Here is a 144,179-nt window from a genome sequence, read left to right on the forward strand (position 1 = left end):
AAAGTAGGAACAGTCTTATGGACTCTGTGGGAGAGGGAGAGGGTGGGAAGATCTGGGAGAATGGCATTGAAACATGTAAAATATCATGTATGAAACGAGTTGCCAGTCCAGGTTCGATGCACGATACTGGATGCTTGGGGCTGGTGCACTGGGACGACCCAGAGGGATGGAATGGGGAGGGAGGAGGGAGGAGGGTTCAGGATGGGGAACACATGTATACCTGTGGTGGATTCATTTTGATATTTGGCAAAACTAATACAATTATGTAAAGTTTAAAAATAAAATAAAATTTAAAAAAAGATATATTTTGAAGGTATAATTCACAAAATTTAGTGGTGGAATGGTTTGGGAGCTGGGAAGGAGGGAATAAAGAAAGAGAGATACATGTATTAGGAATGCGTTGAGCTGCAAGTACCAGAGTACCTGACTGTAGTGGTTCAACATATGAGGGTTACAGGGAATCTGGCAGCAAGCGTTCGCTGGCAACGGTTCCATTCTTTACTGCTTCCATCAAAGATCCATGCTATATTCCAGGTCCTAAATCCTTTACTGGAGGAATTTTACTCATCTATTTCCTGCCTCTCTGTCACATGAAAGCAAACACAACTTTAGGTATCATGTCCACCTATTGAAAGAAGGGAAAAGTGAAGAGATTTAGTGCCATGAGTTACATCTGTTCTTTTGATCAGGACCATAAAAATCAGCTTAGAAACCTCAAAATTTCTTGCTGTCTTTTACATTGATTGGAACCTGGTCACATGGCAACCTCTGGCTGTAGGAATGAATGGGAAACATGTATTTCTTGTTTCCCAGACTATAGAAGGAAGAGTAAATGAAGTGCCGGGGTCCAGCCCCGGCTGATCCAGGGTATTCGAAGCGGGGACGGCGTCGGCGACTTATTTATATTTATTTATTCATCAAAGATTCAAAGAGTAATAAAATGAGGATAGCTCAGTGAGGAAATTCAGTGGAGAAAAGCGGCTGAAATAAGGATAGCTTAGTAGGAAAATTCAGTGGAGAAAAGAAGCTGAGTGGCTTGGTTTACGCAGAAAATCAATATAACCCGTGACACCAGGTTAGCTCTGACCACGGAGGCCGCAGGCGCCCTCTCGAATAGCGGAAGGTGCCCCACCTTAGACACCTTCTCGAGTGGGTCTTAGAAGCCCAGGCAAATAAATGGTCGCAGAGGACATCCGCGCTCCAGATGGACACTCAGCTGGAATTTGGGAGAGAGAGTGACATGGGGAGACCAAGTTTCAGTGAACAAGGCCCGCACTTTATTTTCCAAAGTAGTTTTTATACCTTAAGTTATGCATAGAGGATAATGGGGGAAGGGGTAGAGTCATGTAGCAAGCCAGGCTTTTTTCCTGTAAACTTATCATATGCAAAAGTTCAGGTGATAGACATCATCTTCTGGCCCGGAGGCCTGTTAACATTTTAAGAAACTTATCTTTCTCTAAAGGTGATTATTCCAAAGTCAGGCGCCAGCCTTCCAAAAAGCATTGAACAAAGCTGCATTTTACATTTCTATACACCCATTATATCAATCAATACACTGCCAAAGACACAGTAGGTAAGGAGTATGGAGACTTAGCAGCAAACAATGGCCCAACAAGTGAAAAACCCTTCACCAATACAATTTCTAATCAATCTTTTAACTACTCAAAGGAATCTGTGTTTAGGCAGTTTAGAACATCTCCTGCCTCTCACAGTTGGGAGGCTCTGAACAATCACATGTGGCCGGAAAAACCTATTCAGGCAGGCTAGAGGATTTCCAAAGGAGTTTGTAGGTTGAAACACTGTCACACCCAAGAATTATTAACTGGAGCTGTAAGCTAACTCTTTTTCCAGAGAGAGGTAGTGGGGGACAGCCCCCTGTAAAGTCAGAGGTGTAGGTGAAAGCACAAAGCAGAAAGTAGGCAGGCTCTGGTTTTGGGGGTAGATGCTCGAGAATTTCCAGGGGGACTCCTGAGGCTCGATCCCGCCTTTGCGTATGCCGAGCCTCCTTCCTCATGACCTTTGTCATGGGCGGAGTGCCTCACGCTGGCTCTCGGCAGTGATAGGATTCCAGTTGAGCTATTCCAGATCCTGAAAGATGATGCTGTGGAAAGTGCTGCACTCAATATTCAATATGCACTCAATATGCAATATGCCGGCTCCCGGCAATGAAGAAAAGGGGATTGGTCAGTATTAGGAGTTGCTGATGAAGTGTTGTCCACAGGAGGGTTCAGTGAAAACATCCAGCTTTTCAACTTGATCTAAACAGGGATGCTGTTTAGGAAAGAGGAGGGAAGCAACACTAGAGGGGAAACATAAGTCAAAAGTTTTGTTTTAGATTTGATATAGCCATATGAATCTGATACAACCCTTAAAAAATCATGTGAGAATGTTAAGGAGAATACAATTGGATATGATTCTAAAGGATTGGTCAGAGCTAGAGGCTTCCTGGACTTCACAGGTAACACTAGTAAAGAACCTGCCTGCTGATGTAGGAGATGAAAAAGACACTGATTCGATCCCTGAACCAGATAGATCCCCTAGAGGAGGGCATAGTAACACACTTCAATATTCTTGCCTGGAAAATCCCATGGACAGAGGAGCCTGGAGGGCTGCAGTCCATAGGGGTGCAAAGACTTGGACACTACTGAGGTGACTTAGCATACAGATGCAGAGGCTTCTTAGTTGTTGTTGGTTAGTCATTAAGTCCAGCTTTTTTGCTACCCCATGGACTGTAGCCCACCAGACTCCTCTGTCTATGGGATTTCCCAGGTAAGAATACTGGAGTGGGTTGCCATTTCCTTCTCCAGGGTATCTTCCTGACCCAGGGATTGAACCTGCCTCTCGTGGGTCTCCTGCATTGGCAACCGGATTCTTTACCACTGAGTTAGGACAACATAAATCACATGCATGGATTTCAAAAATCTGATCACTTCTAAGATCTGCTTTCCCCATCTAGTTTGTTTTATTTTCTAATATTAGGAAGGAAAGGAGTAAGGGAGAAAGGGAGGAAGGAAGAAAAGAGGGACTTAGTAAGGTATGATTTTTCAGAGGAAAGAAAACAAAGGCTATATCTGCATAAAATCAGATGGTAATTTTTGTGGGGGGATTAATTTTAGATTTTAATTTTTGTTTTTTTGATAATGGAATGCCTAAAAAATTTCAGATTATGACTGGATAAAAGGTAAAAAATTTTAATTTATAAATATGTGTTTCAGATCAGATCAGATCAGTAGCTCAGTCATGTCCGACTCTTTGCGACCCCATGAATCGCAGCACGCATGTGTTTGGACAATGGTTAATATTAGAATATACACATTCTACTATATAGTTTTGGGCTTCTGTGGTAGCTCAGATGGTAAAGAATCTGCCTGCAGTGTGGGAAACCTGGGTTTGATGCCTGGGTTGGGAAGACCCTCTAGAGGAGGGCATGGCAACCCACTCCAGTATTCTTGCCTGGAGATTCCCCCATGGACAGAGGAGCCTGGTGGGCTACAATGGGGTGGCAAAGAGTTGGACATGACTGAGTGACTAAGCACAGCACAGCACTATATAGTTTTATATGTAAAACTTTTTCATTTAATATATATGAAATATGTTACAATTGCTAACTGCTAAGTCACTTCAGTTGTGTCCGACTCTGTGTGACCCCATAGATGGCAGCCCACCAGGCTCCCCCGTCCCTGGGATTCTCCAGGCAAGAACACTGGAATGGGTTGCCATTTCCTTCTCCAATGCAGGAAAGTGAAAAGTGAAAATGACGTTGTTCAGTCGTGTCCGACCCTCAGGGACCCCATGGACTGCAGCCTTCCAGGCTCCTCCATCCATGGGATTTTCCAGGCAAGAGTACTGGAGTGGGGTGCCATTGCCTTCTCCATATGTTACAATAGCAGATAAAATAAATAACATTTAAGTAGTTAAAGGCAAAAAAAATTTAAAGGTGCTATTGTGTGAATTATGTTTGTGTATATATACATATATATGTATATACTTCAACTAGTGTACAAAGCCAGTCTTTCTGATGAGTAGCAATTTTTTAATGAATTCAGGTGATATTACACTGAGCTATAGAAATGGGAAAGTTGTGCTTGTTCTACTCATCCTAAATCTTAACAAAAAGCAGTATTTAAAAGCTTGTAAAATCCTCACCTAGTACATTTTCCCTCTTCACAGCATTTTAATTTTAAGTATTAGTGTTTTTCATTTTCATAGAATGTGGGGATCTTGCAACTCCTTATTCTTTTATGTTTTTCCCATTGAAAATATGTCCTACAAAAAATGATTTTAATATTGAATTGTTTTGGATTTCCTTTCTTCTGATCCCAGTCCATGGCTTCTTGAAAAAAAAAAATAGGTGAAATGACAATGAAGGAAAAATAATTACCAAATCCATATTTCAACTCATTTTGTATTTAAGCTCAGAGGAAATGCCTAGATATATTTAATTACAATCATAGGACAATAATTGCATACATTAGAATCTGCTAGAGCATCTTTCATATGTTTTCAGATTCTGTATGAAAAGGCATAAAAGATAACATTATAAATATAGTTGTTTGAGTGGTTTGATGGGTCTTCTGAAATGTCTGTCCAGTAGTCTAATTTCATTCTGCTCCATGGTACCCTCTTTTAGGATCTTGAATGTTTCACCTTACTGAAACATTTGTGGGGAATGTAACATTAAATTTGATTAATAAATATTTTCATTCATATAATAATATTAATTAAGCATCTAACATGTTCATGGTATCAGTGCTAGGATACTGGGGACTAGGCTTGTAGTTTGTATCAAGATATTTAACAAATAGTGGCATAGGCAAATATGATAAATAGATATATTTAATTTGAGTGCTGTAAGCTTTATATAGTTGAAGATAAGGTAAAATTCATTGCAAGCCTTTCAGGATAAAGGAATCATTTAAGCCAAGTTATAGAAAGTATATGGTGCATTCAGAATGAAACATAATGCAGTAAGTCTGGGGGATACGGAGCATATTAATAGGATGAAAAATTGAATAAAACTTTCACAGACATAGTTTGGGAACTTTGTAAAGAATTAGGAAGTTAGTGTGTTTGCAATGATGAGTAACTATTTTTTAACAACGCACTAAGAATTATCCAAGTTGGTGACATACTCTGAAAGTGTATCACTTCAGGGCGACATGTTTGAATAATGTGGTCCAGATAGCATTCTCTTAACACATCTCTGGTTCCTTCACACAGCATAGTTTGTCTTATTGAAATGCAGGCACGAGGTTAAGGGGACTCTGTAAATGAATACCTAATCCAGGGATTCAGAATTGTCCAAACATAAGACTTAATGCTTTCTAAGAAGCCTCAGAGACTAGAAAGAATTCCAGAGATGATTAATATTACCCAATTCAAACTGAGGATGGTTAAACATGTATGTTTTCTATATGAGGACTTTAGAAATGTTTATGTATACAATAAATGTGTGTGTAAGGACAAGCAGCAAGGTTCTCAGTAGGCCATGTCTAGACCAGCTAGAAAGGATGTGAAAAATGTCAAGTGAAGAATGTCTGTGATCCATGAGGTCTAAACATCTAATCTAAGAGGGACTAGCTTGTGAGTAGGGCAAAGAGCATACCTACATCTGGAGCAGACAAACTCCTTCTGCACACACCCTACCCATCCACATAATATTACCTACTCACGTCACCTGGGATTATGACTTTTAAGGAGGAATGAGAGAGAGTGTATCATGTGGATAGTCTCAGTCTTAATCTGTATTTGTCATGACCACCACCCTGTTTCACCATAAATCTAAAGTGTTAACCATCCTCTTTAAGAAACTACAAAATGGGTGAATTTGTCCAAGTGTACGAATACTGCTCTAACTTTTCTCTATAACCTTTTATCAGCAGCAACAATAGAATCAAATCTTACTGTATTAGCTCAAATGCTTTATTTCAGCTTTTATTCTAATTTTATTTTTGCCATTCTACCATTGGATGATTTTAAAGTATGTTCTACGTTTGATTGTAGACTATGTGTACAATTTAACACCCAGCACTATGTAACTTTAATAAGAAATTGCTTACCTTTTGTCTTGAAGATAACAACTAAGAAATAGAATTCTTATACTTCCTTTTGTTTTTATTCACAAAGCAAGCATAGCAAAATAAGTGTGATGAGAGCATACAACATCCAGAATAAAACCTAAAGGTTTATTGAGGTAAAGGTTTTATCGGGGTATAATTGCTTTCCAGTGTTGCGTTGGTTTCTGCTGTTCAGTGAAGTGAATCCATTCTAAGTAAGTAAGTATTAGTCACTCAGTCGTGGCTGACTCTTTGTGACCCCATGGACTGCAGCTCACCAGGCTCCTCTGTCCATGGGACTTTCCAGGCAAGAATGCTGGAGTGAGTTGCCATTTCCTTCGCCAAGGGATCTTCCCAACCCAGGGATCGAACCCCGGGTCTCTTGCATTGCAGGCAGATTCTTTACTGACTGAGCTACAGGGGAAGCCTATGTATACATATATGCCCTTCTTATAGGACCTCCCTCCCCGCACTATCCCACCTCTCTAGGTCATCACAGAGCATCAAGCTGAGCTCCCTGTGCTGTACAGCAGGTTCCAATGAGCCATCTGTTTCACACTCGGTAGTGACTATACTGCAATCTCCCAGTTCAGTCCCCCCACAACCATGTCCAGACATCTATTCTCTACATCTGCATCTCTAGTCCTGCCCTGCAAATAGGTTCATCTGTACCATTTATATTGTGTATTAACACGTATATGCACAAGCTGGGATCGAGATGGCCAGGAGAAATATCAACAACCTCAGATACGCAGATGACACTATCCTTATGGCAGAAAGTGAAGAGGAAGTGAAGAGCCTCTTGATGAAAGTGAAAGAGGAGAGTGAAAAAGCTGGCTTAAAGCTCAACTTTCAAAAAACTAAGATGATAGCATTCAGTCCCATCACTTCATGACAAATAGATAGGGTAAAATTGAAAACAGTGGCAGATTTTATTTTCTTGGGCTCCAAAATCACTGTGAAAGGTGACTGCAACTATGAAGTTAAAAGATGTTTGTCCCTTGGAATGAAAGCTATGACCAACCTAGACAGCATATGTATATCATATGAGAAATGAATCGCCAGTCCAGGTTCGATGGAGGATACAGGAAGCTTGGGGATGGTGCACTGGGATGACCCAGAGGGATGGTATGGGGAGGGAGGTGGGAGGGGGGTTCAGGATTGGAAACAGGTGTACACCCATGGTGGATTCATGTTGATGTATGGCAAAACCAATACAATATTGTAAAGTAAAAAAAAAATAAAAATAATAAATAAATAATTAATTAAAAAAAAAAAAAAAAAAGAAAACAAAGACATCACTTTGCCAACAAAGATCTGTCTAGTCAAACGTATGGCTTTTCCAGTGGTCATGTATGGATGTGAGAGTTGGACCATAAAGAAGGCTAAGCTGTTGAAGAATTGATGCTTTCAAACAATGCTTTGATGCTTTTTTTGGAGAAGATTCTCCCCTGGTGGCTCAGAGGGTAAAGGCATCTGCCTACAAGGCGGGAGACCTGGGTTCGATCCCTGGGTTGAGAAGATCCCCTGGAGAAGGAAATGACAACCCACTCCAGTACTCTTGCCTGAAAAAAATCCCACGGACAGAGAAGCCTGGTAGGTTACAGTCCATGGTGTCACAAAGAGTTGGACACGACTGAGCAACTTCACTTTCACTTTCTTGAGAGTCCCTCGGACTGCAAGGACATCAAACCAGTCAATCCTAAAGGAAATCAGTCCTGAATATTCATTGGAAGGACTGGTGTTGAAGCTCCAGTACTTTGGTCACCTGATGCGAAGAGCTAAATCATTGGAAAATACTCTTGTGCCGGGAAGGATTGAGGGCAGGAGGAGAAGGAGATGACGGAGGACAAGATGCTTGGATGGCATCATGGGCTCAATGGACAAGAGTTTGAGCAAACCCTGGAACACACTGAAGAACAGGGAACACTGGTGTGCTGCAGTCCATGGGGCTGCAAAGAGTCAGACACAACTTAGCAACTGAACAACAAAATGAGTAAAAAATGCTCATCACTGAGTCCGAACATATTTGCAATTACTACTTTCACCAGTGGAAAAGAGGCTCTTTTAGCTCTTTTCCATAGGGGAAAATTATATGAAAGAAGTTACAAATTATTATTTGTAAATGCCATTGTGGGCCAAATTCTTGGAAAGGAAAAATAAATGCTATATTTCTTTTCATGACATAGTTAACTCCACATTAATTAAAACATTTGACAATGCTTAAAAGTTTCTATACCGGTAGGCTGAGAATATTGATGTGCTACTTGTTAAGTTTTACCTTAAAGAAATTTCAGTTTATATGAACACACTGAAATGCCTTAAGAATTTTTTTCTTATTAAATATGAAGAATGGGAATTTTTCTATGAAAGTCTCTGTCTTATTATTTAAAAATAAGAAACACAGACAGATTTTTTTAAAGTTATCACAATATATGGAGAAGAATCATTTAAAGATTGTATTAATCACCAAAAATGATAGTGATAGATGTTTGAGTGTTTAATGTTAAATAAATGATTTCAACATTTAATCTTCTCTTTTATGCCAAGTAGGAAGCAAAAAAGTTGAGGATAAGACAATGTAATACAATTTTAAGTCATTTTTGGAATTATTGCTTCTCTTTCAAAGACAACATTAATGAGCTATATTTCCTCTAAAAAGAAATGCTGAGATTACATTTACTTTTCTCCCTCCCAACCCCAGCAGCACTTAACATTCTTCGTTTTTATTTGCTTTGGCTTGTTCTGCTTTCTTTCTCTCCATATCATCTATAATGCAAAGCCTGTCAAAATGGCATGGGATGCATTTCTTAGAACATAAACCACCTTAGAAATATCTTTGTAGCCGAAGATAAAATGAAGCATAAAAAGCGTGTAAATTGATTTAACATTTCCCCCCAAATAAGAGCATTTAAAAATCCTGAACCTACCATTGTGCATGCTTTAGGCTTAGAGGATTCAAGAAGAAGAGAAAATGTCACTGCTCAAATTTTTCTTCGCCTTTTGAAAACGTTCCTGGAAAATGTGATTGTTCCCATTGTGAATAGAGATCCTCGAGCAAGAAGATCTTTTTAGAATTAAGCATATTTGGACAAATGCCACCTTCATCTTAAAAGGAAGAAATGAAAAAGGGAAACTGAAGTGCTCCCAAAATTTTATACTTAGGTACATAAGCATGCTAGGATTAAATAAAAACAATAATGAGTATATGGGATAACTTAAAGATCTGAGAGGAGAAGGCAATGGCACCCCACTCCGGTACTCTTGCCTGGAAAATCCCATGGACGGAGGAGCCTGGTGGGCTGCACTCCATGGGGTCGCTAAGAGTCGGACACGACTGAGCGACTTCACTTTCACTTTTCACTTTCATGCATTGGAGAAGGAAATGGCAACCCACTCCAGTGTTCTTGCCTGGAGAATCCCAGGGACGGGGGAGCCTGGTGGGCTGCCGTCTATGGGGTTGCACCGAGTCGGACACGACTGAAGTGACTTAGCAGCAGCAGCAGCAACAAAGATCTGAGAATGTTTTGAGTTCATTCGTGATCAGATAGAGCTAAGATAAATTTGAGAACAGAAATTTCCTATTATTCTCACACAAGTTTTATTATGAATAAATCTATGATAGAAGGGTTTTTGCTGTAATACAGTGTTACCAAAATTCACATGTGAATTAAATTTTGCTCAAAGGTTAACCAAACTAGTTTGGAATATAATATTTAGATAGTAAATGTGCTAAATTAGGTCTACTTTCACTGGACTTCAGGCTAGAACTGTGTTCATTTGTTGTGAGGTTGCTATTTGTATTGGGGACAGTTGGCACTGGGATAAATTATTTATTGAAAACCTAAGCTCTGGATACTGAGAAAAGTCAACTGCAATATATTTTTGTGAAAAAGAACAAATTGAAGGCAACTGTTTTTATTAATAACAATTTTATAATAGTATTAATAAGTTCCTCAACAAAGTCAAATCAAAATCCTAGTCTGTTTAAGCAGATAATGAAGACTGTGATTAGTGGAAGTCAAAATACAAATGTAATGCAATACAGTACAAGGGGGGCTTCAGATGGTGTGGTCTGGATTTGGTTTATAATGAAAAAAGAAAGAAGTGAATTAGAGCCTTGGAACAAACGAAATATTAAGAAAGCTTATTCTGAAAGATAGATTCAAATCTGGAAGATGATTTGGAGAAAGAGTGGCTTATCTTAAATAAACAAGACAGAATAAAAAAGTCAGAAATAAAGCCCAAACCAGCATTTGTTACTATAGCAGTATACAGATAGAGGTCAGAAAGACCTGCCACTAGTATATTTTAAAAAATGCATATTCTGGACTCAATACAGAAAGTCAACCTAAATAAATATGAAACAACTTTCAATATAAACAGGGACTTGTTTTTGTAAGAAACACATAACATGGGCCTATAAAATGAAGATGATTTAAATAAAAGACACAACAGCAATATATTCTGTAGCTTAGAGCATATTACCTTTTCTTTTTTCATGTATCATTATGAACTCTTGTCTTTTTAGCTTTAATCATTTTTTAGTTAAGGTTTGTATTCATCCTTGGATGCTCAACTGTCAACACTTTGTCAACGGGAGTCCCTTTATGTGCACCTTTGTTACAGCTCCTTGAACCTTGGAACAATATTCTGCTTTCTGGCACCAGCGTATGTTTCAGGCTCACGTTTGACAGATGGAATTACCTGTATCTTCACGGAACTCTTGATCTTCTTAGTAAACAATGGAAACTTAGGGTAATAGTATCTTTTGACCATTTTGGTGGTCAGAGGTAAGACTCCTGGAAATTACATGCTCTTTTAAGGACAAGAATTCACACTGGAATTTCAATTCAGTTCTAATATGATAGTGTTCCACTTAAAATGCTTAATGCTGTAAGTGAACTTCATTTTCCTATATTAAAACACTGATTACTAAAAAGTTTCAAAATACAGCCATCTCTTGCTGTCTGTGAGGGATTGGCTGCAAGAACCCCTACAGATACCAAAACCCACAAGGCTCAAATTCCTTACGTAAACTGGCATGGTGTTTGTGTATAACTTAGTATTGGAACTAAATTCTTTCTATTAAAGCTTTTAAGTTGATTGTTATTTCCTGTAGAGCTAAAGCTTTTCTTTATGCTATTATATGATAGCCTTTTACACTACATTGAATGTATCATCAGTCCAATTTAGTTCAGTTGCTCAATCATGTCTAACTCTTTGTGACCTCATGGACTGCAGCACGCCAGCATTCCCTGTCCATCACCCACTCCTGGAGCCTGCTCAAACTCATGTCCAGTGAGTCCATGATTCCACCCAACCAACTGATTCTCTGTCACCCCCTTCTCCTCCTGCCTTTGGTCTTTCCCAGCATCAGGGTCTTTCCAGTGAGTCAACTCTTCGCATGAGGTGGCCAAAGTACTGGAGTTTCAGCTTCAGCATCAGTCCTTCCAATGAATATTCAGGACTGATTTCCTTTAGGATGAACTGGTTGGATCTCCTTGTAGTCCAAGGGACTCTCAAGAGTCTTCTCCAACACCACAGTTCAAAAGCATCAATTCTTTGGCGCTCAGCTTTCCTTATGGTCTAACTCTCACATCCATACATGACCACTGGAAAAACCATAGCTTTGACCAGATGGATGTTTGTCAGCAAAGTAATGTCTTTGCTTTTTAATATGCTGTCTCGGTTGGTCATGGCTTTTCTTCCAAGGAGCAAGCGTCTTTTAATTTCATGGCTGCAGTCACCATCTGCAGTGATTTTGGAGCCCCCAAATTAAAATCTGTCACTCTTTCCACTTCTTCCCCATCTATTTGCCATGATGTGATGGGACTGGATGCCATGAAAAAGCTAACTTTTTCACTCTCCTCTTTCACCTTCATCAAGAGGCTTTTGAGTTCCTCTTCACTTTCTGCCATAAGGGTGGTGTCATCTGCATATTTGAGGTTATTGATATTTCCCCTGGCAATCTTGATCCCAGCTTGTGCTTCTTCCAGCCCAGCGTTTCTCATGATGTAGTCTACATATAAGTTAAATAAGCAGGGTGAAAATATACAGCCTTGATGTACTCCTTTCCTATTTGGAACCAGTCTGTTGTTCCATGTCCAGTTCTAACAGTTGCCTCTTGACCTGCATACATATTTCTTAAGAGGCAAGTCAGGTGGTCTGGTATTCCCATTTCTAAGAATTTTCCAGTTTGTTGTGATGCACACAGTCAAAGGCTTTGGCATAGTCAGTAAAGCAGAAATAGATGTTTTGATGGAACTCTCTTGCTTTTTCAATGATCCAGCGGATGTTGGCAATTTGATCTCTGGTTCCTCTGCCTTTTCTAAAACCAGCTTGAACATCTAGAAGTCGCGGTTCATGTACTTTTGAAGCCTGGCTTGGAGAATTTTGAGCATTACTTTACTAGCGTGTGAGATGAGTGCAATTGTATGGTAGTTTGAGCATTCTTTGTGGACATTTTACTAAACATCTCTTTTTCAATAACATGATGCTTCGACTTCATATATCTTTGTTCTTTTAAGCATTCTTATTCTAAATACAAAATTCCCTATCATGAAATCCAGAATTTCAGATGTCACTGGAAAAGCATAGATATCTATTTCCATGATAAACACTTACTTTCACCAACAAATTAACAATGTTAGGAAAGATAAAGCTTATATAAATTCTGTATAAAATTAATGTTTATTTTTTTAGATTGTATAGATTTCATTTATAGATTCACATTTTTAAAGCATTATTTTATAAATTCAAAGTCACTTAAATCCTAAAACATTTTGGTGCTAATACTAAAGCCCTATTACATTTATGCGGGGGTTTGTATACTTTGATTCAGTGAAGAAATGCAAATTCTACCAGGAAATTAGTATATGTTATGTCTCAAATACCCAGTTTTTTTAATTACTAGTAGCTGTGTTCATTTCCATGAAAAAACCCCAAAATATTCTTCTAAAATAAATAAGACAAAACAGTAAGTTTTCAGTTTTATTGTACTATTCATGCTTTTTCAAATTTAAATGGAATATTCTTCTTGAAAAATGAAGGGACTAATGAATACCTCTTTAACCAATGGATGAGGTTTGGAGGAGACGTTGATCACTCTTTAAAATCTGGATTTTTGCTATTAGAAGATTTAAAACTGACTCTTGAAAAAATAAAGACCTTTCAGCCTTTGAGTAGTTAATCCTTTTATCATTTCCTTGGCTTGCAGCCTGCTCCTATCACTCCATTAGTTAAATTTCTTTCTAAATATAAGATTGTGCTTTTAAAAAGAGAGAGCATTTTTAGTTTAATAAGTTCAATCCTTATAATTTTTAACTTCAGAAAAATGATTCACAGCCATTCTGTCTTTTTAGCTGGAAACACTACATCTAAGCAAAGAACTTAAACATCGGTCTTCATAGTTTTACTAACAGAATATCTTTTTTCCATTTTTTAGAAACTTTTTTTTTGGAGGCATCTTTTCCAGTGTCTTTGGCTTGGCATGCTACGTCGATTCTGCCCTTCTGCACCTCGTCTCTCATCAGGACACTGGCCTGTATGAACTTCAACACCAGGGATTCTCATTTCCTGTTGGCCAGTGGAAACCCTAGAAGAAGGTCAGAGAAAGGGAGTGGCAAGAGATGAGGACTTTCACTTCCACTCAACGCTTCAAAGTCACCTTCGGCTGGAAGCATCTCTAGGACCATGTCCCAAGATGCATCCTTCTGAGTTCTGGTGACTGCTCTCCAGGAGCACTCAGCACTGCTAGCTGGAGGTCACTGCCTTGTCCTGCGATTCCGCCACACTCTGCTCATAATTTGTAAATATCATCTTTATTAAACTTTCCCTAAAGAATACTAATTTAATTGTACCACCACTATCTGTTAGGTCTATGACTGTTCCAGCAGTCTTTCCAAAGATTCCTTCTTGAAACATGAGTTTTCTGAAGAATTTTTTTAATTCAATAAGCTTATGTTTGTTTTTAGAAGAATCACAATAGTTCTAAGTTCTTTTTGGTGGTCGTAAATCCTTAGGATGTAAAATAAAAGAGCATTTCAGATATTAAAATGTAGTGACTTGCCGTCATACATCTTTAATTTGGTTTCTACTCAATGATTCTTGATTAGGATATATTATTTCAAATACACATAATCCTTTACTATTGCATCCTAAATGATAAAGCCTTCTTTGAAAGGAAAATTTCCCCATTTTTGCTATTTCTAAGTTTTCAAATTTAAGATTCAAAATCTTAAGAAATTAATTTAAATAAAGTAGATTTCTTCTCAGGAGGATTCTTCAGTTTGTTTAATAACAAAGGATGTCCTTTAGCTTATGGAATGGGTTTTACCTGGTGGGTTTTAAAGAATAATTTTTCCCCTCTGACATTATCTCCTGCTGATTTGAGACCTTTTGTTACAGTGCCTCCATGGCTTAATTTTGTATTTAGATAATATGGTAGAAGAATTGCTGACATTCAGGGGATTGGAAGCTGAGCAAAGTTGTTTTAGGTAGTCTTGGGGCAGAGTAGGAATTAGAAGCTGGGGATCAAAAAGATGAATGGGTCTTCCCATTGTTAGGGGGAAGAAAGAACACTGTAGGTCTTGCTTTGTGTCTAGAAGCAACACTTGGTGTTTCATGAGCTTTGCACTTTCTCTTTTATAATTTTAAAAAATATTATTATTATTTAACTTAGTGTTAATTTCCTGTGGTTGGCTGGGGCCTGAACTTATCAAGGTAAAGTTTTGGTCTTTTGCCTTTGTAGGTTATTATGATTTTAGCAAACAAAGTATCTACGTGACTTCTCTCCCTTTTCCCTCTCACCACTTGGTGTTCTGCACAGTTTCGTGATCATTCTTGGGTATCTGCGGGAAGAAGTCAAGGATTTTAAAATATCTTTTGTGGGCACCACTTTCCACTGAACCCATGGGACAGTAGTAGCGGAGCTGAGACTTAGCAGGTGTCACAGAAAGTCATATTTTAACACAATTTCTAATATACTCAAACCTCATCATAAGTCTACAAAGCAGATGTTATTATTTTCATCCCCTTTTTAGAACTTGTAAAAAATTAATAAACATGAACTTCAATTAAACAGAGACAAGAGACCTGAAGGGGAAATGCTCACAGCCTAACCACTAGAGCAAACAGGAAGATGGGGCTCAGCCAATGAGAGATGATGACAGCCCAGCCATGGACTTTCTGTTTACCGTAGCTCCCCCAAATTCCTTCCCCCCCACTTAAAAGAATTCTGTCCATCTGCACAAGGGACTTGCATTTGACTTACCATGGTTGCAGACCCAAAATTACATTCTTTATTAATCCTGAAAAAAACCTATTTCTGCTAGAGAAATAACTGTCAGTTCATTTATTTTAGGTCAACAAGTTGAAACACAAAGTAATTTGTTCATGGTTTGAACTAAGGCAGTCTTTGGTACAGGCTTCCCTGGTGGTTCAGCGGTAAAGAATCCTCTTGCAGTGCAGGAGATGAAGGCTCACTCCCTGGGTCGGGAAGGTCCCCTGGAGAAGCAAACGGCAACCCACTCCAGTACTCTTGCCTGGGCAATCACATGGACAGAGGAGCCTGGTGGGTTATAGTCCATGGGGTCATGAAGAGTCAGAGACGACTGAACAACTAAACCACCACCGCTCTTGGGCACAGAGTCTGTCTGTGACCTCTATCTGTAATTGGTGAATTTACATGATTTACACTCAAAGTGAAATAATATATCCAATAGGATACAGTGGTATTACTATCTACCACATTTGTTACTATTTTCTCTTTGTTACCCTTGTGTTTTGTTTCTAATTTTGTCTTCCACTCTTTTTTTTGCCTTTTGTGGTTTAACTGAGCATTGTATATGATTTCATTTCTCTTCTTAGCATATCAGTTATACTACTTTTTTTTTTTTTTACTATTTTTACACTGAACAAACTTATCTGTGAGATGAATTAAGAATAAGAAACATAACAGATTTCATTTTTACTTTCACTTACTCTTTTTTGTGTGTACTTCCTTTACTTTTGTAGATCCAAGTTTCTGACCTATATCATTTTTTCTTCTCTCTAAAGAGCTTTTAACATTTCTTTCAAGGATGGGCTAGTGGCAATCAAGTGCCTCAATTTTAATTTGTCTGAGAAGGTCTTTATTTCTGCTTCAGTTGCCAAGGGTAATTTCACAGGATAATTTTCTATATCTTTGATCTTCTGTAGTTTGAAATGATTTGTTTAAGCGTAAAGTTTTTTAATTTAAAATTTTCTTGAAAAATTTTTTTAAAATATAAATTTATTTATTTTAATTGGAGGTTAATTACTTTACAATATTGTATTGGTTTTGCCATACATCAACATGAATCTGCCACAGGTATACACATGTTCCCCATCCTGAACCCTCCTCCCACCTCCCTTCCCATACCATCCCTCTGTGTTGTCCCAGTGCACCAGCCCCAAGCATCCAGTATCGTGCATCGAACCTGGACTGGCGATTCGTTTCTTATATCATATTATACATGTTTCAATGCCATTCTCCCAAATCTTCCCACCCTCGCCCTCTCCCACAGAGTCCAAAAGACTGTTCTATACATCTGTGTCTCTTTTGTTGTCTCGCATACAGGGTTATTGTATCCTCTGTTTTTGAGAAGCTTGTTGGACCTGTGGTTTGGTGTCTGATGTTAACGTGGGGAAATTCTCAATTATTATTATTTCATATATTACTTCTGTTATTTTCTTTGTTCTCCTTTGGATATTCCCATTTCTCATATGTTATACTTCAGCAGTTGTCCCACAGTCTTTGGATGTTCTGCTTTTTCAGTCTGTGTTCTTTTTGCTTGTCAGTTTTAAATGATTCTACTGCTGTATGCTCTAGCTCAGAGATTCTTTCATCAGCTATGTCCAGTCTCCTGATAGCCCCTCAAAGGTGCTCTTCATTCTGTTGTAGTGGTTTTTATCTCTAGCATTTCTTTTTGTTTTTTTCTTGTATCCCCATCTGCTTACATTGCCCATCTGTTCTTGCATGCTGTCTACATTTTCCTTTAGAGCCCTTAGTATATCATCTTAACTGTTTTAAATTCCCAGTCTGATAATTCCAGCCTCTCTGCCATGTCTGGTTCTGATTCTTGTTCTGTTTCTTCTAATTGTGCTTTATGTCATTTGATACACATTGTAATGTTTTGTTGATAGCCAGGCATGATGACTGGTTACAAGGTCCTCCTGTAAATAGGCCTTTAGTCGTGGGGTGGTCAGGTGTGGGTGAAGAATTCGCTAGTCGGGTAATTATGTCTCAGTCTTTTAGGGATGCTATGCCTGTGAACTGTGAACTTCACAAGTGTTTTTAATACTTTTTCTGCTTCTTAAGTGGAAGAGAATGGCTAAAACAGGCAGGAGTTGGGTGTTTCCCTCCTCCCACACGCAAGTCAGGAGCCTGCTGGAGTGGGTATTTACTTTCCCCCAGGTGAGTCAGATTCTGATAACAACCAGAAAGTTGGTCCAAAGTTAACTAGCTTCCGCTGCGGGCAAGTCTTCTTAAGGAGACCAGACTGCTTTCGGGTAATTCAAAATGGCTCCTCTCTCTTTGTTCTGCAGTTATTGTGAGAGGATTTTTCTCAGCTATTTCCTGTGTGAATCTGGTCTAGACCCTGGAAGGAAATCCCCAGGGTTGTGGGGGTCCCCCTCTGCCTGAGTCCCCCTGGAGTTTGTCAATAGAGTTGTCCACATTGAGCCTGCGGCAGTTCGTCGATTACAGTTCTTGTTTTCCTTCGTTGACGCTGGTCCCTGTGGTGGCTTCTGCTTGCTCCCCTCTGCTTGGGTAAGTTGTTTCCTTCTGTAGTTACCTGTTGTTTGTTCATCCTCATGGGCAGCAGTTTGGTTTGTTTCTCTACCTCATACAGATTCTAAAATAGTTGATATTTTCATTCTCTTTATTTATTTTTTTTACTTGATTTAGGTTAGAATGGGGGTTTCTGAGTTCCTTACATGCAAAACCAGAAATGGGAAAGGCCCCTTGATATACTTTTAAATATTTCATTCTTGGTTTGGTTAAATATTTAACCAATTTGTTTCTTAGTAACCCATGATCCTATCTTAAATAACTGTAAAGCTGTTATATTCCAAAAGAAGAAAAAAAGTATACATAAAAACACACAAATTATATATATTCTTACATCTCTGATATTTTGCAAGCCCCAAAATCTAATTCCCCAGAGAATATCCTTTGTGACTAAAACCACCTTAAGGGGCCCCTGGAAAATAAAAAAGATTTGTTCTTTCACCTTGTAAAAAGAAAGGTGTTAGATACCATTAAGGGCTTGCATGGAAAATGTCATGTCTTTAGGTTAAATTGATATAGGTAAAATATTATTAATATAAATCAGAAATTGTAAGTTGTATGGAAATCTAAAGTATTGTCAAAGCTCTTGTTAACTTGTTTGTATCAGAAGCCTAATTCTTGAAATTAGATAGTATTGTGCCATCAGGTATAAGTTTATTTATTTTGTAATTTTGATGACAACTTTTCTTCTTTAGTTTGAATCAAGTATCTTCTAGGATAATGGTCTTCAGCTGGGGTTACACATCCCTTACCTATGGAGTTTTGTTAATATGCAGACTTAACAGAAGCTCTTGATTATCTTGATGTATTAATAATATATTCTAGTGATAAATTGGTATAGTAATGGCATATAACCTAATGATATTATATATTTTATCTGAGATCTTTTTCCTCTGTAAAAATTATATTCACCCATTTTTATATATTAGATATAGTATGTAGTCTTCTGAAATCCATTTCTTGGATTGATTTTGTTTTGCACACTTCAGAAGTAACCACATTTCCATGCTGCCTTCTTTTCTTAATGAGCCCACATCAAGTCTTTCACTTTTGAAAATTATAAGCAAAATATAACCATAGCCATTTTACTGTTTTAAATAGTTTTAACCAATTATTTTTTACTATGGCCAAAAGCCCTCATGTATACAAAGCCTGGCATATTGTGAAGCCATAGAAATACCCTCTAGAACCACTATTGGAGCATGCTATTAATGCTTCACCCATTCCTCAGTTCTGCAGTGTAATCCCCTAGTCCCTATTCTGGAGCCTGATTTTTTATTTTTTTTGCCTGATATAAATCTTGGAGATTAGCTTCTGCCTTACATTCATAAACTGGAAGAAAAGACTTTTTCTATATTCCAACTTGAGAGAAGACTGAATATGAATCAATGATATACTGGCCAATAAATAATTGTCTCACTCTACTACTAATTGATTTATCAATTAGAGCAACAGAGAAAACCTAGTTTTTGGAGCCAGTTTAATTCTCCAGAGCTTCAAGCTTAGCCCAGGAGGAATGGGTAGATAAGGTCCATTATATTACTTGAGAGGCCAGCCAACCACTATTTCCTGAAATTTCACATTTGGTAATTCATCAGTTGCTATCTTGAAGGTTTTCCTGTTTTCAAGCTCCTCTGACAAACATTTATCCCTGAAGGAAGCAATGATTTAAAACCATTTGAGAAAGATCACTGGCAGCTCTGTGAGACCAAGATAGGGTCCATAAAGGCAGAGAGAAAAACCTGATAGGGAACTGAGAATAAAAGTTACCTTTTACCAAGTTCGAATTTTGCTTGCATTCTGATACTTTTGATTGAAAAGGGGATGTTTAATTGAATTACATAATTATAGTATCATGGCATTTTAATTCTGAAAAGAACCTTAAGTATGAGTAGTCCTACCCTTTCATTTTAAAAATGAGGAAGAGTTCCATTAATTAAAATATTGCAATTCAACCCATAGGAAAAGAACCTTTCTGTATTTATTACTGCTCAAGCATAACCAAAAATGCTCCTTATAAAGTAAATTTGTGATCAAAGTAGTGACCCAAATTCTTTTTTGTAGAGTAGTAACTGTTGAACTAAGTAGTAACTGTGAACTATGGCAAAACTGAAACTCTATCTTATCAGCAAAATGATATTTTACTTATTAGGACAGCAGTTTTGGGCAGCACAGAGAGACTAGATTTGGTTAGTTCACAGGACAGGAATATTAGCTGTCTGATAGGCATGCTTTAGGATTTAATTATTCAATCAACTTTCTTAGAATAATGCAACAAGTTCACTTTGGGAATTAAACTTGAGATGAAAGAGAGAAAGAAAAGAACTTTAGCTCTTATAATGTAGCAGTATTTTATCCTACTTATTTTGTGTTAAATTCCTGGCTTTCTGCAAACTGAGAGAAGCAAAGTAGTGTTATCAGAACTTCAAAGGGCCATCAAAGGATGCACCATTAACTGTGGGCAGAATGACAACAAAGATGTAGAGAAGTACACTCGATTCAATTTCCTGAGTGACATAAAATTGTATAAAGTAAGCTTGGAGCCCAAAACAAGCAGTGAAACTGCTTCCCTCATAGCTCAGTTGGTAAAGAATCTGCCTGCAATGAAGGAGACGCCAGTTTGATTCCTGGGTCAGAAAGATCCCCTGGAGAAGGGAAAGGCTACCCAATCCATTATTCTGGCCTGGAGAATTCCATGGACTGTATATAGTCCATGGAATCGCAAAGAGTCGGACATCACTGAGCAACTTTCACTTCACTAATTCATTAGAAAGTGTTATACCTGCATGTTATACGGCACTTCATGATACAGTTTACCAACCAGTAAGGCATGTACTCAAAACAGTAAACAAAGTCACAATATATACACAGATCCAGCAAAGCTGCAGTACCTTTAAAAGTGTTGTAGCTAGAAAACATGATGATAAAATTAACTTGATATGTAGATGATACCAACCACTAAGCTCGCTTCATAAATAAACAGCAACCTTGCTGAGTTCAACAGGATAAAGCTAACGAATGTGTAGAGGAGATGGTGCAATCCCTGAATCTGTTTCATGGTAACATCCCTTGTCCACTGTGTCTCTCCACCCACAGGCTACACCTATGCTGCTGGTGATAAACCCAGTGTGGTACATCCCTGATTCAATGGCATGACCAGTGACTTCTGGCCTCTATACAGGATAGCTTATAACACTCTTTGGAGAATTGGAACTTGGGAAACTGAGAAATTGACTATTTAGTCGTAGTCAGTTGAAGTCATAACAATGTGCAAACTTAAGTGATAAGGAAGAGGTTGACATAATAAAAGCAACAGAGTCAACAGGTAGAAAGAAGTTGTGCCATCATGAAAAAGATTATTTTTTTTGGCTTTCAAGAGTACAGGGTTCTTGCCAGATTTTCAATTCATACTTTAGATGGGAGATGTGTGGCAACATGGAGTTTCTGGTCTTGAATTTCCTTCTATCTGACTCACTTCTTCCCTTAATTCCTTGCCCAAATCCCCTTTTCTCTCTATGCTAAGGTAATTAAGTGAATCTCTATGCTTTTAAACTGAACAGAGCTCTGTGTAGTTCAAATACAAATGGGAACAGCATTATAAGAAGAGAGAAACAAATACCGAAGCTCATGATTTCATCAAAGACAACTGATGCCTTTTGGTTTGACTAGATGGTTTCTTTCATTCTATGTTTGACTTTTTCAGAAACTTTACAAAATTTTATATTTTGCTACAGAGTTCTGGAATTTCAAACCAATACTGGCATCAAATACCTTCTAGTAGTTAATAAAGTTATCTTAAGATATGCTATTTAAGAAATAGAAGCAAGTTGCAGTGGATCTCCAATTTTAAACAAATCTGTTTAAGAGCTGCATATGCTTAACATTTTACCAAATCTACTATAACACAGATAGAAAATCAAGTTAGATACTTTGGAGTGGGGAAACAGATCTTTATTGTGTCACCTTCCTAGATCCATACCTAAAAATTAGTTTCATATTACCTATAAAGATGATAGGAACTTTAGCTTGCAGGCAGATTTACTGTATATTAAAAGGTACAACATCTGAATTGTTTTCTCTATTTTCTGTTCTCTGTGGCCTCCATCAAGGGAGATCAGGAAACAAGGTTAAATTCTTGTAGGGTTAATTATGTTAGACTTCTCTTATTTTCCCACACACAAGCTTAATTATATTCATCATCACTTATGTCTCTATCCCATGTAGCCAATTGGGATTGGGATTCGGTCATGATAAAGTGGAGAATTTAGGACTTTAGATGGGGCTTCCCTGGTGACTCAGACAGTAAGGAAAAAAAAAAAAAAGTCTGCCTGCGAAGAAAGAGACCTAGGTTTGATTCCTGTGTCAGGAAGATCCCCTGGAGAAGGAAATGGCAACCCACTCCAGTTTTCTTGCCTGGAGAATTCCATGGACAGAGGAATTTGGTGGGCTACAATCCATGAAGTCACAATCGGTCGGACAGTTCAGTTCAGTTGCTTAGTCGTGTCCAACTCTTTGCGACCTCATGGACTGCAGCATGCCAGGCTTCCCTGTCCATCACCAATTCCCAGAGCTTACTCAAACTCATGTCCATCGAGTCGGTGATGCCATCCAACCAACTCATCCTCTGTTGTCCCCTTCTCATTCAGCATCAGGGTCTTTTCCTGAGTCATTTCTTCTCATCAGGTGGCCAAATTATTGGAGCTTCAGCATTAGTCCTTCCAATGAATAATCTGGGGTGATTTCCTTTAGGATTGACTGGTTTGATCTCCTTGTATTCCAAAGGACGCTCAAGAGTCTTCTGCAACACCACAGTTCAAAAGCATAAATTCTTCGGTGGTCAGCTTTCTTTATGGTCCTGCTCTCATATCCACACATGATTACTGGAAAAACCATAGCTTGGACTCGACAGACATTTGTCAGCAAAGTAATTTCTCTGCTTTTTAATATTGTCTAGCTTGGTCATATCTTTTCTTCCAAGGAGCAAACTTCTTTTAATTTTTGGCTGCAGTCACCATCTGCAGTGATTTTGGAGCCCAAGAAAATAGAGTCTGTCACTGTTTCCATTGTTTCCCTACCTATTTGCCATGAAGTGATGGGACCAGATGCCAAGATCCTCATTTTTAAGCTAGCTTTTTCACTGTCCTCTTTCACTTTCATCAAAGGTTCTTTAATTCCTCTTTGCTTTCTGCCATGAGGGTGGTGTCATCTGCATATCTGAGGTTATTGATATTTGTCCTGGCAATCTTGATTCCAGCTTGTGCTTCATCCAGCTTGGCATTTCTCATGATGTACTCTGCATATAAGTTAAATAAACAGGGTAACAATATACAGCTTTGACCTACTCCTTTCCTGATTTGGAACCATTCTATTGTTCCATGTCCAGTTCTGACTGTTGCTTCTTGAACTGCAAACAGATTTCTCAGGAGGCAGGTAAGGTGGTCTGGTATTCCCATCTCTTTCAGAATGTTTCACAGTTTGTTGTGATCCACACAGTCAAAGGCTTTGGCGTAGTCAATAAAGCAGAAGTAGATGTTTTTCTGGAACTCTCCTGCTTTTTTGATGATCTAATGGATGTTGGCAGTTTGATATCTGGTTCCTCTACCTTTTCTAAAACCAGCTTGAACATCGGGAAGTTCACGGTTCATGTACTGTTGAAGCCTGGCTTGGAGAATTTTGAGCATTACTTTGCTAGCATGTGAGACGAGTACAACTGTGTGGTAGTTTGAGCATTCTTTGGCATTGCCTTTTTTTGAGATTGGAGTGAAAACTGACCTTTTCCAGTCCAGTGGCCACTAATGAGTTTTCCAAATTTGCAGGCATATTGAGTACAGCGCTGTCACAGCTTCATCTTTTAGGATTTGGAATAGCTCAACTGGAACTCCATCACCTCCACTAGCTTGTTCATAGTGATGCTTCCCAAGGCCCACTTGACTTCACATTCTAGAACCTCTGGCTCTAGGTCAGTGATCACACCATCGTGGTTATCTGGGTCATGAAGATCTTTTTTGTACAATTCTTCTTTGTATTCTTGTGACCTCTTTATATCTCCTGCTTCTGTTAGGTCCATACCATTTCTGTCCTTTATTGGGCCCATCTTTGCATGAAATGTTCCATTGGTATCTCTAATTTTCTTGAAGAGATCTCTAGTCTTTTTTTTTTTTTTTTCCTCTATTTCTTTGCATTGATCACTGAGGAAGGCTTTCTTATCTCTCCTTGCTATTCTTTGGAACTCTGCATTCAGATGCTTATATCTTTCCTTTTCTCCTTTGCTTTTTGCTTCTCTTCTTTTCACAGCTATTTGTAAGGCCTCCTCAGACAACAATTTTGCCTTTTGCATTTCTTTTTCTTGGGGATGGTCTTGAACTCTGCCTCCTGTACAGCATCATGGACCTCTGTCCATAGTTCTTCAGGCACTCTGTCTATCAAAGCTAATGCCTTGAATCTATTTGTCACTTCCACTGTATAATTGTAAGGGATTTGATTTAGGTCATACCTGAATGGTGTAGTGATTTTCCCTACTTTCTTCAATTTAAGTCTGAATTTGGCAATAAGGTGCTCATGATCTAAGTCATGGCCAGCTCCTGGGCTTATTTTTGCTGACTGTATAGAGCTTCTCCATTTTTGGCTGCAAATAATATAATCAGTCTGATTTCTATATTGACCATTTGGTGGTGTCCATGTGTAGAGTTGTCTCTTGTGTTGTTTGAAGAGTGTGTTTGCTATAACCAGTGCGTTCTCTTGGCAAAACTGTTAGCCTTTGTCCTGCTTCATTCTATACTCTGAGGCCAAATTTGCCTATTACTCCAGGTATCTCTTGGCTTCCTACTTTTGCATTACAATCCCCTATGATGAAAAGGACATCTTTTTTTGGGTGTTAGTTCTAGACGGTCATGTAGGTCTTCATAAAACCATTCAATTTCAGTTTTTCAGCATTACTGGTTGGGGCATAGACATGGATTACTCTAATATTGAATGGTTTGCCTTGGAAATGAACGGAGATGATTCTATCACTTTTGAGATTGCACCCAAGTACTGTATTTTGGACTCTTTTTGACTATGAGGGCTACTCTGATTTTTCTAAGGGATTCTTGCCCACAGTAGTAGATATAATGGTCATCTGAGTTAAATTCACCCATTCTGATCCTTTTTAGTTCATTGATTCCTAAAATTTTGATGTTCACTTTTGCCATCTCCTGTTTGACTACTTCCAATTTACCCTGATTCATGGACCTAACATTCCAGGTTCCTATTCAAAATCATTCTTTACAGCACTGGACTTTGCTTCAGTCACCAGTCACATCCACAACTGGGCATTGTTTTAGCTTTGGCTCCATCGCTTCATTCTTTCTGGAGTTATGTCTCCACTGATCTCCTGTAGCATATTGGGCACCTACCGACCTGGGGAGTTCATCTTTCAGTGTCCTATCTTTTTGACTTTTCATACTGTTCATGGGGTTCTCAAGGCAAGAATACTGAAGTGGTTTGCCATTCCCTTGTCCAGTGGACCCCCTTTTGTCAAAACTCTCCACGATGACCCGTCTGTCTTGGGTGGCCCTACACAGCATGGCTCATAGTTTCAATGAGACAAGGCTGTGTTCCATGTGATCAGTTTGGTTAATTTTCTGCAATTGTGGTTTTCATTCTGTTTGCCCTCTGAAGGATAAGGATAAGAGGCTTATGGAAGCTTCCTGATAACAAATAGCACACACAAAACAATCTGAAGGCTAAGTATCATAACTCTGGGTAACCTAAAAGAAACAAGTTTGGGCGGCCCCATTTGCTTCTTTGTAAACATTGTACCAGCAAGTTGGAGAGGTTGTGAGTTAAAACCAGATTCAGACCTTCCTGGGTTCCCAACCTTCTAGCAGCAGTTCCACCATGACCCTTAACACATGCCCACTCTATGAGTTTAGGTAAAAGCTGTTTACTGGGTACAGTACAGTCACAACTGACATTCCTTAGACTCCATAGGTGGTTTGTAAAATGAAGATTGTGTAAATTAAGTATTTCCCTTGACAGTTTCTTAGAAAATCTCCACATTGAAGTGTAACATATGATTTCCCACTAAATTTTATCTCCAGGATGAAGCCAATTACACTTTTTAGTTGAGCATCCAGTAAATTAGTCGCCTTGTATCCAGGTGATATACTGTAACAAAACTATGTGCCTTTAACCGATGGATTCACATTCGAATCTTGAAATGCTTATTCTATGAATAGTCGGAGGAAACTGAACATGGCTGGAATGAGCAGATTCACCCCTCCTCTCACATTCACACTGGGGTAGGTGCTCATGGACTAGCATGCGTGTGTGCTCAGTCACTCAGTCATGACTGACTCTTTGCAACCCCATGGACTGTAGCCTGCCAGTTTCCTCTGTCCACGGAGTTTTCCAAGCAAGAACAGTGGAGTAGGTTGCCATTCCCTACTCGAGGGGATCTTGGTGACCCAGGGATTGAACCTATGTCTGTTGCATCTCCTGCATTGGCAGGCAGATTCTATACCACTAGAATGACCTGGGAAGACCCTCGTGGACTAGAAGGCATGCAAAATCCTCACCATTTAAATTCCTACTGTCTTTTCTATCTTGGAATTATACTATGTTTACTTAGGTTGAACAAATATATGTTATCATTTCACTGTCTAAACAATATGAATGGCACTGTTTTAAAAATCTGAGAGGAAAAATAAAGAAATATAAGAGGTAGTCTTTATTCTTTGGAGAGAATATGAGTACAAACATGAAATAAGTAACCATGATTGCAAAGGGATTTATAATAACTAATTTATGCAAAATAAGTGATACAGAGAAAAGAATCAACACAACTTCAGAAATGGATCGTGTAGGGCAGTGAGGGAGATTCTGAAAGATCTATCCTGTTTTTGAAGAGGCTACAAAAAAGTTGGAGGCCATCTTGGTCATTTATGACCATAACTTGGCACTACTCATTAAATTTTATTCTCTGCTAATACTGGACCAATGTACTTGGCTACATTTGAAACTATGATCAATTTTTTTTTTGGTACATGGACTAGCTCTTCCATCATGCCAACTTCCTTCTAGCCTGTGCGAGTCATACCCAATCTTGGGAATTCTTTTGAGAATCACACTTTCTCTGTTTCTATTTCCTACTTCATCTATGTGCTTTGTCATAAGTTTGTTACTTACCAGCTAGAAACAGTCATGATCTTGAATGAAGATGGCATAGTTTGGAAAAAGAGTCTGAAGACAGATTACCTGGGTTTGAATCCATCTGTGGTGTGCTGTGCTTAGTTGCTCAGTTGTGTCCAACTCTTAACTACAACTACTAACACATATTAGATATGTAACTTAACTTCTTTGCAAAATTATTAGACCCTGTGTTCTTTAGTTTAACTATACCTTAAACGTAACAGTATCTATCTACCCTTGGGGTTAATATGAGACTTAATGAGGTAATATTTGTAAAATGCTGTTAAATATACGGATACTCAGTTTTAAATGTTGGCTCTGATTTATGTTATTCTCTAAGTAACTAGAATATTACTGTGCATTCTCATTAGTGAGCACTCTTGAAACTGATAAAAATCTTCTTATGGTAAATGATACATAATGTAGAAAGGCACTTTACATATTGAAATAATTTAGCTATTAGCTTAAATGCAATTTATTTGTTTCATTAAGCATTCCTTACCAAAGGGCTTGCTTCTCTATTAATTCTTTCCCTTGCTGTTATAAATACACTTAATTACTTTCTTCAACTGACACAGTCTTCCTTATTTCTGAAGAACATATATCACCCATCCTCTTTCAAAAAGCCTTCCCTGATACCTTTCAGGCTTGACAAAGTATTCTGTTCTCCTTCCATACTTTCTGGGATGAATTTTATCATGACACTTTGAGCATTATACTGAAACGATCTGTTGGGCAGTTTGAAAGCAGACAGAGAATCTCCAGGGAAGGGTAATTGGTTTTCTCATTTGTATCCTTCACACCTTTTGTAGTGCCAACATGTAAGGGACTCTTCAGTGTTGAATTGAAATTGACCTTTGTTATGATCACAAAGATAACAAAGAGTATTAAGAGAACTTGCAAGATTAAGGTCTGCAATACAAAGGCATATTTGTTACCACAGAGAATTCTTTCTAAAGAAATCAATGAAGAAGCCTTGGGAAAGGATGCAGCACAAAATAACTTTGTTTTTATTTCTCAATGTAACATTATCCACTTAAAATGAGGAATGGTAGAAAACCTCTAAAATTGCTTGTGGAATATTGAGCCCTCTTTTACAAATTATTCTTCAGAGAATTTAGATCTTGGCAGGAATGCTGGTTTCTGTGCTTACAGGAAATTATACATCTTTTTTCAATGTTAATTTTTACATCAAATAACTCCCTTGTACAACCACATCATAAAATGTTCAGTCGTCTTGTACAAGTAATTATTTATGTTAATTGTAGTCATTAGAATTGAAATTGATGAGAAAAAGTATAGTCAAAAGATAACATCTGAACATTTTAATAGTATGTGTTAAACATTAGATAAAGTTAATAAGAATATTAAAAGATGTGTTTAACAATGTAATTAGATGACAAGAATATTTCAATTATCTTCAAGTAAGTACAGATCTTACAAAAGCTTGGAACACATACCAAAAAGCAGAAAAAAACGAACAGTTTACTGAAGGCATACTTTAAATACAATTTAAATAATCAATTAAAAGATCACCACCAAGGGACTTTCCTGGTGGTCCAGTGGTTAAGACTTCGTCTTCCAATGCAGGTGGTACAGGTTCCATCCCTGGTCTGGAAGCTGAGATCCCACATGCCTCACAGCCAAAAACCCCAAAAAACATAAACAGAAGTAATACTGAAACAAAAAGAAGTAATACTGAAATGATGATTTCAATAATGATTCAATAATGATTAAAAAAAAAATTACCCCCAAGCTTGAAGTGACCACAAAGTTTTGGGTTAAATATGAAAGCAGGCCTGATATTTGCTATATTTTCTAGTAAAAATACATAATTTTTATACTTATAAAAATATAAATATATTTACTGTATAAATACTTTCCAAGAAGCAGAATAATTCAGAGGCAAGAAAATCATGCATGGTCCCTCAAAAAAAATTTGTCTAGGTTATAAATTGCAAATCAAAGTCTTATATTGAATTTAATTGTTTTTGAAAGACTTGACTTTTCTAGATCAGTTTTGCACCACATGTCATAACAATTCCCCAGTCTGTACACTTGTTGGTTTTTATACTCATTTTTGATAGGTAACTATATGTTTGCAAAGCATATAGTTAAAATTACATTTAATTTTTAAAAAATTTGACAGGCTTTTGTTTATTAATAGATACATTTTATGCTTACTTGTCATAAAGACTTTCATTAATTAGAATATCCCATTGTTAATTAAATGAAAACAACTAAAGAACTACATATTAAGAAATTTTTATATTAGTTCCTATTATAAATCCTATTTTGAAGTTAGCCTAAATTGCCCTCCAACAGAATTTTGGGATTCTGGCTAGAGTTATTGGGAAATTAGATTTATTAGATTCAAAATTTGCTTAGCTGTTTTTTTTTTAAATTGAAGGATAGTTTGTTTAAAATGTTGTGTTAGTTTCATGTATACAGCAAAATTATTCAATTATACATATATATGTATACTTTTTCAGATTCTTTTATTATTTTTGTTGCTGTTCAGTCTCTAAGTTGAGTTTGACTCTTTGCAACCTCATGGACTACAGCACGCCAGGCTCCTCTGTCTTCCACTGTCTTCTGGAGTTTGTTCAGATTCATGTCCATTGAGTTGGTGATGCTATCTAACCATCTCATCCTCTGTCGCCCTCTTCTTTTGTGATCAATCTTTCCCAACATCAAGGTCTTTTCCAATGAGTCAGCTCTTTGCATCAGGGAGCCAAGTATTGGAACCTCAGCTTCAGTCTTTCCAATGAATATTCAGGGTTGATTTCCTTTAGGATTGAATGGTTTGATCTCCTTGGAGTTCAAGGGACTCTCAAGAGTCTTCTCCAGCACCACAATTGGAAAGCATCAATTCTTTGGTGCTCAGCATTCTTTATGGTCCAGCTCTCACATCTGTACATGACTACTGGAAAAACTGTAGCTTTGGCTATACAGACCTTTGTCGGCAAAGTGATGTCTCTGCTTTTTAATGCACTGACATTTAATAATATGACAAATAGATTTGTCATAGCTTTTTACACATTATTGCAAGATATTTAATGTTTCCTGTGCTATACAGTAGATACCTATTGTTTATCTATTTTATATACAGTAATGTGTATCTGTTAATCCCAAGCTCCTATTTATCCCTCCCTCTTCCCCTTTGATAACCATAAGTTTTTTTGTTATGTCTGTGAGTCTGTTTCTGTTTTGTAAGTAAGTTCACTTGTGTCATATTTTAGATTCCACATATAAGTGATATTATATGATCTGGTCTTTGTCTGACTTACTTCAATTAGTATGACAATATCTAGGTCCATCCATGTTGCTAAAAATGGCATTATTTCATTCTTTTTGTTTGTTAAATTTTATTTATTACTTATTAAATTTCCTCAAGTTATTACATCAGATCATGTTGAATAACTCATACACCCTAAATGCTGTTTGGTTTTCTGAGTCATTCCTGAGGAATTGTCAAACCCAGAGGCTAAAGGAGGTAGGCAGATACTGAGAACATAACCCAGATACATATACAATTCTGGGAATTTTTTGTGAATAGCTAATAGGGTTTCTAGTCTGTCCAGGGTTCTAGATGTATTTTCAACCCTGAACCATCAACAGTCATTTCCTGGGTTTTACTTCCTGGGCACATGGCAGCCTCGGGTCACATGCAGTCCTTAGATGAGAAGGATGTTGTTAAGCTGGATGGCTTATGGGCTATGGGTCCTGGGATGTGGACCCCAGTGGCTCAGGAAGAAACAGGCTCAGAGTCAAACCCTCCAGCTTGACTGCGATGCAGTTGTCCTCACTTAGGTCCGCCTCCAGCCACCTGCATCTTGGTTCATCTCCCCCGGCCAACAGTGAGTGTTTGGTGTGAGGCGTTAGGGTTGTGGCGGGTATACCAGGATCCCTTTTCCTCTTTACTGCTTCCTAGTTTCTCATCTGTCGTGTGATTGTTTGGGGGGCTGTAACTTAATATTACGTTATCGTCAGCAAAATAGCAGTCGGAAGATAATTTCTGTCCTGCTGGCCAAAGAGCTGTCTGGATAAGAGCAACTTGTCTTTTTCTTTACTCTCTGGTCATATGGAAGGCCAGATGTCACAGGAAGTGTTTTATAACTTGCTGACTCTGTGAATGTTCCAGAAAATATAAATGACTCTAAAACTTAAAAAAAGTATTCATGTATAAAGGTCTATTGTTTTTTTGTTTTTTTTTTTTTTTGGATTATGGCCATGTTGAGTGTTCACCCATAGAGTCACTGACAGAAAAGCGTTTGGACTTACCCTTTGACCTTGAGACATGTCCATGTAGGGAACTTTGTAGTGGGGGAGGGCTTGTTAAAGATGACATAGGAAGTACTGCTCCCCCCACGGCTGCCTTCAAGCTGTGCTCTCATTGGCCAGTAGTTATTGGGAATAAACCATCTCTGAAGACCAAATGAAAGGGAGCCCCAATCTATAAAGAGTTCCTAAGAGCCTCCTAAAGCCTTGCATGGGACACAGAAAAAGCTTTGCATGTGACACAGAGTACAGCCATCTTTTCTCAAGTAGGCTGAAACTGGGTGCTGCACGGAAGTGGAAAGAGTAAGAAGTAACTCCTGCTAATGTTTCATCCTGGAGACTGGACTCATGGTCCACCAGTTCAGTTCAATCGCTCAGTCATGTCCGACTCTTTGCAACCCCATGAATCGCAGCACACCAGGCCTCCCTGTCCATCACCAACTCCCGGAGTTCACTCAGACTCATGTCCATCAAGTCAGTGATGCCATCCAGCCATCTCATCCTCTGTTGTCCCCTTCTCCTCCTGCCCCTAATCCCTCCCAGCATCAGAGTCTTTTCCAGTGAGTCAACTCTTCGCATGAGGTGGCCAAAGTACTGGAGTTTCAGCTTTAGCATTATTCCTTCCAAAGAAATCCCAGGGCTGATCTCCTTCAGAATGGACTGGTTGGATCTCCTTGCAGTCCAAGGGACTCTCAAGAGTCTTCTCCAACACCACAGTTCAAAAGCATCAATTCTTCGGCACTCAGCCTTCTTCACAGTCCAACTCGCACATCCATACATGACCACTGGAAAAACCATAGCCTTGACTAGACAAACCTTTGTTGGCAAAGTAATGTCTCTGCTTTTGAATATGCTATCTAGGTTGGTCATAACTTTTCTTCCAAGGAGTAAGCATCTTTTAATTTCATGGCTGCAGTCACCATCTGAAGTGATGTTAGAGCCCAAAAAAATAAAATCTGACACTGTTTCCACTGTTTCCCCATCTATTTCCCATGAAGTGGTGGGGCTGGATGCCATGATCTTCGTTTTCTGAATGTTGAGCTTTAAGCCAACTTTTCCACTCTCCACTGTCACTTTCATCAAGAGGCTTTTGAGTTCCTCTTCACTTTCTGCCATAAGGGTGGTGTCATCTGCATATCTGAGGTTATTGATATTTCTCCTGGCAATCTTGATCCCAGCTTGTGTTTCTTCCAGTCCAGTGTTTCTCATGATGTACTCTGCATATAAGTTAAATAAGCAGGGTGACAATATACAGCCTTGATGTACTCCTTTTCCTATTTGGAACCAGTCTGTTGTTCCTATATGCTGCTGCTGCTAAGTCGCTTCAGTCGTGCCTGACTCTGTGCGACCCCATAGATGGCAGCCCACCAGGCTCCCCCGTCCCTGGGATTCTCCAGGCAAGAACACTGGAGTGGGTTGCCATTTCCTTCTCCAGTGCATGAAAGTGAAAAGTGAAAGTGAAGTCGCTCAGTCGTGTCCGACTCTTTGTGACCCCATGGACTGCAGCCTACCAGGCTTCTCTGTCCATGGGATTTTCCAGGCAAGAGTACTGGAGTGGGGTGCCATCCCCTTCATATATATATATATATATATATATATATATATATATATATGCATTCATACATGGCATTTGTTTTTCTCTTTCTGACTTGCTTTGTTTAACAGGCTCTAGGTTTATCCACCTAACTACAACTGACTCAAATTTATTCCTTTTTATGGCCAAGTAATAGTCCATTGTATATATGTACCACAGCTTCTTTATCCATTCATCCGTTGATGGACACCTAGTTTGCTTCCATGTCCTGGCTGTGTAAATAATGCTACAGTGAACATTGGGGTAAATGTGTCCTCTTGAATTAAAGTTTTCTCAGAGTATGTGCTCAGTAGTGGGATTTCTGGGTCACAGTATTTTTATTCCTAGTTTTTAAAAGGAATCTGCATATACATTCTCTCCAAAACAAGTTGATGACTCATGTGGCCCAATCCCAGATGAAAAGGCTGCATGTGCCTCTGTGAAAATATCAGTGGAGACTTAAAAATACTCTTCAGCAAGACAAGGTTAGTAACATCAGCACCAAAAATTCCTGGAAGTGAGTAGTCATTGTCAGCAGTCACAGATCCTGAATGAGAGATACTAAAAACAAAACAAAACAATCAATAAATAAAAGAGAAAGATGGATCAAAGGTGAAGAAAGTGTGGGGAGAGATTATAATTAGAAACCACTGAGAACAAAATAACCTAAGACAAAAGGGGAGGCAAAACCCAAACTAGCTGGCTATTTATATCATCCCCAAGAAAAAGAAATGCAAAAAGGCAACTGGTGGTCTGAAGAGGCCTTAAAAATACCTGAGAAAAGAAGAGAAGCTAAAGGCAAAGGAGAAATGGAATGATATACCCATTTGAAAGCAGAGTTCCAAAAAGTAGCAAGGAGAGATAAGAAAGCCTTCCTCAATGATCAATGCAAAGAAATACAAGAATAGAATAGAATAGGAAAGACTAGAGAGCTCTTCAAGAAAATTAAAGATACCAAGGGAAGTTTTCATGCAAAAATGGGCACAGTAAAGGACAGAAATGGTATGGACCTAACAGAAGCAGAAGATTAAGAAGAGTTGGGAAGAATACACAGAAGAACTATACAAAAAAGATCTTCACGACCCGGATAATCACGATGGTATGATCACTCACCTAGAGCCAGACATCCTGGAATGTGAAGCCAAGTGTGACTTAGGAAGCATCGCTATGAACAAAGCTAGTGGAGGTGATGGAATTCTACTTGAGCCATGATGCTGTGAAAGTGCTGCACTCAACATACCAGCAAATTTGGAAAACTCAGTAGTGGCCACAGGACTGGAAAAGGTCAGTTTTCATTCCAATCCCAAAGAAAGGCAATGCCAAAGAATGCTCAAGTTCAGTTCAGTTCAGTTCAGTCACTCAGTCATCTGACTCTTTGTGACCCCATGAATCGCAGCACGCCAGGCCTCCCTGTCCATCACCACCTCCCAGAGTTTACTCAAACTCACGTCCATCGAGTCGGTGATGCCATCCAGCCATCTCATCCTCTGTTGTCCCCTTCTCCTCCTGCCCCCAATCCCTCCCAGCATCAGAGTCTTTTCCAATGAGTCAACTCTTCCCATGAGGTGGCCAAAGTACTGGAGTTTCAGCTTCAGCATCATTCCTTCCAAAGAACACCCAGGGCTGATCTCCTTCAGATGGACTGGTTGGATCTCCTTGCAGTCCAAGGGACTCTCAAACTACTTCACAATTGCACTCATCTCACACGCTAGTAAAGTAATGCTCAAAATTCTCAAAGCCAGGCTTCAGCAATACATGAAATGTGAACTTCCAGATGTTCAAGCTGGTTTTAGAAAAGGCAGAGGAACCAGAGATGAAATTGCCAACATCCACTGGATCACCAAAAAAGCAAGAGAGTTCCACAAAAACATGTATTTCTCCTTTATTGACTATGCCAAAGCCTTTGTCTGTGTGGATCACAGCAGACTGTGGAAAATTCCTAAAGAGATGGAAATACCAGACCACCTGACCTGCAACCTGAGAGATCTGTATGGAGGTCAAGAAGCAACAGTTAGAACTGGACATGGAACAACAGACTGGTTCCAAATTGGAAAAGGAGTACATCAAGGCTGTATATTGTCACCCTGCTTATTTAACTTATATTCAGAGTACATCATGTGAAATGCCAGGCTGGATGAAACACAAGCTGGAATCAAGATTTCTGGGAGAAATATCAGTTACCTCAGATATGCAGATGACACCACCCTCATGGCAGAAAGTGAAGAGGCTCTTGATGAAAGTGAAAGAGGAGAATGAAAAAGCTGGCTTAAAAACATTAAAAAAATGAACATCATGGCATCTAGTCCCAACACTTCATGGCAAGTATATGGGGAAACAATGGAAAGGGTGACAGACTTTATATTTTTGGGCTCCAGAGTCACTGCTGATGGTGATGGCAGCTATGAAATTGAAAGGTGCTTGCCCCTTGGAAGAAAAGCTCTGACCAACCTATAGATCGTATTAAAAAGCAGATGCTCTACTTTGCCAACAAAGGTCCATCTAGTCAGAGCTATGGTTTTTCCAGTAGTCGTGTATGGATGTGAGAGTTGGAATATAAAGAAAGCTGAGTGCTGAAGAATTGATGCTTTTGAATTGTGGTGTTGGAGAAGACTCTTGAGATTCCCTTGGACTGCAAGGAGATCCAACCAATCCATCCTAAAAGAAATCAGTCCTGAATATTCATTGGAAGGACTGATGCTGAAGCTCCAATACTTTGGCCACTTGATGAGAAGAATTGACTCATTTGGAAAGACTCTGATGCTGGGAAAGTTTGTAGGTGGGAGGAGAAGGGGACGACAGAGGTGAGATAGTTGGATGGCATCATGGACTCCATGGACATGAGTTTGAGCAAGCTCCCAGAGTTATTGAAGGACAGGGAAGCCTGGCTTGCTGCAGTCTGTGGGGTTGCAAAGATTCAGACACAACTGAGCGACTGAACTGAACTGACTTATTTACATCATGACCCAGTGTGTGCTAAGTCACTTCAGTCATGTCTGACTCCGTGTGACCCTATGGACTGTAGCCTGCCATGCCCCTCTGTTCATGGGATTCTCCAGCAAGTGTATTGGAGTGGGTTTCCCTTTTCTTCTCCAGGGGATCTCTCTGACCCAGAGATTGAACCAACATCTCTGATGTCTCCAGCAGTGGCAGGTAGATTCCTTACCACTAGTGCCATCTGGTAAACCCATCATAGGGCAGAAACATTATTTATTATTAAAGCAAGAAAAGGAGATTATATCAATCCAATGAGGATGAGAAACAGTTTAGTGCAGAGACAGATTAAGGAATATGGTGGGTGGCTTAGAAGGATCACAGATTCAGGTATTCTGACTGCTGTGAGAAAGGATGGTTCAGCCCCATATATCAGCTCTCAGTGCACAGCAGAGGGAGTGCAGTGATTAATTTGAAAACCCCTGAGCTGCTGCAAGTGTGGAGCAGGCGGTGTGTTAAGGCTGTGATATAGGAAGTGTCCAGGTGGCCAAGTTTCTGTGTAATGAGGAAACCTGTTTTCAGATTGTACTGTAAATAAGAAGCTACCCTTCCCCCATCCAGAGTCCCTGCCAGCCTGCCGAGGAAGCAGATTTTACATATCTCTACATCTGCAGCCAAGAAGGGCACCAGCTAAGACTGTGTAAATAGAAAGCTACACGCCTGAGTCGGGAGAGAGAAGCCATTTCTCAGGGGTCAGAGTCGACGGAAGCCAGCAATTAGTACTCCTTACATACAGGAAAGCCTTAGCTACACAGGGTCCAGCTGAATGTGGGGCAGGATGAGAGCAGAAGTCAAGGACAAGTGGGCCAAGAGGCTGGGGGGATCTTCCTGTCTGATGGGTGGCAGTGGAATATCAGCCAAACCTAGAACCAAGTAGATCTTGACTCTGTCTAAAGAGCTCAGCTAAGGACTCAGCTTATTTCTTATGGAGGAAGAAATAGATTCTCCCCCGAGGCCTCTACTTTGTAGCACATGTGCTTGGTGGGCAGCCTATTCCCACCAGGGCATCTGCAGTGGTTATTAAAAGCCTTACTGGTTGGTAAATAGCTGCTGTCCTGAGCCACAGTTCCTTTCCACATGCCCAGAAGTTGGATTTCTGGAGTTTTTCGAAAGTTAGTTCTTGGTTTCAGTCTTCAACTTGTTTAGGTGACCCAGGTCACTGTTGACATCAAAGTAACAAAGCTGTCTCACAGTGGTGGAATTTCTTGTGTGCTAACCTTTCCACTCCGTCAGTGATCAATTCTTCCAATGAAATAGTTTTGGAAGATTCTCTTTCAGAAGCTTGTGGTTACAGTAATCTTTTGGTTCTGTCCTCTCTTGTTGGCCTGTTGTAGATTGCTCTTGATTTTGTTTGCCATATCCAGGGGTGGATACTGTGTCTTCATCAAGATAAACGTGTCTTCTCTTCTCCCACTCCGGCTCTGCCTTGACCATCACACTATCCACAGAGTCAGGTCACCATACGACCAACACACGTCCTTGTGTTGTGCCAGACTCCATTGTTTTATTAATGCAGCACAGAGGCCAGGCCTCTGTGGAACAGTTAGTAAGGATAGGCTTGGAAATGTCCACCCTGAAGGACTGTTCTCCACTCATTACTCATTCAACACAACATAGAATTTTTCATAAGAATAAAATAAAGCTAATTTAATCTGCTGCTGCTAAGTCGCTTCAGTCGTGTCCGACTCTGTGTGACCCCATAGACGGCAGCCCACCAGGCTCCCCCGTCCCTGGGATTTTCCAGGCAAGAACACTGGAGTGGGTTGCCATTTCCCTCTCCAATGCATGAAAGTGAAAAGTAAATGAAAGTGAAGCCGCTCCGTCGTGTCCAACTCTTATCGCATCCAACCCATGGACTGCAGCCTTCCACGCTCCTCCGTCCATGGGATTTTCCAGGCAAGAGTACTGGAGTGGGGTACCATTGCCTTCTCCGTAATATAATCTAGTTATTTTAGACTCATTGAAATAATTTCTTCCTCAATATCTATGACAATTGGTCATTAAATCTCTTCTTTTTTTCTATCAATGAAAACACTTTATTAGCATACCAAAGTTCTCACCCACAGGGTTTGGTCATGTAGGGGTGACCTATTTTTATAGTTGCATCTTAACTCTAAGTATTGATGCTTCTTTTCAATTATTTTTTAAATTTATTTTTTATTGTAGGATAATTGCTTTACAATGTTCTGTTGGTTTCTGCCCTACAATAACATGAATCAGCCACAGGTATGCATAGGTCCCCTCCCTCCACATATGGAATCTAGGAAGATAGCACTGATTAAACCTCTTCTTAATTATGTCCACTAATAAGTATTCCACTTCACTATGATGAATATGTTTATAACTATAGACACACACACACACACACACACTCTCTCTCTCTCTCTCTCTCTCACATGCTTGGCCCTCCATAGCTGTGGATTCTGCATCTGTAGATTGAATCAACTGTGGGTTGAATATATGGGGGTGGGGGACGGGAATTCCAGAGAATTCCAAAAAGGAAAACTTGAATTTTCTATATACTGGCAACTATTTATCTAGCATTTTCATTGTGTTAGGTGTTATATATAATTTGGATATGATTTAAGGTATACAGGAGGAATTACTGATAAATAGTTTACACGCAAATACTGTGCTGTTCTATAAGGACTTGAGCATCCTTAGATTTTGGTATGCATGGGGACCCTGGAACCAATCTCCAAGGGATACCAAGAAATGACTGCACGTATCTTCAATATCAGAATTTTTTTTGTGGATGAATTGAAGTCTACTTCTCAGTAATTTAAAAGAATGCAATAGATATGTTCATCTAGCCTCTGTCACAAGTCATCTCTACAACAGAGTTAGCCAGCTTCTTTCTTTCTATTTCTGACTTACTTCACTCTGAATAATAGGCTTTAGGTTCATCTACCTCATTAGCTCTGACTCAAATGCATTCCTTTTTATGGCTAAGTAATATTCCATTGTCTATACGTGCCACAGCTTCTATATCCATTCATCTGTCGCTGGACATCTAGGTTGTTCCTGATAGATTATAGTGAACAGTGTGGCCAGATTCATGGTCTCTGAAGGAGAAGATTTAACTCTGGGACCAAAGACAGTCTCAGTTACTCAGAACTTTGTGTAGATTTTATTTAAAGTGAAAGTGACAGAAAAAGCTTCTGACATAGACATCAGAAAGGGGGCAGGAGACTACCCACCGCAGTAGTTTAAGTGGGACCTTATATACTTCTCAACTAGCTGCTGAGAATAGATAAAAAGAATACCTCAAAGTTGTAAGTGTTCCACTGCTGCTGCTGCTGCTGCTGCTGCTAAGTCGCTTCAGTCGTGTCCAACTCTGTGCGAGCCCATAGACAGCAGCCCACCAGGCTCCCCCATCCCTGGGATTCTCCAGGCAAGAACACTGGAGTGGGTTGCCATTTCCTTCTCCAAGTGTTCCACTAGACCCTTTCCCAAGGCATACATCCTAAGATAACTTTGGCACAAGATTAGTCAGGGAGAGCAGGGTTCCAGGCAATGTCTCTGGGTGAGATACTCCGTTGCTGTGTAATCAGGGGTGCAAGTCCTGAGAAACAGGTTCCCAGGCAAGATTTGTTACAATTATAATTATTAATATAAAGCATAAGCAAAGCATTTCCATGAGTAAGACATTGTGCTGTGTGATCCTAAAGAAACGCCAGTTCTGGGGCAAGATATGTTGTTGCACAAGGCTTAAGGGCAGCCTGAGTGAGAATGTTCACCACCTCCTCAAAGGGCCTTGGATGGCCTGCCTAAGCTTTAACTCTGCCACTCTAATATCCTAGCTATTGTAAATAATGCTGCAACGGACACTGGGGTACATGCAAGGTAGGAAGGAGGTTCACGAGGGAGGGGACTTATGTGTCCCTGTGGCTGATTCATGTTGATGTATGCCAGACACCAGCACAATATTGTAAAGCAATTATCCTTCAAATTTAATTTAATTTTAAATTAAAACTTTTTAAAAAGCTTATTTGAACTCGGATGCTGGAAACAGGCTAATCCCAGAGTGTCACAAATATCTAAGGACATTTTTTTTCTCCCCTCAAAGGGTTCACAGTCCCCTAAAAGAGGCAGGCAGACACACAACTAACTAACTAGATTACTATGTGGAAAGACAGTGGTCACCAAGGTGCAGAATGTGATGGCACCACAGAACACATCACCCAGACGAAGTAACCATGGAAGGTGTCACCAAGAAGTAAGGAAGCCGTGCATCTTGTGAATTTCAGAGGAGTTAGAACAAGCAACAGGGAATGAGAAATGCTGAGGGTTCAAAGTGAACAAAGACACAGAAGATAACACTAAGCCTTTTCAAAAGGACAAGCACTTCAGTGCTGAGAACTCAGACTCTCTGTGCCCCTAGGCTTCCGTCTCTGAAGTCAACTTTCTTCTCTACGTGGCCACGAGGGGATCCTGTAGCGCTGCAACCCTCTTTCTTGTCAACAGAAGGCATTGCTGTCCCTGAGCTTGTGCTGAACTTTCATCTTAATTTATGGCACAACCATCGTGATGAAAGCACAGGCTGGAAAGTCAGACTGATGCTCAGCCACTTCTACTTGATTGATTATCAATGGGCTATGTAACTTCTGTGGACTTTAAAAGCTTATTTGTAGAATGGGTATGCATAAAGCACCCACCTGAATCTCTAGAGTGTGAAGGATGAAGTAATCCACTGAATAACTTTGAAATGAGCATTCTATGAGTAGAGTAGCATGGTGCCTTGTCCATCATGAATAAGAAAGCAAAGTGTTAGTCACTAAGTTGTGTCTGACTCTTTGTGACCCCATGGACTGTGGTCCACCGGAGTCCTCTGTCCATGGAATTCTCCAGACAGCAATACTGGAGTGGGTTGCCATTCCCTTCTCCAGGGCATCTTCCCAACCCAGGGATAGAACTCAGGTCTCCTGCGTTGCAGGCATATTCTTTGCCATCTGAGCCACCAGGAAAGCCCTCAATAATGAAGCTATTGGTATTATTTATCTTTATGATGATAACAGTATTAATACAAATTGACATGTTAATATCATTGTTATCTAACTATCCCTTTTAGTTAAAGACAAGGGAATAAACTGAAACTCTTGCCTCTCCTTTATTGTCCTCCTTTCCCCTATAGGAATATGTCACTATGCAAATGCTCCTGCCCTGAAATTTCTGTTCATTTTTTTTTACCATGATAAATCTTCTTCTAGTATATGTATGTATAATCTTATACTTTTGATGAGTCTGGGATCCTTAGACATACTTCCCTTGGAGGACACATGAAGGCAGGAATGTGCAATGACTGATGAATGTTTCATAAGCGCTGTTCAGTTTATGCTGATATCTAAGACATGTTATGCTTGTGATGGATGAGATGATACCAATAATAAAAAGAAACACCACAAATGCAGAGACCCTCCTGGGATGGTGAACATTCCTGGAGATAAAGCTTTCCCTTGACCAGCGCTTTTGACAATACTTCTAAAATCAAAGGTAAGCAACACTTCCTTCCTTGTGGAATGTTTTGCATTATATCACATTTGGAAGCAACTGTCTTTGGAGTGATCTATATTAGATGCAGCTCTATCTCGGTATAGCCTGCTGAGCTCTGGGACCCGCGAGATGGAGCAAAATTCTCAGGAAAGTTATCTTTGACTTTCCGGCCAGGTCCCCCGCCTGTCCCCACACTTCAGCCTTATTTGCTGACTTTCCAGGACTTGCCTGTCACTCTGTGCTCTGGAAGTGCTGATAGCCTCAGCCTGACCCCCATGTGTGCTGGGGTGGCCTGCACCCATTTCACAGGTTGGCTCCTGCCCATCCAACAAGAGAAGGCTGAGGACAGGATCTGGAATTTGCTTTTCTCCAAACACGTTACATTTTGCTTTATTTACATTTGTGGGGGTATCTGCTATTATGTCTGTCTCAATGGCACCCCACTCCAGTACTCTTGCCTGGAAAATCCTATGGATGGAGGAGCCTGGTAGGCTGCAGTCCATGGGGTCGCTAAGAGTCGGATATGACTGAGCGATTTCCCTTTCACTTTTCACTTTCATGCATTGGAGAAGGAAATGGCAACCAACACCCAAGTGTTCTTGCCTGGAGAATCCCAGGGACGGGGGAGCCTGGTGGGCTGCCGTCTATGGGGTCGCACAGAGTCGGACACGACTGAAGTGACTTAGCAGCAGCAGCAGCTCCTACTGTGTTATGGACACGGCTCTTGATTTTGTCACACTGTTTCTGCAGTTTTAATTTCACCAAACAGTTCTCTCTTTTTCCCCATTTAGTCATAGGCCCTTTTGTTGAATAAACTTTGTCTCTGTTGCTATTCCAACCATGTCTCAACCAGGCCCAGAGAATAGACATTGCATCCTGTTTGTGTTCTATGTCATAGGCAGAATTAGCTTTTCATGCTTCCTAGCAATTCGACCACTTTGCAGAGAATTCACTTACATTATTCTTTTAAAATTATGTATTTTTTATCCATTATTTTTTCTAGTATGTGAGGCTATTCAAGAATAGAGCCCTTTTATTTATTTTTAATCACTCCAACCCCTAGTACAGTGCCTACCTGAATGAATGCTGGCTGAAGTTAAAAATATACTAATAACAACATCACTTTGTACTTTGCAGTCAGTTAATCAGTGAGCACTTCACTCAGGGATCGGGGCTTAACACAAGCTCTTCAGATCTATGTAAGGATTCCATGCATGGCCAAACATTCTTTGAGTCAAGACAAACCACAAACGCTTATGTTTTCTCCCCAATACTGTCTTACATTTAAGTCTAGCTGGAAATACATATGCACAAATTAAGCTTCTCAAAAGGCCACTACCATGAGATAAGCACTCTGTTATCTTCAAACTCTGCTTAAAAATCTGGATGCAAGAATGCTGACTATTGACTACAGAATGCATAATTAAAGTTCTGCTCAGCAAATAGAAAATCTAATTTAAGAAAACCACTATCATGCCCCCCCAACCCCAAAATCATTCCCTTGCTTTAACAAATAATTCTTTTCTGTTCTCACTATAGTACATGTATTATTGAACTACCTTGTATGGTTTAACACTAAATAAATAATCACTGCATGCAGAGTAAAGAGCAGGATATAATTCTTCTAGAAGGTAATTTCCCCTTAGATGTTATGGGTTAGAAAAAAGGATAAAGTTCTATGTGTTTAGGGGGTGTTGGTCTTTCTACTGTTAATAGGTGATTTTTCTGGTTCAGCTGCCTACTCTTCACGCTCATCACTTCCTCCACTTACTCTATCCATCTCTGTATCAGCTAAGTTTGCAAAGTCCAGTCGCTGGGGGAAAACAGTTCCCCTGTGCCATATACAGGTGACATTTGTAAAATAATTTGGTTGCATTGGGAAAGGGAGTGCAGAAAAGATTTAAGGTTCATTACTTTCAGCATATGTAAAAATGTTCTTCTTCCAAATACAAGTATAGGTTGTGATGGTGACGGTGATATTTTCACAGTTCTTCTAGAAAGAGCACAAAACTCTTAAGTTTTCACTAGATGACCGACATACCCAGCCCTCTCCTTCAAATGTATCCATAGCTCACAAATACTTCTCATCTTACTTTCTCATCTCAACTTGGTTAGAAATTGGAACATTTACCCTGCCTGATAAAGTTCAGTACTCCTGGAAACTTCCCATCTTACTCTGTCACGTAAACTTTCTCATTGTTTTTCTTGTTTCGCCAAAATTCTTCTGCAGATGGTTAGCAATGAATAATTGGATCAACTAATCTCAGCTAATTTGGTAGAAAATTAATTATCTGCTTTAAATAATGTCTTAAGCTAGCTAAAGAGCACTTAAGGGCATTAAAACTGTAATGATGTTGGAATGGGTGAAAGCAAAGCAGGATTTTATAGTTATTTTTGGTCAAGAGGACTTTTGGACTATCATGGCCTGTGCCATGTGGACAGTGGCTGTTCCTATTTGCAGTGAGGCCAGGGGAGCAGTCAGCTAGCACAGCTCTCAGTTATTTTAGAATAATGTCTACTCACTGGTCCTGCTGTTCCTCCCAGGTCTGCATGTCAGGGATAACCCAGAGGTCAAATGGTTTTAGACAGAACACTCTGAAGGCTTGTGCCTTTAATGGAGTAGAACTTCTCATAAATCAGAGAGGCTCCCACTAAGATTTTATAATAGTGCATTTCACTCCTGTGTGAAAGACATGTTAGGATAATTAATCCTTTCCTGCCTAAGAAGAACTTGAAAAGTGAAAGTGAAGTCATTCAGTCGTGTCCGACTCTCTGAGACCCCGTAGACTGTAGCCTACCAGGCTTCTCCGTCCATGGGATTTTCCAGGCAAGAGTACTGGAGTGGGTTGCCATTTCCTTCTCCAAGAAGATTTTAAGACAAAAGAAATCCGAGGGTCTCACATGGTCACTTTACAGATAAATATATGCGATGGAATTTGGAATTATAGTTTTTGTTTTAATGAGAACTTTAGAATCCACTGAAACACTGTAGATCTTGAAATTAACCCTTGACTTCAAGAAGAGGAGGAGAATCTCCACTCCTGCAAGAGACCGCAGGAGCTTATAAAAGGGAAATAAACAAGGCAGCAGCCTGCTCCCATGGAGCCTGCATTCTGATGAATGCAAAATCCTAGAACATTTTGATATTTTGTGCTTTGAGGGGATGTGTGTTTGAAAAGACACACATGAGATTATGAGAATGATTGAACATGGGTGACAGCTTTTAAATTGTTAAACAACAATAAGGAAGAAAATGAAAAGCATTAACGTATGGCAACAGAAAGCCACTGATTAGTCAAAAATCTCAAAATACTAAAAAAAGTAAAATATGTAATTGTATCACCTGCATGTATTTGAAATATTATCCACATTGTAAAATCGCTGAAGCCATATTATGTTACTTTAGACAACTCTGATAATACAAATTTCAGCATACAAACTGAGAATAAGCAGGAAGCCAATTTTTTTTTCTGTAAAAAATGAAAAAAAATACATACCTTAAAAACTAGGAATAAAACTACCATATGACCCAGCAATCCAAATGCTACTCATATATGTATATACCCTGAGAAAACCATAATTGAAGAAAACGCATGTACCCCAGTGTTCACAGCAACACTATTTACAATAGCAAGTACGTGGAAGCACCCTAGATGTCCGTTGCCAGATGAATGGATAAAGAATCTGTAGCACATATATACAATGGAATATTACTTGGCCGTAAAATGAACACAGTTGAATCAGTTCTAGTTAAGGTGGATGAACCTAGAGCCTGTTATATAGAGTGAAATAAGTCAGAAAATCAAATTTTGTATACTAACATGTGTACACGGAATCTAGAAAAATGGTACTAATGAACTGATTTGCAAGGTAGGAATAGAGACATAGAGAACAGACTTTGGACACAGCAGGGGCAGGAGAGGGTGGGACAAAATGTGAGAGAAGCATTGACATATATACACTGCTGCTGCTGCTGCTTCTAAGTCGCTTCAGTCATGTCTGACTCGGTGAGACCCCATAGATGGCAGCCCACCAGGCTCCCCCGTCCCTGGGATTCTCCAGGCAAGAACACTGGAGTGGGTTGCCATTTCCCTCTCCAATGCATGAAAGTGAAAAGTGAAAGTGAAGTCACTCAGTCGTGTCCAACTCTAGCGACCCCCATGGACTGCAGCCTATCAGGCTTTTCCGTCCATGGGATCCTCCAGGCAAAAGTACTGGAGTCGGGTGCCATTGCCTTCTCCAATATATACACTACCATGTGTAAAACAGATAGCCAGTGGGAAGCTGCTATATGGACACAGGGAGCTCAGCTTGGTGCTCTGTGATGACCTTGAGGGGTAGGATGGAGTGGAGGGTGGTGGGAGGCTCAAGAGGGAGGGGACATACGTATACTTGTAGCTGATTCACACTGTTGTACGGCAGAAGCCAACACAATGTTTGAAAGCAACTATCCTCCAATTAAAAATAAAAACACACACACACCTAAGAAAAATCCATTTTTCAGTCTAAAGTCAATTGTTTTCCTTCATTTGATTTGCATTTCTATTCTCTCCTATTTAGCTGAATCTATTTCATTTTTTTTTTTTTAATTTCACTGTGTGGGAGAAGTCTATCAGTTTGTTTCCTAGTAATATTGTTGTAAGACTTCTGGAATTAAGCTTTGTCAATATGATAGGCAAGGTCTTACACTATTTCTAACTATGACTGTCCTCATTCTTTTCAGATGCATACTTTTTTTTGTATTTTTATTCTTTTCCTGATTTTCAGCAGTGCATAGATGGGCCAAGTAAAACTTCCATTTATCTGCAGATTGTCAGCATAGTCAATGAGCTCTGCCATCTGCCTAGCTGAGAAAGGCTCCGGGGTGAGCATACTGGAAGGACACTCTCACTTCCATAATAGCAGTTGCTCGTCCAAAAGAAAGGAGAATTCTGCACACCTGTCTGATCTCTATGTCCCTGCTATGACAGAATCAACTGTTGTTCGAATCTGTAATGTGATTAAGAAGATGTAGCAACTAACAGTTCATTCCTTACTGAAACATATTCTGCAGAATTATGAAGAAAGAAAAGACTTTAGATTTAAAATGATTTCATCTTCATGTTTTTCATTTATATAGATAAAATCTGAGCAGTTAAAAAAAAAAAGACAGAAAACACCTCTTCACTCCAAGTGATAGTATCACTCTCTAAACCTATCTCAGCTCTCCCTTCATTCTACTTAAATCTTTCTTATTTGCTACATAATGTGTAGGCAACCACTTTAAACCCTTCGTGTTATGTCATCCAACTTCACCTCTCTCAGCATCTAACTCAATGTCTTACATTTCAATTAGAAAGTGTTTAATCAACACAACTGTCTGCTACTGGTTGTGTGTTCGCTCAGTCATGCCTGACTCTTTGCAGCCCCATGGACTGTAGCCCACCAGACTCTTCTGTCCATGGGATTCCCCAGTCAAGGATACTGGAGTGGGTTGCCATTTCCTCCTCCCGGGGATCTTCTCCACCCAGAGCTCAAACCCTCATCTCCTACATTGGCAGGTGGGTTCTTTACCACCGAGCCACCAGCGAAGACCAAGTATCTGATAAATGGATGCAAAACAGTGCAAATGGTTAGCTATGTTAAAGAATAGAAAAAGGAGAATACATAGTATGAACACATTCAGATAAGAGGAAAGGCAATTTGAAGAAATGAAATGATTATGCCGTGTGCGGGGACGCTTTTCCTTCTGTGTAGACAGAAAATTTGCTTTCAGCATGACTTTGATTATTTTATATATGAATATAAAAATACACTTCTCTACTCCCACATTACACTATAAAACTTTATTTCCTAGAAAGAGAGATTTTGACTACTTACCAAGGCTGAATCTACATAAATGAGTACTAACGTCACATCAGTAAAGGGGTTAATGTGTGCTCAGTCGTGTTCGTCTCTTTAGCCCATCAGGCTCCTCTGTCCATGGAATTTTTCAGGTAAGAATACTAGAGCAGGTTGCTATTTCCTTCTGTAGGGGATCTTCCTGACCCAGGGATTGAACCTGAGCCTCTTGCATCTCCTGCATTGGCAGGCAGATTCTTCACCACTGGAACACCTGTTTGTTGACTTTTTCTTAGATCAGGTTGGGGAAGTTAAAGATAGAATTTCATGTCATTGGAGTAAGTTTTTAAAAACTTTTTCTAAATCGATGTCACGATTACCCTGGAGGAGATGTTAGAAGAGAGAGTTCTTTCTGTTTTCAGGTTGCCTTATTATTTTTAGATTGTCTTTCATATTTTCATTTACATTTCCTTGCTACAGCATCTGGTTGAAAAATTTCCCATGCTACTTGTGCTGGGATAGAACGTTTCAACTTGTCCTTGTCCAGTTGACAATCTATGGTCCTTAGGCATCGACTCCTTTACTGCCCCCTCTGTGTAAGCCATGGCATTTAGTGCTCTGTCCCTCTTACCTTCTTTGAGTCCTCATGATATATTGTCCAGACTTTTAACATGATATTTATAAGTTGCCCCGTGGATATTTTCTTTTTTCCTTCTCAGTAATACTGAGATATCCCCAAAGGTAAGAGTTTAGTGGGTTTTATGCCTTTTGTCCCCATTGTCTACCAAAGTGCATGACATACATTATAGGCATTTGGAAGCTGAAAAAAAAAATCATAAAATCAGTCATTATCCTTCAGTCCTTGAACAGACTATTTTGGTTTATCACTACTACATAAAATTTCAATATGCTAAAAATCAGCATAAAGTGCTTTTGACTTAGAAGGATGTAATTTACAGAATTTAAAGTTTGAGACATCAGGATGGTATAGACTTCCAGAGTGCAACTGACACGTTGAGGAATTAGGTTTAGTCATGGATATTGGATGAGAGAAGGGAAAATTATATAGCAGATTCTATTTGGCATAATAAAACACAGAGGTAGAAATTAATATATTCCTTCTCAAAAGGTAATGCAAATAGCATTATTTCCACTTGTTAAGTGTCTCTCATGAAACACACACAGTGTCAGGTGTTTTTACACCTTTGGTCGCAAAACAACTGTGCCAGCTGGTTTTACGTAGGTTTTCTAGATGGAGAGACTGAGATGCAGGTGCTTTATTAAACTTAAGTAGCAACATTAGAATTTGAAGCCATCACTCATTTTCTCTGATCCTGAGATTATCTTGCTAAACCTCCCAGTCATAATTAAATCAATGCTGGGATAAAGTCATTTGTAAGAAGAAAAGAGGTATTATGAATTTTGAGTCCTTGTTTTGTGACAGAAAACATTATTTATATCTCAGGTGGTAGTGATAGTATTCTACCCAACTTAAACTTTAGACAAAAAATTAATAGAAACTAATAATAGCCAATATTTTGTAATGCTTCACCATTTAAGGTGGTTTTATTATAGTTAAGTTTATTTGGGCTTTTAGGAGATTTCAAGAGCAATGTTGCTTAAGTTGATCCAGAAAAGAATGAAAGTTTCCTGAAGATTCTGAAATGTCACCAAATTAGTTTGATTTTCCTCTTAAAGTCCATTTCTCACCTAAAATGCAAATTTATTTATACACATTCTCCTCTCTCTCTCATATATATATATATATATATATATATATTTCTATCCGAAGACACATATATATTGTATTATATGTATGTTAATAATATTTTGTCTCAATTTAACAGACAATCATTTTATAGATTTAATCATCTCTTTTTGCAATTGATTATTTGGAATAAGTTCCAAAATTTCCTTGTCCAGTTCACTGCAATCTAACATGGGTGCTCTGTTTCCTGAGATAACCTCATAAATATTGCACTTGCAGAAAACATGGAAAAAATAAGTCATTCTTTTTTTAATGGAATGACCCTGAAATCTAGGTAGGAAAATGCAGTTAAGTATAATTGGAACAATAAAGCTATTCACCTGAATTTAGATCCAGCAATTAAGTAACAAAATTTTAGTGTAAGTATCATATCAGAGTAGCAGTTAGAAAACTATATTAGACATTTCTCCTCTGTTCTAGGACATACATCAGATAAATAACAGCTAGTTCAACAACATCAAAGAAAGAAAAATTTCCAAATGAGTGGCAGACACAAAAATAACTAGATTCAAATAAGAGAAAGATTATTGGAGGAGAGAGAGCATGGAAAATGTTTTATCAAAGAGAAATGATCTGAAGTAGGTTTAAAGGAATGCACAATTTTGGGAGAAAGGAGTGACTTCTGCGTCTGAAAAAAAAAAAAAAAGGCAGATGGAAAAAGCGCAGGAATATAAAAATAGTGAAGAGCCCAGTTGGGCCATACTGACAATTGGGAAAATTGAATGGTAGAGAGATGGTTTAAGAGCCAGTTTTAAGCCACAAATCTATCTCAACTGGTTGAGCAGGAAGTAGTACTTTTGGTAACAGCAATATTAGATTTCAAATACCCAGGCAAAAGAAGTAGAGTGAGAATTTTAGAAAATATTCTAGAAAGCAGAGTAGGCATTTTCCTGTAAATGCTGAAATTGTAAAATTATCCTCATAAATTAAGACATGCAATTTCAGATTTTAAAAATATAAACAGTATATCCATAAGGAGTTTTGTATTCAAGTCTCCATAATTGATTCATTTAAAGTAAGCAATCCTAGAATCACAAGAACATAAAATTTTAACTTTGTTTTAATGAGCCCCTGAAAATGTTTACTATACATTTCCCATTTATTTTGTAAATGCTGTTCATGATCATTTTCTCTAGCATAAATGAATTATGCATGACTTTAGTGTAAAGTTTTTCTTCCTATGATGTGGAGACATCAAGGATTCAGAGTACTTTTAAAATATAAATATAATTTTGTAAAAAAAAAAATGAAACAATGTTCTTAAATATTTAAGAGAACAAAACAAAGAAGCCATTCATTTTGCTGTTAACCAATGCATGTCTTCCATGGGCCAAAGGGAATTTTTAAAGAAACTCATAAAATTGTAACGTATGGGCAGAAAATGTTGATTTTTACACATTTTAAGAAGGGTAGTACAATATCTTACTAAAAATTATAATAGAAAGTATTAGAGAGAAGAGGTACATCAATCAAAAAATGGCAGCCCTTTCATCCAAAATTCGGCTATATTATATAAGTACTGTGAAGAGAATATGCACTATTAAAAATTCTGTTGTACGCATTAAATTATTAAATAATACATCTCATTTATTGTCATAATAGTTGTTTTTGTTGAGTATTGTATGCTTACATGATAATGGCACATATTGGAATGTGGAATGTTTTCTTTTTCCTTGATTCATATGAATATGAAGCATAATATCCTTGGTGTTATATAGATATATGGACACATACATACATATGTGTGTATACATATATCTGCCTTCAAAAGATTATTTCCGTCTATAATTCACATGATGATTTAGTTTCTAAGTCGCGTCTGACTCTTGCAACCCCATGGACTGTAGCCCACCAGGCTCCTCTGCTCATGAGATTGCTCAGGCAAGATTACTGGAGTGGGTTGCCATTTCCTTCTTCAGGGGATCTTCCCGATCCAGGGATCAACCTCCCTATTTCCTGTGTCTCCTGCATTACAGGCAGGTTCTTTACTTGCTGAGCCATCAGGGAAGCCATAATTCACAAGCATCCATACTAATTTACTAGGTAGAACAAAATATATTAGGCGAAGTAAATGATATTTTATTAAAAGATGAACAATGAAAAACAAAGCAGTAATTAGAAGGATAGGAGTTATGAAACATGCAAATTCAATAACACAGAGGATGAAGATATTTAAAGTAATTTTTGGCAAGCTTGCAATATTTAGCTGAACATTTTTATATGTAATTAGATTATGAAATAAAGCCAGCTGGCTCTGTAAAGCTTTAAATACTGTGTAAACACAAAAGCATATGGTCTTTTGACGATGTCAGCCTATTTCAATCTAGGTATTATACCTACCCGTTCTCAACAGTTTCAAACTTTTGAAGCAATTTTCCACTAGCTAAAAATAATTATGAAAATAATACTTATCTGATCTATGCCAGTCAGTGACTTCTGTATATGTGTCAAATGTGACAAATGCCCTTTGTATTTTGTCATTCATCTAATTGGGCTGTGCTGTGCTAAATCGTGTCCAATTCATTTTGATCCCATGGACTTTGACCCACCAGGTTCCTCTGTCCATGAGATTCCAGAGGCAAGAACACTGAAGTGGGTTGCCATTTCCTCCTGCAGGGGATCTTGCCAACCCAGGGACTGAACCTGTGTCTCTTACACCTCCTGCATTGGCAGGTGGGTTTACTAGTGCCACCTGGGAAGCCCATTCATCTAATTAATAGGTAATATTTGCCTTAATGGAGTAGGCAATGGCAACCCACTCCAGTACTCTTGCCTGAAAAATCCCATGGACGGAGAAGCCTGGTGGGCCACAGTCCATGGGGTCACTAAGAGTTGGACATGACTGAGCGACTGCACTTACACCTTTCACTTTCCTGCATTGGAGAAGGAAATGGCAACTCACCCAGTGTTCTTGCCTGGAGAATCCCAGGGACGGGGGAGCATGGTGGGCTGCCGTCTATAGGGTCGCACAGAGTCGGACACAACTGAAGCGACTTAGCAGCAGCAGCAGCAGCAGCAGCATTTGCCTTAAGGTTTTTGAATGGTTAAGAATAATTAAATATAATTCCCCAATTGGAACTTGCCAAGAAAGCGTCTATAGTTTTGGAAGATATGTTCAAACAAACATGTTTAGTTTCCAAGTTAATAAATGTTGGCACTGCTGGATCCTACACTTTTTACTGATTTCCTTCCTCAAATTACTAAGTATTCAGAAACTTGCATAGGGTAATTTCTGTCAAAGCTTTCTCCCTTCAAAATTAATAAATAGGCAATTAAATTCATTAGATTAAAATTGAAAATAAGATGTTATTTAATGTTTTTATTCACTTTAATTTTATATTCAGTTTAGATTACACATATTCTCTTACATTGAGAAATTATGAAATGTTAAACACACTTTTTTAGTCTTAAAATACTGAAGTCATTTCAGTTTCCCAGTATCTTGGTTGGAATAAGGTAATTATAGTAAGCATGAATCTGTTTGGACCATATACAGTTCTTTTCTTAGTTTTGCATTTGAAAAATATATAGGTTTGAATTTGTTGTTCAGTTGCTAAATCATGTACTACTCTCTGCAACCCCATGGCCTGCAGCATACCAGGCTTCCCTGGCCTTCACCATCTCCCTGAGTTTGCTCAAACTCATGTCCATTGAGTTGGTGATGCCATCCAACCATCTCATCCTCTGTCGCCCCTTTCTTCTCCTCCCCTCAATCTTAGGTGGCCAAAGTATTGGAGCTTCAAGTTGGCTATTTATAAATATGTAACACTGATTTTTATAACACTCTTCTTTACATTCAAAGACTATGGCAGATACCATATATTTCCTTTTTCTCTTCTGCTGCTGCTGCTAAGTCACTTCAGTGGTGTCCGACTCTGTGCGACCCCATAGATGACAGCCCACCAGGCTCCCCCATCCCTGGCATTCTCCAGGCAAGAACACTGGAGTGGGTTGCCATTTCCTTCTCCAATGCATGAAAGTGAAAAGTGAAAGTGAAGTTGCCCAGTCGTGTCCGACTCTTAGCAATCCCATGGACTGCAGCCTACCAGGCTCCTCCATCCATGGGATTTTCCAGGCAAGAGTACTGGAGTGGGGTGCCATCACCTTCTCCGATTTCTCTTCTGTTACCTTTAATATAAAGTATGTAGTTATACTTTCAAATGAAAGTCTCCACATAGACAACTATATAAGCACTTATTTTTCAAATCTCCTTCTTCATAATTATTCCTAAACAGGCCTCTTCTATTCTGGTCTTTTCCTCTTTCCCTCATTTCAACTCATTTTATACTCGACCAGTAGTATTAATAGAATATTATCCCTTGGAAATTTCTTCAAGTACCCTCAGTTTTGTTTTTTTAAAAATAAAAGTACAAACTTTTAAACCTGATGGTTAAACATTCCACGGTTCCTCTTGACTGTTCAAGTTTTCCCCTTCAATTTGATGACCTGTTATTCATCTTTAAAATCATTCACATTAGCCAAATTGTGCTGTTTGCCATTGTTCTCATCTCTTGGGTCCATCCCACGTGGTTCCACAGGCTTCTCCCGTTTCTACGTACAAGTTATTTCTGTAGCAAGTTAAGGTCATGTTACCCTGGCCTCTTCTGTTAGCCCTCTCTAATTTCCAGCTCATTTAATAGCCCATTCTCTCCCCCATGGAGTTTCATATCTATTATGAACCTTAGCCTATTTGTTTATAGTTAATGTCCAGCTGTACCTGTAGACTGTTTTTATTGCATTAAAAATTTCTTGAAAATAATCTTTCTCATCCCTTGGGCAATATTTATCACTCAGTATTTTTGATAAATGATTTTTCTCCATATCAGATATCCTCTCCAGCCTCTCTCATTTTCTAGGCAACAAAGCCCCAGGGTGCAAAAGAAAACATATCTTAATACTTAATCTGGTAGCATTTGAGAATCATAAATTATTATTCTATTACTTTGATATTTAAATAAAAAATACACATTTTATCTAAATAAAAGAATTATGCATTTATTTTCTAATTCTAAGAAACATTATATTTAAAGTAGGAAACCAAATATTTCTTTTAATTTTTACCCAGTAAAGCACTTTTGATATTAAACTTTCTAGAGTATGCCTATAATTTTCCTCTTTTTGCATTTGAGATTCTAAATCATCTTGATATTTTTTCCTTTATATGATGTATTGGATATTTGCTTTTTTATCGACATGTTTGCATAGGAGAGTTTCAGCATTAATTCTTTCATATAACTCGGTTACCTCTTAGTAAAAGTTATCTATTCTCTTATCAGTGTATATGAATATGAAATTGAAGGTGCAAAATAAACAGTGTATCTTTTCTAACACATTGTTGAATATAGAATGATGTTTGTGCAAAATCAATAAAATATATGAAATCGCCATAGAACAATTGCTCTAAGTTGCTCAAGTTATTTCAGTGAAGTCCACTTGTCTATTAAAATCAAAATAAAGTCTTTGCAGCCTCTTTTAAAAAAAGAATCGTATATGGAAATAAGATACTATTTTAAGAACAGAAAAATACTTGGGAGGACTCTTTATAACCTTTTTCACACACTAAATATTAACACCATTAGATTTAGCCACACAGCCTCTGGAAAATATAGATTAAAAATAAAGTGATAGGTGTGCTTCTTAAATTGTCAGCCAGCATTTGTAAATGTGACTTTATAGTTACTGTAGTTATAATGAAAAAGAACTAAGTTGTTTGGGTCAGCAAATGGAAAGATTCTAAGGGCAAAGGACAATAAAAATCCATGAATTAAAGCTAATTTTTTTCTAGATCATCTTTTTCACAAGGACCAAACTTAGCATAATGGCTTTTATTCTAGACCTTGGAGATATTTATATTGATCCAATTTTTGATATATTCAGAGAAGACAAATATGAAATTTTCTTAGGTTCCTCAGCACACGTGTTGAGTCCAACTCTGTGACCCCATGGTCTGTAGCCAGTCAGGCTCTTCTGTCCATGGGATTCTCTGGGTAAGAATACTGGAGTGGGTTGCCATTTCTTTCCCCAGGGGATTTTCCCAACCCAGGGATGAATCTGTGTCTCCAGAGTCTCACAACTGAATATAGGAGCTCTCCTTCCTAGTGGTCCACATAAGCACCAAGGAAAAAAAAAAACATACAAGAGGAGGAGTATGTAAATGAACAATTAATAGAAGAACAAATACATGGACTATTTGGAAGGCATTACAGTGAAATCCTTTATAAATACTGATAAAAATTTAACTTTTATATATACTTTTGAAGTTCTTATAAATATTTCTCAATGATGTAAGTGGGGAATTTGAGTTTCCTGTGATTCCATTGATATAATCCTCATGTTCATGATATCAATCATGAACTTGGAATATGCAATCTAAATCCCAAACTCAAGATTTTATTCTACCCTTTAAACGGCAACCCACTGCAGTATTCTTGCCTGGAAAATCCCATGGATGGTGGAACCTGGTAGACTACAGTCCATGGGTTCACAAAGAGTCGGACACGACTGAGCGACTTCACTTTCTTTTCACTTTACCCAAAGGGTCTTTGTTTAAGACCCTTTTTTTAAACTTCTGTGATAGGATGCCTAGATAATAGTGCTCCAAAATTTCTGCTGCCAAAGGAATGTTTCTTTGCTTGCAGACTTCAAGTGTGCAAGGGCAGGAGTTTCCTATTTCCTTTTTTTTTAAAATTATTTTTTATTGGAGTATAGTTGCTTTAAAATGTTGTTAGTTTCTACTGTACAACAAAATGAATCAGCCACATGTATACGTGTGTGTTAGTAGTCGCTCAGTCGTGTCCAACTCTTTGCGACCCCACAGACTATAGCTCCCCAGGCTACTCAGTCCGTGGGATTCTCCAGGCAAGAATACTGGAATGGATTGCCATTCACTTCTCCAGAATGTATACATATATCCTCTCCCTTCTGGGCTCTCTTCCCTTCCTTCCTGTTTCCTTATTGCTGTCTCCTCAGGGTATGAAGTAGGGTGTGGTTTTCCAGAACTCAGCTGAATGAAGGAATGCGATGGTTCTGTGCCATACAAAGTATCTGGTTTTAGCTGTGTTGATTCAGTCAAAAAATGTCTTCCTGAAAAGAAACTAAATTCCATAAAATCTCCCCATCTTTATGCTCAAGAGAAAGCAACATTAAGCAACAGAAAGACACAACAGAAAATACATTTTGTTAAAAAAACTTTATTAAATAATTTTAATTATTTACTTATTTATTAATAATTAATAGAACTTAATTGCTTAATTATTTAATTTATTAAATAATTTTAATTAATAATTTTAAAACAAAATTTATTTTTAAAAATAATTTTATTAAAAAAGCTTTATTAAAAAAGAACTGTAGAGGACATTAGGTAGAGTACTTTGGGAAGAAGGAAAGTGTTAATGAAAAACAAAAGATACAGTATTGATGACTATATTTTGAATAAGTCTTTTCTAAACAATAAAAATATCATGTGACTAATAATGAAGGAGTTGAAGTAAGAATAAATATTTCAGTGCAAAATAAATCAGAGGTGAGCAGACCAAGAAAAATTGAACAGTCCTGGTAAAATAGGTCTGCAGAATAATTGTCTTGATCACAATAAACATAGTAATGCCAGCTCTATTGGACTGATTATTTGGCAATGCTTATCAGAATTCTTCTGTTATAATATTAGTTATATTTATATTTAGGCTTAATGTAGTATGAATTAAATTGTGCATAGATCTCTTTCCAAAAGTTGATTTAAATGATTGGAAAATCATTTTATTGTTATGGTACAGTCACAGGTTAAATAAAATCCTACAGTGTAATTTTGAACATGAGTATGAAAGGCAAAATAGAGGTAGAATTAATTTTAACATTTTGGCTAAGTTTCTTATGTCTAGCATGAATAGGAATTGGCAAGCATTACCCTTTACAGAATTCCATCTAAATAAAAATAAATTCTGGCTAGATGTATTATTTGTTACACTTTTATTATCTGGCCTTTAACTCATTATTCTACTGTGATGAAATACAAATTTAGCATAATGACTGGTATAACATTTCCTATAATTTTCATTCAAATATTAGGAGATCATGTTAGCTCTCTAAATTAATTTTTTTTAAGAATGTTTTGATGACTCCTACAATGTAGAATATGTAAATGTAAACTCATTTGCAAGGGCATTAGCCTCAATCTACAAACCTGCCTGATAGGTGCTCTCTAGGCTGTATTATTATTGCTAAATTAATATCGCTAGGATTGTGCTGCTGACAAAGCAGATGTTTTACAGGCAAATATTTGTCTTCTGTTGTTTTTATGCTTATCTCCTGCCCCAAATCAAGGTTTGATGAATATCTATTTGAGAACGTTAATTAGTTCATCAGTAGAAATAGGAAGAAACTGCAGGTAATGCTGCCATAAAATAGCTCCAAGCCAACTATAAGTATGTGTAGCTATGTTTATTTGCTGCTTGCTTTTGAATCATTGCTGAAAGTAGTTTGGACTAATAAATGATACTCTTGCTTTCACAATCACCTAAGGACAAAAATTTTAAATTTAGCTGTCTTAGGAATTTAATGGCTTCTAAATCTTTTAAATTATAGTTTCAAGGCACTTTAAATTTAATTAGTAAATCTTTCTGTATGAGCCGAAACTGTATCATTTTAACAGCTTCCTTAAGCCCACAGAGTTTTTGTTTTAAATCTCTAAAACCCAAAGGAAGTCACTTGTTTTCCAAACAACCTCTTGGTTCACTATATCTCTCTTTCCATGAAAAGTAATTGCCCTACTTGTATTGGAGCATGCTATAATTATAATGTTGGAGAAGGCAATGGCACCCCACTCCAGTATTCTTGCCTGGAAAATCCCATGGACGGAGAAGCCTGGTAGGCTCCAGTCCATGGGGTCGCTAAGAGTCGGGCATGACTGAGCGACTTCACTTTCACTTTTCACTTTCATTCATTGGAGAAGGAAATGGCAACCCACTCCAGTATTCTTGCCTGGAGAATCCCAGGGACAGAGGAGCCTAGTCGGCTGCCGTCTAGGGGGTCGCACAGAGTGGGACACGACTGAAGTGACTTAACATAGCATAGCATAATTATAATGTAGACCAAAAAAAGAAATTGCAGTGCCTATAGTGGCTTGCATGCTCAGTCGTGTCTAACTCTGCGACCCCATGGACTGTTCCCACCAGGCTCTTCTGTCCATGGCATTCTCAGGCAAGAATACTGGAGTGGGTTGCTATGCTCTTCTGTCCATGGCATTCTCAGGCAAGAATACTGGAGTGGGTTGCTATACTCTTCTCTGGGGGATCTTCCCTACTCAGGGACCAAACCCAGGTCTCCCATATTGCAGGCTGATTCTTTACTGTCTGAGCCACTAGGGAAGCCCTGAGCCTCAATTATATCAGTTCATCAAGTTCAGGTTTTCCTATCCTGATATTGGTTCCCAGAGAAGTTTCATCTCTATACGCTGTGGTTCTCTGTATCTGCCTCTCCAATTTTAGGGGCAGCAGTTTGCCCTGTGACCCCACTTCTCTTACTAAGAAGCTGTGTCAATTTTTCAGTTTGTTCAGCTTTTTCACCTAGTAGGATAGAATGGTTTCATACTTCTTTCCCCTTTTTTATAGCTAAAAAATATTAATAATTTTGGAATTGTCCATTCTTTGTTTAAATTTATTTTGAGGCTGAAGCTCTCTTTATTTGAAGGGGAAATGACACTGCGTATTGACTAACTTCTCCATTTATTCTACAGTTGTTGGTTTAGAATGCTTTACTATTTCTTTATGAAACAGTTTTCGTAGTTGACATCCTTTACTAAAACAACCCTTATAATCCTTTTTTACTAAAAAATCCATTTTTACTGAAAAAAATCCTTTATAACCTTTTAATTTTTAGATTCTGCTCCCTGTTTTTTAACAGCTTGGGTTTCATTCCAGGTAATGGATTTTGGATGGCTGTCACAATGTTTTTTTGACTGTCTTGGGTTTAAAACAGTTTTTCTTAAATTGAATTAGAAATCAATAAGTTCTTTTAAGATACATTATTCATTTGAAAACCTTCCCCCCAAAAAACAAATTAGAAAGCATTTCCCATGATTGATTTGTTATGGGAATTCTGGAAGAGAAGTAAATTAAAGGTAACTGTGATTTCTTACCTGAGTTTCCTGGAAGAATAGTGTTGTTATTTATGGGAATGATAAAAATTTATAGACATGAAGTTATGTATGATCACAAATTGTTGAACTGATTAGACTGAAAGACATTTGAAATTCAGGATAAATGCCAAATTAGATTATGTTAACATTAGAGAAACAAGTACTCTTGCCTGGAAAATCCCATGGACGGAGGAGCCTGGTAGGCTGCAGTCCATGGGGACGTTAAGAGTTGGACACGACTGGGCAACCTCACTTTCACTTTTCACTTTCATGCATTGGAGCAGGAAATGGCAACCCACTCCAGTGTTCTAGCCTGGAGAATCCCAGGGATAGCGGAGCCTGTTGGGCTTCCGTCTATGGGGTCCCACAGAGTTGGACACGACTGACGCGACAGCAGCAGCAGCAGCAGAGAAACAATGTTTGAAAACTATGCATACATATTTTAAATCATATTTATAGTTTAGAGCTATGCATGTATATAGTTTTAATATATTAATATATGTGTATTTTTAAGTATATATATATGGTTTACATGTGTATTTATACATAATTTTAAAACATGTCATAAATATGTGTGTAATACTTGGAATAACTATAAAGAAAGAATTCAAGAAGGGCTGCAGTAGGAAGTGCCAGAATTGTTATTCATAAAGGTGGTCTCTTGGAACTGCCTTTGGACTATGAGGAGGCCAGAGAATCCTATCCATGACATCACTGCAAGCTATGTTCCTTTGTTGTTATTTAGTTGCTAAGTCATGTCCGACTCTTTTTGTAACCCCATGGAAGGTAGCCCGCCAGGCTCCTCTGTTCGTGGGATTTCCCAGGCAAGAATACTGGAGTGGGTTGCCATTACCTTCTGCAGGGAATGTTCCCAACCCAAGAATGGAAGTCGTGTCTCTTGTATTGCAGATGGAATCTTTACTGCTGAGCCACCAGGGAAGCCCATCATGCCCCTTACCTAGTTTTAAAAGGATACATAAATCTTTGAGTCTTCAGATGCAACTTTTATATGTAATTTTGATTTAAAAAAAAAAAAAGGTCATCTTTTTATTTTGCTTAGAAATGATTTCTTACCTGTGGCTGACTCATGTTGATGTATGGCAGAGGTCAACATAATATTGTAAAGCAATTATCCTCCAATTAAAAAAAAATAATAAGAAAAAATATAAATGACTTTCTTTAGCATAAAAACTTTCCTTCAAATATATCTTAGATTGTTCATTTTGCTATGTTGGACATGACCACATCAATGAGGATAAAATTATATGTATTAGCATGTTAATTATGTGTTATGTCTAATCATCTATTTCTAAACAAAATCTTCCTGCTGCCATTTCCTCAGACATTAATTTTATATTTCATGTAAGGAATTCCTGGTAGAACATATAGGAACTAACCTATTTGTGGCAGTTCGCCTCCATAGGACTTACATTTATTTTTCTTTTTTTTTTTTTAATTTTATTTTATTTTTAAACTTTACATAATTGTATTAGTTTTGCCAAATATCTTTCTTAACACAGTCAGACCTATGCTTTTAGTTTAGTTTATTTTGTCATGTATTATTTCTCATGTATCTTTTCATTCAAAATTGATTGTAACATATGCAGTTATTGTCAACTAGATTTACATTAATCAGATTTTAATATCTTAAGTGTTTTCTGTGCTCAAAGTTAGTTTTTAGTACAATGAATTTTAAATTTTGATTGTTAATATTATCTTTTCTCCTCTATAAGTTTTAATAACTCTTTTTCCTTGTGAGGACGGTATGTGTGTTCTACTTTTTGACTGTCTGTGTCTGAGAGTATCTCTTTGTCACCAACATATATGAGTTTGCTTATATTTTATATTCTTCATTTGCAATATTATTGCTCTTCAAGTGCTGGATGTATCAATCTATTGTCTTCTGAAACTTAATTTGCATGGAGAAATTTGACACTGGTATACTCAAGCCTCTTTTCCAATTTTAATAAATAATACATCTAACAGAATGTTTATTAGGGCTCTTGCCAGCTCACATATACAATTCATGATTATTGAGGATATCTTTAGATGCAATTTTTACATCTAATTTTCATCAATGAAGTGCCAACCTTTCATTTTCCTTAAAGATGGATTTTTTTTTAGCCTCAAACTTTTTTTCAGGCATGTCTCAGCTTATTGTGCTTTATTTGATCTAGTCACTCCATTGGGGGAATATAAATTATATATATGTTGGCATTTTCCTCCCTCATTTTAATATCTGTTACTTTCTCATCAGTTGCATCTATTTGCTCTTCTTTGTCTCTATTAAGTTTTAATACTACATTTTTAGTACATTTTTAAAATATTTTAATAGTCTTACAACAGTTGAGCTTAATTCTGCCTTTTGAGCTTTTAATTCCCTTGCAATATTTTCTCATCTTCCCCTTTGCTTTTGATTTCAAACCACACCTTCTCATCTCAATCTGTGCTCACTTGGATTTCTCCATTAATTATAAAATGGGCACATACTATTATACTTTTTCAAGGATTCCAAACAACCTCCTGAAGTTTCCTTCTTGATTTTTCACAATGTCATTTTAGAGAAATGTTCCTGTAATCATTTACTTTAATTCATCATGCAGTGATTTTTTTTCCCCCAAGAGGCCAATGTTAATAATTTTCCTCATTTCCAATTCTTGAAATAATGAGATATGTTAAGGCTACTGTCTGTCAACACACAATAACCCCCTTTCAATTATACTGTTGAAGGGAAGGTTTTTGAACTTTTTAAAAACTCACTTTACATTCTAATACCAAGTTATTTATAAGCTTGACCCAGGACACTTCTCTTTGACAGTAGGTATATCATTTTTATCCTCTTTCCCTAAATTTTTTAAAACTGTGGCGGATTCATTTTGATATTTGGCAAAAGTAATACAATTATGTAAAGTTTAAAAATAAAATTAAAAAAAAAGAAAGCAAAACAAAACAAAAAAAAAATAAAAGTTATCTTTCACTTTCCTGTAACAAAGCCTTAAAATGTGTACAGATTATAGGCATAAAACTTTTAAATACTTTTCAGAGTAAAGATGCCCACAAATGTTACTAGGAAATACAAGTAAGAACATTAGGAAATCCTGGAAGGGTGGGTGTCTTTGTGCCCTTTCTGGTCACTAACTCACAAAGGAAAATATCTGACTTATAATGCCACGGATAACTTTTTCCTATTTGGTACTTTATATAAATGGAATATTATATATTCTTACATCTGACTTCTTTTTCTCAAAATTCTAGCTGCAAGATGTTACATGTTGTGCATTCATGCTTAGTCACTCAGTGGGCCACTCTTTGCCACCCCATGGGCTGTAGCCTTTCAGGCTCCTCTGTCCGTGGGATCCTCCAGGAAAGAATACTGGAGTGGGTCGCTATTCCCTTCCCCAGGGGATCTTCCTGATCCCCAGGGGTGGACCCAAGTCTCCTTCACTGTCAGGGGGATTCTTTACCACTGAGTCTCCTGGGAAGCCCATTGCCTGTCCATGTACTGCCTGTATTTTCATTAAGTGAGGTTTTCCCTTGTATTAATAGATCTGCTATGGACTGAAAGTTTATGTCCTTCAAAATTTATATGTTGAGGCCCTGACTCATAATGGGATAGTGCTTGGAGGTGAGGCTCTTGGGAAGTAACTGGGTTTGGGTGGAAGCAGGGGGGTGGAGTCCTGCTGATGGGCCCAGAGCGCTCTATCTCCCAGGAATATTACCATCTTTTAGAAGATGGCTGTTTACGAGCCAGGAAAAGGGTTCTCACCAGAGCCCAGCCTTGCTGTCACGCTGATCTTAGACTTCCAAATTCCATAACTGTGAGAAATAAAATTCTGTTGATTAAGCCACTCAGTCAATGGTGTTTTTGTTATACTTTCCCAGGCTGACTAAGGCAATGCAGTGATTTATATTTTTATTTCTTTTTCTGTTGATAGACATCTGACTCGTATACTTTTTTACATATGTGTGATTTTCTTTTGGCTGCTTGCCTAGGAGTCAATTTACAGAGTCATAGGAATGGGTATTGGAGAAGGAAATGGCAACCCACTCCAGTATTCTTGCCTGTAGGATCCCACGGACAGAGGAGCCTGGTGGGCTGCCATCTATGGGGTCACACAAAGTTGAACACGACTGAAGTGACTTAGCAGCAGCAGCAGTAGGAATGGGTCTATTTAGATTTAGGACTTGACTAATTCCCTGTGGCCCAGTGGTAAAGAAGCTGCTTGCTGATGCAGGAGATGCAGGAGACATATGTGTTCAATCCCTGAGTTGGGAAGATATCCTGGAGAAAGAAATGGCAACCTACTCCAGTATTCTTGCCTGGAAAATTCCATGGACAGAAGAACTTGGTGGTTTACAGTCTACAGTGTTGCAAAGAGTTGGACATGACTAAGCTACTGAGTATGTAATGAATTTCAGCAACTTTTCTCATGCTATTGGCAATCTGGGTATTTCCTTTTATAAATATATGCTTAAGATATTTTCCTGTTGCTTTATTAGCTTCCCTGGCTTTGACTTATGATTTCTGGAAGTTCTTTGTGAGTCTTCTGTTAGGCACATGTGAAAATATCATCTCCTGGGCTGTGGTTTGTCCTTTCAATTTCTTAATGATGTCTTTTGATAAGTTTTTCATTTTATGCAGTTCCATTTATCATTTTCCCCATTATGGTTAACACTGTTTGAGTATTATTTATGATATCCTTTTTTAACCTTGCTCACAAGATTTCTCTAATCACAGGCATCACCACTTACTATGATATTTGCCATGCTGCTAGAGTTCTTCCCCCTTGAATCTGCTCTGCCTTCTCAATCTTTTAAAGATGGTGTTTCTGTTCAGTTGCAAAGATGTGTCTGACTCTTTGCTACCTCATGGACTGCAGCATTCCAGGCTCCTCTGTCCTCCACTACCTTCCAGAGTTTGCTCAAATTCTTGTCTATTGAGTCAGTGATGCTGTGTAACCATTTCTTGTCCATCAATGTTATCCCCTTCTCCTTTTGCCTTCAATCTTTCCCAGCATCAGGGTCTTTTTGAATGAGTCAGCTCTTCGCAGTAGGTGGTCAAAGTATTGGAGTTTCAGCTTCAGCATCAGTCCTTCCAATGAACACCCAGGACTGATCTCCTTTAGAATGGACTGGTTGGATCTCCTTGCAGTCCAAGGGACTCTCAAGAGTTGTCTCCAACACCACAGTTCAAAAGCATCAATTCTTCAGCACTCAGCCTTCTTTAGGGTCCAACTCATATCCATACATGACTACTGGAAAAACCATAGCTTTGACTATATAGACCTTTGTCTCCAAAGTGATGTCTCTGGTTTTTAATACGCTGTCTAAGTTTGTCATAGCTTTTCTTCCAAGCAGCAAGCATCTTTTAATTTTGTGGCTGCAGTCACTGTCCACAGTGATTTTGGAGCCAAAGAAAATCTGTCACTGCTTCCACTTTCCCTTTCTATTTGCCATGAAGTGATGGGACCAGAAAACAAATAACAAATGTAATACTTTTATTCGCTTTACACTTTGCTTTTAGCCTAGATGTTTTGGGGGGAGCTGCAGACTATAATTAATGTTGTAAAACTGTAGTAACAACTGATAAAGGAGAGTGTGAGAGGAATTTGGGCTGGGCTGCTTAATTAATAAGTTCCTTCAGGGTAGACATGATACTTCAATATTTTAGTGATTAGAGATGCTAGGTCTCTAAGTCAAGAATCAGGAAGGTGCAAAGTATTTTAATATTGTGTGGCAGATTGTCTGAATCATATGAGACAGATCTCAAATATGCTCTTATATAAATTCTGGGTAAGGTGTAAATCGTGTTTTCTTTTCAGTGTATGTTTCTTACAGGTATCAGAATTGCACATTGGTATTAGTTTTCACTGTATATGAACTGTATTTTCAGAGCACTGTTGCTTATTTTTTATATGTCTTTATAGTTATTGTAGTGGGTAGTGTCTCCTCCATTTTTCTTTACCTTTTTTTTAAAAAAAATATTTTTTATTGAAGGATAATTGCTTTACAGCATTTTGCTGTTTTCTGTCAAACCTCAACGTGAATGAATCAGCCATAGGTATATATCTCCATTTTTCTTAACACCAGCTATTTTTTTCCCTCTAAGGATCTCTGTGTGAAATATTGCAAAGCCTGAGGCACTTTGTGTGTGTGAGTGTGTGTGTATTTGCTAGAACAGATTCTCAAGAAAAAGTCTGATAGATGGTGATATGAACCTGAATGAAAATTAGTGTCATAACTTCAGAAAGTACCAAGGAGAAATTTAAGCATCACTTCATCAAGGTAATTTAATAATAAAAGTTTGGGGAGAGGGTAGTGACCTGAAAGGAGTATAATTGACAAATGCAGCAAAGACAGAGAATTTATTGTAGCTTTTTTTTTTTTTTAATGTAGCTTTTGATTGGGTAAACTGCATTAATGTCAATGAGGAAATACTCAGGATAGAGCCAATGCTTCTTAAAAAATCCAAAAGGGTATTTAACTGATTTCCATATATTTTCACTCTGTTATTAAGCTAAAATACTATCCCAGCAAGGTTGAAACAGAAGTTTCCTCTCATTTTTTAAAGGGTTCAGTTCAGTTCAGTTAATTCAGTTACTCAGTCATGTCTGACTCTTTGCGACCCCATGGATTGCAGCACGCCAGGCCTCCCTGTCCATCACCAACTCCTGGAGTTTACCCAAACTCATGTCCATCGAGTCGGTGATGCCATCCAGCCATCTCATCCTCTTCTTCATCCCCTTCTCCTCCTGCCCCCAATCCCTTCCAGCATCAGGGTCTTTTCCAATGAGTCAACTCTTCGCATGAGGTGGCCAAAGTACTGGAGTTTCAGCTCAGCATCAGTCCTTCCAATGTGAAGAAGGTAAAGATTAAAATTAATTATATTTCATTTATGCTGTCTCACAGGAGACTGAATTAATTAAGACTAACCTTGCGTTCAATTCATTATCAGATTGATTTTTAAGATATAATGTATTAAAAAAGATTCTCATATGTGGAATAATGTTAAAACAAGCAAGAATCAATCTGTTATTTTCCATTTTTTTTATATTTTCCAATGTTTGGTATACTATTTATCTCATTATTGCAGTATATCTGATAACTTTTCCTTTAAAGATTATGAGAAATACAAAATCTACTGTATATGTCTGAAATTTTTTGCATTTCTCTTAATATCTATTTTCTAAATGCAACCTTTATTTACTTTTAAATCAAAACTGTTATGCATTTTATAAGGGATTTGAAATAAGCTGTAGTTTAAATTTGAATTATAAACTTTTGAAAATATTTGCATTTGAGTTAGTTGAAATAAAAAACAACATTAAACATAAGGAAAATGCAAGAGAGTCAATATTTGTTTAAACATGTCATGGATAATAGTTTACTACTTCCAGGATGATCTGTGTGTATGTGCTTAGTCGCTCAGTCACGTCTGACTTTTTTCAACCCTTTGGACTGTAGTCTGCCAGGTTCTTCTGTCCATGGGAGCTTTCAGGCAAGAATACTGAATGAGTTGTCATTTTCCTCCTCTAGTTAGAGTAAAGCATTACTAGCTGAGCTGCTAAGCCCAATACAATGATAACCTCAGATCCATTGATAACCTCAGATCCATTACCTTTCTCTAAGAAACCAAAACAGGCTTCTTGACAAACCAAATGTCAGTCACCATCCCATAAGGACAGCAGATCCCTACAGACTGCTGGACACATCAGATGAACTACTTGGGTTTGCCGCTTTCTTGGTCAGTTGCACTGAGACCTCTCCTTATGCAAATTGAAATACATTTAGAGAACAGTCCTCCTGTATGAGCCTACTTAGGCTTGTTTCTTAGAATACTTCAAAGCTGGCAAAACTGTGTGTCTTTCAACAATTGGAAACTTTTCAAATTAATTGACTCAAGGTCATTTACTTTAGGTGTATGATTCACTTGAAGATAAGATATATTAATAGTAAATCCTTTAGATCTAAGCAGACAAGGAGCAAGATTATTTGAGGAAATATAACATCTCTACAGCCAAAGAATGTGGAGTTTCCCTCCCCCTCCTCCTCTCTTATTTGTTTATTCTTTTTATTTATTAAAGAAGTTAAAATGTTATACTGGAAAATATTCACTTAATACAAAAGAAAGCAGTTAAGGACAGATGAACATAAAGCATAGGATATATACAAAAATCAAACTAAACCTCAAGCCATAAATCCAATTATATATACAATAACACTAAATATGAGTGGATTAAACAATCTAGTCAAAAGGCAGAGTTTGTCAAAATGGTTAAAATAAACAATTTCTAATTATATGTTGCTGCAGGACATACACTGCAGATTTGAACATATGAGCAGATTGAAAGTAAAATAATGAGAAAAATATACAAACAGAAATGACAGAAAACTAAAGTGGCTATTCTAATATCAGATAAAATAGAACATGAACAAAAGAATGTTATTACAGATTAAAAAAAAAAAACAGATCAAAGACAGTTCATCAGAACATCCATGAGATAAGAGGAACAAAAATTGAAGTTTATGGCACATCTAGGCATAGGTGGAAAATCTTGGTAACACTCCTAGAATTTTGACTGGGAATCATTTGTTTAAAGGTTACAGGTGTAATAGGAATATACATGGGTGAAAGACTTAAAGCCAGCTCAGAATCTTCTCATTATTTGTGTAGATTAAGATAGGTTAGGGTTGCCAGTGTCTCTGACCTCTGATGCCGAATGCAGCAGGATTTAGGTGCTGAAAATTTTTTTCTTGCAGTTTTTCTTTGGCAGTGTCTGTAATTCAGTTAAAAAAATTATGTATACAAGGAGACAAGTCAGCATGAACAAACCCCAAAGAGACCATAGAGCAAAAGGAATTAGACAAAAGTTTATAAAAACTTATTTCAAATCACTTTATGGCAATAGATAAGAAAATGAAGATAAAAATCTAAAAATCATTGGTAAAATATTAGTAAAACTTATGAAAGGAGAAGGAAAACTGAATTATGACTAAAGCTAGACTCAATTAATAATCAGCAATCTTTCCCTTAAACAACTCCAAACATAGTTGGGTTCACTGATGAATTCTACCAGACATCTGTGTAGGCAGTAATCCAAATGAAGTTCAAGTTTTCTCAGATTTAGAGAAAAAGCAGTGAAATTTCCTTTAAATATTTTATGAGGCAAATAAACATCTTAAAACAAAGCTTAACAAGGACAGCAAAATAAAGGAAAATCACAAGCCGATAAATTTCAAGAACATTCATACAAAAATCTTAAGCAGAATATTAGATTGTAAAGAAAGTATGAAGGATAATTCAGCCTGACCCAGGTGGTGTGCAACAAGGAATTCATTAAAATTAATGAAATTTGTTATATTGCAGGTTAAAGCATATGTGTGTGTGTGTGTGTACATATTTATATATACACACACATAGTTTTAATTGCTTCCTATTCAGTCTATTATTAAGGATGTAATTCCCATCCCAGGCTTATGAGGGTAGCCAAACATAGCTTGGGGGACAAGGACCCAAACCTCAGGGCCACAAGGGCCTTGCACTTGGGAACAGATTGAACAAGCAGAGGCCCTGCGAGGTACACATCCTACAGTATCAAGAGGGTGGCTGGCCTCTTGGTTCCCATGAAAAGTGTAATTGGATAGTTGAACTACTCCACAGACTGGCAAGGACCTAATACCTACTTCCCAAGATGATCAAGTGTACCCAGTACATTTGAAAAGGAGGGTTGTGTGGCTTGGGGACCTTAACTGTGGGGGCAGAATGGGGACGGAACATTGCAGTTAGATCATTTAAAGCCCTCCTGATTTTACCAGATGACAACATATAATATTGAACCTCGATTTTAGGTCTTTACCACAGAGTTATGTAGGCTCTTCACTGAGAGTAGCTTTTACAGTGATGTGTTATTTTTAGCTGCGTGTATGTGTGTGCATACATGCATCTTCAGTCATGTCCAACTCTTTGCATCCCCATGGACTGCATCCAGGGGATCTTTCTGACTCAAGGGATTGAACTTGAGTCGCCTTCCTCTCCTGCATTGGCAGGAGGCTCTTCACCACTAGTACCACCTGGAAAGCCCCCATTTTTTTAAGCTATACAATTAAACAATCCCTGCATCACTTAGTTTTATACTGAAATAGTGAGAAGGTTCAGATGGGGGTGAAGAGAATGTGTAGGTTTCAAAATAAAATCATAACTTGTGGTTATGTCTTTATCTACATTTTATGCTTTGTCAAGAATTTCTGGTTTTATCAACACTTTCTGTAAAAATTCATCTCTTTTGATCTAAAGTGTGTGAAAACGAAACAGCTGCTGCTGCTAAGTCGCTTCAGTCGTGTCCAACTCTGTGTGACCCCAGAGATGGCAGGCCACCAGGCTCCCCGTCCCTGGGATTCTCCAGGCAAGAACACTGGAGTGGGTTGCCATTTCCTACTCCAATGCATGAAACTGAAAAGTGAAAGTGAAGTTGCTCAGTCGTGTCTGACTCTTAGCGACCCCATGGACTGCAGCCTACCAGGCTCCTCCATCCACGGGATTTTCCAGGCAAGAGTACTGGAGTAGGATGCCATTGCCTTCTCTGGGTGAGATAGCTAGATGGTGGTAATTTTGTTTTTCTAACCTATAGATGGGGTAAAATATGACATCATTGCAATGCATTCAATGCAGTTAAAACCACAGCCATGTTTAAGTAAAATATTGAAGGAGATAAAATTTTATTCTCTCAGTCCTTGCAAAATCGATCTCCTCAGGTCACTCACGCGTGTCCCTCACATCAGGTCTTTTTCTCTTTGTACTGGTACACCTAATAATCGAAATCATCTGGTTTTCCTAAATCCAAGTTATAATACAACTAGTATTCTTGCTTTGAGAATCCCAGGGACAGAGGAGCCTTTTGGGCTGCCATCTATGGGGTCGCACAGAGTCGGACACGACTGCCGCGACGCAGCAGCAGCAGCAGCAGGAGATATAGTTTAAAGGATTAAACATTGATGCTTTCAAGATATTTTAATAACTGAGAGTGCATAAGAATTCTTGATTTCTATTTCAGAATATGGTATATTTTATTAGCATTTCTGAGTCACAACATTTTGCCTCTTATTTATTTCAAAAATTAGCTGACCTGAGATTATTAAGGCAGAGATTAGTAGAAAAAGACAACCTCTGTAAAGATTACTGATTCTCAGGGTTTTCAGAATGTTTGAGATAGTTTATACATGAACCCTAGAGATTCTCAGGTGAAATTTATAACAAAGTGAAGTTAGAAAGCTGGGTTTTCCTGTGATTAAAGCTTCAAGTGTTTTTGAAGGGAACATACTTTATCTGACTTCCCAAACACACACAGCTCCATTTAAAGGATTACTCCTTAGCTCACTGTTTAAAAAATCTTCTAAGTATTTATCCATTTAATAGAGTTTAAATTACTTTGCATATAAAACTCCTTTAGTTTGACTCCTTTAACAATCATAATCAGACATATCTTAAAGACTATCTAATTTTGTAAAAGTGGACTAGACACTTTTTTTCCATTTAATGCATGTTTTATATATTCATTTGGAAAATAATTAGATCAGTAATTAAATATTAATATTTAAAACATTGAGAGGAGTTCTACTGAGGGCTAGAGCACAGTTTAATTTTTTAAAAAGGACTTTCATATCTATTCTTGAGACAAAGATGTATTCTTCAACCTATTTTTTGCTGTTTATGTAGAAACTGAAATCACTTTGAGTAATCGCTATGCACTGTTTATAAAATATTCTTTACCATGAATAGTTATCATGAGTGGCAAAAACATATTCAAATATATTGTGAATTATTCATCTCTGAAATTGCTTTGAATTGGGTGCAAAATGCCAGTGGAGGTTCATATAACATGTCACTATTAATTAAGTAGAAAATTCCTGCTGAGCACCTTATTGTAGGCAAAATAAATGTTTTTCATTAACTGGTAATTAACCTGACTACATTAGGAAGGTCAAAAATTAGTCTATGGCATACAACACCTTATGTACAGTTTGCAGAAGATAAATTTATCAATTTAAATACTCTCTGGATAATACAAGTAATGACAGAGGCAAATCACAGTAGGTGAGTAAACAACGATGGCAAAATTCCAAACAGAATAGACTTACATGTTATACGGTGGAAAAAATAAACTTCTATTGACCACTTACTATGTTTCTTATATTAACACATCATTATCTACTTTTTTAAAGAAATGTAAAAGATGATTCTGTTACTTTCAAGTTTAATCCAAGGAACTAGAGGTCCAGAAATGTTGTTTTTCCTAAGTCACAAATAAGGAACAGTTGGGAAATGATTCTTTCCTGGGAATGATTCACCAGGCTCCGCTGTCCCTGGGATTCTCCAGGCAAGAACACTGGAGTGGGTTGCCATTTCCTTCTCCAGTGCATGAAAGTGAAAAGTGAAAGTGAAGTCGCCCAGTTGTGTCCAACCCTCAGCTACCCTATGGACTGCAGCCTACCAGGCTCCTCCATCCATGGGATTTTCCAGGCAAGAGTACTGGAGTAGGGTGCCATTACCTTCTCTTCTGGTAGTCTACTAGCTGGCAAATCTGCACTGTCTTAGTAGAAGGTAAAACAATTTTAAAAAGGAAGCAGATGCAAAAACTAGTAAATGAATACACAAGATTGAACAGTGAGTGAATGAACAAGATAATATGTGTATTCATGTATAAGTAGACAATACTTTTCCATAAGCAATTTGAATGCCGTTTCTATATATAACATTTTATGCAGTGGAAATCATAGTGGTGAGGAAAAGTAGAGAAATGGTGGAATGGAGTAAAAGCTGATGCCATAGTATTGAAACTGATATTAGAAGTGAACCTCTGGGCATTGTTTTTAAAATTTAACTTTAAAATGGTGACTATAAATAACTTTTGGGTTCATAGGTTTATTTGTTGACAACATAGGAAACAGATATATCCAGTTTGTAGTAGAATTTTTTCATGATGTCAGTTAAGAATACCATTTTCAATTTTTTCAGTTCAGTCAGTCATGTCTAACCCTTTGCAATGGCATGGACTGCAGCACGTCAGACCTCCCTATCCATCACCAACTCCTGGAGCTTACTCAAACTCATGTCCATTGAGTCTGTGATGCCATCCAACCTTCTCATCCTCTGTTGTCCCCTTATCCTGCCTTCAATCTTTCCCAGCATTAGGGTCTTTTCAAATGAGTCAGTTCTTTGCATCAGATGGCCAAAGTATTGGAGTTTCAGCTTCAGCATCAGTCCTTCCAATGTATATTCAGGACTGATTTCCTTTAGGATTGACAATTTGATCTCCTTGGTGTCCAAGGGACTCAACACTGTTAATTTTAGGGAAGAAATCAGAGTGGAGAGATGAGCTGTTTTAACAAGATTAAGATGGGTAGAACGTATGTTCACAGACAAGCAGAGAACTTAAATAATTCTGATACCACATATGAATTACCTGTTCCTCAGCCTGTGTTGGAAAGGGTTAAGATCTTTGTGACTTCAATTTTGTGTGTGTCCATGCCACTGATAGAGGCAGAGGGAATGGTCGCTGTGGAAATAGTAATCTGAACAGAGATTCAACCCCCATTTGGAGCATTCATCCTCCGGGGTCATGGTGTAAAAATCATTTAGCATCGACAAGCACCAGTTGGACAGAGCATTAATGGACCCACCATGCTGACACACACCCAGACCAGAATCAGACGCCTTTTTTCCTCTGAGGATGGATGAGATTCATGCAGAAACAAATGGAGTACTCATGTGGGGTGCTCAGTTTAAGGGGGTGTCCATGACTCCAGCATGCAAGACAAATAATATTTCAGCACATAATTTATAAAAATAAAAATCAATGTCAGAAATCTAAATCTAAACATGAAATTTAAAAATTGAAGCTAATAAAAATTATAATAAAATTGATGACAGTTTAAAAAGTTAGCTGAGGGTTAATGTTTTAAAATTACCTTGAATAGTATTTCCTTCAGAAGGAAAGCAAACAGTATGTAGGGTCTATAATGTATCATTCACAATATCAATCATATAATCTGTATTAGTTGGGATTAGCTGGAAAATCAGACCTATAGGATATGTAGAGAAATAGATGAGGAGTTTAGTTATGCGAATTGGCTAAAAGGCTGAGAGGTTAAAGCAAAAGTCACTTAGTCATGTCTGACTCTTTGAGATCCCATGGACTTCATGCCACCAGGAGGCTCCTCTGTCCATGGAACTCTCCAGACAAGAATAATGCAGTGGGTAGCCATTCCTTTCTCCAGGGTATCTTCCCAGCGCAGGGATCAAATCTGGGTCTCCTGCATTGCAGGCAGATTATTGACCATCTGAACCACCAGCAAAGCTAAGAAAGGAGGTGTTATAAGTCAGTCTGAGTCCAGTGACCAAAAAACTAGGGGCTCCAATGTGGAGGAGAGCATGGCAACTCACTCCAGTTTTCTTGCCTGGAGAATCGTAATGGACAGAGGAGCCTGGTGGGCTACAGACCATGGGATCACAGAGTCGGACATGACTGAATGACTAACACTTTCAATGTCTGAGGGCAGGAGAGGAAGAATGTCCCAGCTCAAGAAAAGAGAGAAAGAATTCACCCTTTCTTTACATTTTGTTCTGTTTGGGCTCTCAATGGACGGATGATGCCCACTCACACTGGTGAGGGCAGACCTTCTTTATTTAATCTGCTGGCTCAAATGCTAATCTCTCCTGTAAACTCCCTCACAGATATGCTATGCTATGCTATGCTAAGTCACTTCAGTCGTGTCCGACTCTGTGTGACCCCATATACGGCAGCCCACCAGGCTTCCCTGTCCCTGGGATTCTCTAGGCAAGAACACTTGAGTGGGTTGCCATTTCCTTCTCCAATGCATGAAAGTGAAAAGAGAAAGTGAAGTCGCTCAGTCGTGTCCGACTCCTAGCGACCCCATGGACTGCAGCCCACAAGGCTCTTCCGTCCATGGGATTTTCCAGGCAAGAGTACTGGAGTGGGGTGCCATCGCCTTCTCCGCCTCACAGATATACTCAAGAATAATGTTTTACTGGCTATCTGGGCACCCCTTAGCCCAGTCATGTTGACATATAAAATTAACTATCACAGATTTTACTTCCTCACCTCCTCTCTCTCTGTTTTATAAAAGAAACTGACATCCAGACCCCTATAAGACGGTACTCTAGGACACTAACCACCACCTTCTTCGACACTTGGTTTTCTGAATAAAATCGCTATTCCTTTCCTCAAAAAAAAAAAAAAAAATTAACTATCACACTGTCCAAAATCATTACTCCTACGACAGCTAGAAGTAGATGATTCATACTGCAGAGAACAAGCAATCAACGGAGACCACCCACAAGATGACCAAGCTGTTGCAATTAGCAGATACCAGTTTTTATAATAAATAGACATTATAACTGCTGAGGATTGTAAAGAAAAATATGTACAAAGTAAATGAAAATATAGAAAAACTCCAAAGTGAAGTGAAAACTATAAAGAGAAACATTTGAAGGAATTGTTTCATGTGCTGTGGGGGCTGGCGAGTTTCGAGTCTGTGGAGCAAGCAGGCAGGCAATCTGGAAGTTCAGGGAGCTGCTGACGCTGTCGTTTTGAGTCTGAAGTCTCCAGGCTGGAAACTAAGGCTGGATTTCTATGTCCCAGTCTTGTGACTAATTGCTCCTTGCTCCAGAAGCCTTGATCTTTGCTCTTAAGTCCTTAACTGAATGGGTGAGGCTCACATGCCTTTGGGACGGTAATTTGCTTTGCTCAATATCTACTGATTTAAGCTTAATCACATCTAAAAAGTACATTTAAAACAATATTAAGGATGTGTTTGATGAATCAACTGGCACTAGGATATAGCCAAGTTGACACATAAAATTACTCATCACAGTTATCGTTTTATTCTAAGTACACACTTAAGCAATATGCGTCAATGGAATTGGTAAATAAGTAATTGTCTGCTGTGGATACTCTTTATCAGCATGCTGTGTATTGATAGAGAAAAAGTCCACAAGAAATGAAACTGGATAAAAGTGATATTTTTAATCAATCATGTATTCAGTATATTGTTAAGGTTTTAGTCTTCAAAGACATCACTTTTCAAATCAGTTATTTTCATTTTACACTTTAAAGTCTTTAAATCACCAATTGTTAGAGGTGCTAAACATATCTTAGCTCCCATATGTTTTTATAACAGATATAATAACTTAACAGGTTTTTGTTAAGAATTCTAATCCTAGAAAAGGTTATTTCCTCTCTCTTCTCTCCCTCTCTTTTTATTCTTTACATGTGTGAGATGAGTAGAGTGAAGCAACTGTTTGTAGGAGTCATGTGCTAGGAGAAGGCATTAGGAACTGTGCAGTTCCAAAAAAAAAAAAAAGTAAAGAAATTCTCATTAGCTGGATTGCAGGTTGGGACCATTACACTTCAAAAAGCTCCTTATTTTTTATTTTCTGAAGCAAGAGTAAAGGACATTTTTTAAAGGAGAAATAACCTTTACTTGCCACCATGGAGAGGGATGTTATACAATTCGCCTTGGAAAAGTTTATTATCTCCCTACCAGTAAGTTATTTGAAATTAATTATTCATTTATGTGGCAAAGATAGAGAAGAGAATATATTATGAAGATAAAATGTGCCTGCTGTTTTTTTGTTTATCACACACATTTAGAAGCTTTAGAAGCACAAAGCAATGACCCTCTGACCCAGGAATTCGACAGCTAGAGAAAATACACTCTTGATAAAATTGTGTTCATGGTTTTAGGAAAACTTCATAAGGATCTTCAATCAGCATTGCTTTTAGTAGTAAAAATCTAGAAACAATAAAATATTCTTTCATTGAAGAATGGATAAATTTAGTATGGTCTAATAATCCCAGAGTTGGTGATGGACAGGGAGGCCTGGCGTGCTGTCATTCATGGGGTCGCAAAGAGTTGGACATGACTGAGCAACTGAACTGACTGAACTGAATAATGGAATAACCTGAAATAAAGGATATATTCATCAAAATAGGTAAACTTCAAATATATAACTTTAAGTGAATAAAAAACATGTTAAAAATGATCAGATCATGCTATATAACATATGTAAATATTACTGACAACATATTTTATAAACATATATGTATGTGTGTGTGTATATACACATACAGTTTCCTTAAAGAATGGTAAAGAATCTGCTAGCAATGTCGGAGACATGGGTTCCATCCCTGGGTCTGGAAGATTCCCTGGAGAAGGAAATGGAAACCCACTCAAGTATTCTTGCCTGGAAAACCCCATGGACAGAAAAGCCTGCTGGGTTACAGTCCATGGAGTTGCAAAAGAGTCAGATACGATGCAGCAACTAAACACGAACATACACATACACATAATCATGAAGGGAAAGAAATACATTCTTTCTACATCTCTGGAAAAAGATGGAAGGAGATAGGGGGGCAGGATCAAATGTCTGTAGTATATCTACATACAAAGCCCTTTTGCTAGATGGAAAATATATTAGAATATACATTATAGTTAACTCTGGGTGATGGTTTTACAGATTTCTGCTATATTAATCTATACATTTTTATCTTTGCAGAAAATCATGATTAAAACTAAAATGATATTAACTGAAAACAAGCAGAGATGAAAGAAGGCTCTTTTAAGGAGGAGCATTGTAGCTACTGATTAGTATTTGCATCCAGTTGGAACTTTCACAAAGGAAATCAGCAACAGGCAATTCTTGCTCCCTATCAAAACTCCTTAAGCCTTCTAGAAAGAAGAGGCATGAATGCTACAGATTCTTTGAAAATTTTAAAGTCTAAGTAGTATACTTTATGCTACAAACTGAATATATTAAACTGAGTAATGATGAAAAATTAGTAATCAATGTGCATTTATGATTCAATGATATATTCAGGTACATGTAAATATTCATTTTAAAGTATATCCTTAATGAGTTTGTTTACAAAACATAAACAGAGTTGCAGATGTAGAAAACAAACTTATGGTTACAATAGGATAAGCAGGGGTGGGGGATAAGTTGGAAGGTGGGATTGACATATACACACTGCTGCTAAGTCACTTCAGTTGTGTCTGACTCTGTGCGACCCCATAGATGGCAGCCCACCAGGCTCCCCCGTCCCTGGGATTCTCCAGGCAAGAACACTGGAGTGGGCTGCCATTTCCTTCTCCAATGCATGAAAGTAAAAAGTGAAAGTGAAGTCACTCAGTCGTGTCCGACTCTTAGCGACCCCATGGACTGCAGCCCACCAGGCTCCTCCACCCATGGGATTTTCCAGGCAAGAGTACTGGAGTGGGGTGCCACTGTCTTCTCCGCATAGTTGAATTACAATGTTGTGTTTGTTTCCAATTACAGCAAAGTGAATCAGTTATACATACACATATACCTACTCTTTTTTAGATTCTTTTCCCATATAAGCCACTTCAGAGTATTGAGTCTAGTTCCTTGTGCTACAGCAGGTCCGTATTAGTTACCACGTCTATTTTGCATATAGTAGTAGTGTGTAGTAGTGTGTATATGCAAAAAAGATGTGATAACTAATACGGACCTGCTGTAGCACAAGGAACTAGACTCAATACTCTGAAGTGGCTTATATGGGAAAAGAATCTAAAAAAGAGTAGGTCTATGTGTATGTATAACTGATTCACTTTGCTGTAATTGGAAACAAACACAACATTGTAATTCAACTATACTCTGATAAAAATTTTGAAAAATAAGATAGGTGAACCACAAGGACATATTGTATAGCACAGGGAACTATACTCAAAAACCTTGTAATAACCTATAATGAAAAAGTTGCTGATAATATATATGTATATATAACTGAACATTTTGCTGTATACTTAAAGCTAACACAGAATTGAAAATTAACTCTACTGAAAAAATTACAGACCATGGACAAAAAAAATTAAGTATATCCTTATTTAAAACTCTGAGAGACATAAATACACGAAAAAAGCAGAATCATCTTATTTTCATAAATTGGGTCCAAAGTGTTTCAAAGAAAGCAGAATTTTCTAGACTCTGTGCTTACCTATAAGAGAGTGAAATTTTATAGATTGGGGGAAAAAAACCTACAAGATAAAACTAATGAAATCTTTCAGTTTGCCTATATATACTTGCCTATAGAGAGTAAGTATGGAAGCCTTATTTCTCCTGCAAACATATACTTTTAAATGGGATTATTTAATAGCCCTCTGGTGGTTTTATTGGCAAGGCAGTTAGAAATCATACAAGTTCCACTTCTTATTTCATCATGCATGCCGTATTTCATAATGTAATCTCAAATATAGTCACATGGTGAGGCAAAATTCTCTTTAAAATAAAAAAGTGCCATTTTCAGAAGATACATGCTTACTGGAATCACTCACATGTGCCCAAAGCAGCCTGTGTATATATTTTTTTTATCACTCACATATAAAGTAGGCCAGGCTCAAGTTATCATCAAAAAGTGCATTCACTAGAAAAGAAACAAATCATTTTCTTTGTAGATGAGACAAATTACTTAAAAAGTATGATGTGGCTATTTTACTAATGAAAAGTAACTTAATAATCAAAGGGTATTTGCGTTTTTGGTATAAATGAACTGATTCACTGGATTAGAAAAATAGAATGTAGAAATGGAGAGAAAAAAATGGACAACAAAGCAAAAACTGGATTTTCCCCAGCATGTTTCTCCAGAATATTTTTGCTGTCCTAGAATAATTAGTAAAATAAAAATAGGAAATTGTGCATAGATTTATAATCACGCATAGCTTCTATAAAGTATTTAAGATGTACTCATTAATTTTCAGAGTAAAATATTACACTTAGATGGGATCTTAGTCGTCATCTGTCTACATCTTTGATTTATACTTGAAGATTTTGAGGTTCAAATAAGTCCATGTTCACAGCTCTTTGGCAGCAGAACCAAGAGCAGAAGAACCTCATGTTTGTTCTCTTTCAGGAACACCTGGACAATTTTTCTTCTTAAGAAACATAATGGAGACATTTGATCAGTCACTAAATCGTGTCCAACTCGTTGCAACCCCATGAACTGAGGAACACCAAGTTTCCTTGTCCTTCACTATCTCCGGGAGTTTGCTCAATAAGTCAACGAAATAAACCTAAAACCCCACTAAATCAAATCCTCTGTTATTAATGAAGGTAATTGTTAGATAACTACGGAATAAATGTTCTCATGTCAAATTATCATTTTAGAAGGGGATAGAAAAGACTTTGGCAGCCAGAAACAATCACAGAAAAGTCTTAAAAAGATTGTTCCTTTTTGTGTTTAATAACAATTTATAAAAGCTTTTATATAAAAATAATTTATGCCAAGAATTGTGCTGGTCATTGAGCATGCAAAGATGAATAACCTATTTCCTGCTTTTAAGACTGTCAAAAGCTTTTGTGTGATATAGATAAATGCATTAAGGGCAATGAGGAAAGTACTATAATTAAAGTTTGTAGAAAATCATTGTGGGGATATTTTATTGTATATGGAGATAAATGAAAACCTCCCTGAGTACCTTGTAGTAGTCTTAAAAAGTGGCTAGATTAGCAAAGTGTAAGAATGCTGAATGCTATGGTTTTTCCAGTAGTCATGTATGGATGTGAGAGTTGGACCATAAAGAAAGCTGTGCACTGAAGAACTGATGCTTTTGAATTGTGGTACTGGAGAAGACTCTTAGGAGTCCCTTGGACTCCAAGGAGATTCAACCAGCCCATCCTAAAGGAAGTCAACCCTGAATATTCATTGGGAGACTGGATGCTGAAATTGAAGCTCCAATACTTTGGCTGCATAGTGCGAAGAGCCAACTCACTGGAAAAGACCTTGATCCTGGGAAAGAGTGAAAGCAAAAGGAGAAGGGGATGACAGAGAATGGGATGGTTAGATAACATCACTGACTCAATGGACGTGAATTTGAACAAACTCCTAGCGATAATGAAGGGCTGGGAAGCCTGGTGTGCTGCCATCCATGGGGTCACAAAGAGTTGGACATGCCTTAGCGACCGAAAAACAACAATAAAAAGTGCTGATGTGGAAATTAAGGAAGAACATGAAGATGGAATTGGAGATGCACTAGCGGTGGTTGGGGAATGCAGCACCAGGAGGACAAAGAGCTATGGGAGATAAGACACCATCTTTTCATTAACCTGTTTGGAGGGGAGCACACTTCACACCAGCCCCGCCTCCCACACTGGGCACACAGCAGGAACAAGGGGGCATGTTCCATCCCCTTTCCTAAAACTGGATTCTTTAATCTCCTGCCTCTGAAGTTTAACTTGCCCAGATGACTTTCCTATTTCCTCTGCCTTTATGAGTCTGTTGTTTATTCAAAAACCAGTTTACACCTATGTTTCCACTTCACTTCACCTGCTAAAAGTTTCCTGCAAGATGGGAATTTACCTTGTGGTATGGGGAGAGTGGTTGAACAGTTACTTGATCAAGGTTTGGGATTTATAAAACTGATCCTGGCACTTCCAAGGAGGATGAAGTTAATGCTGTTGGGGGCCAGATGGTGGGAGCTGATGATACTTGAAGCAGGAATCCAGACTGAGAACTTCTTTCTCAAAAGAGTTCCATGGTCCAGAGGTCTGACAGTGTCTGGAACAGAGGAAATGCAGGCCATTTCTGCCCCCCACTGTACTACACACCTCTCTTCCTCCTTCCAAACCTCTGTGTTGTTTAAAGAGAAGCCTTTGCAATCATTCTCTAAGAAAGTGTGGGAAGAACTGGAAATGGTTTCCTAGGTGTCAAAGACACTAAATGTTGGAGAAGAGAGAGAGCTGCTGTGTCTATCAACTCTGGGGCTCAGAAATGCTATGTTTATCCCAGTTGGGTTTAGAAATGTCACTTGTTTAGTCTTTCCAAACCACCCATGTCTCAGGCAGCCTTCAGGAAGAGTTTCATCTTTCCATCCCCTTTTCTAAAACTGGATTCTTTAATCTCCTGCCTCCAAAGTTTAACTTGCACAGACGACTTTTCTATTTCCTCTGCCCTTATGAGTCTGTTGTTTATTAAAAAATCAGTTTACACCTATGTTTCCACTTCACTTCTCTTGATACTCTTAGTCCTTTCTTTTTTTAACCATGTTTTTCTTCATTTACCATTTTGCAATCTCAGAATGTAATGTGCTAAATAAGATATAATCATTATTTAGAAATATTTGTGTAAAACAAAGGATATAAGATAAAAAAATGATAGTCCTTGAGTTTTGGTCCAATTGTTACGCAGAGGCTAACTTTAGTTCTGAATCTGTTTATGTGAAAATTTTCTTAAGTAAAAATTAGAATGTTTCTTAATCATTGAGTCTCAATAATAATATGTGACTGATACATACAATGGTCTGCTGCTGCTACTGCTGCTAAGTTGCTTCAGTCATGTCTGACTCTGTGTGACCCCACAGACGGCAGCCTACAAGGCTCTTCCGTCCCTGGGATTCTCCAGGCAAGAATACTGGAGTTGGGTGCCATTTCCTTCTCCAATGCACGAAAGTGAAAAGTGAAAAGGAAGTCCCTCAGTCGTGTCCGACTCTTAGCGACCCCATGGACTGCAGCCCACCAGGGTCCTCCATCCATGGGATTTTCCAGGCAAGAGTACTGGAGTGGGGTGCCATCGCCTTCTCTAACATACAATGGTCTAGTGCCTCAGAATTAGAGATTATCTAGGTCAAAACTGGAAACTAAATTTATGCACTGTCCCAAACTAATAAAAATGAAATTGGGCATAGTTTTATTTTTTAGTATGATAAAAACATGACTTTATTTCAGAAAACAATTGTGTAGTTCATAAATGCACTTGATGTACAAATTTAAAAATATTAGGCTCAATTTTTAATTTGAAGATATGAATTTAAATTAAAAAGAATTAACAACTTTTAAGTAATAAACCTTAGAAATAACTATAGATGTTTTCCTTTCAATGCAAATCTGCAGGGCATTAGTAGAAACAAATATGAACATTTGGATGTCTGAAAGAGACAAGGTTAGAGATATAGGCAGAGATCCAATCATGCTTGGCCTCCAAGGCTCTATGAAGTGTTTTTACATTGATTCTCTGGGTGACATGGATTTTTTTATGATGTCTAACATTTAATATCTGTATAGTCTTATATAAGCTAATTAACCTATGTAATTAGCATAGGCAATGGCACCCAACTCCAGTACTCTTGCCTGGAAAATCCCATGGATGGAGGAGCCTGGAAGGCTGCAGTCCATGGAGTCACTAAGAGTCGGACACGACTGAGCAACTTCACTTTCACTTTTCACTTTCATGCATTGGAGAAGGAAATGGCAACCCACTCCAGTGTTCTTGCCCGGAGAATCCCAGGGATGGGGGAGCCTGGTGGGCTGCCATCTACGGGATCACACAGAGTCAGACACGACTGAAGCAACTTAGCAGTTAGCAAACATCAGTGTAATCAGTATTTGTTGGGAAGACTGAATGAGAACATGTGTATTACTTAAGTAAAATGCTTAGCACATAGCACTCAATAAATGTCAGCTACTAATCTTTTCTTTTTCTGAAATATGTTTGTATTACAAAAAATTCTAATAAAATTCAGTATTAAGACTAATACTGAATTGACCACCAGATGGTCAATACCAAAATCAGATTGATTATATTCTTTGCAGCCAAAGATAGAGAAGTTCTATACAGTCAGCAAAAACAAGATTGGGAGCAGACTGTGGCTCAGAAAATGAACTCCTTATTGCAAAATTCACACTTAAATTGAAGAAATTAGGGAAAATCACTAGACTATTCAGTATGACCTAAATGAAATCCTTTACAATTATAAAGTGGAGGTGACAAATACATTCAAGGGATTAGATCTGATCGACAGAGTGCCTGAAGAACTATGGATGGAGGTTCGTGACATTGTACTGGAGACAGGGATCAAGACCATCCCCAAGAAGAAGACATGCACAAAGGCAAAATAGTTGTCTGAGGAGGCCTTACAAATAGCTGAGAAAAGAAGAGAAACTAAAGGCAAAGGAGGAAAAGAAATATATACCCATTTCAATGCAGAGTTCCAAAGAATAGCAAGGAGAGAGAAGAAAGCCTTCCTCAGTGATCAATGCAAAGAAATAGAGGAAAACAATAGAGTGGGGAAGACTAGCGATCTCTTCAAGAAAATTAGAGATACCAAGGGAACATTTCATGCAAAGATGGGCATAATAAAGGACAGAAATGATATGAACCTAACAGAAGCAGAAGATATTAAGAAGAGGTGGCAAGAATACACAGAAGAACTATACAAAAAAGATCTTCATGACCCAGATAACCACGATAGTGTGATCACTCACCTAGAGCCAGACATCCTGGAATGTGAAGTCGAGTGGGCGTGATCACTCACCTAGAGCCAGACATCCTGGAATGTGAAGTCAAGTGGGCCTTAGGAAGCATCACTACAAACAAAGCTGGTGGAGGTGATGGAATTTCCATGGAGCTATTTCAAATCCTGAAAGATGATGCTGTGAAAGTGCTGCATGCAATATGCCAGCAAATTTGTAAAACTCAGCAGTGGCCACAGGACTGGAAGGTGTTTTCATTCCAACCCCAAAGACAGGCAGTGCCAAAGAATGTTCAAACTACCACTCAATTGCACTCATCTCACATGCTAGCAAAGTAATGCTCAAAATTCTCCAAGTCAGGCTTCAGCAGTACATGAACCATCACCTTCCAGATGTTCAAGCTGTATTTATAAAAGGTAGAGGAACCAGAGATCAAATTGCCAACATCTGTTGGATCATCAAAAAAGCAAGAGAGTTCCAGAAAAATATCTACTTCTGCTTTATTGACTGCACCAAAGCTTTTGACGGTGTGAATCACAACAAACTGTGGAAAATTCTGAAAGAGATGGGAATACCAAAACCACCTGACCTGTCTCCTGAAAATCTGTATTCCTGTCAAGAAGTAACTATTAGAACTGGACATGGAATAACAGACTGGTTCCAAATCGGGAAGGGAGTATGTCAAGCTGTATGTTGTCACCCTGCTTATTTAACTTATATGCAGAGTACATCATGAGAAATGCTGGGCTGGATGAAGCACAAGCTGAAATCAAGATTGCTGGGAGAAATATCAATAACCTCAGATATGCAGATGACACCACCCTTATGGCAGAAAGCAAAGAACTAAAGAACCTCTTGATGAAAGTGAAAGAGGAGAGTGAAAAAGTTGGCTTAAAGCTCAACATTCGAAAACTAAGATCATGGCATCTGGTCCCTTCACTTCATGGCAAATGATGGGAAAACAATGGAAACAGTGATAGACTGTTTTTTGGGGATCCAAAATTGCTGCAGATGGCTACTGCAACCATGAAATTAAAAGATGCTTGCTCCTTGGAAGAAAAGCTATGACCAACCTATATAGCTTATTAAAAAGCAGAGACATTACTTTGCCAACATAGGTCCATCTAGTCAAAGCTGTGGTTTTTCTAGTAATCATGTGTGGATGTGAGAGTTGGGCCATAAAGAAAGTGGAGCACTAAAGAATTGATGCTTTTGAACTGTTGTGTTGGAGAAGACTCTTGAGGGTCCCTTGGGCTGCCAAGAGATCCAACTAGTCCATCCTAAAGGAAATCAGTCCTGGATATTCATTGGAAGAACTGATGCTTAAGCTGAAACTCCAATACTTTGGCCACCTGATGTGAAGAATGGACTCATTTAAAAAGACCCTGATGCGGGGAAATATTAAAGGTGGGAGGAGAAGGGGACTACAGAGGATGAGATGGTTGGATGGCATCACCAACTCTGGACATGAGTTTGAGCAAGCTCCAGGAGTTGGTGATGGACAGGGAGGCCTGGTGTGCTGCAGTTCATGGTGTTGCAAAGATTCAGACACGCCTGATCTACTGAACTGAACTGAAGAACCTTGCCAACCCTATGAGTCATAAGAGAACTAGTCAGGAAAGTGATTATTTTCTACAGGGTGACTGGAATTATTCTTTTACTAATGAATGCTAGGGGTGTGTGGTCTTTTCTGTTAATACCCTGATTTAATTCCTTTCTTGGTCAACTACTAATCCTATGCCTATAGTGCCTAATACCCCACTTAGAAGGAATGAGAGGGCATTTATAGGAAAGAACCGTATCCTCTCTGTGTTGTGATTTAACCTGTGTTGTGATTACTGAAGAATATTGCTTTTGCTTGATGTATCTCTCCTGTTTCCCAGGTGGCAAAGTGGTAAAAAATCTGCCTACCAATGCAGGAGAGAGGGGCTCAATCCCTGGGTCAAGGAGATCCCCTGGAGGAGGAAATGGAAACCCACTCCAGTATTCTTGTCTCGGAAATCCCATGGACAGAAGAGCTTGTTGGACACAACTGAGCAAATGAGTGCATGTGCACACACACACTGAATTCTCCCCCTAGCCAGATTCCCAATCCTTTCTAACTAAACATGTAAGCATCCAGACACAACCATCTATTTCCCTGCCGCTCCACCCACTCTCTCAGGAAGGAGGCAGTCTCTTCTTTTAGGCTGCATTCCTTGTAGGCACTGAGCTTCTTGCATGGAGTGTAAGATCCTTCCTCTATTTGCTGACTTGAAAGTTAGTATTAGGGGGGAGTATTTTGTTCCCAGTCCTGGTGAGAGTGCCATTTAAAAAATCTGCTCTCATCTTACTCCCTTATTCAGTTGGAAGACAGAGCTCACACATATGTACTCCATGCAGGGCCTTCCTCCTTTTTTTTCCTCTAGGAGCATGGAGTGGGTGGGACATGGACCATCCACGGGGTGGCAGGTCCTTCTCTGCCCTTACCAGTGAGTGACAGCCTGGTGGACGGGTTCAACTGGCACTTCTCCAACCGTGCCATTCAACCACCATCTCCAACAGTCTTTGTAAAAAGTTATAGAGCTGATGTTTTTACCATCAGATGCTGCTCTTTTTTATTTCTTAATCTGTTCAGAGCAGAGAAAGAAGAATACGATTTGCTGGCCTGCCTGGAGCCCTGGTACCTGGTAAAGAATAGATATTCACTCGATTTTTGCTGAGTGAATGGAGACAACACTTAATCGAACTCAATAAGTGAGAGGAAAATTGAATTAGCCTTAAAGTCTCATAAGTACAGCTATACTTAAAAAAAAAAATCATGTGCTTGCAAAAGCTGTTGGTTTAATAAATCATTTGCCATGGAATGAGCTTTGTGAATATTTATCTCTTCAGTATTATGTAGCCAGCATAATAGTATAATAATAGACCACACAGAATCACAGGCAAAAGGGCAGCTCATCCAGAGATTTTAAATGATTATAATCATAAGAGAAGACAACTAGTAAAACCTTTATATAGAATGAGAAAGGAGGGGGAAAAATGATGTCAATTTCAGCATAAGCCATTATAGGATAATCTATCTTCCGAACTATCACAAAATCATTTATGGCTCACCATCCAAAAATAGTCCTTTTAATCACACTTGGCATTGCTTACATTTATTTTTAAGGCAATGTAAAGTTCATGTTATTTTCATGGTTGGAAAATTGAGAGGTATTTCTGTTCACCCATAATTGTTACTCACTCTCAGAACGTGTATGGGTATGATGAATACTTAGAGACCACTTTTGTGTCACATGAACACTTTGAAGAAGATTGGAAGCAAACTGAAGTGTTGCTTTTACCTTAGGCACAAATTTTTAAGTTTAGTCATTTGCCTCTTAAATCACATTTAACTTTTACAACATTTTTTAGAAAAGTAAAAGAGGGATTCTAGGTTGCAATTAAGATTTGTTTGAAGAAAATAACATTCACTTGAACTGTATTTCCTACTTAGGAGATCGAACTCAAATTTTAATATAAAACTAAGCATGAAAATTCCTTATGAATTTCCCAAGAATTAATGTGTGTTTTTCTTCATTAATCTCTCTCTCACACATACAGACTTTTACATGCATTCTATGAACTGATTCGGTATGATTCTTCATAAGTCATTGCCATGGAATCATCACAGGTGTTTTAGGCATTTAGCTTCAAACAGAGATCTTGACTGCTTTTCTAATCTAAAAGAAAGATGGAAAATGTGACTAAGAGACTAAATACCCAAATCTAGAATAAAACAAAAAGCCATCAAATAATCCAAATAGCTAAGAACATATGCTTATAGAAGTAAATACTATTTGAATATAATCATGTTTCAGGCAAATGCTTCCAACTGCGTACGCTATTGGATTATCTGATTCTTGGAAGATTTCCTCTTGCTCAGAAGGAGGAAGTTTCAATTGCTGCCTGTACATTCAAAAAATCATCCGTGGCATCAGTTAACATAGTCATCTCACCCACCCCCCAATGCTTCCTCACCAGTGTCATTTCACCCAAGTGGCAGATCACCCAAGAAAATCAATCTTATTAAACTCCTGAGAGAGTTTTGTGCTTTAAAGTATTTACTTTCTCCAGAAGTATCACATAATCAACTCCCTATTTTTTCAAGTGGCTTGAATTTAAGATGCTCTTCAAGTAATGTTTTGCCCTCACAACTCTCAGATTCTTGAGTTCAGTTTCTAAGGTTGCTGTGAAAAAAAAAAGATGTGGTAAATGTTGTGGTCCAATCTCCGAGTGAAGTGGAAGAGCTAGTCGCTCAGTCGTGTCTGACTCTTCGCATCCCCATGGACTGTAGCCCGCCAGGCTCTTCTGTCCATAGAATTCTCCAGGCAGGAAAACTGGAGTGGGTAGCCATTCCTCTCTACAGGGCATCTTTCTGACCCAGGGATCGAACCCGAGTTTCCTGCATTGCAGGTGAATTCTTTACCGTCTTAGCCACCAGGAAGCCCATAGTTTCTGAATGTGTTGCCTTATTATGGGGCAGCCCAATCAACTCCCAGGATGGCCCAAGAAAGGCAACTAGGGTCAAGTACAGAGACATCAGAGTTCAACTTGGTTTTTGTTGCCGTTGTTTGTTTCGTTTATTCATTAAACAAATATGTGTTCAGAATGTGTTATGGGCCAGGTGTTTTATTAGGTATTGAAGGGCTTTCTCATGGATGCAAATGAATTCTAAAATGAAGCTTTGTTTATTCTGTCATGCCAGAGTAGACATGTCGAACCTTTTATAATCAAAAACTATACAATCTCTAAAGCTGTCTTTGACCTCCCTTCACTTCCTCTTCTACATTGTCATTGTGTATTTGTGTGTGTGTGTGTGTGTGTGTGTGTGTGTGTGTAGACAAATAATATGTATAGATTTTGTAAATCTGTCTTTCCTTCTGGGCTGTGAGCTACTCCATAGCATGTACTTTTTATACTTTTTATACCTAGTGAGTAACATGAAATAACTACCCAGAAAATGTCTAGGTAAAGAATGAATAACTTCATTTGGTTCATAATCTAAATATATAAACCTATTCTAATTCTTAAAATAGATAAAATGGTACCCTAAACCTATTAAATTAAAAAACCTATTCAATCTATTAGAATTTATGTGATTTATAGTAATATATTTTTAAAAAAATGAGTAGAGATGATTTTCAGAGTAATATTACATAAAAGACTGGACTTAATGTTTTCTACAAGTCAATACAAATCATAGCTAATTGTGTTTAATTAAAACCTCTAGCAAAGTCATCAAACAGTGTCCTAGAGAACTTTATGAACATTTTAGTTTGCATTTCCATCAATATTTTAACTGGTACAAATCAATTGCAGGTACTAGTGTGGAAATTTATTCTCAGGCATCAAAGCTCAGCCTCCAAGGCAACAAAACCCTGAAACCTTGAATATACAGCATTAATTTTCTCTTCTTCTATGTCTGAAAAAAAGCAAAAAATTAAGGAATTGAAAGAAAAACACCAGTTGGAAACTCTGCATAAAAATGATACACCTCAAATTCTGGCCAGTGTTTATCTTGGATACTTATAATCCATGTATTTCAAAGCAGTTGCTGATTTTCTTCCCCTTTCTTTTTTGTAATGACATTTTAAATTTAATGATAACACCCAGGCATTTTTAATAGTTAAATCTTTCAGTTTTAGAATCAGCTGGGTGACAGCAGAGGGAGGAGTGAAGAAAAAAATATATTTAATATTTCTGATTAATAGGGAAACTAACCTTAGTTAATTAACAACATAGAACTCCTAAATTCATGAAAATGACATGTGTTGCATTTTATAAACAGTTATTCTTAAAATTTTCTAAATGTGTAGCAGTTCTAGGACACTGAAATTTTAGATTCAAATATATGAAAGCAAATAAAAATTAGGATTTATAGTTGAAAAGCATTCTGAGAGCAATCCATTTTCTCTCTTTTGGGAGGGATTCAATAGTATAATATTTATTGAGTATTGACTGTCATCCAGTTCAGCAAAGATGGTCATGCTGTCTGCTTTCATGGAGATTACAAGTTGGTGAGTGAGAGTGTGCAAGGGAATAAGTCACAGCTTGTCTTTTTTTGGGGGGGACGGGATGAAACTGCAAAACAAAATCCTTCTGAATGCACAGCACCTTTCCTTCTGCCATCACCCTAGGTCACACTGTAGATGCACATAGCCAGCCTTCCTGAAAAGATTATCTTAGTATAATGGGTTTAATTTTTTAAATTTCTTTTCTCTCATGCCTGGACTAAAATCTGAACTTTACTATCCTGGTACTTAAGAACTTTCAAAATCTTATTAATTTACCTGTCCTCTGACTGCTCTCTTTCTAACCTGTTACCTATTATAACTTCTTTACAGCTCTTAACACAATCAGAAATGATTTTACCTATTAGGATGAAGCTTTCAAGGGCTACTGACTCCAGTATTCTTGCCTGGAGAATTCCATGGATAGAGGAGCCTCAGTTCAGTCGCTCAGTTGTGTCCAACTCTTTGAGACCCTATGGACTGCAGCACACCAGGCCTCTCTGTCCATCACTGACTCCTGGAGCTTGCTCAAACTCATGTCCATCAAGTTGGTAATGCCATCCTACCAGCTCATTCTCTGTCATCCCCTTCTCCTCCTACCTTCAATCTTTTCCAGCATCAGGATCTTTTCCAATGAGTCAGTTCTTCATATCAGGTAGCCAAAGTATTAGAGTTTCAGGTTCAGCATCAGTCCTTCCAATGAATATTCAGGACTGATTTCTTTTAGCATTGACTTGTTGGATCTCCTTGCAGTCCAAGGGACTCTCAAGAGTCTTCTCCAACACCACAGTTCAAAAGCATCAATTCTTTGGTGCTCAGCTTTCTTTATAGTCCAACTCTCACATCCATACATGACTACTGGAAAAACCATAGCATTGACTAGACGGATCTTTGTTGACAAAGTAATATCTCTGCTTTTCAATATGCTATCTAGGTTGGTCATAACTTTTCTTTCAAGGAGTCTTTTAATTTCATGGCTGCAGTCACAATCTGCAGTGATTTTGGAGCCAAAAAAAAAAACACAAAGTCTGTCATGGTTTCCATTGTTTCCCCATCTATTTCCCATGAAGTGATGGGACTGGATGCCATGATGTTAGTTTTCTGAATGTTGAGTTTTAAGCCAACTTTTTCACTCTCCTCTTTCACTTTCACCAAGAGGTTCTTTAGTTCTTTGCTTTCTGCCATAAGGGTGGTGTAATCTGCATATCTGAGGTTATTGATTTCTCCCGGCAATCTTGATTCCAGCTTGTGCTTCATCCAGCCCAGCATTTCTCATGATGTACTCTGCATATAAGTTAAACAAGCAGGGTGACAATATACAGCCTTGACGTACTCCTTTTCCTATTTGGAACCAGTCTGTTGTTTCATGTCCAGTTCTAACTTTTGCTTCTTGACCTGCTACAGATTTCTCAGGAGGCAGGTCAGGTGGTGTGGTATTCCCATCTCTTTCAGAATTTTCCACAGTTTGTTGTGATTCACACAGTCAAAGGCTTTGGCGTAGTCAATAAAGCAGAAATAGTTATTTTTCTGGAACTCTCTTTCTTTTTCAATGATCCAATGGATGTCAGCAGTTTGATCTCTGGGTTCCTCTGCCTTTTCTGAAACCAGCTTGAACATCTAGAAGTTCACAGTTCATGTACTGTTGAAGCCTGGCTTAGATAATTTTGAGCATTACTTTACTAGAGTGTGAGATGAGTACAATTGTGCGGTAGTTTGAGCATTCTTTGGCATTGCCTTTCTTTGGAATATGTCGAAACCAGCTCGACAAGCAGGGTTTCCAAAAGCGCGATACAGCGAGAGAAGGAGCAAACGAGATACAAGAATTTAGAGAAAAGTGAGGATCAGGGGACCAATACCGCTCCAAGGTGAAGGTACTGAAACTGAATCCAAGCCAGCTTTATTATATTTTCAGCCTTGAATTAAAGAGTATGTGGGGAGTTAAACTATAACTCATGTGGCCTTCAGGGCCAAAGAACAAAATGATCATTAACCATTGAGTAATTAGGAAACAGTAATTAATAACAAATTAGTAACTAAGACTAATATTCTTATCTATAGATTTTCCACCAGATACATAAAACATGTGACTCTGAGACGCCAGTTGAAAAACAGTCTGGGGTCGGTTTTCCGACCCCAGGATCATATCTTGTTTTCAAGATTATGAACTGTCCCCTCTGGACTTGTTTCAAGAGTCTCATGCCTTATAGCATCCAGTTTATCAATAATTATAAATTTCTTTTGCAGCCCTTGCCAGGGCCTGCTTTTCTTTTATTCTTCCTGTCTCTTACAGGAATTGGAATGAAAAGTGACCTTTTCCAGTCCTGTGGCCACTGCTGAGTTTTCCAAATTTGCTGACATATTGAGTGCAGCACTTTCACAGCATCATCTTTCAGGATTTGAAATAGCTCAACTGGAATTCCATCACCTCCACTAGCTTTGTTCATAGGGATGCTCCCTAAAGTTAACTTGACTTCGCATTGTAGGATGTCTGGCTCTAGGTAAGTGATCACACCATCATGGTTATCTGGGACATGAAGATCTTTTTTTGTACAATTCTTCTATGTATTCTTGCCACCTCTTCTTAATATCTCTGCTTCTGTTAGGTTCGTACCACTTCCGTCCTTTATTGAGCCCATCTTTGCATGAAATGTTCCCTTGGTATCTAATTTTCTTGAAGAGATTGCTATTCTTTCCCGTTCTTTTGTTTTCTTCTATTTCTTTGCATTGATCACTGAGGAAGGATTTCTTAGCTCTCCTTGCTGTTTTTTGAAACTCTGCATTCAAATGACTATACCTTTACTTTTCTCCTTTGCCTTTAGCTTCTCCTCATTTCTCAGCTATTTATAAGCCCTCCTCAGACCACCATTTTGCCTTTTTACATTTCTTTTTCTTGGGGATGGTCTTGATCACTGCTTCCCATACAATGTCACAAACCTCTGTCCATAGTTCTTCAGGCACTCTGTCTAACAGATCTTATCCCTTGAATCTGTTTGTCTTTTCCACTGTATAATTGTAAAGGATTTGATTTAGGTCATACCAGAGTGGTCTAGCAGTTTTCCCTACTTTCTTCAATATCAGTCTGAATTTGGCAATAAGGAGTTTATGATCTGAGCCACAGTCAGCTCCCAGGCTTGTTTTTATTGACCATATTGAGCTTCTCCATCTTTAACTACAAAGAATATAATCAATCTGATTTCAGTATTGACCATCTTGTGATGTCCATGTATAGAGTTCTCTTGTGTTGTTGGAAGAGGGTGTTTGCTATGACCAGTGCATTCTTTTGGGAAAACTCTTTTAGACTTTGCCCTGCTTCATTCTGTACTCCAAGGCCAAATTTGCCTGTTACTTCAGAAAGCTCTTGACTTCCTACTTTTCCATTCCAGTCCCCTATAATGAAAGTTCAGTTCAGTCACTCAGTCCTGTCCGACTCTTTGCGACCCCATGAATCGCAGCATGCCAGGCCTCCCTGTCCATCACCAACTCCTGGAGTTCACCCAGACTCACGTCTATCGAGTCAGTGATTCCATCCAGCCATCTCATCCTTTGTCATCCCCTTCTCCTCCTGCCCCCAATCCCTCCCAGCATCAGAGTCTTTTCCAATGAGTCAACTCTTCGCATGAGGTGGCCAAAGTACTGGAGTTTCAGCTTGAGCATCATTCCTTCCAAAGAAATCCCAGGGCTGATCTCCTTCAGAATGGACTGGTTGGATCTCCTTGCAGTCCAAGGGACTCTCAAGAGTCTTCTCCAACACCACAGTTCAAAAGCATCAATTCTTTGGCATTCAGCCTTCTTCACAGTCCAACTCTCACATCCATACATGACCATAGGAAAAGGACATCTTTTTTGGATGTTAGTTCTAGAAGGTCATGTAGGTCTTCATAGAACCATTCAACTTCAGCTTCTTCAGCATTACTGGTTGGGGCATAGACTTGCAATACTGTGGTATTGAATGGTTTGCCTTGGTAATGAACAGAGATCATTCTTTCATTTTTGAAATTGTATCGAAGTACTGCATTTCAGACTCATGTTGACTGTGATGGCTACTCCATTTCTTCTAAGGGATTCTTGCCCACAGTAGTAGATATAATGGTCATCTGAGTTAAATTCACCCATTCCAGTCCATTTTAGTTCACTCATTCCTGAAATGTCGATGTTCACTCTTGACATCTCCTGTTTGACCACTTCCAATTTGCCTTGATTCATGGACCTAAGATTCAAGGTTCCTATGCAATACTGTTCTTTTCAGCGTTGGATTTGTACTTCCATCACCCATCACAGCCACAACTGGGCATTGTTTTAGCTTTGGTTCCATCTCTTCATTCTTTTTGGAGTTATTTCTCCACTTATCTTCAGTAGCAATTTGGGCACCTACCGATCTGGGGAGTTCATCTTTCAGCGTCCTATCTTTTTGCCTTTTCATACTGTTCATGGAGTTCTCAAGGCAGGAATACTGAAGTGGTTTGCCATTCCCTTCTCCAGTGGACCACATTTTGTCAGAACTCTCCACCATGACCCATCTGTCTTGGGTGACCCTAGACGGCATGGCTCATAATTTCATTGAGTTAGACAAGGCTGTGGTCCATGTGATCAGTTTGATTAGTTTTCTGTGATTCATTGTTTTTAATGGCTGGGTAACATTCTTTGTGTAAGTATACCGAATCTTCTTTATTCATTCCTCTTATATGACATCCCTCATATGGGGAATCTAAAAAGAAATGATGCAGATGAACTTACAGAACAGAAAGAGACTCACAGACTTAAAGAAAAAACATATGGAGAAGAATGGTGGAAGGGAGAGACAGGGAGTTTGGGATGGAAATGTATACACGGCTATATTTAAAATAGATGACTAACAAGGACCTACTGTAGAACACATGGAACTCTGCTTAATGTTATGTGGCAGCCTGGATGGGAGGGGTTTTGGGGGGGGGAATGGGTACATGTGTATTTATGGCTGAGTCCCTTCACTGTTCACCTGAAACTATCACAACATGGTTAATCTACTATACCCAAATACAAATAAAAATTAAAAGAATAATATAGTGGAAGACCTATAGACAATAGGAAAGAGGAGCAGCTAATAGGTAAATAAGAAGCTTTACATAATTCTAGCTTGGTTGTACCAGAGCAGGGAAAGCATAATTTTTGCATCCCCCAGTATGGCATGAATGTCATCAGTTCAGTTCAGGCGCTCAGTCATGTCCGACTCTTTGAAACCCCATGAATGGCATCACGCCAGGCCTCCCTGTCCATCACCAACTCCCGGAGTTCACTCAGACTCATGTCCGAAAAGTCACTGATGCCATCCAGCCATCTTATCCTCTGTCGTCCCCTTCTCCTCCTGCCCCAATCCCTCCCAGCATCAGTCTTTTCCAATGAGTCAACTCTTCACATGAGGTGGCTGAAGTACTGGAGTTTCAGCTTTAGCATCAGTCCTTCCAATGAACATGCAGGAGTGATCTCCTTTAGGATAGACTGGTTGGATCTCCCTGCAGTCCAAGGGACTCTCAAGAGTCTTCTCCAACACCACAGCTCAAAAGCATGAATTCTTCGGTGCTCAGCTTTCTTCACAGTCCAACTCTCACATCCATACATGATCACTGGAAAAATCATAGGCTTGACAAGGTGGACCTTTGTTGGCAAAGTAATGTCTCTGCTTTTCAATATGCTATCTAGGTTGGTTATAACTTTCCTCCAAAGGAATAAGTGTCTTTTAATTTCATAGCTGCAGTCACCATCTGCAGTGATTTTGGAGCCCCAAAAATAAAGTCTGACACTGTTTCCACTGTTTCCCCATCTATTTCCCATGAAGTGATGGGACCGGATGCCATGATCTTCGTTTTCTGAATGTTGAGCTTTAAGCCAACATTCACTCTCCTCTTTCACTTTTATCAAGAGGCTTTTTAGTTCCTCTTCACTTTCTGCCATAAGGGTGGTGTCATCTGCATATCTGAGGTTATTGATATTTCTCCCAGCTTCTTGATTTCAGCTTGTGCTTCATCCAGCCTGGCATTTTGCATGATATACTCTGCATATAAGTTAAATAGGCAGGGTGATAATATGCAGCCTTGACATACTCCTTTCCCAATTTGTAACCAGTCTGTTGTTCCATGCCCAGTTCTAATTGTTGCTTCCTGACCTGCATATAGGTTTCTCAAGAGGCAGGTCAGGTGGTCTGGTATTCCCATCTCTTTCAGAATCTTCCAGTTTATTGTGTGATGCACATAGTCAAAGGCTTTGGCGTAGTCAATAAAGCAGAAATAGATATTTTCCTGGAATTCTCTTGCTTTTTCTGTGATCCAGCGGATGTTGGCAATTTGGTCTCTGGTTCCTCTGCCTTTTCTAAAACCAGCTTGAACATAGGGAAGTTCATGGTTCACATATTGCTGAAGCCTGGCTTGGAGAATTTTGAGCATTACTTTACTAGTGTGTGAGATGAGTGCAATTGTGTGGTAGTTTGAGCATTCTTTGGCATTGCCTTTCTTTGGGATTGGAATGAAAACTGCCCTTTTCCAGTCCTGTGGCCACTGGTGAGTTTTCCAAATTTGCTGGCATATTGAGTGGAGCACTTTCACAGTATCATCATCTTTCAGGATTTGAAATAGCTCAGCTGGAATTCCATCACCTCCACTAGCATTGTTCGTATGGATGCTTTCTAAGGCTCATTTGACTTCACATTCCAGGATGTCTGGCTCTAGGTGAGTGATCACACCATCGTGATTATCTGGGTCATGAAGCTCTTTTTTGTATAGTTCTCCTGTGTATTTTTTGCCACCTCTTCTTAATATCTTCTACTTCTGTTAGGTCCATACCATTTCTGTCCTTTATCGAGCCCATCTTTGCATGAAATGTCCCTTGGTATATCTAATTTTCTTAAAGAGATCTCTAGTCTTTCTCATTCTGTTGTTTCCCTCTATTTCTTTGCATTGATCACTGAGGAAGGCTTTCTTATCTCTCCTTGCTATTCTTTGGAACTCTGCATTCAGATGCTTATATCTTTCCTTTTCTCCTTTCGTTTTCACATTACAATTATTAATGTGATGAGGAAATTCTGTGTCATTGACGTTGATGGTCATTGGGTCTCGTGTGCTCTGTTTTAGACCATGGGGTTGTAGACCATAGTTTTTGCTAGTCAATAAACTTTAAGATTTAAAGAAGTAGGTGGTGACGGTAAAGTTTAAGGGAATATAAAGTACTACACTGACATAACAAAAATATGGGACAATGAAATATTGCCACAGTCATGGCTACCAAAGATGAGATGCCGTGGCCGCAACATAACAATTGTCAAGTTGACAGTTCATTTCTGTACAGACTTGATTGATTTACCAGTTTTCTGTTCCTTCTCGGCTCCACGTCCCCCCTTCTTTGTTTTACATTGTGATACAGGGCCTCTATTCCACAAACTTTTTTTTTTATTTCTTTGCCTTGTCAGCATCAGCCTATGGTAGGGAGGAAACTTTGGGGAGACTGCAGGACTGGGTGGAGGAACGAAAGGCTTTCTCTTCTGTTTTCTGCTTGGGTTTGGGTTTTGCTTTTGCTTGTAGTGACAGAAGGGCTGTTGTGGGGGGCAGGTCTCCTAGGCATCCCTATGGCCCTATCAACACCCCAGCAATGGGTGGTGTGTTCCTATAGCAGCCACAGCATCTCCTAACTCACGAGATTCAGGCATCTCAGTCTTCACCTGTGGGGCCCCCTCTGAGTTTCTCAAAATCTTCCTAGTTTTCTGCTCTGGGAAAGAGGACCTCTTGGTGGCCTTCCTCCCAGGAGCAACTCTTAGTTAGAATCAGTTTTTTGTTTGTTTTTGTGCTGTTAGCCTGTACTATCAATGTCACTGGAGTTAGACTCCCAGACTAGACATTGGAAATGGCAGGATTTATAAGCAAGAGGCAGGGCATCATTTGTTAATCCCAGGACCACAAAACAAAACATGGTTTATATACCTTTTCCTTCACTCAACAGTCCACTGTCTAATGAGGTGAAGATTGAGATTCAAGCAGATCTTGACCCTGTCTCAAACCTGCTCAGAACTTTTTATCAAATAACAGAATGGTTATTTCTAAGTCCCATTAATTCAGGCATTCTGAAAAAATATCTTAAAGGATATTTTTTTCAGATTAATTCTGTTTAAGGACTTCTTTTCACAGTTTAAATCTTGGAATCCAAAGATTAGAAAGCGGTCTTCACAGGATGTTGTAGCATGGAGAACAATTAAGGAATTAAAGAGTTTTATTCTATTTTAATTACCTTCATACTGAAAGTTTACATATTAAATAATTGCTTGGAAGGGGTTGAAAAAACTCAGGTAACAGAATTCCTGACCCAAGTTGATGCCAATCAAGGAAGAGCATATAAAATGCACCAGAGTAAGTACTTCTTAGAGAAGAGCTATATAGTTGCATCTTCATATTTACAACTGAAGATTAATAAGTGTCAACGAAGTTTAGGATGGAAAAGCACCACTAAGGAGGCAAAATCCCTTATGTCTTCCAATATTCAGATGCTTTGAGGATGTTAGCATAGTGATTAAGGAGCAGTCACACAGAGTCCAGGTGTAACACGGCATATGGCGCATTTCCTGCCTAGCTGTGCATTTCGGTGCTCTTGTCAGCTAAAATCACCAATTCATTTTTACTGCCACTTACGAATGTGCAGATATGGATTTATTGTTTAAGTAAATTCTCAATAGTGTAATGAATCCTTTATTATTTATACTGATTGTCATCATAAAATTACTTTAAGGGATATGAGTATGAAGAGATTTGCAAATTGAAAAAAATCTTTAAAAGTACTCATGTTAACTAATATTTATTGAAAATTTTCTTAGTTATTATTTTAATTTCCTTAAATTTATAAGCTTACTTAATTTTCACAAGTGTCATTATTTTCCTGGATTTGCAGAAGTAAAAATCAAAGTAAGTAATTTGCCCATGATTACATTTAACAAGTGTAAGAATAGGGATTCAATTTCAAATATTCTTAATTAAAAAGACTGTGTACACTCTACTATACCATTCTCAATTTAAATGTTACAGATATTTTAATAAATTGCAACTTCTATGAAAACAAAACACAGTGTACATCAATTTTGTACTATTTCTGGTAGTCAAAATAAGTGGGTTGAAGATGAGGTACTCTTGGAGATGGGTTTTAAGATATCAGTAAATTATTTGATACTTTTCCCTTCAAGAGATGGAGTTTAATCTCTGTCCTGAAGTATGGATGGTTCTTAGAGACTGACTTTTAAGTAGTCTCTATATTTTTTAGGTAGAAATATCAGAAAGGACAGCATGCTACTTCTGAGATTAGATTATAAGTAGATGGTGGCTTCCACCTTGAGTATGTGCTCAGTAACTCAGTCCTGTCTAACTCTTTGTGATTCCTTGGACTGTAGCCTGCCAGGCTGCTCTGTCTATGGAACTTTACAGGTGAGAACATTGGAACGCATTGCTATTTCCTTCTCCAGGGGATCCTCCTGACCCAGGGATCGAACCAGTGTCTCATGCATCTCCTGGATCGGTAGGCGGGTTCTTGACCATTGTGCCATCTGGGAAGATCATCTTGAGAACACTGTCTCTCATTCTCATTCTTCCTCTTGAGTCACAACGCAGGGCAGCCCATACAATCTGCAAGAGAGATTCCTGTAGTAAGATATGCCAGCTCTGGGTTATAGCCTCACAATTGAGCTTGGAAGCTTAGCCTGGAGGCTGAACTTCATGAGCAGAAAACTGAGTGTGGAAATAGACGCTCACAACTGCAGTTTGATTCCAACCTCACAGGACATCCTGAGTCACAACCACTCAGGTAATCTCCACCTGGAATCCTAGCCTCATAAACTGAGTGAAATAGTGAATGCTTGATCTCTGTAAAATCTTAAATTTTGATGCATTTTGACAAAATAAGTTTCACTTTACAGAAACACCTATTTTAATTTCTTAGCCTTTTCATTTGGTGTTTACTTCCATTTCCCCCCAGTGATTTGCTTATATTGATGCTTTTATTTAATCTTTCATTTTCAGTATCATTATGAAAAAATAGGCATGTAAGTGCATGTCCACATACACACATACACACACACCATTTTAATTACTCTGCATTTGATTCTCTGAATTCATGGGTGTGGACAGGCAGAATTCTTGTATGTTTTTTCTTACATTGATATGTCCATGGATACATATGCATGCAGAAGTTTTGGGGGGAACTGAATATATTCTCTTTTCTCTCATTTAACTTTTTAATAAGAGGACAGTGAAAAGCAAATGCTTCTAAATCTGTCGGTAGAGGAAAATTCAAAATAGACATTATAGAAGGTATACCACATATAGAACACAAGCTCTACAGACATTACCTATGACCTGCAATGTGTTTCAGAATACACAGCCCTGGATTTGATTTAAATGAACAGATATCGAACTCTCTTACCACATGTCACCCAGTAAGATTCCAAAAAGCATCTTCTTTTAGGACAGGAGATAAAGACAATGTCATGATGCTACTTCATCTGTACAATCCATCAGATGAACTTGCTTTTGAGGAATAAGAGAAAACTAATGTGCACATATTTTTATTATGTGTGTGTAGACTTTCAGTACAGGTGTGCGTTTTCATGCATATTTTTTGTAGCACATGACTCAGTTTAAATGTTCATGGTAATTACAAATACTATCATCTTTTATTTGTCATCATTTGGTAATGTAGAAGGCTCAGATGCTACCCAAAAAAAGGAGAAAGGACTTCCAAGGATAGCATCTGTCTCATTGGCAAAGCCTGCCCCGCGTGTGATTATAGTCTTGGAATTGCCATGGAATTACCATTGGGTTTGGCACTTCTGAGATTACAACCCAGTGGATCTCTGTCTTTCTCTCTCTCTCTTTTTTTTTAAGACATCACTGACTTCCAGGTCATGTTCGCATTCTGAAAAGTGTAATTGTGTTTTGAAAAAGGTAAGCAGGCCTTCTTTACACTCTTGTGCATCTCACCATGATGTCAAGCCCTTTAGCTGCTAGACAATAACTAGAAGAGGACAGACCATGGTTGCCATATTCTTAGCATAGAAATGTGCTGTGTGGGCTGGGTGCCACTCACACTCCCACCTGGCTTGGCTATTTTTCCAGCTCACATGCTTCCTTTCTTAATTAGAATTCAAATATGCCGACAGTTTTCCTTGCTGTGAGATTGTCTCTTTCTCTCTCCTTAGTGTGGGCATCTGCATGTTATTTTATTATAAATTAAATCTTGGCTCTCTTACTAAAATTGGGTCTTTCTGACAAGAAAAATGCATGCCTGTCTGCAAATATCATCTCATTATTTCAGGTAGCTTCCCTAATGACATATTCCTATGTGTATCTACTGAAAATTGAGGATATTTTTTTCCTAATGACTAAATTGAATCAGAGGAAGTATCTTCATATTCACCTTAGTTTACCTAAATGGAAATTTCATAAACTTGGAATGATTTAGATGTTAAGTTAGAGAGCACAACCTGTAACATCAGATTTCTTGAGTCCTTTAATTTATTGCATATAGAATTAAAAGAGAAATAAAGACTAATGGTTAAAAATGAACATACTGATGAGGTAACATTTACAAGCACATTTAGGCTCATCAGTATTTAGTAAAAACATTCAAGGAATGGTGACATAATAAAACATCTGAATTCTGGTTTAATCAAGGAACAATAATAAAGGGACCTCACATTGCCCCAAACTAAATAACTAAATAATGTAGCTGAATGGCTTGGTTAGGACAAAATACAGTCTTTTTTCCCCTCTAAAGGCAATTTCATAACAACATGGAGATACCAAGATGGTAAGTGACATATCAATTTTCATGTGGATCTGCAGATTATAGATTCTTTTTGATGAATTCTGAGTTATTAAGTACTTCAATGTTTTCTGAAAGTCAGAGTATGTACCCTTCCACTAAAATAACCTTCAAGAAAAGCGATCCTAAAACCTAACGGAAATTCACAAGCTTAAGAACAAAGCACTACCTCTGCAAAGTCCACTTATACTCCACTTTAAAATGCAACTCCAACAGAGAATGCATTGTCTTGATCTATTTTGAGAAGAGGTGACTCTAATATCAACTGCCACCTCACGAGTCTTGGGGCAGAAAGAAGTGGAGAGGAAGCTGGACACACTTTTCAGAGTTAGTTTTAAGCAGCACGATCTATCAGGTACAGTTCAGTCCTTTAACAGATGAAGGTATTAAATCCAATCAGATTTCCGACAATGTCTTCCCTGATGTGCAAACAGCAGCTTTCAGACATTATCTCCACAGTCATGAGAACCTAACAAAACTGCCCCTGATGGAAGCTTTCAGTCCTAATGAGCAACTGAGTAATATAGCTTAAAAGAAAGCCAACTAAGGATAGCCCTGCTGACATGCTAGCCATCAATAACTGTTTGAAATGCTTAATGGATACTAGCATACTGAAACCTCCTTGTTTCTACTAAGAGAAAGCCATAAACTGTTGTATTTGTTAGGCATGGAAACTAGGCACAAAATTGGTCTGTTTTTATTGGTTCTCTGAGAAGACACTTGGACCATTCTGAGACTTCACAGAGATTATGTACCTGAGGGGTACTCCTGTGTTATTAAACTGATAAAATAACAAGGGCAAGTCATTTTTTTTAAAGGCAGGTTACCCTCCTCATTCTCTATTTCAATTCAGTCTGTCTCAACTGTTTGGCTGGATGTCTGGTCTAATGAAACTTGCTTTTCATTAAGCAGCTGGTGACAGCTTGAGAGTCATTGTGCTGTGATGCAGCAAATGACCCACTTTTAAATGGGTTAATGATCAAACATTAATGGGAAAACTCATTGAAAACAAGCCATCTTCTATTAGTAGTATTGACCACACGATGGTCAATTGTCTCTTTCCTACCTTTTAAAATAGAATGCTTCTTTTAACACACAATTCCAAAATGTATGCTTTCCAGGTTCTTGTATACCCCATCTCTGTTTGAAATACTAACTCCTCTGGGTTATTAAACCAACCCCCTCGTGCCCTTTACCCTCACATAGGTGCACCTTGCTGGGTCCTGTCCACTGCCATGCTAACCACATCACTCCCTTCACAGAAATTTTTCTAATGGATTCCTCTCCATCTTTGCACATCTGTTTTCTTCTTCCATCTTCGCCTCTTGGCATACCCAAGGAGAAGGGGCACATTTTGACCCACAGGCTGCTATTCTGTCATTTTGATCCAACCACTGGACGCACATATAAAGTCTGGAGGAGAAGCTCATGTCACTTTGATATGACCAGTATGGATGGCTCCAATGCAGGATGTATTTCCCATTTGCATTCACAAAGTAAACATACAAAGGACATTTTCGTTCCCCCAACTTGTCATATTTTATAGATCCAAACATGGTACGACTTCCTCTCCCCACCCCCTTTCTCATCATTTTGCTTACGGAGTATTTTGTAGAGCAAGAGAGCTGGTGTGAGAGGGAATTCACCAGGTTTAGGCGGCAGTGAGGTAGGCTCAGACAGTCAGCTATATGGAGGTCGGGGGAGCCTTTTTTAGAGCAAGTGAACAAAAAGAGCACCCTTCTTTCATGCCTTTCTAGAACAATATTTGAAAACTCTATTACATAAATTTGCCTCACCAAGAGAGCTTTTTGTGCTTTCCTGTGCTAAGAAAATCAATATTATCAGTGACTCCATTCCTTTGGCTGCCCAAAATATGGCAATCTGACTCATACAGAGTTACTTCCATCAAGAGATAGGAAAGTGAAACCAGTGTACATCCTTTCCTTTAATTACATGCACCATGATACAAAGTGACCTAATATCTGGATTCTTTTTTAGCTTTAAAAAAAAATGCACACATGACTTCCAAATCCTAGCTGATTTTCAATTCTCATTCTGTATAGAAAATTTCCTTCCCAGATTTTGGTTATGTACATAATGGAATCTATAACCAAGATTGGCTATAGTATGTTAGTAGATTCAAGTTTTTTTTTTTTCCTGATAAATTATTTATTTCCTTGAATTTGGGATTAAGAATAAACAGAGTCACCTATGCATTTTTGGTTGTAAATATCAGATCCCTATTTTGGATACTGTAAGCAGAGATGAAATTTATGAAGCATATCAGAATCTCACAGAAGCAACATAAAGCTGACAAGAGAAAAACAAAAATAAGGGAAACTTGGCTACAGAAACGACATTCAACTCATGCTCTAGGAAGCATCTAAGGGCACTGATGCTGGCATGTGGCCCCCGTGGCACTACCCGTGAACACATGTGACTGGCAGAGCAAAGGTATTATGGGCCCAGCCTGGCCACCAGGATGTAGAGACAAGGAGTTAAGGTCCATAACAGGAGGTGGGAAACCCTTCCACCAATAGTCTGCCTGATGTCAAATACCCACATATAGGAAAATAATTTACATTATGGGAGGCAAACAAAATAAATCACAATCCATGAACACATACTAATCAATGGAAACCCTCAGGGCCTTTCCTTTCCACCAAATAGTAACACCAGTTACATGTTGTATAACTGTTCAGTGTGTGCCAAGTTAAGAGAGGACTGGTCATCATCTGTGACACCTTATGATTCCCTAGGTCCTGCCATCCAATGCATGTTTGAAAACATTTGCAGAATCAATTTGTTCATCTTCAAAAATCTCTGATCCTAAAATAACCCATTATAATGCGTCCTTGTTGTAATAGGCAGAATAGTGCCTTAACCTCTACCCCCAAATTGCCTACCTTCTAACCTCCATGATAAGTGACTGTTTCACCTTACCTGGCAACAGGGCTTTGCTGATGGGGTCGATGTAAAAGACTTGATGGGGTGTATCCTGGATTGTCTGGGTGGGTCAAATTGAATCAGGGGCATCCTTGAAAAGCACAGATTCTTTCCCAGCTGTAGTCAAAGAGAGATATAATGAAGTGAGATCATATATATGAAACATTACTGGCTTTGCAGATGAAGAAAGGAAGCCACAAGCCAAGGAGTGAAGCAGCCTCTAGAAATTGGAAAAGACAAGGAAAAGGATTCTCCCTGGAGCCTTCAGGAAAGAACACAGCCTTGCCAAATACCTTGATTTAGCCCAGTGAGATCTGTTGAACTTCTGACTTTCAGAAGTGTGCCAAAATTTTTTTTGAGATGCTAAGCTTGTGGTCATTTGTTACTGTGGTCCTCTGTTACGGCAGCAACAGAGAATAACATGATCATTCTTCTGTGGAGTAAATGGAGTGTGTCTTCTGTGTTACAGCTAGAGCAGGTGAGTCTCAGGGACGGTGAAGATTTACTTAATAACAAATGAAATTCAGATATCAGCAGCTAAAGTGATCTGCTTCTCTAGTAATCTGATACAAATTTGAAAGGGTTAAATAATAACATAAAATAATAAATAAGGGTTTTTCTAGTAGCCATGTACATATGTGAGAGTTGGACTATAAAGAAGGCTGAGGGCCAAAGAATTGATGCTTTTGAACTGTGGTGTTGGAGAAGACTCTTGAGAGTCCCTTGGACTGCAAGGAGATCCAACCAGTCCATCTTAAAGGAAGTCAGTCCTTAATATTCATTGGCAGGACTGATGCTGAAGCTGGAGCTCCAATACTTTGGCCACCTGATGTGAAGATCTGACTCATTGGAAAAGACCCTGATGCTGGGAGGGATTGGGGGCAGGAGGAGAAGGGGACGGCAGAGGATGAGATGGCTGGATGGCATCACCGACTTGATGGACATGAGTTTGAGTAAACTCCAGGAGGTAGTGAAAGACAGAAGAGTCTGGCATGCAGCAGTCCATGGTGTCCCGAAGAGTCAGACATGACTTAGTGACTGAACTGAAGTTGCTCAGTAAAAATTCAGAATTCCTAAGGATTAATGTTATGTTAACACCAAGAGAAGGGGATTGCTATTTTGCAGAGTGTGCTATTGGTTTTACTTGAAAACAAAATATGCAGACAAAAGACATCTGTAATTGAAGCTAAATTTTCAGTGTTCTAGTTGTCTAATCATATAGAATTTATATCATCCTTTATGTAAACATTTTCAAGCATATAAATTTGGGGGGTGATCTCTACCTCACAGTGCATGCTGCATTACAGGCTACACACCCTACAGTACGGGCTGTTAGTGTCATAAGTAATTATCTAGAAGCTAAACAAAGAAATATTAGTGCATACCAAATTTAATGAATCCTAGAGCTGGTAGGTTGGAGAAGGAAATGGCAACCCCCTCTAGTATTCTTGCTTGGACAATCCCATGGACAGAGGAGCCTAGCAAGCTACAGCTGATGGGGTCACAGAAGAGTCAGACATGACTTGGCAATTAAAAAGCAACAAGAGCTGGTAGGAAGCTTTTGTTCCAAAATGACATTCCAAAATGTCATTATCAAATACTGACAATTTGTTTCCAGTACTTACCCTTAGTAAAATTATATCATAAATTGGTAAATTCACTGTTCAAAGACTAAAATATAGACAATTATTCCTTCCTGACTGTCAGTCCCTGATAATGTAAAATGTTGTGAATGGGTTCAAGTGTAACATAATCCTACACAGTGGCATTGTTAACACTTGAGTTTATGTATTCCCATTCTGTTTTAATGTAGTTTTATAAATCTGTAGTAATACACTCATTTCTCAAATTCAGGCAAAATACATAAGAAAAGAATACTCATACTGAAATTGTGGACTTTTTCTTGTCAAAGGAAGGTTAACTGACACATGAAATATTGACAGGCGAATTTCATTCTTAATATAAACTACAACATTAAAAAAAATAAAATTCCACTTAGCAAAACCTCAATTTATTATAACTGAGATTAAATCCATAGAAATTTAGTGAAATATACCAAAACAGTATTACATACATGTTTTTCTCATATAACAACTATACAGTTTGATGCTTTGAACTTCAGTTCAGTTCAGTCGCTCATTCATGTCCGACTCTTTGCGACCCCATGAGCTGCAGCATGCCAGGCATCCCTGTCCAAAAACAATTCCCAGAGCCCACCCAAACTCATGTCCATTGAGTTGGTGATACCATCCAACCATCTCATCCTCTGTTGTCGTCCCCTTCTCCTCCTGCCCCCAGTCCCTCGCAGCATCACGGTCTTTTCCAATGAGTCAGATCTTCCCATCAAGTGGCCAAGGTATTGGAGTTTCAGCTTCAGCATCAGTCCTTCCAATGAATATTCAGGACTGACTTCCTTTAAGATGGACTGGTTGGATCTCCTTGCAGTCCAAGGGACTCTCAAGAGTCTTCTCCAACACCACAGTTCAAAAGCATCAATTCTTTGGCCCTCAGCCTTCTGTATAGTCCAACTCTCACATCCATACATGACTACTGGAAAAACCATAGCCTTGACTAGACGGACCTTTGTTGACAAAGTAGTGTCTCTGCTTTTCAATATGCTATCTAGGTTGGTCATAACTTTCCTTCCTAGGAGTAAGTGTCTTTTAATTTCATGGCTGCAGTCACCATCTGCAGTGATTTTGGAGCCCCAAAAATAAAGTCTCTCTGTTTCCACTGTTTCCCCATCTATTTCCCATGAAGTGTTGGGACCAGATGCCATGATCTTCATTTTCTGAATGTTAAGCTTTAAGCCAGCTTTTTCACTCTCCTTTTTTACGTTCATCAAGAGGCTTTTTAGTTCCTCTTCACTTTCTGCCATAAGGGTGGTGTCATCTGCATATCTGAGGTGATTGATGTTTCTATTGGCAATCTTGATTCCAGCTTGTGCTTCTTCCAGCCCAGCCTTTCTCATGATGTACTCTGCATATAAGTTAAATAAGCAAGGTGACAATATACAGCCGTGACGTACTCCTTTTCCTACTTGGAACCAGTCTGTTGTTCTATGTCCAGTTCTAACTGTTGCTTCCTGACCTGCATACAGGTTTCTCAAGAGGCAGGTCAGGTGGTCTGGTATTCCCATCTCTTTCAGAATTTTCCACAGTTTATTGTGATCCACACAGTCAAAGGCTTTGGCATAGTCAATAAAGCAGAAATAGATGTTTTTCTGGAACTCTCTTGCTTTTTCGATGATCCAGCGGATGTTGGCAATTTGATCTCTGGTTCCTCTGCCTTTTCTAAAACCAGCTTGAACATCTGGAAGTTCATGGTTCATGTATTGCTAAAGCCTGGCTTGGAGAATTTTGAGCATTACTTTACCAGCGTGTGAGATGAGTGCCATTGTGTGGTAGTTTGAGCATTCTTTGGTATTTCCTTGCTTTGAACTTACATTCACATAATTGGAATAAATAATATTTTTGAACTCATAGAGGTTTAAATAGTGCCACTATGACTTTTTTCCTCTGTACTTTTGGACTTAATTATACCATTAGTTTGATTGTTTTTATAGTTGATTTAAATAAGAATTTTGAAAACAGTTATATATATAAATCCTGGAGACCAATTCTATATTTCTGTGGGATTCAGGATGTCAAGCAATTTGTAGTCTCATGTTTTAATAACGTATTTTTTGGAAATAGGCTATATATAGATAGATACAGAGCAGACATCATGGTTGTACCGCTTAAAGAATTTTAACCGCAAAATACCATCTGGATCAAGAAATGGAATATTTTCAGCACTATAGACCATCTCTCATACCTTCATTCTTTCTTCTCTCCAGAAAAGTATCCACTATCCTGATTTCTAATACCAGAGGTGAATTTTGAAGATTTTCAATTTTTGTATATGTCATACTTGTGTCTTCTTTTATCTCTGTCATCTTAAATGGATGTTTCTTGAGACAGACATCATATTGTAGCAGTTTTTAATTTCATTTTTCTTGTTATTTTTCATTTTATGAATATACCAAAATGTATTCACCCTTCCTATTTTGGTAGGCATTGGCGGTAAGTTTTGTGCTTAGCTCTTGCTTTATAATCTTCTCATTCACATATGTCTGTCGGTACGTATAATACATATTTCTGTGCCTGTATAACCAGGAGTATAGTTGCTGAGTCACAGGGTATATGTTAGTTCAGATTTAGTACATATTGCAGATGGCTTCCTAAAATGGAAATAATAACATACATTTCAACAGCAAGGCATATGACTTCTGGTTACCCCAAGCCCTAGTTGACACATACATTCTATTTTGGCTGCATGGTGGTACTTTGTTATTAACTTGCCTGATACTGAGTTTGAACATCTTTTCATATGTTTATTTAGAAGTCCTGAGCAAAGAGTGTTTAATTCAAGCAAAATAGTGGGGTCATAGAAATTTGAAGGAGGTTCTTCAAGGGAGGCTGCATGTGTGTGTTGCATGGGGAAGAACAGATACAAGGATTTGTTAGACAAAAATGACATTGAGGGGAAGAGAGGAAGACTTTAGATATAAGGTGGTTCAGAGTAGTGATGGTTGTTGTGGTTTAATCACTTGTTCGTGTCCAAGTGATACCTGACATGAAAAACCCTCACGAAATGTTGTTGCACAAGGGTCCAAGGTGTCTTGAGCAGAAAATAAACAAGGCAATTAATGGGAGAAAAAATTATGAAAAAAGATGTCAAAGGGGTTAAATGTCCTTAGTAAAGAGATGACATTCTACTATTTAGAAAATAAATATGTAAATTTGATGTTGTTGTAAATAACACCAGTTAGAAAAACAATCATAATAATTGAAACCTGATATAATTTCTGAGGAATAAAGAACATATTTTATGTTCCTCTTAATGTTAGATTTATTTTGCTTATTTTTGCTGCATGTAACATTTCTATCTTGTAGAAATCTGTGCGTGCCCATAAAGTAGACAGATTTAGATCCCATTAATGATTAATAATGTTTCAAAATTGAAATCCGTGATTCATTGTTTGTACAGAGTAAGCTCTAATATCATGAATGAATAATGGAAAATATTACACAAAAGAATTCATACTCATTCTATGAATAAAATGGTAGACAGCTTTTGGATCAGCCACACAAATTACTTCACCAAAGAAGCCAGTCTGTACACAAAAAGGAAAATTGAGTTTAAGGCTACTAGATGAAAATTTTAAAAAACAGTGGAATTTTCCATATAATGAATATTTAGATCAGTTCTGCTTTCAAAAACATTATCTTGCTTTAATTTGTCATAAATTTATAGAGTTAGACCACCATGGATTCAGCTCTTACTAGCCATACATAAGTCAATGACCTTCAAAAAATTGCTTAAATCACATGAACCTCACAGTCCTACTTGTAATATGGAAATATGACCATTTACATTTTTAAACGTTTGCATTTTTAAAGAAGAAATGACTGGCACAAAACAACATTATCACGTTAGTTGATGGTTCCATTTTCTAATTATTGTTTTTCTCTAATTCCTCAGGTAACCTCCATTTCACTCTCAAATACTTAAGGAATTCTTGTTTGAAAGGAAGACAAATATAGCTGTCCTGCTTTTATTCCACAAAGTCATTGAAAGACTAGATATGTTGAAATTTTAGGGCTTTCAGTAAAATTCCATAACTTAATAAATGTGCCATGGAAATACTATAAAGTTAAAATATCTGTTGATACTTGCCCAAACTTAAAAGACTCAAAAAAGTGCTATGCAATCACTATGTTTTCTCATTTCCTTAAAATTCTTGACTAGTAGAGGAATAGCTGATCCATAGTTTTATACAGTGATAAAAAGGATTTATAGATTTTCATTTCAAATTGCCAGTTATGGGGTTCTTATTTTTTTAAAAAGATAGTGTGATGAAATGCTTCTCCTTTTAAACCACTGGCTTTTAACAGCCTTAGGATAACATAGGTTTTAATTTTTTTTGTGGTGGATTCATTTTGATATTTGGCAAAACTAATACAATTATGTAAAGTTTAAAAATAAAATAAAATTAAAAAAAATGAACCAACTTAATATGTAGTAGGTAAAAGTGATTTCTGGTGACACATGGCAGTGCTTATTGTCTTCTCATTATCCAAATACCTCATGGGCTTATTTCTTTTCAATTCTGTAGCATACCTTCTTAGTGTTCTTTGCCTGAACTTCTATGTTTCAGTTCAGTTCAGTCGCTCAGTCATGTCCGACTCTTTGCGACCCCATGAATCACAGCTCACCAGGCCTCCCTGTCCATCACCAACTCTCGGAGTTCACTCAGACTTTCGTCCATTGAGTCAGTGATGCCATCCAGCTATCTCATCCTTTGTCGTCCCCTTCTCCTCCTGCCCCCAATCCCTCCCAGCATCAGAGTCTTTTCCAATGAGTCAACTCTTCGCATGAGGTGGCCAAAGTACTGGAGTTTCAGCTTCAGCATCATTCCCTCCAAAGAAATTCCAGGGCTGATCGTCTTCAGAATGGACTGCTTGGATCTCCTTGCAGTCCAAGGGACTCTCAAGAGTCTTCTCCAACACCACAGTTCAAAACCATCAATTCCTTGGCGCTCAGCTTTCTTCACAGTCCAACTCTCACATCCATACATGACCACTGGAAAAACCATAGCCTTGACTAGACGGACCTTTGTTGGCAAAGTAATGTCTCTGCTTTTCAATATACTATCTTGGAACATAAGGTTGGTCATAACTTTTCTTCCAAGGAGTAAGCGTCTTTTAATTTCATGGCTGCAGTCACCATTTGCAGTGATTTTGGAGCCCAAAAAAATAAAGCCTGACACTGTTTCCACTGTTTCCCCATCTATTTCCCATGTAATACATGAACTGTGAACTTCCAGATGTTCAAGCTGGTTTTAGAAAAGGCAGAGGAACCAGAGATCAAATTGCCAACATCTGCTGGATCATCGAAAAAGCAAGAGAGTTCCAGAAAAACATCTATTTCTGCTTTATTGACTGTGCCAAAGCCTTTGACTGTGTGGATCACAATAAACTGTGGAAAATTCTGAAAGAGATGGGAATACCAGACCACCTGACCTGCCTCTTGAGAAACCTGTATGCAGGTCAGGAAGCAACAGTTAGAACTGGACGTGGAACAACAGACTGGTTCCAAGTAGGAAAAGGAGTACGTCAAGGCTGTATATTTCACCCTGCTTATTTAACTTGTATGCAGAGTACATCATGAGAAAGGCTGGGCTGGAAGAAGCACAAGCTGGAATCAATATTGCCAATAGAAACATCAATCACCTCAGATATGCAGATGACACCACCCTTATGGCGGAAAGTGAAGAGGAACTAAAAATCCTCTTGATGAAAGTGAAAGTGGAGAGTGAAAAAGTTGGCTTCAAGCTCAACATTCTATGTTTACTTCCTTGGAATTTGCCTTCTCACTTTACATTATCCTATGAAATCTCTTTTTCAGCCACAAGTACATTTAGTATCTGCTCACTGATGACCCTAAAAAATGCCTGTACTCTGCCCTGCCTCCTGAGACCTGACTTTTACATCTGTTTGCACACCTGCATGTAGGTGAGGAGTCTTGTGTCCAACTGAATGTGCCCACAAGAGCATACTTCGGTGTTCTTGTGATCCAACCTAGAAACCCAAAAGATGCCTTGACTTTCCATTTCCCCTTCCTGCCCATCACCTCAGCTCCATTTTCTGAATCACTGAATCCTGAGTACCTCCTCATCCATCTTTGACTCTCAGACCTTGCTGTAATTGCCCAAATGACACGATTCCTTATCAGCTTTTGCAACAGACTCTATTCATTATTTGTATTCACACTTGACACATCACCCACACATTCTTCTCTCAATAGTCTGAGTGATGGTTACTATGTGAACAGTCTATTATCCATTCTCCTGTTTAAAATCTGTACATCAATTTACTATTAAATTATTTTGAAATACAGCTAATATATAAAAGTGTGTAAAACATGAAATAAAGGTAAAGAGCAACAGTAAAATAAATAGCTGTGTACCTACAACACCAGGGCTTCCCTGGTGGATCAATGGTAAAGAATCCACCTGCCAAGGGGACACGGGTTCGATCCCTGGTCCAGGAAGATCCTCTGGAGAAGGAGATGGCAAGCCACTCCAGTATTCTTGCCTGGGAAATCCACGGACAGAGGAGCCTGATGGGTCATGGAGTCAAAAGAGTCAGTCGGTCATGACTTAGCAACTGAACAACACATACAACCAAGTCACAGCTTAGGACATTAAATGCAGGTTCCAGTATCCACTCCTGACCACTCCTTTTTTTCTCCTTGAAATCAACCACTATCTTGAACCTATCCTGCCCTACATCCTCTATTTCCTTCCTTATCCAATTATGCCTCCCTAATTAAAACTCTCGGAGAAGGCAATGGCACCCCACTCCAGTACTCTTGACTGGAAAATCCCATGGGCAGAGGAGCCTGGTAGGCTGCAGTCCATGGGGTCACTAAATTCTATCAAGTGGTGTGTACCTTAGACACCGTATAACTGGAAATCACACTTTATCATCTAAGACAGACTTCCTTCACTCCATAATATGCTTCTGAGAATCAAGGCTTCTGAGAATGAGGTTTTGTTTCTTTTTTTTTTTTTTTTTCTGTGATATCCATTCTAGACTGATGTACATTCTGTTTTCAATATTTTGCTATTATGACCATTTTTACTATTAACTCTCTTGTAACTATCCTGGTTCACATGTGTGAGAGATTCTCTAGCTACATGCTCCATAGTGTAGGTCCTGCATTAGAGGGAACAGGACAGAGCTTCCCAAACAACACTGTGCTTTAGAATCACCTGCTGCTACTGCTGCTTCTAAGTCACTTCAGTTGTGTCCGACTCTGTGTGACCCCATAGACGGCAGCCCACCAGGCTCCCCCATCCCTGGGATTCTCCAGGCAAGAACACTGGAGTGGGTTGCCATTTCCTTCTCCAATGCATGAAAGTGAAAAGTGAAAGGGAAGTCACTCAGTCATGTCCGACTCTTTGTGACCCCATGGACTGCAGCCTACCAGGCTCCTCCATCCATGGGATTTTCCAGGCAAGAGTACTAGAGTGGGGTGCCATTGCCTTCTCCATTAAAATCACCTAGGAGCGTCCAAAGCTTGCGCCCAGGTCTCATCAATTAAGTCAGACTGGCTGGAGGTGGAGCCACAAATCACAAGTTTATAAAGACCCCAGATGATTCCTGTGTGCACCCATTTGGGAGCTGTGGGGATAAGGGTCAGCTTTGCGGAGTGTTGCCAAAAATGCTTTTCAAATCGGTCGTGTTCATCTCTCCAACTCTGGCAGCAGTGGGTAAGTGTTTAAGTTTTTCCATATCTTCAACAGAATTTTGTATGAATTGATTTTTTAGATTTTTGTCAAGCTAGCAGATGAGCAATAGCATTTACAGGGGTTTTAGTTTGTATCGCCCTTGGTTTCTTGTGAAGCTGAACATGTATTTTAACTTCTAGGTGGGCTGTTTCTGTTTTCTCATCCTTAAAAATTATTTTTAGGCATCTGCTTGGCATTACAGAGGCTTATTTCTCTAAATGATTTGATAGAAAATATTTGTATTTTATGGAAAATCTTTTGATATTTATACATTTTTATCTGGCTATCAGAGTTCTGCCCAATTGCTAGGTTTTTAAATTCCTTCTCTCCCCAAATTATGAAATTGATCAATTTTTTTAGAGACAGGAGAATTTGTTATGTGGATTATTATGCTTTTTCACCTCAAATCTCAGTGGAGTCTAACATTTTTAAATTGAACTATCCATGTGTTCCTTGAATAAGCCTTCTGTGTCTATCATATTATTTCAGTGTACAGCTAAATTCTGTTTGCTAATATGTGGTAAATTTGAATCAATTATTTTGAAGTGACATCTGTCAATAATTGTATGTGCATTTACATGTGGTACGTATTTTTTCAGGTTTATTTTAATGCATATTATTATTTTTTTACTCCAGAAAGCGTTTCTTCTATATTTTTAAGAAAATAACTTATTTTCCAATGTGGAATAGTTTTGTTTATAAGACACTGAAGTTAAACAGTTAAGTCTACATGATAAGAAGCATCCTAACTCACTAGATAAAAAGTTTAGCTTTATATTCTAGCCATGCTACCTTCTGCAATTCACATACCAGCTGTGTGTGGATGGGTTCTTTCTGATAACAAAGCAAGAAAAATTAGTTAAAAGCATTCTCCGTGAGCTTTTCTTTTTTGTCTGTTTGTTCTTAAAGGATCAAGTAAAGGTAAACCTGATACATCTAACCAAGTGACTGTATAGAAGGGGCAGAGCAAAGGCTAAGACCGCAGCTGGTGGAGCCACAGTGCCTGAATTTAAATCCTATTTCTGCCACATACTAGCGCTGTGATCTGGGGGAGCTTTTGTTCCTGCGTGCCTCCGGTTTCTCGTCTGTAAAATAGGCCAGGTGGTAGTAGCCAGAATATAGGTTGGCAACGTGGATTCAATAGTTCACATTTGCAAAGTACTTAAAATAGTTCTCTGTTGCCCTGGTGGCTCAGCGGTAAAGAATCCGCCTGCCAGTGCCAGAGACGAGGGTTCAGTCCCTGGGTTGGGAAGATCCCTTGGAGAAGGCAATGGCTCCCCACTCCAGTATTCTTGCCTGGGAAATCCCATGGACAGAGGAGCCTGGCAGGCTACAGTCCATGGGGTGGCAAAGAGTCGGACACCATTTAGTGAATAAACAACAACAACAACAACAGCAAATAAAGTAGTTCTTGGCACAGAGTAGTACTGCATACAGGTTGCTAAGTAACTAATTAAGAGAACGTGTGAATTCTATTTCATCTCCCTTGTCTCCCACCTGAGGCTGCCTGCACCACCTTCTAGAATCCTAACTGGGAGATGAGTTCATACACTTGGCTTTTAATCTACATGTTAAGTTCTATAGGAGTACATGGAATACAGGATTTTTTTTTTTTTCCTGATACTGAGATGAGTAGCTATCTGGCTTGTTTCTTGGCTTTTGAAGTATTTTAGAGGTAAAATAATTTCTTCCTTAAGGATATTTCCCCTCTCCTTTCTGCCATTACTTGTTCAGGACGTCATTAGTTCCCGATGGTTATTCTCCTTGGCTCTCTCTCAGTTTTTCTCCCTCAAAGACACAAGATGTGCGTCCAGCTCTTCTTTTGACTTCCGAGTGTTCACGTCTTTGGCGCTGGTGAGCAAGGACTTGTTTGGAAAGAGACAGTCTTTGCACCAATACTAGTCTCTTCTCTTACTCCATTTTTTCTCAATGAGGGGAGGGCATCCTGAGGTGTGTTAAGATTCTTCCTCTGAGTATGGCTTTCTGATGAGGGATTAGAGAAGCTGCTTGTCAATTCTGTCAGTTCGATTTTAGGATTAATAACTGTATAAAACAAGTCTACCAGAAAAAAATCCCCAAGAGGTGCCTAAACATATGTAGCAAAACTAATGGTGTGTAAAATACTAAGTTTTTATATCAGTTTCTCATTAAAAATAGCTAAGTCTGATGAAATGTGCAGATGAAATTTTTACTTAATATGTATGGAAAAAGAGATCTTTATTTCCTAGTGACTAATAGCTATGTTTGGAGTTGCATATGTACACATGTGTTGTCCATCACAATAACCATACCATTTTTGTCTGATGTCCTACTTCTAAATAGAGAAATGTCACAATGATAAGTTCCTGGCAACCAGTGTATGTCCCTGTAACTTACATATTTACAGACTCATCCTAAAGCTCATCCTAAAATGTATTTCATTTTAGGAATAGAAATAACACCGCTTGAAAATACCTTGCCTGCATTCGGCATTTTCAGAGTAAGGTATAATTATCTTCCATTGTTTCTTTTCTGACTTAAAAACAGTTTTAGCTCATCTATGCAGACTCTAGAAATTTCCGCTTAATGGTAAAGGTCAGTGAAACAACTGAAATAGAGGTACTTAGAAAAAAGACAAAAACTCCTTTTACACAGGAAAGTAATCAAAACTTTTTATGATAGGCCAATTGTTGCAGAAAAAGAAACCTATTTTGAAAATGAAAAAAGAGAGGCTTCATCAACTCCGTTCTTACAGGGTACATTATCTGATCAAGTATTTCACCAAGTGTTTCACTAAAGTTCATCTTCATCTGTGTCTAGATTTCAGTATTATTTCCACAGTTCTTGAACACTGGTGCTCTTTCTTTTTTTTCAGCCCTAAAAATGGAGTTGTCAGAACAGCAAAGAAACATAGCATCTGACAGAACTGTAGGAGCCAACGTTACTTCATTAACTGAAAAAATTCTTAAGTTATAAAATTGTGAATCTAAATCTGTTTGAATGAAATTCTCCTCAGGTCAAATAAGAAATATAACTTTGAGGGCTTACCCTGTTCTTCGATCTATCATTGATCTCTAGATGTCCATATGAAATAAATGATTTTTTTTAAGACTCTAAAAATCACTATTCTTTCAGTTCATGAACTACAGAATTTATTGTCTTTACAGGTACACTTGTGTTTTAACATAAGCTTTTGTTTTACTGCTCCCAGAACTATTCATAGTTATGTTAAGAAAGCTTCTTCTAGCATTTTTATTGTAGAAATCAGCTATGTTCTTGATTGGCTAAATTAAGATTCAGTGTAGTCATATATATTTCAGCTGTCTCACCAGGCAGGTAAAGGTTCAAGAGAAAACACTCATGGCCACAATAGAAGAGTATGGACAGGGAAAAAGTCCTGTCTTCTTCTTAATTTAACATCATTGACCTTGAAGATAATTTTCTTGTATGCCTATCTATACCACTTTGTATTTTCACTTAAAAGTTATCAGTTAAGAGACCCATAAAAGCGGATATATATAGTTGTATTCCTATTTATGTAAAGTTCAAAACAGATGAAATGAATGGTTAAGGATACATAGTGATAAAAGCAAGGAAGGTATTTCTAGAAAGGTTCAGTTCAGTTCAGTTCAGTTGCTCAGTCATGTCTGACTCTTCACGACCCCATGAATCGCAGCATGCCAGGCCTCCCTGTCCATCACCAACTCCCGGAGTTCACTCAGACTCACATCCATCGAGTCAGTGATGCCATCCAGCCATCTCATCCTCTGTCGTCCCCTTCTCCTCCTGTCCCCAATCTCTCCCAGCATCAGAGTCTTTCCCAATGAGTCAACTCTTTGCATGAGGTGGCCAAAGTACTGGAGTTTCAGCTTTAGCATCATTTCCTCCAAAGAAATCCCAGGGCTGATATCCTTCAGAATGGACTGGTTGAATCTCCTTGCAGTCCGGGAAGTGACTAATTTAATGGATGTATTCAATAGCAGGAGCTGTGATGTTGGAATGAAAGCTATATCTACTTCTTGACTTGGGTGGTATGATAATGGCATTCTCTGTGCACTAATTTCTCAAGATGCACATTTTTATTTTATGATTTCCTCTATTTATATTTTCTTCCAATTAAAATTTTAATGGTAACAAAAGATTACCTTATAGAACAATTCTAATACAGTCAGAGCAAAAGTAAGGTAAATTTGATTGAAATGTTAAGTATTTTATTGATTAAAAACAAGTATAAAATAGAATAAAATTTCTAGCTCTATTTAATTTTAAAGAGCAGAAAAAGTAATCTAATGCCCTTATTTCTCCAGTTCTGGCTTGGCCTTAAAATGGAGTTGACAATTTAACATTATAAATAGAATTGACAAAAAAAAAGTTGTAATTGTTGTTAACTTCACCTATATGTGTATATGTGAGATTATATGCTGAGACTGGAATTATAGGCAACAATATAAATTATTTTTCCAGATAAGCATCTCTTATTATAGTTTAAACCCTGAGTTGAAATAAAGAAGCTTAAATTTAGACAAATATGGATCAATATTTGTTAAAGTTTGTTGATATAGCATCAGGTATCTAGGAACTAACCTTAAATTCCTCAATCTTTTTTTATATTTTCAATTTTTTTTCATAACTGTAACTCTCAACTGACAGAATACTAGATATCACATGATTAATAAAAAACACTAGCAAACATTTCCAAATGTATACACACTTTACAGATAATTTAGAATGGAAGTTCTTAATGTCTGAATTAGTTGTTTGAATTGATATTTACATTTTATATGTTATAAAATATTTTTGATATCAAAATAGCACAGCATTTTAAAAGGAAAATGTAGAATCAATGACTTGTGACAATTTAGATGTTAAATACTTCAAAAGCTAATGATTACATTTAGAGTTATAGAACACATTTTTCTTGGCTGATGCTGATTTATATAGATGTTCCTTGATTGAAAGCCTCTATTAACTCCTATAGGATTTGTAGAAGACAGGTAAATATAGTGTTCTTACTCAAGCACTTAGAGTTATTTTTCCAGGCTGTATATGCTACTTAATATTCACTTAGGTAAGACTTTTGAGCAAGAATTTTTAAGTGCAGTGAAGAATCTAAATTCAAAATTTTAATTCATTTAAAGGTATTTATATCATTGGTATACACATCAAAAACAAGCTAATGACTAAATAGAGGTCAGTTAAGTCCATTGAACTATTGTAATAACTATCAAAATAAAAAACAAACTCTGCACACACTTTGAGAAAGGTTCATATGAGACCCTGTACATTCCAGTTTCATCTACAAACAAGAAAGTATCAGGAAGAAATGAAAATGTTTTCCCTGTATTTAAAGATGATTTTTTTCAGAAATACAAATAGCATTTATACTTTCACTTGAAAAATGTGTCCCCAGATCTTTCTTCAGTACAAAAATTAGGCATAAAAAGAGGCAGGGGGGATAAAATTCAGTTTATGTTTGAGACAGCCTCATGCAACAGAAAATGCCAAAAGCTAGTGGTGTAAGGAAAAAAATTGCCTTAGGTCATACCTGAGACCTCTCAGCAAAGGTGAAGAAATCTGCGTATCTGAGACATGCAGGGTGTAGCTATCTATGACCTGAATCAAATGTCCGGGGTGGGCAGTACAGTTGCTGTTAAGGGGTGAGGATGATTACCTTCCTCTAGAGTAAGTGGTGACTGACTAAAGCAATAGAAAGAAAGGAAAAAAAAAAAAAAAAAAGCTCCCAAACCTGGAGTTCTTAATTAAAAAAAAAAATGCTTGCATAGTCTTTCAATCATTACAAATGCTAATCAGATAATAGGTTTAAATAACTTATACCTAAAGAAGCATTTTTTTACATTGTAGAAAGGAATTGTTGAATTTCTTCAATAATTTCAAGTCTTTCACTGACACTTGCATTTCTATATGACCGGGATCCTTGTAAGAAAAGAGACACAGGGAAGGTCACATGAGGATGGAGACAGTGACGTCAAGATGATAAACCCCAAGGATGGCCAGTAGGGATGAGAAGCTAGGACCGGCAAGGGAGGTTCCTCCCCTAGATCGCTCATAGCGGGAACCAGCCCTGCTGAAGCTCTTTGTTTTGGACTTAACGGCTTCCAGAATTGTGGGGCAGTACAGTTCTGTGGCTTTAAGCCATCCAGGTTTGGGGGCTTTGACTTTTGCCTCCCCATTTTGTGTCATGTGAAACTAACCCAGAACTGACACAGCTGCCACGGGAAACCAATACAGATACGTGGGAATATCTTCCCCGTGAGCAGAAAAAATCTACTAGAATTGTGGTGGATGGATATATTCCTTCAGTGTCTTGCGTGTGTGCTAAGTCGCTTCAGTCTCGCCTGACTGCGACCCTCTGTGGACTGTAGCTCACCAGGCTCCTCTGTCCATGGGATCTCCAGCCAAGAATACTGGAGTGGGTTGCTATTCCCTTCTCCTGGGGATCTTTCAAACCCAGGGATCAAATCCCAGACTCTTAAGTCTCCTGCATTGACAGGAAGATTGTTTTTTTTTTTCTACCGTTAGTGCCACCTGGGAAGTACGGTGAATTCTCTGTAAATACCCATTCAAATGGATTGATAACTTGGGTCATAGTTGGGGGTGGGTGGGTGGGGGAGTAGGGAAGAAATGCAAAGTAATATTTGCACTTTCTTTTGCATGATTATTTGTTAGAATCTATAAAGAATAAAAAAATCATCCAAAAAATCACAGTACTCTTAAAAATACATGGATATGGAAGGGCTACCAAGAGAGATCAGCCACAGGACTTTGCTCTTTACCCTTGGTACAAGCGTCTGGTTCTCTGGCCCATGGCGTGTTTAGACACAGAAGCATAAAGGGTGAGTGTGCATCTCTGTTAACTACCAGATGGTGTTCCTTAATGGATTTATTTTTTTCTATATGACATTCTTGATATATTCTATTACATTAATCTCTTATAAAAGATCTTCAAATTATGAAGAGAAGCTGTGTGTATGTGTGGGTGTAGATGGATGGATGTGTCTGTGTTTTTGTAATAAATAGTCTTTGTCATGAGCATTTCCCTGGAGGCTTATTTTAGAACTGTCTGACTTGTCACTTGCCCAGATAGTCTGTCCTGCCTCGCTTTCATATGGACTTCTACTTCATTCTTAGGTTATGCATTTTGACACTCCATCTGGCATTGAGATCCTTCACAGAGCTCACAGTAGAACAAATAGCCTGTCTCTTTAGAAGCTGAAAGTTTTGAATAATCTGTCTTCTCCAACCATTTGGAGATTTGTTCCCTGTCCTCCTAATGATAGTGAGCCCTCAAGAGCAGCACGTGTGATTGGATCCTTGGGATGTGTGAGGGCACATGTCTCTTCCTCTGATAACCTTGAGAGTGCCAGCCTACCTCGGAGCACGTGGAAAAAGCATAAAACCCAGAGGACTTGAAGAGGCTGTCAGCTAGGAATACACTGTTAGGATAGATGGAACAGTTCCTATTTATGCATAATGGAAGTTATTTCTTAACAAATGCTGAATGTTTATTAGCTATCAAAGAAAAATTTGTTTTATAATCTTTATTTCTGAGTTGTTGATATGTATGAATGGCAAAGTGAAGTCTTTGATCACTATTTTCTTATTATGGTATCAAAATATATGGCATGGATAATGTTCAGAATATTCCAAATATTTTTTTTAATTCATTAAGTTTTAAGGCATTAGTCAGCTATTCAATTTCCTAAGTTGCAGTTTGGGATATTTTATGACATACATTAATGATTTTAATTTTACTTATTACCCTTTTCACCTTTGTCCATTGAGCTGGTAATAGCATCAAACCATTATTGCAATATTTTTTGCAGAAACTTTAAGGATTTCAATAACAAAATTGCTTATAAAAATGTTATATGTAGCTTACTTCTCATTTTAAAAATTAAATTTTTGAAGGTTTCCTTATTGTTATAGGTAATAAAAATCAGTTTGTCTTTTTATGAGTTTTATATTATAACCATTTGCCAATAAAATACAGAATGAGCTTTCTCAGATTTTAGGTGTTTCACTCTGGATATTAATAAATGTATATCAAGTATATTTCAGAAGATAAAGTGTTTTATTTTTTGCTTAGTTACATTTTTTTGCTGATTACAAAATGTAACTTTGGAAAAACAAATTATATAAATAAAAATCATCCTGAATAACACCACTGAATGTTAGCTTCTATAAATCTTCTAGAATAGTGTTTTATTATACACACATGTATGTGTATTTCTGTCTGTGTGTAGTTCAGGATTTTTCTGACTGCTTTAAAAATTTTTACTTCTGGTACTAACAAAAGATGTTAGCTTAACAAATCCCAAGACTACAGATTTTTAACAAACTATCAACAATTATGAATCTTGAGATCTTTTTCTTTCAGTTTTATTCTTTGGAATATTCATTTTGACTTTCAAAATCAATCCTTGCAGTTCAATATTTTTTTATTTTAAAGTATTTTTCTTTTAATAGGTTAGGCATTTGTGATTATATTTTATAATATATTATGCTTTAAAATATTTTTATGGGTTTAAACTTTTTGGTTTGTTTTTATTATTTTGATTGTGTGTTTTAAAGGTCTGTGTTTGTGTTTTATTTATTACATTTATAAGTATTACTTTATGTAATACTCTTTTTTTTTTTTTTTAAATTTTATTTTATTTTTAAACTTTACATAACTGTATTAGATTTGCCAAATATCAAAATGAATCCGCCACAGGTTTACATGTGTTCCCCATCCTGAACCCTCCTCCCTCCTCCCTCCCCATTCCATCCCTCTGGGTCATCCCAGTGCACCAGCCCCAAGCATCCAGTATCGTGCATCGAACCTGGACTGGCAACTCATTTCATACATGATATTTTACATGTTTCAATGCCATTCTCCCAAATCTTCCCACCCTCTCCCTCTCCCACAGAGTCCATAAGACTGTTCTATACACCATTGCAACGGAAAGAATAAAATACTTAGGAATATATCTACCTAAAGAATCTAAAGACCTATATATAGAAAACTATAAAACACTGGTGAAAGAAATCAAAGAGGACACTAACAGATGGAGAAATATACCATGTTCATGGATTGGAAGAATCAATGTAGTGAAAATGAGTATACTACCCAAAGCAATCTATAGATTCAATGCAATCCCTATCAAGCTACCAACAGCATTCTTCACAGAGCTAGAACAAATAATTTCACAATTTGTATGGAAAAACAAAAAACCTCGAATAGCCAAAGCGATCTTGAGAAAGAAGAATGGAACTGGAGGAATCAACCTACCTGACTTCAGGCTCTACTACAAAGCCATAGTTATCAAGACAGTATGGTACTGGCACAAAGACAGAAATATAGATCAATGGAACAAAATAGAAAGCCCAGAGATAAATCCACGCACATATGGACACCTTATCTTCGACAAAGGAGGCAAGAATATACAATGGATTAAAGACAATCTCTTTAACAAGTGGTGCTGGGAACTCTGGTCAACCACTTGTAAAAGAATGAAACTAGAACACTTTCTAACACCATACACAAAAATAAACTCAAAATGGATTAAAGATCTAAACGTAAGACCAGAAACTATAAAACTCCTAGAGGAGAACATAGGCAAAACACTCTCTGACATACATCACAGCAGGATCCTCTATGACCCACCTCCCAGAATATTGGAAATAAAAGCAAAAATAAACAAATGGGACCTAATTAACCTTAAAAGCTTCTGCACATCAAAGGAAACTATTAGCAAGGTGAAAAGACAGCCTTCAGAATGGGAGAAGATAATAGCAAATGAAGCAACTGACAAACAACTAATCTCGAGAATATACAAGCAACTCCTACAGCTCAACTCCAGAAAAATAAATGACCCAATCAAAAAATGGGCCAAAGAACTAAATAGACATTTCTCCAAAGAAGACATACAGATGGCTAACAAACACATGAAAAGATGCTCAACATCACTCATTATCAGAGAAATGCAAATCAAAACCACTATGAGCTACCATTTCACACCAGTCAGAATGGCTGCAATCCAAAAGTCTACAAATAATAAATGCTGGAGAGGGTGTAGAAAAGGGAACCCTCTTACACTGTTGGTGGGAATGCAAACTAGTACAGCCACTATGGAGAACAGTGTGGAGATTCCTTAAAAAACTGGAAATAGACATGCCTTATGATCCAGCAATCCCACTGCTGGGCATACACACTGAGAAAACCAGAAGGGAAAGAGACACGAGTACCCCAATGTTCATCGCAGCACTGTTTATAATAGCCAGGACATGGAAGCAACCTAGATGTCCATCAGCAGATGAATGGATAAGAAAGCTGTGGTACATATACACAATGGAGTATTATTCAGCCATTAAAAAGAATACATTTGAATCAGTTCTAATGAGGTGGATGAAACTGGAGCCTATTATACAGAGTGAAGTAAGCCAGAAAGAAAAACACCAATACAGTATACTAACGCATATATATGTAATACTCTTAATCCTCTGTTTTAAATAGTAAATGTTAATTTCCTTCTATGAGTAATAAAATTAGGTATTTCTTTTTCCTTCCCATTCTTTTACCCATTCTCTTTTCCATTCATTTTGATTGATTATAATATATTTCTTGGTGCTTCCCATGTGACGCTAGTGTAAAGAACCCTGCCTGCCAATGCAGGAGACATTAGAGATGTGGGTTTGATCCCTGGGTTGGAAAGATCCCCTGGAGGAGAGCCTGGCAACCCACTCCAGTATTCTTGCCTGGAGAAATCAATCCCATGGACAGAATATCCTGGAGGGTGGCACTCCAAGGGTCACAAACATTCAGACATGACTGAAATGACTTAACACACACACACAATATATTTCTTAATGTTTAACTTTTTACTGTTTCATTTCTTATGACTCTATTATTTTCTACATCTAAGTAATGTATCTTAAATCCCAGCTACATAAGATGAAGTTGTCTAACTTCTATATTGTCAAAATTCATACCACTTTCACTTGATTCTGTAAACATAATCCCACATCTATGTTACTCTTGGTCCTATGGTTATATAGGATTAATATTCACCATTACTTTTCCTTATCTCTTACTTGGATGAAGTTCTTAATCTGTCTTTTTTTTTTACTGTTTGCTGTTATATTAATATGTGGGTGATAAAATGGCCAGCTAAAATTTTTATTATGTGGCATTGTCTTTTTTCAGTTCTTGTAGACAATGCTCAATTTTTAATGACTGGGTCAATACGCACATACACTCATGCACACACACAGTGATGATCATCAGAAACCAATCTAAATGCATTTCTTGACAATTCTCTAGTGTCTCTCTGTCTAACCATAAGTTTGAGGACACTTGCATTCATATAATCACACAAATGAGGAGGACCTGATGAAACCATGGCAAGTTCTAGAGCCATGCTTCCTAAACAGCTGAATCTCCTGGTGATTTTATTAGAGTGTAGATTTTGATTCAGTGTATCTGCAGTGGAATTGCAGTTCTAAAATGCTGCCGGGTCCTACTGTCGTTGCTGATTCTAAGACCGTATTTTATGCAACAAAATGAAGTAAGGAAGTCCTGTTGAGTGGACCCTGGATGGGCCTCTCATGCTCAGCACTTTTTTTTTCTTTTTAATTTCTGTTGGAATATAGTTGATTTGCAATGTTTTGTTAGTTTCTACTGTAGAGCAAAGAGAATCAGCTATACATATACATATATCCTCCCCCAACCCTTTTTTAAAATTTCCTTCCCATTTACCACAGAGCATTAAGTACAGTTCCCTGTGCTGGACTGTAGGTTCTGATTACTATATACATAGTAGTGTATATATGTCAATCCAAATCTCTCAATTTATCCCACCCTCTCTTTCCCCCTTGGTATTAATATGTCTGTTCTCTATGTGTCTGTCTCTACTTCTTTGCAAATAGGTTCATCTGTACCATTTTTCTAGACTCCAAATTTATGCATTAATATACAGTATTTGGTTTTCTCTTTCTGACTTCACTCTGTATGACTGTCTCTAGGTCCATCCACATGTCTATTAAATGGCACAATTTCATTCCTTTTTATGGTTGAGGAATACTCTATTGTATTTATGTACCACATCTTCTTTACCCATCTCTCTGTTGATGGACATTTAGGTTGCTTCCATATCCTGGCTATTGTAAATAGTGTTTCAGTAAACGTTGGGGTGCAAGCATCTTTTTGAATGAAGGTTTTCTCTGGGTATATACCCAGGAGTGGAATTGCTGGGTCATATGATGGTTCTGTTTTCAGTTTAAGGAACCTCCATACTTTTCTCCATATTGGCTGTATCAATTACATTCCCACTGACAGTGTTAAGAGGGCTCCCTTTTCTATATACTATAGAAATAAATAATTTCCTATATAATAATATAATAACACATAATAAATAATATACTATAGAAATAAATAAATGCTATATTCTAGCATTTATTGTCTATAGATTTCTTGATGATGGCCATTCTGACTGGCATCAGGTGATACTTCATTGTACTTCTGATTTGCATTTCTCTGACAATTAGTAATGTTGAGCATCTTATACATGTCTGTTGGTCATCTGTATGTCTTCTTTGGAGAAAAGTCTATTTAGGTATTCTGTCTATTTTATAATTGTGTGTTTTTTGTTTTTTGTTTTTTTTGCTATTGAGCTACATGAACTGTTTGTATATTTTGGACATTAATCTCTTGTCCGTTGCTTCATTTGCAAATATTTTCTCCCATTCTGAGTGTTGTATTTTCATTTTGTTTATGATTTCTTTTGCCATACAAAAGCTTTTAAGTTTAATTGGGTCCCATTTGTTTTTGTTTTTATTTTCATTACTCTAGGAGGTGGATCAAAAAAGATCTTGCTGTGATTTATGTCAGAGCATTCCGCCTGTGTTTTCCTCTAAGAGTTTTATAGTGTCTGGCCTTACATTTAGGTCTTTAATCTGTTTTGAGTTTATTTGTGTGTGTGGTGTTAGGGAATGTTCCAGTTTCATTCTTGTACATGTAACTGTCCAGTTTTCCCAGCAACACTGATTGAAGAAGCTGTCTTTTCTCCATTGTATATTCTTGCCTCCTTTGTCATAGATTAGGTGGGCATAGGTGTACGAGTTTATCTCTGGGCTTTCTGTCTTGTTCCATTGATCTATATTTCTGCTTCTGTTGCAGTGCCACACCATCTTGATTACTGCAGCTTTGTAGGATGGTGTGAAGTCAGGGAGCTTGATTTGTCCAGCTCTGGTTTTCTTTAAGATTGCTTTGGCTATTTGGAATCTTTTGTGTTTTCCATACAAATTGTAATTTTGTTTTTCTAAGTCTGTGAAAAATGCCATTGATAATTTGATAGGGATTTCTTTGAATCTGTAGATTGCTTTGGGTGGTATAGTCATTTTTACAATATTGATTCTTCCAATCAAGAACATGGTAAATCTCTTCATCTGTTTTTGTCGTCTTTGATTCCTTTCATTAATATCTTATAGTTTTCTGAGTATTTATCTTTTGCCTCAGGTAGGTTTCAGTTCAGTCACCGACTCTTTGAGACCCCATGAATCGCAGCAACAGGCCTCCCTGTCCATCACCAACTCCCGGAGTTCACTCAGACTCACATCCATCGAGTCAGTGATGCCATCCAGCCATCTCATCCTCTGTCGTCCCCTTCCCCTCCTGCCCCCAATCCCTCCCAGCATCAGAGTCTTTTCCAATGAGTCAACTCTTCGCATGAGGTGGCCAACTCCTAGGTATTTTATTCTTTTGGTTGCAATGGTAAATGGGATTGTTTCCTTAATTTCTCTTTCTGATATTTTGTTGTTAGCATATAGGAGTGCTAGAGATATTTATGCAATTTTGTATCCTGCGACTTTACCAAATTCATTGATTAGCACCAGTAGTATTCTGGTGGTTTCTTTAGGATTTTCTTTCTATGGTATGAATTTGAGCAAACTCTGGGAGACAGTGAAGGACAGGGAAGCCTGGGGTGCTGCAGTCTATGGGGTCACAAAGTGTTGACAGGACTCAGCAACTGAAAAACAACAATGTATAGTATCATGTCATTTGCAAACAGTAACACTTTTACTTCTTTTCCTGTTTGTACTTGTTTTTTTATTTTCTTTTTCTTCTCTGGTTGCTGTGGCTAGAACTTCCAAAACTATATTGAAGAATAGTGGCAAGATTGGACATCATTGTGTTGTTCCTGATCTTAAGAGAAAATGCTTTCAGTTTTTCATCATTGTGAATGATGTTCGAGTCTACGGCCATTCCACCCTGAATGTGCCTGATCGCGGAAGCAAAGCAGCGTCTTGGATGTCCAAGTACTTGGATGGGTGACCACCTGGGAATACTTGTTGTGGTAAGCTTTAAATGTTTGTTGTGTTTTGTTTTTTTTTTAATGACTTTGAATATATTGAGGTAGGTTCCCTCTATGCCCACTTTCTGGGGAGATTTTTTTTTTTTTTATCATAAATGGGTTTCAAATTTTGTCAAAAGTTTTCTCTGCATCTATTGAGATGATAATATGGTTTTTTATACTTTAATTTGTTAGTATGGTGTATCACATTGATTTACATATATTGCAGAATCCCTGCATCGTTGGGATAAATCCTACTTGATCATGATGTATGTCCTTTGAATGTGTTGTTGGATTCTGGTTGCTAGTATTTTGTGGAGGATTTTAGTGTCTATGTTCATCAGTGGTACTGGTCTGTAATTTTCTGTAATTTTGGGGGGAATATGTCTTTGGTTTTGGTATCAGGGTGATGGTGGCCTTTAGCACGAGCTTGGGAGTGTTCTTCCCTCTGCAATTTTTTGAAATTTTGAGAAGAATGGGTATTAACTCCTTTCTAAATTTTTGATATAATTCACCCATGAAGCCATCTGGTCCTGGACTTTTGTTTGTTGGAAGATTTTAAATCACAGTTTTCAACTTCATTGTGTGTGATTGGTCTGTTTATATTTTCTATTTCTTCCTGGTTCAATCTTATAAGATTGTACCATCCTAAGAATTTGCCCATTTTTGTCAGGTTGTCCATTTTATTGGCATATAGTTGCTTCTAGACATCTCTTATTAGTAGATTATCAAATACAAACATCCACATTTATGGTTTTATAAATGCAATATGAATACAGAAGTCAATACAAGAGTATGGTGATTCTCATTTTGTTATACACTGTAAACAATTTAATAAATTGGTACACATGGCACAGTGTGAAACATGGAAATTTGGCTGAAGTTTTATGGCTTACAAAAGGAAGTTTGTGCATGCACACACACACGCTCATACACATGAGCTAAATATAATGAATTTTCAGGAAGAAGTGATTGGGATCATAGCATGTCTAGCAAATGCCCTTTAGAGGGTTTTCATTCATTTGCTAGGACTTAAAGTGGTCTTCCCTAGTAGCTCAGTCAGTGGTAAAGAATCCACTTGCCAGTGGAGGAGACGCAAGAGACTTGGGTTTGATCCTGGGTGGGGAAGATCCCCTGGAGAAGGAAGTGGTAACCCGCTCCAGTACTCTTACATGGGAAAGCCCACAGATACAGGAGGCTGGTGGGCTATCGTCCATGAGGTCACACAGAGTTGGACACGACTAAGCATGCATGCACACACACAATGGTTTGTTCTCACTGAGGTAAATGCCAGCCTGCCTTGCCTTTTGGGAAGAGCTAGAGATACTTGAGATGTCAGGCTTAAGTCATATCCTCCATCTCCTGATATCTGAAAGGATGCATCATTTGAGTTTAATGCAGTCAAGTATAACCTCTGCAGATTTATATGGCAGATGCTCAGTTTTCGCAAGACTTCAATCCAGGTATTCATGGGATTTCATTTGAAAACCTAAAAATGATCTATTTGTTTGAGCACTAGCAGGCTAAAGATAGAGAAGTGACCTAATTTTTGGAGTGAACCTAAGCATGGGACCCCTGGTAGCTCAAGGTCTTAGAGACTTATTGGTACAGTGTCATGGGGAACCAGTTATATAATTTATTTATGCTAGAATTCAGTGTGATGTCTTTTACTGTGGATGTTCTCATTTAATATTTATAACAGACATATGGGTATGGTTCTTTTTAATTTTTCCTTTTCCTATGAAAAGTCCAGAGTCAGCAAGATTGTCACTTGTCCAAACAGCATGCCAAGAAATGAGAGTTAGAACTTGACTAAGTACTTCACGTAACAAATGGTAGCGCTTTTTAAAATGCACTATCCATTCATTGTTCATTTGATCATTTGCTTCCTTGTTGTATATTTGCATATTTGTTCATTGGTTTATATTATGCTTTTCTGGCTTTCCTAGTGTGATAATTGGATAATCTTTGATACACACACACACACACATATATTTTAATGAGAGTGGTAGCTTGGTAATTGGGTTCATATAAAGGGAAATCTCCAAAAGGTGCCCATCCCCAAATATACACATTATAGATATATTTTGTCTAGTTAGAATGTATATGCTGCTTGGTTAAAGATTTTTCAGATGATCCTACTGAAAGTTTCCATTTGTGCCCAAGAATGGAGAAAAGGTATTTAAGGAGAGGTTGTCAGAAGGCTTGTCAGAGTTCCCTGGGTACCAGCTGTCAGCCAATAGGATAAGAGGGACCAGGGAGCTGCTCAGAAAGATGCTTCTGCACCACTCTGCCATGTCCTGAGATAGGCGGTAACATAGGGACTGTGAAGCAAGGGCCCTGTGGTGCCTTATTATCAGTGTGCAGACTTAGTCTCGAACCAACGCTGCCCAAGTCTTACTTGCTTCCTCTAGAACATTCATTAATAAAGGTGCACTGGTCTGAAAGTGTTGTGGGGAACTTTTACCAGGGTGCTGTATACAGTATTCAAAAAGAATAATGTGGAAAGGTACTTGGCAAAAGTGTAGGAATAAAAAACTAAACTCAATTTCCATAAATGGCTAGCATCCATTTATAGTGTAGTGTTTTTGTTCCCTGCAGATGCTGTAGCTCAATTTCTTCCACAAGATTCAGCACAAAGGTGGCTGGTTAGCTCAGTTGGCTATCAATGGTGCTAACAACAATATGTAAACACTTGCAAAATGATGGAGAATATTTGAGAAGTAATAAGCTTTAAAGGCAGTTCAGAGGAAGCTGCAATACTTATTTTTATTAAATGTACATGTTGAAGTAAAGAAGAATAATCTTCGAAGAATGGCAATCTTGGTGCTGCAATGCAATTTAGAGGCAAATAATTTGAAACAAATGCACTTTTTCTATCTTCTAATTAAGATAAAGCTCTTAATCAGGAAAATGTTACCAAATAGACAAAATTATTTCTATGCAAAGGCTACTTTAAGTTTCTTATGTGTAATACATTTTGTGTAAGAAACAGTCCTTAATTATAAGTCTGGTTATATGCTTTGTCTTTGGCCACTTTTTGCTACTTCCTAAACCCGTTGTGGGGTTGCGGGGTTGGGGGTGGACAGAAACTGGAGAACAAGTTATAAACAACAGTACACAGGAAAGAGTGGATAAAATTCTAATTCATCCATTTTGATATTTCATTAAAGATAGCAATAGATATCTAACAATACAGACAATTGACAGTTTAAATGAATTTTCAGATATTTTGTGACTTTCAGTTTGAAATGAATGGAAGAGAAAATTCCTTTAAATCAGTTTAGAAAAGAGTATTATATAATAAAATATGCAAATATATTTCACATTTGTCATCATTGGTGCTAAGAATTCAACTCAAATGAGTGTTCCTACCTGTGGTTTGAGTCTGCACACAGGAATTCAAGCATCTGTTGTTTACAGCAAAGATATTTTTACTCAGAGAATATTAACAAAGTTCATACTTCTTGAAAAATAAATTAGTACGAGTTGCGAACATTTTATTTTATACTGCCATATCATTTTTATACTTCTCAGTAGCAAAAAGGAACTGTCATAGATGATTTCCAAAATTTATGATTTTTTTTTCCTACTGCAAGGAAGCACTTATCTAAGCAATGGAAACTTCCAATTAATACTAAAGTATTTCTAATGAGGAAGTGAACAAATTTGGGGCACAAAAGTTCAAAAAGTGATTAAGTGAGCAAGTAAATGCTGCATTTAAATAAGAGACTACAAGTTCCCCTGAGATATCAAGCAACAACACACACCCATAAAGGATATCGCTACCCCAGTAGCGGTGCTAGGAGTGCCCAGGAACCCTGAGATGCTAGGTGTACAGTAGATGGTAACTCTTGTCATGTGACAATCCTCCCCCATCTAGAGATGATGGACTTATTTATTCATTTATTTTTATTTCATTTTCAACCTTTATTGATATATAATTGACATGAAACATTGTATCAATTTAAACAATGGTATCAATTAAACACAATGAAACGTGTATATCATGATGATTTGATGCATGCATACATTGTGACATGATTACTGCAGTAAGGTTAGCTAACATCCCAGTGAATTTCACTGTCACTAAAACAAGGTCAGTTCAGTTCAGTCGCTCAGTTGTGTCTCTTTGAGACCTCATGGACTGCAGCATGCCAGACGTATGTGGTATTATGGTTCAACCTTGGGAGAAGGCAATGGCACCCCACTCCTGGACTGTTGCCCAGAAAATCCCATGGATGGAGGAGCCTGGTAGGCTGCAGTCCATGGGGTCGCTAAGAGTCAGACACGACTGAGTGACTTCACTTTCACTTTCCACTTTCATGCATTGGAGAAGGAAATGGCAACCCACTCCAGTGTTCTTGCCTGGAGAATCCCATGGACGGAGAAGCCTGGTGGGCTGCAGTCCATGGGGTCGCTAGAGTCGGACACAACTGAGCGACTTCACTTTCACTTTTCACTTTCATGCATTGGAAAAGGAAATGGCAACCCACTCCAGTGTTCTTGCCTGGAGAATCCCATGGACAGAGAAGCCTGGTAGGCTGCAGTCCATGGAGTCACACAGAGTCGGACACGACTAAAGAGACTTGGCAGCTAGTCCATCATGTTCCAGTGGCTATGAAACAACTACTCTCAAGTTAGTGCCATCAAACAACCATTGATTTTACTCAGATTCTGTTGGTTAGGAATTCCAGAAGGGCACAGAGTGGGAATTGTCTCTGTTCCTTGATGTGTGAAGCTCCTTCGTAAGGTGTGAAGGCTGAAGAGTGGAATCTTACGACTCACTCACTCATGTGTCAGTGACTGGTTCAGTACTGATGCTCTAAGACGCAGGTGGAAGCCGGGCTGCTGGGGCATCTGTCTGTGTTTGCGTTGGTCTTGGGACCTCTCCAACAAGATTGCTTCAAGGCCACCAGATTTCTTACACAGTGACTCAGGGCTCAAAGTTGTATTCCAAAAGAGAGAGTCAGGAGGAACCTAAATCACCTTTCCTAACCTGGCATTAAGGCTGGCTCTCCTGTATTTATTAAATAATAATAAAAGACAAGAACAAACATATGAGATGTTTTTCAGTGTTTATAATGTGTGCTCTTTTCCAACCTACTAAAAAAGCAAAAGTAATGGCATGACATCCCTGACAATCTTTCTGAAATAAAAGTGAGAGGTGAGTTATTTTGAGACCAGGAAGCTGTAATTAGATCATGCACAGGGAGAAGAATGTGTTTTTGTTGCTCCTTCCTATCATGAACTTGGGTGGGAGGATGGGAAGCTTCAAGTTCTGCTGGTAATTAAAAAAAGGAACATTTCAAGGAAAACAGAGGCTTAAGAAATTAGAGTAATATCAGATCCTTATTTTATGTTACCAACAGAAAATAAAGGGAATTTATTCAAAGAAACTTGCCGGACAAATGTAACTCCCAACTTTGACTTTAATTCATTGCCTTTAAAATATACGCACCAATTAATTTGTAACTTGCAAACTAGACTGGAGTTTCCCTTCATCTTTGGTGGTAAATTCCCATAGAACATGAGGGAGTTTGGCTAATATAAGCATCAAGAATTTGTGCCCAAATTTGGACATTCCTGTGTGTCATGTTTCAATATCTCAGACTTTGCCTCTGAGCCTGGTAGGCTGCAGTCCATGGGGTGGCTAAGAGTTGGGCACGACTGAGTGACTTCACTTTCACTTTTCACTTTCATGCATTGGAGAAGGAAATGGCTGCCGGGAGCCAGCGTGAGGAACTCCCTCCGTGGCAAAGGTCATGAGGAAGGAGGCTTGACATACACAAAGGCGGGATCGGGCCTCAAGAGTCCCCTGGAAATTCTCGAGCATCTACCCTCAAAACCAGAGTCTGCCTACTTTACTGCTTTGTGCTCTCACCTACACCTCTGACTTTAAGGGGGGCTGTCCCCCACCACCTCACTCTGAAAAAGAGTTAACTTACAGCTCCAGTTAATAATAATTCCTGGGTGTGATAGGAGTGTTTCAACCTACAAACTCCTCTGAAGGTTCTCTAGCCTGCCTGACAGGCTTGTCCAGCCACATGTGATTGCTCACAGCCCCCCAACCGTGAGAGGCACGAGATGTTTTAAACCTTCTAAAAACAGGTTCTTTAGAGAAGTTAGAAAACTATTAGTATAAGTATAGTGGGCTGATTGGAAGTTGTATTGGTGAAGGGTTTTTCATTTGTTGAGCCAATGTTTACTGCTAAGTCTCCACATCCCCTGCCCTTATACACATTAATGAATATAACTAACATATAAGAGATATAAGTATTAACCTTGATATTAATCACGTTAGACCTTAGGCTAAGCAAATTCTTTCCTTAATTAAAACCCACTACACCCTCACCGTATAGGAATGTAACTTTATTTGGTACCTTCGGAAGGTGGCGTCTGTTTAAGAATAATCACCCCTGGAGAAATAAGTGTTCTGGTTGACTGACCGCTGTCACAAGGAGAGGGTCATAAATTGTCAGCAGGTCCCCTGGCCAGAAGATGATGTAACACCCCTAAGACCTCTGTATACATTTGTATGAAGCACCTGACTTTTATCAGGACTGCTGACCCCGTTTGACTTTTGTATAACATCTCAGTGTATAAAAACAGACCCTGGAAAAATAAAAAATGGGATCAGTTCCTTGAAAGACTGGTCTCCCCATGTCATTCTTTCTCTCACCTTCTGGCTGAATCCCCATCTGGAACGTGGAGGATCGTCAAGCTTACTAATTATGCCTGGGCTTCTAAAATCTGACCGGGGAGGCCTTAGTGTCTCCTCTCCTTCAGGAGAATGGGAGGACGCCTGCGGCCTACGTAGGTGATGTAAATTCCTTGCCCTGGAATTTTATTAGCTTGCCACGTAAACCAAGTTATTCAGCCTCTTTTCTCCACTGAATTTTCTCACTGAGCTATCCTTATTCTATTACTCTTTATATCTCTAATTAATATTTAATTAAAGCTATCGTATCCTGATCGCCGAAGCCATCTCCCCTTCAAATTCTCTGGATCCACCGGGGCTGGACCCTGGTAAATGGCATCCCACTCCAGTGTTCTTGCCTGGAGAATCCCAGGGATGGCAGAGCCTGGTGGGCTGCCATCTATGGGTCGCACAGAGTCGGACACGACCGAAGCAACTTAGCAGCAGCAGCAGCATATGCTATTTAGTAAGTAATCATTAATTACATGTGTCTTTCAAGATAGGGAAATGTAGATATATATCCTGATCATTTTTAAGTTTATTGTTGTTGTTTAGTGGCTCAGCTGTGTCTGACTCTTTGCTACCCCATGGACTGTAGCCTGCTAGGTTCCTCTGTCTGTGGGATTTCCCAGGCAAGAATCCTGGAGTGGGTTGCCATTTTCTTCTCCACTCTAAGTAAACATGCTATTATTATTTGGTTAATTTGTATCTCAAAATAAGCAGTAGTATCTGGGAAGGGCTACAAGAGCATGATAGCTTAAAAATTCAAGAGTTGTAAGAGCATTGCAATTAAAAAAAAAGTTAAATGTAGATACATAGGCATTTACACAGTTTGAAAAGTGATAGCAAGTTCAATTATATGCCCTGATAGTAGAATAAAAGGTGAGATAAATAAAATTAATTTCTTTAATGAATTTATTAAGAACATATTTTATCCTCAAAGTGAAATCCTGCTACACAAATATTACAAGTAAAAAAACAGGGATGCTTAAGGAATTTTAATACAAATTATTACATGTAAGTTATTGCATAAATGCAGAGTCTAAAAAAATCCCTATATAGGTTGTATTCTTAATGTATCATATGGCCTTTGTCATACTAAATTAAACATCAGAAATGAGAATACTTTGGGTCATTTAGTTTTGCTAAAGGAATACCTGTGTATACATACAGGTGTCTAAATATGCCTGTATATGTCAACTTACTTTATATTTGTTTAAGTGAGTTTTAGATTTATAAAGAATTCTTTTTTCTTAACTGTCAATTTTCAATTAAATAACAAATATAATAGTTTATAAGAAGTCCTATTGAAAATGATACCTCTATAGGAAAGGCTAGCGTTAGTCCATCTGACATTAAATTGTGGAAACCACAGACCAAAATATAATGACATTTTTCACCCACAAAGTGCTAAGTATACAGGAGACAAAATAGTATTGAAAACATTTTCAACTGAACTACCTTAATTTTATGTAAGGATACAAAGTCTATTTATAATGACCAGAATATTAGATAGTAATATTCCTTATGATGGAAACAGTGGAAAACTCAACACTTAAAAGGAGAATTTTCAGGATAGCTTAATGTGAGCCAACATAACCCAGGTTGCTTAGTTTTACACAAGGGTAATCTGAGTGTTCATCTTGCCTGGTGGCTCAGATGGTGAAGAATCTGTCTGCAGTGTGTTAGACCTGGGTTTAATCTCTGGGTCGGGAAGATCCCCTGGAGGAGTGCATGGCAACCCACCCCAGTATTCTTGCCTGGAGAATCCCATGGACGGAGGAGCCTGGCAGGTTACAGTGCGTGGTGTCACAAAGAGTCGGACACGACTGATCAACTAAGCACACAACCTGAGGGTTCAGGCAGAATTCACATTCTGCATTTTTAACAGAGTTCCTCTCCTTCAGTGAGTTGAGATCCAAGAAGTCACAGAAAGTACAACGTTTTTAATGTTAGACCACCTGGTGGTGAATAACTGCTCTCACTGTCATGCACCCATTTCTCCCTGTGTTTACCTTCACCTCAATGACCCCTTTTTTTTTTCAGTTTAATGGAGCACTTACAGATTTCCTGGGAAAAATTAAATTGACCAGATCGAAAACCTCTTTGGAGGTAGAAAGTGAAGTTGCTCAGTCATGTCCGACTCTTTGCAACCCCATGGACTGTAGTCTACCAGGCTCCTCCATCCATGGGATTCTCCAGGCAAGAGTACTAGACTGGGTTGCCATTTCCTTCTCCAGGGGATCTTCCCAACCCAGGGATCGAACCTGGGTCTCCCGCATTGTAGGCAGATGCTTTATGCTGCTGCTAAGTCACTTCAGTCGTGTCCAACTCTGTGCGACCCCATAGACGGCAGCCCACCAGGCTCCCCCGTCCCTGGGATTCTCCAGGCAAGAACACTGGAGTGGGTTGCCATTTCCTTCTCCAATGCAGGAAAGTGAAAAGTAAAAGTGAAGTCGCTCAGTCGTGTCTGACTCGTAGTGAACCCATGGACTGCAGCCTCCCAGGCTCCTCCATCCATGGGATTTTCCAGGCAAGAGTACTGGAGTGGGGTGCCATTGCCTTCTCCGAGATGCTTTATAGTTATTAAATAATTATAATGACTACAGAAATAACTTAAAATTTAGTGTGTTGTGAATTATTATTAGGTTTCTGAGCAGAGCTTGGTTTACTGAAAGTAGTTTGTATGTATATTCACCAGAGATATTGTCCTATGATTTTTTGTTGTGGTGGTTGCAAAGTCTTCACCTGGTTTGGTTTCAGGGTAATGATGGCTTCATGGAAGAACTTTGGAAGTGTTCCCTCCTTTTCAGTTTTTTTGAATACTTTGGGAAGGATAGGTGTTCTTTATGTATTTGGTAGAATTTCTTTGTGAAGCTGTCTGATCCTGGGCTTTTGTTTGCTTGGGATTTTTTTTTATTACAAATTCAATCTCACTGCTAGTGATCGGTCTGTTCTGCTGTCTTATTTCTTCCTGATTCAGGAAGGTTGTATGTTTCTAGAGACTACATAAAATAAACTGTGTAGTATGAAAATTTGAGCTGAAATTCTGCATCCCCATTTGGAGCACAGAGGAGCTTCTATGTCGAGGGAATAGCCTTAGGTAGCCCTTCATGATGATGATAATTGAAACTGAATTTTTCAAAATACCACAAATTGAGCTATCAATAAAATTTACCTAAATATGATGTTCCTTAAACCTACCTCTTTTTTTGCTTTCACATAATATGGAATTACTCTTAAATGTCTTTAATAAAAATAAATGGCCAGGCCAGCACAATGTGGGCTGCAGGCAGTGGTCTTATCACCATACAGGTCACTTGATTCACACAGTTCAGTTCAGTTCAGTCGCTCAGTCATGTCCGACTCTTTGCAACCCCATGAATCGCAGCACGCCAGGCCTCCCTGTCCATCACCAACTCCCAGAGTTCACTCAAACTCACCTCCATCAAGTCAGTGATGCCATCCAGCCATCTCATCCTCTGTCGTCCCCTTCTCCTCCTGCCCCCAATCCCTCCCAGCATCAGAGTCTTTGCCAATGACTCAACTCTTCCCATGAGGTGGCCAAAGTACTGGAGTTTCAGCTTTAGAATCATTCCTTCCAAAGAACACCCAGGGCTGATCTCCTTCAGATGGACTGGTTGGATCTCCTTGCAGCCCAAGGGACTTTCCAAGAGTCTTCTCCAACACCACAGTTCAAAAGCATCAGTTCTTCAGCACTCAGCTTTCTTCACAGTCCAACTCTCACATCCATACATGACCACTGGAAAAACCATAGCCTTGACTAGACGGACCTTTGTTGACAAAGTAATGTCTCTGCGTTTGAATATACTGTCTAGGTTGGCCATAACGTTCCTTCCAAGGAGTAAGTGTCTTTTAATTTCATGGCTGCAGTCACCATCTGCAGTGATTTTGGAGCCCAGAAAAATAAAGTCTGACACTGTTTCCAGTGTTTCCCCATCTATTTCTAATGAAGTGATGGGACCAGATGCCATGATCTTTGTCTTCTAATGTTGAGCTTTAAGCCAACTTTTTTCATTCTCCTCTTTCACTTTCATCAAGAGGCTTTTTAGTTCCTCTTCACTTTCTGCCATAAGGGTGGTGTCATCTGCATATCTGAGGTCATTGATATTTCTCCCAGCGATCTTGATTCCAGCTTGTGTTTCTTCCAGCCCAGCCTTTCTCATGATGTACTCTGCATATAAGTTAAATAAGCCGGGTGACTGTATACAGCCTTGACGTACTCCTTTTCCTATTTGGAACCAGTCTGTTGTTCCATGTCCAGTTCTAACTGTTGCCTCCTGACCTGCATACAAATTTCTCAAGAGGCAGATCAGGTGGTCTGGTATTCCCATCTCTTTCAGAATTTTACACAGTTTATTGTGATTCACACAGTTCATGGTTCACGTACTGATGAAGCCTGGCTTGGAGAATTTTGAGCATTACTTTACTAGCATGTGAGATGAGTGCAATTGTGTGGTAGTTTGAGCATTCTTTGGCATTGCCTTTCTTTGGGATTGGAATGAAAACTGACCTTTTCCAGTCCTGTGGCCACTGCTGAGTTTTCCAAATATGCTGGCATATTGAGTGGAGCACTTTCACAGCATCATCTTTCAAGATTTGAAAGAGCTCAACTGGAATTCTATCACCTCCACTAGCTTTGTTCGTAGTGATGCTTTCTAAGGCCCACTTAACTTCACATTCCAGGATATCTGGCTCTAGGTGAGTGATCATACCATTGTGGTTATCTGGGTCATGAAGATCTTTTTTGTATAGTTCTTCTGTGTATTCTTGCCACCTCTTAATATCTTCTACTTCTGTTAGGTCCATACCATTTCTGTCCTTTATTGAGCCCATCTTTGCATAAAATGTTCCCTTGGTATATCCAATTTTCTTGAAGAGATCTCTAGTCATTCCCATTCTGTTGTTTTCCTCTATTTCTTTGCATTGATCGCTGAAGAAGGCTTTCTTATCTCTTCTTGCTATTCTTTGGAACTCTGCATTCAGATGCTTATATCTTTCCTTTTCTCCTTTGCTTTTTGCTTCTCTTCTTTTCACAGCTATTTGTAAGGTCTCCCCAGAGAGCCATTTTGCTTTTTTGTATTTCTTTTCCATGGGGATGGTCTTGATCCCTGTCTCCTGTACAATGTCACGAACCTCAGTCCATAGTTCATCAGTCACTCTATCAGATCTAGTCCCTTAAATCTACTTCTCACTTCCACTGTATAATCATAAGGGATTTGATTTAGGTCATACCTGAATGGTCTAGTGGTTTTCCCTACTTTCTTCCATTTCAGTCTGAATTTGGCAATAAGGAGCTCATGATCTGAGCCACAGTCAGCTCCTGGTTTTGTTTTTGCTGACTGTATAGAGCTTCTCTGTCTTTGGCGCAAATAATATAATCAGTTTGATTTCGGTGTTGACCATCTGGTGATGTCCATGTGTACAGTCTTCTCTTGTGTTGTTGGAAGAGGGTGTTTGCTGTGACTACTGCGTTCTCTCGGAGAAGGCAATGGCACCCCACTCCAGTACTCTTGCCTGGAAAATCCCATGGGTGGAGGAGCCTGGTGGGCTGCAGTCCATGGAGTTGCTGAGGGTCGGACACGACTGAGCAACTGCGCTTTCACTTTTCACTTTCATGTATTGGAGAAGGAAATGGCAACCCACTCCAGTGTTCTTGCCTGTAAAATCCCAGGGACAGGGGAGCCTGGTGGGCTGCTGTCTATGGGGTCGCACAGAATCGGACACGACTGAAGCGACTTAGCAGCAGCAGCAGCAGTGCGTTCTCTTGGCAAAACTCTATTAGCCTTTGCTCTGCTTCATTCTGTACTCCAAGGCCAAATTTGCCTGTTACTCCAGGTGTTTCTTGACTTCTTACTTTTGCATTCCAGTCCCCTATAATGAAAAGGACATCTCTTTTGTGTGTTAGTTCTAAAAGTTCTTGTAGGTCTTCATAGAGCTGTTCAACTTCAGCTTCTTCAGCGTTGTTGGTTGGGGTATAGACTTGGATTACTGTGATATTGAATGGTTTGCCTTGGAAATGAACAGAGATCATTCTGTTGTTTTTGAGATTGCACCCAAGTACTGCATTTCGGACTCTTGTTGACCATGATGGCTACTCCATTTCTTCTGAGGGATTCCTGCCCGCAGTAGTAGATATAATGGTCATCTGAGTTAAATTCACCCATTCCAGTCCATTTTAGTTTGCTGATTCCTAGAATGTTGACGTTCACTCTTGCCATCTCTTGTTTGACCACTTCCAATTTGCCTTGATTCATGGACCTGACATTCCAGGTTCCTATAATATTGCTCTTTACAGCACTGGACCTTGCTTCTATCACCAGTCACATCCACAACTGGGTATTGTTTTTGCTTTGGCTCCACCCCTTCATTTTTTCTGGAGTTATTTCTCCACTGATCTCCAGTAGCATATTGGGCACCTATTGACCTGGGGAGTTCCTCTTTCAGTATCCTATCATTTTGCCTTTTCATACAGTTCATGGGGTTCTCAAGGCAAGAATACTGAAGTGATTTGCCATTCCCTTCTCCAGTGGACCACATTCTGTCACATTCCCCTTGATTCACACAGGGGGATCCCAAAGGACTGTTTCTAGAATTACAGTTTTAAGAAACCAAACTTTTAAACAGTTGAATAAATTGCTTGCTGATAGATAAAGTAGAAATGATATTTATGATAGCAATAGGTTTGTTGTCTAAAGCTTTAGATCCTGATACATATTTTACCAAAAAAAAAAAATGAACAAAATAGATGGTTAGAGAAAACTCTCTCTTGTGTGTTGTCTTCATGTAGAGATAATTTAAAACTACTTCTTCAGATTTGGGCAGAAATGTGCATGTGTGATTAAAGATGAAGGATGTTTCCTGATAATAAAATGCTTGGACAGCTGCATTTTTGGCCTGAAACATATTTTAGACACATACATTCATTTCACAGTTTTGTTAATTTTGGTTCTATTAGTGGTAGTGAAAGTCGCTCAGTCATGTCCAACTCTTTGTGACCCCATGGACTGTATAGTCCCTGGAATTCTCCAGGCCAGAATACTGGAGTGGGTAGCCTTTCCCTCCTCCAGGGGATCTTCCCAACCTAAGCAAATAGTACCCTAACATATCATCGCTCCGCTGTGGCCGTGTTCATTTAGATGCAGACATTTCCTCACCTCTTTTCTTTACCAGGGGATGAAGTAGGATGCTAAATCACCCGCTGCTGCTGCTAATTTGCCTCAGTCGTGTCCGACTCTGTGCGACCCCAAAGACGGCAGCCCACCAGGCTCCGCCAGCCCTGGGATGCTCCAGGCAAGTACACTGGAGTGGGTTGCCATTGCCTTCTCCGTAAATGACCAGCAGGCTTCTAGAAAGGAAATAATGCATGAAGATCAAGTATTTGTATGAAGTATTTACAGATAACAGTTAGTGGGAAAATATCTCAAACTCATCATATTTATAGTATGCATATCTTATATAAAGAACATCTTATGGTTCCTTCTGACAACTTTCCTGAATCACGTGGATGAATTTGACATAGTATCATTTTAACTCTCTCTGCGGGAAGGCTCACGCCTCTTATCTCTTGACCAAGATTTCTTTAAAGGGAAAGAAAGCAGTAGATTCCTTGATTATAGACTTGACAAACATCTGCCAGAGAAAGGCACATATTGTATGACTACATTTCACTCCCATAATTAATAATTCCACAAGTGCTCTGTTGTCATGGGTGTTAAAGCATGGAAGGATAAAGAAATGGCTAAGAGGGAAAATAACCCAAAAGAAAGATTGGGAATGCTGATAGACTGAAAGGACTTCTCAGTGTTCAACATTGACAATATTGTACGATCTTTTGAAAATTCAAACAATGTTCAGTCTTTTCAAATGCTTCCTTCATCATCCAACCATGTCTGTGTACACACACAAGCACACATGCATGCACACACATCTGGAATGACATTCACCTGATATTTATAAAATTATCCCTTGATGACTGTATTTGGGTTTTAATTTGTGTGATGTGTCTCAGCATTTTAGAATACTTTTATGATTTTAATAGTGCATAAAACTGTGGTATAAGAAACACATATTTCTCTAAAATTGTATGATTTTATTAATCTTAAAATTTTGTTTTGAAAGAAGCTTGTTACCCATTATTGTGTGCTAATTTTCATGGTACTGTTCTCTAAAAGTTTTCATAAAAACTAACACAAAATTCATGGACAAGCACAGAACATACCAATCAGGATAAAGATACTACTTTTAGAAATCTGTGGACCTTTCAATGTGCTTGACTTTCAGTGAAATAAACATGTTTTTATACCTTTGGTTAGCAGAAATCTTGCATAGATTAGTTTGACATTCTAGAATTTTATGAAAATGGAATAACATGTACTTCAGTTTGCCTGACTTATTTCACTTACCAATATTTAGCATAGATTAGCAACATCTTTTTTAAAGCAGGCCTTTAGTGTTACTGAAATAGACTAATGGTAACCTTATATTCCCAACTGCATATTACTTTTGTGTGTGATGGATTTTTGCGGTGGGCAGAAAAATGTCATGAAATGTTGTTCTCTTGAACAGAACAAAGTATTGAAATAAAACAGTTTCATAGCCACCTTACAGACTATAATTACATTAAGAAAAAAAGATCAACTCTGTTAGGTGGTGAAATGGTATGGACCTAACAGAAACAGAAGATATTAAGAAGAGGTGGCAAGAATACACAGAACTGTACAAAAAAAAAGATCTTCACGGCCAATATAATCGTGAGATGGTGTGGTCACTCACCTAGAGCCAGACATCCTGGAATGTGAAGTCAAATGGGCTTTAGAAAGCATCACTATGAACATAGCTAGTGGAGGTGATGGAATTCCAGTTGAGCTCTTTCAAATTTTGAAAGATGATGCTGTGAAAGTGTTCCACTCAATATGCCAGCAAATTTGGAAAACTCAGTAGTGGCCACAGGACTGGAAAAGGTCAGTTTTCATTCCAATCCCAAAGAAAGGCAATGCCAAAGAATGCTCAAACTACCGCACAGTTGCACTCATCTCACATGCTAGTAAAGTAATGCTCAAAATTCTCCAAGGCAGGCTTCAGCAGTATGTGAACCATGAACTTCCAGATGTTCAAGCTGGTTTTAGAAAGGGCAGAGGAACCAGAGATCAAATTGCCAACATCTGCTGGATCATGGAAAAAGCAAGAGAGTTCCAGAAAAACATCTATTTCTGCCCTATTGACTATGCCAAAGCCTTTGACTGTGTGGATCATAATAAACTGTGGAAAATTATGAAAGAGATGGGAATACCAGACCACCTGACCTGCCTCTTGAGAAACCTATATGCAGGTCAGGAAGCAACAGTTAGAACTGGACATGGAACAACAGACTGGTTCCAAATAGGAAAAGGAGTACATCAAGGCTGTATACTGTCACCCTGCTTATTTACCTTATATGCACAGTACATCATGAGAAACACTAGCCTGGAGGAAGCACAAACTGGAATCAAGATTGGTGGGAGAAATATCAATAACCTCAGATATGCAGATGACACCACCCTTATGGCAGAAAGTGAAGAGGAACTAAAAAGCCTCTTGAAAGAGGAGAGTGAAAAAAGTTGGCTTA

General features: G+C 38.3%; 2 long non-coding RNA genes across 4 annotated transcripts; both read left to right on the forward strand.

The window, feature by feature from the left end:
• The first annotated feature begins 17,551 nt into the window (after positions 1-17,551).
• On the forward strand, positions 17,552-86,285 carry LOC129636264 (uncharacterized). 3 transcript variants are annotated; one of them, XR_008706840.1, is made up of 4 exons: positions 17,552-17,847; positions 65,870-65,962; positions 79,044-79,243; positions 85,261-86,285. It is a non-coding gene; the product is annotated as an uncharacterized LOC129636264 (long non-coding RNA). The 3 variants fall into 3 exon arrangements; XR_008706839.1 differs by lacking the exon at positions 65,870-65,962 and having other exon boundaries at positions 17,556-17,847; XR_008706841.1 differs by lacking the exons at positions 79,044-79,243; positions 85,261-86,285 and adding an exon at positions 76,673-76,994 and having other exon boundaries at positions 17,557-17,847.
• Positions 86,286-113,394: 27,109 nt separating this feature from the next.
• LOC129636265 (uncharacterized) lies at positions 113,395-121,657 on the forward strand. The gene is made up of 3 exons (XR_008706842.1): positions 113,395-113,503; positions 120,188-120,354; positions 120,650-121,657. It is a non-coding gene; the product is annotated as an uncharacterized LOC129636265 (long non-coding RNA).
• Positions 121,658-144,179: the final 22,522 nt, after the last annotated feature.

Source organism: Bubalus kerabau, chromosome 21 (assembly GCF_029407905.1).
Source record: "Bubalus kerabau isolate K-KA32 ecotype Philippines breed swamp buffalo chromosome 21, PCC_UOA_SB_1v2, whole genome shotgun sequence".
NCBI lineage: Eukaryota > Metazoa > Chordata > Mammalia > Artiodactyla > Bovidae > Bubalus > Bubalus kerabau.